The sequence below is a fragment of the Sorex araneus genome, chromosome 3 (genome assembly GCF_027595985.1).
Source record: "Sorex araneus isolate mSorAra2 chromosome 3, mSorAra2.pri, whole genome shotgun sequence".
Classification (NCBI taxonomy): domain Eukaryota; kingdom Metazoa; phylum Chordata; class Mammalia; order Eulipotyphla; family Soricidae; genus Sorex; species Sorex araneus.
This window is the reverse complement of record NC_073304.1, coordinates 130,287,368-130,431,546: the sequence shown is the minus strand read 5'-3', so window position 1 is coordinate 130,431,546 and position 144,179 is coordinate 130,287,368. Positions and strand designations below refer to the sequence as shown.

Genomic DNA, 144,179 nt, shown 5'->3' with positions numbered 1-144,179 from the left:
ATAATAAGAGAAATTCTGCTTTATCTCAAGAGATTATTATGGTCCCCTCAGGGCAATATATCAATTGGGGTGCCCAGGAGGATCCCACTCAGGGAAGACACCAGGTTATTTCAAAATACGAAGTGCTTATAATTGCAATGGAAAGAAGAAAAAGGGCTAATGAAATAATTTATCCTTCTATCTTATACTGTCCTGAAATTTCTAGTACATTGTGATAAAGTTAAATTGGCCAGACAGTACAGAATGCCCTGCTTTTGGTTTCTTTGATGGTCATTTTCCTGCTTATTTGTTTACTTTTTATTGTTGACTATCTTCTTAACTAGAATTAAGTTCCTCTTAGACAAGATTTTTTGTTTCTCATTTTCACTGTTGTTTCTAGTAGGCCATCATAGTCTGTGCTCTGTTTACACATGTGAGGTTAAAACTTGAGGGCTCATTAATATGGTATGCTATTAATATTATTATAATATAATAATAACATAATATTATATATTAATATTACATTAATATGTAATAGTTGATTATGTAATGAGTCCTTTAATGTCACACACATTTATAAAGTCTATGTTGAGTACACATATATGCCGTGTATGTGTATGAGTAGGAAGTACACTTATTAAGAGTTTTATTTTAACTTGATATACACAAATAATCTACTCTTCAGTCTCTTTCATTATATAGACAAATTGCACAACTTTTGTAACAGCAGATATAAATCCACCTCTTCCATAAGGTTGTATACTATTTCTTTGAATTCATGTATTATATTTTATTTAGCTAGATTCGGCTAGTACTCAGATTATTTTTATTTAAATAATGATGAAGCAGAAGTTGAGAGAAGTAAACAGGTTGCCTGAGCCCAGTGATAGGGTGACCCTGGATGTGGGCATGGATGGAGACTAATACTTGCCAGAGAGGAGTTCAATTTTCTGCTGCTGCACTTTGTGCCTTCCTGTTGATGATCTCTGTAGTTCATCTGTCTCATAGCTAGCTGCATGAGATGGCATATGTCTGTGATTTTCAAATGTTAGTGCCCAGGACTAATTCCTGACATTCCATTTGCTCTCAACAGAATGAACATCTCCAAATGCAGCAGTTATGTGTACCTAGGTCTAGAACTCAACATGACTAATGACATGGCACCTGAGCTGCACAGGAGGAAGAGAGCCGTGTGGAACATCAAAGAAGTTTTTAAGAGGACCAACTCCAGCTCCAGGCACATCTTTTCTTCCACCGTTCTTCCTGCACTAACATACGCCTCAGAGACCTTGGCCCTATGAAAACAGGATGAGATTGCTATTCGGGTCTCCCAAAGAGGAATTGAAAGATGAATTGAAAGGAATTGAAAGAGCTTGGAGTATCACGTTTCACTCAAGTGAAAGGACGAATCTGGAGTTCTGATCTCAGTCGATGATGGAGAATCAGGAACACTGTCTCATTTGCCAACACGTTGAAAATCAGATGGGCTGGACACGTAATCAGATTTGGAGACAACCGCTGGACTAGAGCCATTGCCAACAGGACTCTACAGGATGTCAAAAGAATGCCTGGCTGCCCACCTACGAGATGGTCAGACTTCTTTGTCAAGACCCTGAAGTTGAGGCTCTTAGTGTTCCTGGAGCGAGCAGATACCATTGGGCTACACGAGCACGTGACAGAGATGCATGGAGAAGTTACTGGCGCCCACTCGAGAAAATCGATGAGCAACGGGATGACAAGTGATACAAGTGAAGTGCCCATAAATATCACTTAGAGGTCTTATTAAAATACAGATGGCTGGGCCCCACTCCAGAAATTCTCATGCGGCAGATTTGGGCTGCAGGCTGAGATTATGCATTTCTAACAATATCTCAGATAATGCTAAGGTTCCCAGTGCATGGATGAATGTGAAAAATACTCTGTAAACTCGAAAGTCCTCCCACACTCATGAGAATGGGAGTCTTTTAAGTTCCTCCTAAATGTGAGCTATGGTGGCAGGCACTGTGGGCAAAAAGAATAGCACAACGTTGGTGGTGTAAGAATATGGTTGGTGAAAATAAAACATGCATCACAAGAATGAGGTAAGTGCTAAAGAAATACTATTTAATTAGAAACCATTTCCGGGGTTGGAAGGGAACACTGTAGGTAGACCATCAGATTTTTGACATCTACTTGTTGAATACCAATTGGTTGATGCAGAATTAGCATCTCGTAGCATGCGTGAATGCTTGGATTGGTTTGGACCTCTGCTTGCTGACCTTTTCCTTACTATGATCTAATTAAGAGGGGCTGGAGCGATAGCACAGCGGGTAGGGCATTTGCCTTGCATGCAGCCAACCCAGGTTTGATTCCCAGCATCCCATATGGTCCCCCGAGCATCACCAGGAGTAATTTCTGAGTGCAGAGCCAGGATTACCCCCTGTGCATCGCCGGGTGTAATCCAAAACGAAAAAAATACGATCTAATTAAGAGCTAAATCATCTTAGGTTAGGTCTCTAGCTCAAAGTCCAGAGGAAGACTCTTAGATGGATCATATACAGGTAACACAAACTTGAAAGCCCTATGGACCACTAAATCACAAGCTTCATTTATGCCTGTGTTTTGGCTATGCCAGGGATGGAACCCAGCATCTTGGTTATGGAAGGCAAATGCCCTCCCTCTGAGCTATTGTCCCATGCCCTTAAATGAAGATTCTTGTGATTTTCATTAGAGGGAAAGCTCAGGAGGAAACTTGAAGAAGCAGAAGTGGGCAGGACAGGAGCAGAACAAAGGCGTGATCTCAATTGTAGTTTTCCTTGACTCCTCATAGAGCCCTGGAGCATAAAGTTCCCCTTAAGTGGTCCTACTCCAAGCCAGAGGCTGGCCTTTAGCACCCCAGAATGAGTCAGTCATTGATAGTGTATTATCCAGGCTATGATATCTGTCAAGACCACAACTTCCTGGGTGAGGAAACTCCCATCAGAACTGGCTTAGGGTCCTACATGTTGAAGAATCCCTTCGCTGTGATTCTCTTTTATCTTTTTAGAGCTGGAAACATACCTGGCAGTGCTCAGGGAATCATATATGGTGCTGGCAATCCCACTGGGGCTGACTGCATGCCAAATAGATGTCTTAACTCCTGTACTGTCTCTTCGGCCCCCATTGTAGTTTTCTAGACTCCCATCTTTCCTCCATTTCCACTACAATTTCCACAGTCATTATAAAAACTGACTTTTCTTGACCTATTTAGCAAGCATACATTGCCCACATTGACTAAGCCTTAGGTATTTGTGAGATCTCTCACAAATTCAGAGAAAATGCATTTATCTGTTTCAAGTCCCCAGTGATAGCATAGGGTGATGCATCTGACCTGATAGAGGGAAGACCCTCACCTTCAATCCCACATCCAAGGTAACACTCCTGTAACTTACCCAGCTTACAATTTTTTGTTTGTTTTTGGACCATACCCGGCTGTGTTCAGGGATATTCCTGGATGTACACTCAGGAATCACTTTTGACCGGCTCAGAAGACCTTATGGGGTGCTGGGGATTAAACCCAGGTTATGCATGTACAAAGCAAGTGCCTTACCCATTGTATTAATTGCTCTGGCCTCTCAGTTTACTATTTATTTATGTATTTTTATTTGGGGGGCCACATCCAACAGTGCTCAAGGCTTACTCCTGGTTCTGCACTCAGGGATCACTCTTGGTGCGGCTGGGGGGACTATATGTGGTGCTGGGGCTTAAACCCCAGTAGGCCGTATACAAGGCAAGTGCCCTCCCTGCTATTCTGTCACTCAGGCCCATTAGCTTACAATTTAATGACCCATTAAATTGTCAGCCCATCTGCCACCCTATTTTACTATACTGTAGCCTGGGAACCTCCAGGAAAGAAAAACCTGCCTGTTTCACTATCCTATGAAATCTTCTTTTTGGGGGAGTGGGTGGTGGGTGGTGATGGTAGAACATTCAAAAGTTCCTGGTGGCTACTTCTGGCTCAGTGCTCATGTGATGCCAGGAATTAAACCCAGCTTGAAGTTTTCTTCACAGCCCTCCTATAACCTCTTTAAAGGTGTCCTATCACTCTCTTTATGACCTTTCATGCTCTCATTTCTGTCCATTTTATATCTCATTTCTCCTTGTACCTAAGGAATGCTGCCCTGTTCTGTCCCATCTCTTCATCTTCAGGTCTTAGGTTATTGTATGCTAAATAATGGTCACACAAAGAAGTTAGCTTCAAGTCCCTGGGAACTGCTCATCTTACTTTCTGTTGTTTTTATTTTGTGGACTATACGTGGCAGTGCTCAGGGGTTATTCCTGTCTCTGCACTCAGAAGCTACTTTTGGCAGGGCTTGGGGAACTCAGGGTTCAGCCCGGCAAGTGCCTTAAAGCTGCTGTGCTATCACTCCAACCTCTCATTTGACATTTTAAGGAAGAGAGCCTAGCCATAGTGATTTCTAGAGATCTTGAGGTGAAACAATTATCCAGAGGCTTAAAGGTTAACCCAGTATCTTTCTGAGACAGAGGAAAAAGTTCATTTGATGCAAAAGAAGAATGAAAACAGATTTTTTAAAAACTCACGATGATTTTTGGTTACTGGCTAATCAATATCTGTAGTCAACTAAAACCAAAAAGGGTAAGAACAGATTCTCCCTTAGAGTCTTTGTAGGCATAATGACAGCCTTTTGATTTTTATACTTTTAACCTCATGCAGTGTAAGAGGACAAAATTCTGTTTTAAGCCACCCTGATGTGATAATTTGGTAACGCAACAGCCATGGGAAACTAATATAGTGGTGATATTATGTCTTCCTCGCTTGCCTGCGCCCCTGTTTTTCCTATAATACTTCATCAGATGGTTCCTCCTGTGTAGCAACCCACATATCACCTTCTGAGGCAGCCTCCTAAATCTTTCCCCTACCACCCCCATGTTCACAGCTATATGATTTTTATTTTTTCAAAACAGGGCCATCCTTGGCAGTGTGAGGTGGAGCAGGGTGGATGTAATGGCACTGGGGACTAAACTCAGGGCATCAAGTAGGTACGGCATGTGCTGACCATTTGAGTCATATCCCAGGTTCCTCATTCTTTAACAAATTTATCGATTATTTCAATCTTATTTGATTTCTATTGGCCACGCGCTGAGGTGCTCAGGGTTTACTCCAGGCTCTGCCTGGGGATCACTTTGGCTAGGGACCAGGGAACCATATGAGGTCTACCCCCTATGAGGGATGGAACTGGGGTGAACCGTGTGCAGGGCAACTGACTTGCCCCAAATCCTCTGCCTGGCCCCAGCCCCTCAGTCCAGTCTGAGACCCTTTCCACCTCTATAGTTATGTAAGCAATTCTCTACCATTACATTTGCCCATTTTTTGGTATGGTCATTTCTACGCCAATTTTCCTTTTAAAATTCTAACCCTTCCCACCCCCAAGGGTTTTAGTTATCTCTCCTTTCCCTTCCTGTTCCCCTTTTCTTGTCCCTTCCCCTTCCTCTGTATTTGCTTACTTTGGGATATCTATTACCAGCTATAAAGAGAAGTTTGATGCTGCGTTCAGTGGCTGAAAGGGAAACTCGGGAGCCCAGCGGCCTCCTATTACTGGCCACAAACCTCTCTATCTGAATGATTGGCAGCTCCTCTGTCCAGTCACACGCAGGCTTTCCTCTTGGAACCTGTGCATCCAGCTCTCCCCCTTTGCCTGCTAAGGGCTAAGCTTTCAGAGACTTCAGGCCCGAGGGGCTTCCTTTGGCTTTGAATCCACTGAGCTGTGTTTATTTTCTCATTGGGTCTTTTTATATCTTTCCCCTGCCTCCCAAACAGCAGTGACTCACAACTTCAAATGCTGCTCCTTTTTTCCCCATTATTTTTAGGAGGCACATGACTTCCCGCGGGCTGGGGCAGGAGTTGGCCTGCAGTCTTTTATTTCTCAGGGGGCAAGCTGGGGAGTGCAAAGCAAGTGACACCTCACTGATCTGAAGGTGGGGGTATGTGTGGGGGCTCACATTCATGTTTTAGTAATTTTGTTGCTCAGAGGAGGTGGGGGTTAATCATAGAATCTGAAAATTAGGGATTGGGCTTCAGTCAAAGAGATGATGCAAGTCAGAAAGTCCTACAAATTTATTCTGCGATTCAGACTTCCTGGACATCTGCAATCAATTCTAACAGCTCCTCCTAAAGTCTAATAATTTTCTGTTAACGTCCAAGGAAGGAATTTAATTATTTTGTCTGTTGTCTTTTATTTTTTTCATTAAACAAACAAACAAACAAACAAACACTGGGTAGAAAATATCCAAGGCAGGGGGTGGCAGGGTGCCTTTATTTTTATTTCCTATATGCTGTATGGAAGACACTATGATTATAAATTATAATTATGGGCCTGGAATTTGGGGGAGGGTTTGATAATTTATTCACATAGTGGTTGAAATAGTTACCTATAATAGCAAAACAAACTATCTTAAAATTTGCAGATGAAAACTGAAACATCTATTAATTCTACATGTTTCTAAGGATCAGGATACAGAAACAGCAGTCTATCTGTCATTAAGTTGCAGTCAAATTGTTGCTTGGGGCAGCTACAATCTTGAGTTTACAGGAGGGATTGGAGATTCTGCTTCTGGGAAAGTTCATCTATATGCCTATTGTCTAGAGGCCACAAGCAGAGCAATCTATACAGTTGTTTGAGTGTCTTTAAGACCTGGCAGAGAGGTTCTCCTAGAGCAAGTGATTCAGAGAAAAAAAGAGAGAGTCCAGAAGGCTTTAGATAACCTAGTGTAGAAGGTACCCACTTTCACTTCAGTCGGATTCTATATTTTAGAGACGAGTCACAAGACTCTCATAGGGGGAAGAGATTATGCTTTACCTTTTAAAGGAAATGTCAAAGAATTGGGCAGAGAATTTGGGCCACACCTGGCAGTGCTGGGAGTTCTATTACGACCAGCTCTGTGCTCAGAGGTTGCTTTCAGCACTGTATGAGGGACCAGGTGGTCCCAGGGATCTATCGGGGACCAGCCCCAAGCACAGCAAGTGACTTAACCCCTGAACTATCTCTCTGACTCTGGTGTCAAATAATTTCTTCTTATTTATTTTATTTTTAAAAATTTATTATTTTTTAAATAGTGAATCACCGTGAGGTACAGTTCCATACTTATAAACTTTCATGTTTGCATTTCAGTCATACAATGTTTGAGTACTCATCCCTCCACCACCAATAATTCCAGGAGTCCTCCCACCACCCCCATCCCGCCTCTGTGATAGGACATTCCCTTTTGTACTCTCCTTTTGCATGTTGTGGTTTTCAGTAGAGGCATTGAGTGGTCGTCGTGTTCGATCTATAGTCTACATTTGGCACACATCTCCCAACCCGAGTGGGTCCTCCAAACACCCTTTACCTGGTGTTTCCTTCTCTGTCTGAGCTGATTTTTCCCCCAGCATGTGAGGACAGATTCCAAGTCATGAGGCAGAAATTCTGGTCCTTATTTGTACAGTTCTTGGGTGTTAGTCTCCTATTCTGTTACTTTATATCCCACAGATGAGTGCAATATTTCTATGTCTATCCCTCTCTTTCTGACTCATTTCGCTTAACATGATACTTTCCATGATCCACTTATGTGCAAATTTCATGACTTCATCTTTTCTAACAGCTGCATAGTATTCCATTGTGTAGCTGTACCAAAGTTTCTTTAACAAGTCATCTGTTCTTGGACACTTGGGTTTTTTCCAGATTTTGGGTATTGTAAATAGTGCATCAATGAACATACAAGTGCAGATGTCATTTCTACTATACTTTTTTTTGCCTTTCTGGGATATATTCCCAGAAGTGGTATTGCTGGGTTGATGCCAAAGAATTTTTCAGGCATTTTAGACCACGCTTTAGCTTTCCCTCAAACTTCTGCAGAACAAACACAAAAATCAGTACTACCCTATGGGTAAAAATATCACCTAGTATTTGAATGTTTTGGAGAGGTTTTAATGAACATGGAAGTGTTACATCTTGATCATGGGAATAGGGAAATTATAGTAATGGCGAACAAATAATGTAGATGAGGATAGGTGAGATGCCTTACCACTTTTCTTAAGTATGAGTAGGGAGAAAAGCTTGGGAAAAGTAGGGTACACCATTGCTTTTAACTTAGAATTTTCTGTTTAGTGTACACAGTATTTTCCCACTTTTAATGAATTTTAACAGCATTCCACCCCAAAAGTTATCATTTTCACACATGGGGAGTTTATTTGTTCCCATTAAAGTTAAATTAGGATACTATTGAGAGCTTGGCGAGAAGCCATAGAATAGCTGAATCTGGTAGACCCCATCTCTAGGCCCAAATCACTGGAGCCTTCTCAGGATGGGCTGAGAACCTGCCCTCGGAGGGCCCCGCTGCTTCACTCACTTAAACATTCCAGCCCCAGGACCCATCTCAGGGAGAAGCCACAGCAAAGCTGAACCTGGTATGCCTGACATGCCTGATACCGAATGATTCTACAGACAGCTGCTGGAGCATGTGACCTCAGGTGTCTCTCAAGTTCCTACTGGCAGTCCAGGAACACAGAAAATTAGATGGGAAAGTTGTGTAGAAATCTGCTAAACTCAAAGAGCAGGGTAAATCATTAGCACAGAGGCTCATCTAGCACCTAACAGCTCAGCAAATCGTCGGGGATTGACTTTAGTCACACAGTTATGAGACATATCCTGTAACCAGTAATATAAAGGAAATGATTTGGGATAGCTGATGGGCAACGTGGGCAGGGGATGTGGATAACATGAAAAATTGGTGGAGGGATGGTCGCACAGGTGGTAGGATTGGTGTTGGAATATTAAAAACCTGAAATGACTATTATAAATAACTTTGTAAATTATTGTGTTTAAATAAAGTTTCACATAGGAAAAGAAGAGGACTGTTAAGAATTAGTCATGTTGTTAAATGGAGACTCTAAAATAACTGAAAAATTTTCTGTAAATTTCTGATCAATGAATTGATTGCAAGTATTTTCATTTACTTATTATTTTAATAAGTTAACATTATTGTTTACTTCATGCATATATTAACTTAATATTTAGGAGCTGTTTAAATGGAAACCATTGATTATTTTGTTAGACAAATACATGTGCATACAGACTCACATAAATCACACCCTAGAGAAATGATCTAGACAGACAAGGCTCCACAGCAGTTACTGTAAAGCAATGAAACAACCTGCATAATAACACAACAATTAATTAAAAGCCTGACTACGCTCTTTGATTCAACAGTTCAAGAACAAACACAATGATGAATGAGACAAATTCCTGCCTTCAAGATGAGAGACAGAGGAGCAAACATTCTAGACAAGCTGACCCATATGGCTTGGGGTTGTGTCTCTAGGGAGTCCTCTCCATGTAATGTAAGCTTTGTTTCCTCTTGTTTCTTTGGGACCAAGAACAGGAACGACATCCAGACTGTTGTAATATTCAGGATACTAACTAGAACACGGCATGAGTGAGTCCAGCAGGAACCCAACAGAACTACTGCACTTAAACCGGCTAAACCTTAAAATACAGTCACATATAAAAATTTATTGTTATACACCACTGGACTTGAGAGACTATTTGTTATAAAATAATAGTAACTAACATAGTTTGCTGTGTGATGCAAAGATAAACATAAGGGTAAGATTTGCAAAGCAACATGACATGTGTCACAGTGGATAGGAGTTCTGATAAGTACTAATCTACCTCATGTTGTTAGGGAAGTTGAGGATTTCAGTTGATACCTGAATTAATTCCTAAGGGGGCAATAGTTGTGGAAAGATCCTAACTGTTGGCAATCACTGAACCACAATTAAATCATAGCTGTTTCTTTTATCTTAAAGTTAGTTCTTTAAAGCTTGAAGGGGCCCTACGTGATCAGATTGATGGTTTGATAAGCTCATCTTTAGAGTGGCATGACACCAGATTGGCACTGGGGCGGTGAGTTTGGAGTCTGCACTTTTCCAGATATACCCATGGGAGGAAAGAGGGACAGAGGAAAGAGACATTAGGAGGTGGTGCAGAAAAGTTTTGGCCACTGCTTTGTTGAGGAAGTGGTACCTAGTACTTGCCCTGTTTCTCAGGGCAGAGAAGTTTGGAAGGGCTGATGGTGAGCACTTTATTGTCCATTATCCGAGTTCTGTGGCTGACTGTGTGTGAGCTAGTAGTTGTTTAACAGGCTGGCCAAAAAGTGGGTTGGGGCTCAGAAGAGAAACCTGAATTAGTTATCAGCTGGCATCACCCTTCCATGATACATAGTTTATTGCTCAAGCCAGGGAGTCCTCACCATGTAATACAAGCAAGGCTTTCTAGGATTCTTCTTGTTTTTTCGGGATCAGAACGAAAAGGACACCCAAGCCATTGCTAGTTCCAGGAAATTTAAAATGTCTTAGGTTTCCCAAACTTTCCCAATCTTTTATAAATAACTCTTATTACATTTTCTGCATATCCTTGGAATTCATTGGTACAGAAAGGCAACATAATAGAGGATGAAAGAAACAAAGTTTTGATCATTTTGACATTGTCAGGACAAGAACTGTAAATAAGTTCTGTAGATAATTGCAGACTTCCAGGAGGCGTCATTAATATTGGGAAGAATGGTGTGAACTATGACAGTTTCAATTTTCCTCTAAAATATAAAGTTATGGGGTCGAAGAGATAGTACAGAGTGTAAGGTGCTGTATTAGTTTGGATGTCCTGTCCATTCCAAGTCCCAAAGAAACAAGAAGAAACCAGGAAAGCATAGCTTGTGTTACATGCTAAGGACTCCCTGGCTTGAACGGTAACGTGTTTTAACGTTAAGAAGGGTGCAGCCAACTGCTGCCTAATTCAGGTTCCTCTTCTGAACCCCAAACTACTTTTTGACCAGCCTGTTAAACAAATCTTGCCTTTTTCATGACTGACCCAACCGCCAGCACCACAGACAATTTGCCAGCACCAGCAGGAGTGATTCTTGAGCACTAAGCTAGAAGTAAGCCCTGAACACAGCTGGGTATAACACACACACATATGTATACATGCATGTATGTATATATGTATGTATATGCAATCACACTGAAATGGGGAAGGAAAAGGGTACGGCAAAAGGGGTTAGTGGTAGTGGTTGGGTCATGTATGGCAATACTGTAAGGTGCTCCTCACTAGGGATGCAAATGGTGGGGCAAAAGTTGTCTTTGCTATTTTATTTGGGAGGCTTTGGATCACACCTGATAGCAATCAGGGTTTATTCACTGCTGGTGCTCAGGAACAATCCTTGTGCACGAGGAACTGCTTGCAAAGCTGTGCTCCAGCCATTTGAGTTGTGTTTTCATTTTTAAAAACACAAAAGCTGTCATCTAAAAAGATGGACACTCATTTTCATTGTGGTGTTAAGTACAGTAGCCAGTATAATGTCCAATGACAGATGAATAGATAAAGGAGTTGTGGTACATATACAATAGAATACTATGCAGCAGTAGGAAAAGATGAAACCAAACAATTTGCTGCAATTTAGATGAAATAGAGTGTATAATGCAGAGCAAGACAAGACAGTGGGGAAGGACAAGCACCAAATGTGCTTGTTCTCAACTAAGTCACTCATTTGTGGCAGACAGGGAAAGAGTTGGTTGAGGTTCTATCAATTGCTAATCAACTCTGGGTATTGGAGCACAGACTGAGAACACCATAGTGCAGGCAGGCAGTAGGTGGATTGAGTGTGACAGAGGGGACTTGGAGCTGGAGGTGCTTGTCTTAGTTAAATTATTAACCTTTCAACCAAAGTTAGCATCTATCCTCACTTCTTTTTTTAATTAGAAATCATTTTCAAATTTTTATTTTATTAAAGCACCATGAACTACAAAGTTATTCAAAGTTTGTTTGTTTGTTTGTTTGTTTGATATACAATGTTCCATCACCAATCCCTCCACCAGTGTCAGCTTCCCTCCGCTGTGTTCCCAGGTTCCCTCTCCTACCCCCGGCCCCAATATCAGCCTGTCCTCTTGACAGGTATCTTTTAAATTTGGTGATTAAAGTTTGGGTCTCGTGATTTTAGTGTGATTGATCCTGTAGTTTGGAAATTTAACTCTATCATTCCTTAACTCCACTGCTGTTCCTGAATACCTTTGACTCCTGCCACCATTCATTCTCATCTATCTCTTCTCTCCTCCTTCACTCTCTTTCCTTCTCCTTCCTATATTGAGTCAATATCCATCCTAACTTCTAATTGCCTAACTCCTAACTTTATCAGTTATATTTATCTAATTTCCAACCTTATAAACATGGAATCAAATAATATTTTATGCATGTGTTTGACTTCTATCAATCATGAACCTTTAATTAGTAAGAGTTCTTCATATTGCTTCAGCATATAGTTGTACAATTGTTGTGCCATGTATGTAAATGACCATGCCAGCTTTCTTCCTCCTACTTTGCATTGCCATTTGGGTAAATTCCAGTTTGGAGCTACTATAAACCCTTCTGCTAGAAACAAAAGTAAATATTTCTGTGTGACAACTATCTAGGAATTGAACTGATAAATAATAGTATATGCACATATTTAATTTTCATTTGATATAAAGTAGGTGAACAAATTTACAAACCTGCCCCCTACTGGACATGAGTCCCAGTTGAATCCTTTTTCATGGTGCCAGTCCTGATATTTACATGATTTTACTTTACTCTGCATATTGGAGGATTCTAGAAATATGGGGGTTGAGGAGAGCAAATAAAGGTTAGCATTGGTTTATTTTGGGGTTTTCAGTTCAGGAAGAAATGGAAGAAAGTTTAAGATACTGATACAGAAATGGAGGACACTGTGCACTAGAGCTCAAGATGGCATTGGGAAGTTGGATTTATTGAGATATGATATAAGACAAAGTACTTAGAAGTTTAGGTGAGGTTGCAGGGCATTTGTCAAGATAAAACACCCCGAGAGAATAAATGAAGGATACATTTTTCTTTGAGACTCCAACTTAAGTTCTTTGAACATTGGAGCAATTTCAGATAAGCTGAGATAGGATGAGAACAGATGAAAGTTTCTTTGTGGTATTGAAGCTCATAATCAAAGTCACCTTGGTAATGGCCATGAGAACAAAAAGACAGAGGGAAACTATGAAGTACAACTGAGGTTATTAAAGGAAGATGAAAGTAAAATATCTTGGAAGTAGCAATGGGGAGCTGAGTTTTTAACTATTCCTGCCGCGCCAATTTTTCAGGTACTAATTTTTACAGAAATGTATCTTTGGGGGTTCGTGGGGAGAATATGCAATACTGGTTGATACTCAGGTAAGGTGTGTGTGTTGGGGGGGGGGCATCAGGGATACTCTCTGCAGTGCTGGGTGTTTGAACCTAGGTGTTCCCACATAAAAGCCAGTATTTTGCCTCTTGAGCCACATCCCATAAATCCATGAAAGTTCCTATTCATAGTTTCATGATCTATTATTAGTTACTTGTAGCATCTCCCCACACTTTCATTTTGTTTGGGGATCATACCCAGCAATGCTCAATGGGTGCTCCTGGCTCTGCAGACTTCAACCAGCTCCACGCAAGATTGGATGGTATCCATTTGAACCACATCTCTCACTTCTGCCCTGGGACTTTTTATAAGAATGTCTTAACACGGATGTACATAACCCAATTTTACCAAACAGCCTTGTATCTTGTGACTATTGAATTAAAGGGGGACTAAAGGAGATGGACAGACATTATCCTTTTCTTACTCCATGAAGGTGGTTCTGATGTGCTTTCATAAAGCTTCTTGCTTCCCCTTGGAAATTAAACATCCAGGTGTCTGGAGCATTGGCTAACTCTGTGACTATTCTATTGGCTCTCCTTCCTTCACCATTCTTTTCTCCCAGACCTAATTTCTGATTACTGGAATTACAGTTCCAAATAAATAACTTGGGTTGGGTTTTATTGGAATTCTGGAGGAGCCATCCTATAACAGTCAGGCACCTGAGTGGTAGGTGGAACGTTTCTAAGCTCTTTGAGAATTTCCTCTTTTTTTTTTTAAGTCATTACTCTGGAATAAAGTTAAGTTGAGAGTTGTTAGGGATACTGTAAGCAGGTTGTTTGCCTTGAAGGTGCATTCATAAAGCTCAGAAAGCAGAAATTCAAATGGACTATTTTCATGCTCAAATCAGTAGGTGTGAAAAACCAAATGCATTTATGATTGCAAGGCATTAAAAAATTGAGCCCCTTGGAGAATATATTTGTCCTACTTTGGATTTTTGCCTTCAATAACAAATGTGAATACAGATTTAGGTCTCTAGGGTTTCCGATAGAGCCTTTGAAAGCTTAAAAACACACACCATTAGCACTTGCCTCATCTTTCCTAAACTGGCGGTTGTCACAGTCCTTTAAAAGAGTAAGGCAGTGCCTCAGAAGACAGCAGTCACCTCCCACACCCCCACTCCCCCAGACACCCTGGATAGATCTTGTGTATACTTAAGCTGTCTCTGACACACATAATTTCTTTTTCATCCCTGAGTAATCAGTCTTTTTTATCCTCTTAGCAAAGAGAACAGTATATTTTTGTAGAGACAAGATTGGGAGGAAAGGAAAATAAAAGAAAGGCTTATCCCTCCAAATTTCAGGGTATATTACCACTAAATTGCAACCAAATAAAAGGTGGCAGGGAAAAAATGAGAGAACTTTCTAGAAAAGGGCATTTGTCAGGTGCTGGTTGAGATTCCAATTCTATTTTGAACATCTAAAACTTTCTTTCAAGTTCTGTTATTTGGGGCTTAAGGATGGTGCTGAAACCTATTGCTTTGAATATGAGGGATTAGTTTCAGGATTAAGGTCAGTCTTATCTATAGGTTATTGCATCCTCTCAGCAGTACCCAGTACCACAATCATTCTGCTCATCATTCTCAAATCTTCCCTTGTAGCTCCTGGCTTGGGTTGCTGGGGGCTACAAATTTTCTTCTGAGTATATTTGAAGGGAAGAGATAGTAAATGCCCACTGTAAGTCATAACTGAAGGTTCATACTTTGTTGCTCTAAGACTCTAAGGACCAGAGGAATGGAGAATTCCATAGCTGTGATAGATTGTTTACAGGATAGTCATATTCTGCACTCCTCTCTGAAGACTACCCTTTGCAAAATGACTTTGAAGATTTTGCACAGTGTATTTTCTTATCTCTTGAATCTGAACTCGGCTTGTCACTTGTTCTAACCAATGTGGCAGTAGTGATGGAGGTTATACGTGCTTTTATTGTCTCTCTCTTGGATCTTTTTCTCTGAGAACATGAGAATAAAAAAATTTTTCCTTGTCCTGGCTAGCTTGCTGGAGAATGAGGGGTCATGAAGAAGAGGTGAAGAATCTCAACAAATAGCAAGTCAATTCTTTCATAGACTAAGCTGCACAGCTGGGCTACATGGACCAGAACTGTCAGCACGCAGAACAGCAAAACTAAGAGCTAAGTCCTGGAAGAGAGCGATGCAGAATCTGCTGCCCCCTCTCGAGGCTGTCTTCACTGGGACCCCCTCAGAGGGGGGTGGGTTGATTTTTCCCTCCCCATCCCAAGCAGAGCCCTGGCAGCTGAAAACCTCTGGAACCCAGCTGAAGCCATGTTCAAGGCCACTCTCCACACGCTCGGACAAGTCTCACCCATGAAGGAACTGACAGAGGAACCCAGGTATGCGGGACCTGGGGCTGAGATCTCCAAGCCTGCTTGGAACAGGACTGGGCCTCCTCCATTTGGATTCCCAGTATATCTGGATTCCCAGATTCCCCATTTTCCAGGAGCTTGGCAGTCATACCCACAAACTGCCCCAAGGGCCAGGTAATCTCATCAATGGTGAAGATCCAGAGACTATAAAACAAAGCTCCCAGGAGAGAGTCGATGCTTTTCCTGGAGTACGCAGCTGCATTCACAGCCCTGTGACTTCTTATACTCCTGTCCATTGATGTACCTAAAGCAGCACACACGTGTTTGGTTTTACCATACTTGTATTCTCTTATATACAGGCTTGAAGGGCCCCAGAATGAAATCAACAATCTTTATACACTTCCCTCTTATGCTTGCTGATTGGGTGGGTGTTTGAATATTATCTGTGATGAACTATTGTGAATTACTTAATGAAAATTAAATGTATAAAAATTGTAAAAATAAAAAATAAAAATAAAAATTTCTAAAAAAAAAACGCAAAAAACTCAGAGCTAAGTAGATACTAACTGTTCTAACTTCTCATGCCTGGGGACACATTTTTACTTTAATTTTTGTTTTGGGGACATACCCAGAGATGCTCAGGCTTATTTCTGGCTCTGTGCTCAGGGACCACTCTTGTTGAGGCTCAGGGAACCTTACAGGGTCCTGGTCAGATACATGCAAGGCAAGTGCAGTACTTGCTATCCTATTCCTCCAGCTCTGGGTATGCTCCAGGTAGCAATCATAGACAATTACCGAGATTCACAGTCAGCATCACATTCCTTAGATCCTTTGTCCATTTTCCTCATTATCATTAATGGTATTGGCAATAGTGATCATACAAAGTAATGATTTAACAGAACTGTAGAGTGTACAACTTTTTGGGTCTCACATTAACATCTAAAGAATGATTCCCATTTTGAACACAAAGAATAAAAGAGAATAAAGCATTGTTAATGTTCTTAAGTTATGGGATCCTTTGGACAAAAGTTAACAGAGGTAGACTAAACTTTAATAGGGGAAAAACATACCACATCAACTGCTATAATTAAGAATATATAACTACTTGGATAGTTTGTTGGTACATTATATAAAGATGCGAAACATCTCTGATGTAATAGTTTACTTAGATGTGGGATATGCAGTGAACACATAATATTTGTACACATGCAATGGGTGAATTATCTTATTGAAAGTGGCAGGAGAGTCCTGTTTCTATAGTGATGTTGTTTATGTTTCTTTTCTCTTTAGTTACTGTCTTTGGGGGAGTATAAACTCTACCCGGCATTTTGATAAAGATTCTCCCAGTCAATGTACTCAACTGGATAAAATAGGTAAGATAAATCTTGTGGTATTTATTTTGCCTAGACAAATATAGACTAAGTCTCAGGGAAGACTTATTACTCTTCATTAAGTTTTTTTTCACGGTGTCTCCTTTCTCCAACTTAGTTTATTACTTAGTAAAAGACAGTATATTGTTGTTCATTATAAACTTCCATTACTGTAACACTTTTTCGGGGGAAAGTATGGTGATGCATGATGGCCAGAAACTGGATTTCACAAGTGAAGGATAATAGGATCAGGCAATTGCTGGTATTATTTTTGTATTACAGGGTCCTGGTCAGATACATGCAAGTCTCTTGCCCGCACGCCTGGCTGTCTTCCCTGGGGCCCCTCAGAGGGGATGGGCTTCAGCTCCCCGCCCCCACCCCAAGCAGAGCTCCCAGTGGCCGAAGACCACTGGAACCTAGCTACAGCCATGCTCAAGGCCCCTCTCCACACGTTAAGACAGGCCTCATGCATGAAGGTACCGGCAGAGGAACCCAGGTGTGTGTAATCCCATCAACGGCCAACATCCAGAGAGGTTACTGAGCCTGCTCAAGAAATCGAAGATTAATGGGATTTCATGATCGTGACTGTGATCGTTTTTGTATTACTCACCATTCGAAATGTCAGTATTTAATTGATAGAATAATAAAGGGGAATGTTATTGAAGAAAGATGAATGCAAAAAATGCTAGCAAGATGGTAGAAAGCAACACACTTGTCCATAGCAGTGTTTTGTGGGAGATGATCAGAAGTAGACATGCATGTCATGAACTGATTTTTTTTTAGGATTTTTTTTTTTTTACTGAATCGCTGTGAGATAGAACCTTACAAAGCTGTTCGTGATTAGATTTTAGTCATACAGTGTTCCAATACCCATCTCTCCTCCAGTGTATGTTTCCCAGCACCAGTGTCCCCATGTCCCCATTTTCACTCCCCTCAACCCACTTTCCCCATCCAGCCTGCCTCTATGGCTGGCACTTATCTACTTACCTTCTCTCTATTTCTCTCTGTTTCTTTCTTTCTTTCTTTCTTTCTTTCTTTCTTTCTTTCTTTCTTTCTTTCTTTCTTTCTTTCTTTCTTTCTTTCTTTCTTTCTTTCTTTCTTTCTCTCTCTCTCTCTCTCTCTCTCTCTCTCTCTCTCTCTCTCTCTCTCATCTCTCTCACACACACCACCCTGCCCCCTTTGGGCATTGTGGTTTGCAGTGGAGATACTGAAAGGTTATCCAGTAAAATAGAGAAGGGACCAATATGACAATAATTGCTGGAAATGATCATAGTGGAAAAGAACTGAATGTTAAAAATAGCAGGTAAATTGATGTTTCTTAGGGCTTCCCCAGAAGCAGATCCTGAACTAAGGATTGGGGGCAAGTGGTTCATTTGCAATTTCAGAAACCACAAGTAATGATGTGAGAAAGCAAATGAGCTATGTGGGAAGATAGCCAACAAAGACAGTGATAATTACCTGGCAAATTAAGTGGGGAATTGAAGACAGCAGAACATGCCACTCAGGCCTATCTCAACTTGGTTTTATAATTTTTGAGACACACCTGATGATGTTCAGGAATTAATCCTGGATGCGCTTGAAGGACCATATAGAATGCTGGGGATCCAACCAGGATTTGCCGCGTGCAAGTTAAATGCACTACCTGCTGTACTCTCTGTTTCTGAAACTAACCCAACTTATAATCAATAAAGTGCAACTGCTTACCCATCCCTACTCATTCATGGCTGAAAACTGCATTCAAAAACATGAACACTTCAGGACTTTTGGTGTTTCCAGCACCAAAGTTTTTTAAATTGCTAACAGCCCTTTGATAAAGGAGGTAAGTGTTCAGAAGATGTGGTCAAGATGCCTTATGGGAAGGATTATGGGTCAAAATTTTTTAAGGCAAGGCACCCTTCCTCCACATTTCTCCCCAACTCCAGCTAGAGAAAGGATAGAAGAGCTAAGTGTTGTATAATGGTGGTAGAACCCTGCTTGGAACTGGGAATCTAGAACAGTTAGGTACCTGTGTTTTAGAAATAACTGTGGGTATTAAGGTTAAATCATTTGTTAAGAATTTACTTTTATTCTCAGTTTCCTTGGTCCTTAAAGCACCCTAAATTCTAGGACATAGATTTGAGTTTCCAAAATATATTTGGAGAACCTGAGGCATATAACTAACCTGATTGAGGTAAATGAATACATTTATGATTGTTCAAAGAATATGTTGAGCAAGAATTTATACATCTCAGACCATGAAGCACTTTCTGCTCTTGTAAGAAAAATTGACTTCATTTTCATACCTTGTGCACACATTTCATTCTCTGATCTTGCCTCCTTTCCCTCTGGTGGCAGGTTTTTGCAGTTTTCTTCTGGACAGTGTGAAGAATACTGAAACCAGCGAAGACTGAATTGCTAAGGAGATACTCCAGTATTACCAACTGAAAGGTTAGGTGTACTTTATAGGTCTACATCATAATTCCTGGTCACTCTGGACCTACTAGTTTTGTTATTCCAAACCATGAAAAATTCTCTGCTTAAACTTCACTCCATCTCTAAAGTCTGCTCCAATCACCTTATTTTAAATAATACTTTTATCTATTGTCTCAGGGTTTTTCTTGTTTGTTTCCTTCAGGGCTTTGCATTTTCTTGGGCATGATCAGATATACGTTGTATTTTACTTGTTTACCAATCACCTTGAGTGTGAGTTCAGAGAACTCAGGGAAGTTTCTGTTCCTCTAATGGTTCCATCTGATTCCCAACACTTGCCATAGGGCTTGACATAGCTGCTGACTAAATATCCCATGAATGAATGACTAAATAATACACAAAGGGTCAGTTCACCAAAATCTCTTTCTAAAAAATCCAGCTCATTTGTCTTTGTGCTGTTTGTGAAAACAAATGTTTCCTGGAATTGTCTGGCTGGTTGATATGAGAGTGGTAAAGGTCGGGTTTTTATCTTCCAGTCCTCTAGCATATGTACTTGGCTTGAGTTATTGGCTTACATCACTTATTGGCTGGAACATCCTGTTTAAATAAACTGTTAATTTCTTCTTCTGGAAAAAAAAAGGAGCTATAACACTAATTGTGCAGAGTTTATTTCTGGGATGGGGTGGAGTGGCACATCTACTAATGCTCAGGGGTTATTCCAGTAAAGCCATTCTTGGCGATGCTCAGGAGACATGTTCTGCCAGGGGATTGAACCCAGGACTCCTGCATGTAAAAGTCTGCACTCTAGTCTTTGAACTATTTTCCTTGTCTAAATTCTGCAGACTTTTTTTTTAGAGGATTAAATGAGGCAATACAAACAAGGCACTAAACATAGCACCTAACATGTGCTAGATCAGTAGATTTCAATTGCCAGTGGGCAGACTAATGCTGTAACACACATAGAAAGTTTGAAAACCACATGCTAGAGATCAAAAAGTAAGATTTTTCTTTCCTGTTTTCTTACTCCTCTCTACAATGATCAATCTACTGACAGATCAGTGACATAAAGATTGGATAAGCTGTTAAGTATAAAGAGGGCAAATGCTTGTGGAGGAAGTGAAAAGAGGATAACCAAAACTGGAGACGAAGAAGTAAATAATAAGCAAGGGCTTTGTTGCTCCGGACTAGCCTATCATCTACCGTTTAGTCTTCTGTTGAAGAGTCATTTTTCCAAGTATAACGGAAGTGGGAGATTTAGACTTTCCATTGTTTTGTCTTGCCTCCATAAATCAATATTTTTCTAATGTATTTCCTAAGCTGGCACCTTACCCAGAGCTGACTCACTCCTGGCTAATATGTCCTCCTTTAGGACAAAGAAACTAAATGCATACAACTTGGAGCTGAACAAATGAACAAACTCAATTACTAAAGTAAATATGCTTCAGAATAAATTATTTGACTGTTTTCAAAGCAAAATATCTTTATCTTCAACCTTGATGTACACACTGTTTATCCATGTTCTCTGTCTTTTAACATTATCTCAAACACCTTAATTTAAAGGAGTAACTATCATGTAATGGTTGTTCCTAACAATAACTTATTGAGTATATAAGTATTCCCAGGTTCTTTTCTGAGGCTTGAGAAAAAACCTAACTAGCTTCAAATATTTACTGCAACAAAGACATTTTCAGAGTTGTTTCCACTTGCTCAGTTCTCATAACAAGATTCCACAGCTACTGCTAGAATAGTCTAGCAGCCAACCAAGTCAACCAGGATAAATTCACCTGCATGGCTATTATGGGATAAGAGAAAAAAGTCATGTGAGGTGATAGAGGTAGGAGGAGGTGATGGGTGAAGGAGGTGGACATTGTGGCAACGGTAGTTGTGGCAGTGATAGAGGTGATAGTGGCGACTGGGAAGATAATAGTGATAATGGTGAAGGTTGTAAAGCTGCTAATGAAGATGGCGAATAAGTGGAAGAAGCTTGGAAAGGCAAAGGTCTCATAAGTTGAAGCTGTGGTGGTACCAGTGTCTTTGATGACTGGTGTGGGTGCTGGTAGATGTACTGGTGATGGCTGGTTTAGTGGTAGAACAGTGACCCTAAAAGTGGAGATGCTAAGACAATTAATGGAGCCAGAGTGATAGGACAGTGGTTAAGGCATTTGCCTTGCAATGCGGTTGATCCAGGTTCGGTCCCTGGCACTCCATGTGGCCCCAGAGCCCAGACGGGGGTGATGTCTGATACTGGTGTGATGGGGTTGAGATCTGAGGTAGGGTAAACCATACACATGGAATTTGATCATGGCTCATTGTAAAGTTGGGCGCTATGTAACTTTGTAAATTACAGTACCTCAATAAAAAATATTAAAAAAAAACGTATTTCAGCACAAAAGTCTGTACATGAATGTTCACAATAGCATAATTGAGAAGAGCTAAGGAATGAAAGAATTCAAATGTTCACCAATAGATGAATGATAAACAAATTATTCTTTCACATAAGGGATATTATTTGGCCATAAAAAGAGCTAGAACTCTGCTACATGATACCACATGGATGCATCTTGAAAGCATTATGCTAAATAAAATAATTTAGTCACAGGGACCACATATCATATAATTACTTTTATACAAATGTAATGGAATAGGCAGTTTTATAGAGAACATAAATTAGTGGTTGCCTGTAGCAAGGGGACGTGGGATGGGAGTGAATACTAATAGGTATGGGGTTTCTTTGGGGGGATGATTAAACTATTCTAAAATTGGATTGTATAATTAAATATACCAAATGAATATACTAAAAATATCAAATTACATCATTTAAGTGGGTAAATTGTATAGTATGTCAATGAGGTGGTTAAAGAGAAGTGGTTGTCTTCATGAAGGGCTCAATTTTGGTAGTGGGATGTCCAGGAGATGATGGAAGATAAGAGTTGACTGATATGTTAGGAATATGGCTTTGTAGTGAAACACTGCTGTGTATGCTTAGAGTTCTGGATTCTATCCCTGGCAGTGAAAAACTTAGAAAGTAAAAATCATAGTTGATTGATGATTGATGACACCTGAGTTTATGTATCTTCATAGGATTAAATTAAAATACGAAAGATATTTTCCCATGAATTTTCTCTTTATCTTCATATAGATTTAAGAGATTCTTCTCTTCATCTCTATTTCTGCCCACAACTAACACTGAACCTATACATGGGTATTTCTGAAACAGATTCTAGAAATCAAGTTTCAGTTGCCATTGGAATCATGCAATAAGGACACATTTGCTTTTTCCACACCATATCTTCTGCACACAGAACTGGCTCTCTGGGGAGCAATGTGAGTGAGTTATCAGGCTTTCCCTTCCCCTCTGAGTTTAAATCCAATAGGGTCCATGAAGAACTAGAAGCAGACACCTGGGGGTCTATAATTTTTAATAATTTTAAACTAGCTACAAAAAGTCAATCACTTCACAAACAGACAGAGGAGACAGGAGGAATTTAATATTACATGCTATAATCATATTTATCTCACAGTTTATCTATATTTCATTCATTTATAATATTTTTTAAAGGTTTCTGTATCAGCTACTAAACATCTCAGCAATTTGGTGTGCATAGCTCTAGATTAAGCAACAGAGAATTGTACTGATAACAAACCACAGGAAAATGGTGATTTATAAGAGCCAGCTTACAAAATTTACATCTCCACACTTTTTCAAGCAGATTGCTCTCCCCGAAACGTAGTCTTCAGAAGCAGCAAACAAACCCTATATTACATATCCATTGACATAGTTTCTGCCAAACATGTATTTTGTTGGAAATGATTAAATGGTGAGTGTGTCAAATTCATCTTTTTTTAAAATTCATTTTTTAAAAAAGGATGATTATGATCAATAAGCCTAAATATTGACAGAAAGAAAGTGACACTACTGCAGTTTTGCTGGTAGAACTTAATCTTGACAGTGTCTCAATACTGAGCATGCTTTGTTGTTATTGTTTTGCTGTTATTGTATGTGTATGTATTTTCTCATCAGTATGCTACTGTCATGGAAAGATTTTTGTTTAAGTAGGAATCTAAAAATCTATTTAGTTCTCATGCATAAATGCATAAATCACATCACTTTTAGTGCAATGCCTGTTATGTAATTCCACATTGTCTAATCATGAAATCATAAAGACAGATGATAGCCATGAGGAACAAAAGACAGCAAATTTGGGGTTTCAGAGCTTGACACCAAAGAAAGGACCATGGTAGTTAGCTCTGTGGAATGTCACAGTTTTACAAGAACAATACTGTGTATTGAAAGAATCAACAGCACATTGAGCATTCCTAAATTGTTGTCATTCAGCAAATACCACCAAAGAGAGTAAAAGAAAAATGAAGCCCAAGACATCTTATGTAGGGAGTTAGAGCCACCAAATGACCACTATATACAACCATTGGGAAAATGAGACGCAGAAAGAAACAAAAGACACAAAATATTGCTAAGAAGCTAATGATTGACACAAGACAACAGTCACAAAGGGAGAAATTGATGTGTGTGTGTGTGTGTGTGTGTGCAGACCTACTAGGTAATACCATGAGAAAAGCATGAAGGTGCCATCTTGCCAGACAGCAACTGGAAGAGAATACAAGCGGGCACATTTAACCACTCCCCAGCATCTTTGTTGCACGTTGGTTGGCTTCATCAATTCTGGTTTTGTTGGAATCAGCCTAGAAAAGAGAGTAAGAAAAAGGAATAGTTTATCCATAAACCCGTCATTCATTCATCTGGGTACATTTCAAATGCTTCTTATTGAAAGCTCTTGAAACTTTCCCAGTCAGAACTGACTGTCCCTTCATTTGTGTTCTGCCTCTTGTTGTTGCTTTTGTTTCTTCGATGGTGATGTCAGACAGTGCTGGGGGTGAAACGTGTAGACTCACACATGCCAGGCATGTGCTCTCCCCACTGAGGTAGTTTTTGGGTTCAGGACACACATTATCATTGATTTCATTTTTTTAAAAATGAGAAATACTGTCAGAGGATTCAGGCAATTTGATTAAAGTCATTGTACTAATACATGGGGGAACTAAAGTCAGAAGGTAAACAGCCTGATGTCAAAGTCCCAACTGGTGATCAATGTTAATAATTATATTTCTGTTCTGAGATTAAAGTAAGCTTACATACAAAGTGCTCAGGATAATGTATTGCAAAAGTTATATGCTCAAGATTTATTACTTTACAATTACTCTATTTGGGTGAAAAATTGCCTTGCCTTTGGTTCATTTGATAATATTAAGCTCCATTTAGATGACTCACTTATGGTTTGTGACTGACTTCTTTTTCCTGTTTTAAGGCCAAACCCAGTGGTGCTCAGGGGTTACTCTCTATGCATTGCTTGTGACTCACTCCTGGCAGTGCCAGAGATTGGCCTGATATCTCACATGTAAAGCATGAATACTAGTACTTCTAACTACATTTTATTTTTAAAAATTTAATTTAATTTAATTTAACTTTGCTTTTTTGGGGTCACACACCCAGCGATGCTCAGGGGTTACTCCTGGCTCTGCACTCAGGAATTACTCCTGGCAGTGCTCGGGAGAGCATATGGGATGACGGGGATCGAACCCAGGTCAGCTGTGTGCAAGGAAAATGCCCTCCCTGCTGTACAATAGCTCTGACTCATTAATTTAATATTTTAATAAAATTGTTTATGATGCTTTGTTACATTCAACATGCCAACACCAATCCCACCACGTTGCACCTTCCCACCATCATTATTTCCAATTTTAAAAACCACCCCACAAAGCCGGCACCTATAGTAGGTCCTGAATAATTTATTTTATATTGCCTGCTATATATAAATAATTCGCTGAAAAATGAACAGAAAATATTTCCTTAAAAGAAAGTGCATGTTTGTTGAAATATTGTATGCAATCAAAGTGAAAGTAAAGTGAAATTTATTAGTTACACAGGCGGGGGGGGCTTAGGGTGGGGGGGCTAGGGGCGTGGGGGGGTTTGGGGTGTGAGGGGGCGGGGTGGAGCTATACTGGGATTCTTGGTGGTGGAATATGAGCACTGGTGAAGGGATGGGTATTCAAGCATTGTATAACTGAGATTTAAACCTGAAAACTTTGTAACTTTCCACATGGTGACTCAATAAAAAATTAAAAAAAAAAAAAAGAAAGTGCATGAATATTTTGTATCTCTCCATGGAGTCCTTCATTAACTGGCTTATATATTTATTTATTTATTTATTTATTTATTTTGTTTCTTGGGTCACACCCAGCGATGCTCAGGGGTTAATCCTGGCTTTGCACTCAGAAATTACTCCTGGCAGTGCTTGGTGGGCCATATGGGATGCCGGGGATCGAACCTGGGTCAGTTGCGTGCAAGGCAAACACCCTATCTGCTGTGCTATCGCTCCGGCCCCAAACTGGTTTATTTTAATAGATCATATTTACCATAATTTTATGTCTTAGTTTCTTTTCATTACGTGTGTTACTTATGTGTGGCATAAACACAAAGCTACTGTCAGGAAAAATGTTTAATTTCCAGAAAACAGACAATTCTCAACATCACTGATGGGCAAGCAAGTAATGGCAAAAAGAAAAGACCTTATTCAGAGTATATTCTGCTTGTTGTGATTGGTATGTCCGACATCTCCAACCGGGGAAGAGAAGGAGGAAGCAGAGGCAGTGTCAGAAAACAACTGTTTTTCTATTAATCAGTATTTCTTCAGTGGCTACTGGTTTTATCTTGCTACTGTGCTCAGCACTTTCTCATATCAACTGAGTTTGGTCTTCTTTATTAAGTTTAGTTGTGAATTCCCATACACTAGGGATGTCCATAGTCAAATAGAAATTTGCCAAGTTAAAATGGAAGTGTTGCTAGACTATTTACAACTCTGCATTATCCGGCAATTTCACTACCATCAGTTTGACTAGTCAAAGGTTGGTATTAAAAACAAGTAAGATAAAAGCACTAATTTTTCTTGATTGATCACTTGTTTGGGTGCAATATTAGGATTGTTTTATGGGGGTGGGGGTAGGGCTTCTGGCCCTGCACTCAGGCATCCCTCCTGGCAGGCTCAGGGGATTATGTGTGGTGCTGGGAACTGAGCCTGATTGGCAGTGTGCAAGGCAAGTGCTCTACTTGCCGTATCATTGCCTGGATCCTAGACTCACATTTTTGTCCTTTAGTTCCTAACCTAAAAAAACATGTATCTTCTCTGGCATTACTTAACTCCTTTCTTCTGTTATAAATCTTATAGGAAATAATGACACTTTCATGCCAAGGCAAACTAGAAAGTCAGAGCAATATGAAGTGCTCCTGCAGATTGAACTATGCTAATTAATTTTCTAGACTAAATTCTGAGAAAAACACAAGTGATAAAAATGACCCATTTCAAAATGGATGGCATTTCAACAGACAAATGTTCTGGGATTCCTTTCATTTAGAGAGTTTTCACCTGCTTGTGCAAGGGGATTTTTTTAAAATAGAACACGAGGTCACTCTTTATATAACCTCAAAGGATTTGGGAGGAGCTGGACCAGAACTATGTTCAAGGGGTATATGTGATTTTCACATAAATCTTTTATGAAGCACATTAAAAGTCCAGACCTGACACAAAAGGGCATCATGTCTTTATCACATTATAAATAGAGCCTTTGTTAAACTTTTTTCTTTTGTTTTGGTGCCACACCTGCAGTGCTCAGGGGCTACTCCAGGCTCACTGTTGGGTTATTTGCTAAGGGTGGTGCTCAAGGGGACCATGAAGTGCAATGGATTGAAGCAGGGACTCCTGCATCCGAGCACACTCATTGAGCCATCTCGCTGGCTCTGGAAAAACATCTTGAAAGAATTTCCTTGTAAATCTTTTCCTTGTTTTTGGAGCATGTTTCTGTCATCATTCTATTTGTGTGCTTTCATAATTTAATTATGGAATATGCCTCATCTCATTTGCATACTTTTATTTGGAAAATGCTTAAATTGTTGACTTAATAAAGATAAAATATGCTACTATAATTTTTCCTGAAGGGAAAGGCAGGATGACCACAGGAGGGACAGTACAAGAGGAGAAGGAGCTATTCAAGTCATCCTTTTGAGAACCAGAAATCTCCTCAACTTTAGAACATGGCTGGCAATATTGGTAGCCTCATCACCTACATGGCAGCTCAGTCTTGTCCCAGGTTTGTACTACTCTATCAGAATCTTTCAGCTAGGAAACAAGGTTTTAAGCTGGTGAATATAAAAAACCCTGTCAGAACCCAAGATCTTAGATTCCAAATATTGTGCTTCCTTACTAACTGAAAAATCTGAGAAATTCTTGTGTTTCTGCTTCCCTGTTTGCATGACATCTACCACTGACAATTTCTAAGTAAGGACATCTGTTTCTTACAAAACAGATCAGCTGATACAAGTGTGCCTAATTTTAGCCTTAACCTTAGAATATTAGATGTGTATTTATTGCAATTATAACCATATGTATGTATGTGCATAACACATACATGCCATACACTAAAGCAGAGAGCAAGGTTTTTTCAATGGACAAAGTAATTTTTACAAGGAAAATTGCATTGTCTTAGTTTCCCAAACATTATTATTTTCCTCTTATAATAAAAAAATATATTTGCTCTCATAGAGGTCACATGTTTTACAAGTACAGTTTCACACCTTTTCAGTTGTATATTACCTGACCACAAATATAATTCTACTACCCAAGTACCATTATTGTTCCACCACAGTCCATCAGACCTCTTCCCTTTCAATTCTCTCCTCTTTCCCCCTGAAACTTCACTATTAATCTGAGTAATAAACAGGATCATAATTGATGGGATTGGTAAGTTTGTTGTCAAGTTATGAGAGAACGGAAGAAATATCTGAAGATTTTAATTATATCTGCACAGTGTGATATAATATAACCTTAGATATTCAGAAGACTTTTAGATACTCCCATGTCCTATGTCCAAATTGTGATTGGTATGTCTGGGGGAGGGGGAGAGGGGGGTTGTGATGCTAGTTATTCAAAAGCAATAACATCCCCTTTTTTTTCTTAAATTTTTGGATCACACCCAACAGTTATCAGCTTATTCAAAGTTCTGTGTTCAGTGATCACTCCTGACAGAGCTTGGGAGACCATATGGAAGGCAGGAGATCAAACACACATGCAAGGCAAGACCCTTACCCGAGATACTGTCACTTCAGGAACGCCCCCTCCATGCTTTGAAAACAGCTGAGCATTCAAGGAATTATGAAGCCATAGTGACTATTTCCCACTTGACTTCTCTGACTTCTTTGGAGGGGGTGGGGGGCTGGGGGTTGGGGATGGGAATAGGGAGGACAACAACCGGCAGTTCTCAGAGATTACTCCTGGTCTGCACTCAGGAATTACTCCTGGTGGTGTATGGGGAATTGAACTCGGCTGGATGCTGGAATTGAACCCGGTTCTGCCGCCTGCATGGCAAACACCCTACCTGCTGTACTCTCTCACTCCAGGCCCTACTTATCCAACTTCCAATGAAATCTTAGAGGCTTAAGAAATTTTTCTTTGTGGGGCTGGAGTGATAGCACAGCGGGTGGGGCGTTTGCCTTGCACGCGGCCGACCCGGGTTCGATTCCCAGTGTCCCATATGGTCCCCTGAGCGCCGCCAGGGATGACTCCTGAGTGCAGATCCAGGAGTGACCCCTGTGCAGAGCCAGGTGTGACCCAAAAAGCAAAAAAAAAAAAAAAAGAAATTTTTCTTTGTAACAAACTGGGTCAGAATGAAATATTTTCCCTAGAAAGAGAACTAGAAATCCTAAGTGGCAGAGTTAAAATGTCACTTGACTTTTTAAGAATGCTTTCCTGGCTTAAAGTACACTATTGATAAAGGTTTGACCTCCCTCTGTTAGTAAAACTTACTCCTGGAAGTCTAATTGGCTTTGATATATTATCCACCTACATCTGTGAGTGAATGGGGTTCACTGATAGAAAATAGACACTGTTCTTTTCTTCCCCAGATAATTTTCATGATGGAAGGTAGTGTAGCAGATCTACTTGTTCATTTTTCAGGGTCATAATGACTTAGGCCAGTTTACGTTGACTGCAGTGCTTTTCAAAACTTTGAATTTTGCTCTAAAATCTATTGATTGCCCAGCTTTAAAAGCTTTTTCATATCAAAGTCTTCTTAACAATGATGAGCATGTCATGACTTGCAGAAGTAAGTTATGCACAAGCATTTTTCCAACTAATACTGACATTTATTTAGCTAAGTATTGATCGGGCAAAATATACAACCAGATATTTTTAATATAGAGAGCACAAGGCACAATAGGATAAAGTGTTCCCTTTATATCTTCTCACTTATTTTTATCAAGTTAGAGGAGACTGCTTAGGTAATCAAGAAATAATATTTTAGCCTTATGATTCAAGATATCTCAAAACTACGTTTCTCTGCCAAAGTGATAGATTATTAAAAATAAAATTGTGATTTCTGGTTTAGAACTTCAATATTTCCTATTATGCATGGGAAAACTCATACTTCATATAATATTCGATGAATATATTAAGGATGCACTTTTATTACTAAACCTATTATGTGTCTACTTCTTTTGGCATTTGTATGTATTTCAGAGGGTCTAAGCAATATTCAGGTAACTGATTAGGAAGGAGGTAGAAAACAAGAACAAAGATTTGTACAATAGCGTATCAGGTTTAGACGTTTGAAGCCTTTTTAAAAAGCTATCCAGTGTGTCTTTTTCTCTATTTAATCTCAAGCACTCCACACCCACCCCTTCTCTTCTATTCTCAATAGTCTTTCTTATGCCTCATGTTGACACTGGGGGTTCAGTTTTAGAGCCACAGCTGCTGTCCTTGCGTGAACTTCATCAGACTATGCACCCTACTTTGAAACACGGACATTAGCGCCGTTGGCCTGGAAATGGAATCTGGGCCTTTTTGAACTGTCATTAAATCTTTGACATTTATAAAATCAAAGCTTGTATTCAACTTCTAGCTAAGCTAAAATAACTATTCTTTTCTCATTTCCTGACTTTATTTTTATAATTCTACTTTTGTGCACACTTCAAGACCCAATCCAAATTCCCTTTTTTTCCTTTTGAAGATTTTTCCATCCCTGAACCTTAAAATCTTTCTTTGTTTAACTTTACTTAGTATTTTACATATGACTTTGGGCAACTTATATTTATGCACTAGTAAATTCATACAAAGGCCCCCAGCCTCAGTTCCTGTGCAATGGAATAGTGTTTTTCTCATCTTTATATGTTCTTCAGTGTCTACCATAATGTTTGAAGTAGAGGTGATTTTGCTATATTCAATTTTGCTCTCTTATTTACTTATCTGTTGCTGAAGTTGTGTCTTTGAAAATTAAGGGGAAATTTCCAACTACCACTGCTTTGCACACACTATCAAAATTTGAAGATTTTGTTGTGCTCTTCGTGCTTCCCATTGGCTATTTCATAAGAAGTAATTAGTAACGAGTAACAGAACTTGACTATTCGCGTGCTCACCTTCTCCATGATCCTGTCGATCTGGCGATTCTGTGTATCGATCTCATTGCCCATATCCAGAGCCATATGACGGAGGTTTCCAATGATGCCGCTCACCTGCTCCAGGTTTTCATCCATTTCATTTTCTCGGGCATCATTTGTTACCCTGGGAGCCAAAGAGGGATTTTCAGAAGACTGTGAGAAAAAACTCAGAAGTCAAAGAAACAAAGCTTAGGTGGAAAAAATAAATCCATAGATCTTTAAGGTATCACTTTGGTCCTTCCTTAATCACCATTCATGGTGAGAACATAACTGTTTTTCGCATGTTAGGAAAGAATTGTGCATAAGTGTGCCTTACAGAACTACTGAATTTCTATTTTTCAGGAAGGCATATTAAATGGATTAACATATCTGTCTCACTCTTTTGTTTTGGATCACATGGGGGTGATCAAAGAGCTTACTCCCAGTGGAGCTTGGTGGATGGTATCTGGTACTGGGCACTGAACTCATCAGGTTGCCCCGTGCAGGGCAAGTGTCCTTATCTGACATTCTATCTCTCCAGCCCTACTCATGCTTCAATAGAAAGCATTGCCTTCCTTCATATGTTTTTCCTAAATTTCATTTTTAAAAAAAGAATGAAATAATTTTAGTTGGAAGAATTTCAGGTCAGAGAAAGAAGGTGAAACTATTGGCTGTATTTATCTTCCTAAATGTTAACCAAAAATTTCAATACTCAAATAAGGAAGGAAACAAAATGTTTACTGTGCTGAATCAGAGAATTTCTCTGCATATCTCCTTTCCCAGTTGGGACTCAAGTTCATGAGAAGGTAATAATTATAGTCAGCCCTTCAATCCTGCTTGTTTTCCAGAACTTCTAAGGAGCTACTTGTTCAAGCTGATTTTTATTGTTCAGATTTCAATCAATGACATTTTTCTAGTGATGCTGTGAACAGGTGATTATAAGTATGGAGAAAACTGATTAAAGATGACTGTTCTAGATTTTCATGGGGAAGGACTTGTTTCTTAAAATGTCTTATTACTTTGTCCTTTTTTTATAGTCCAACTTGAAAGTTTAAAAGGGCACTTATTTTTCTTTTTCATTTTGTGGTGACATGTAAGGCATGCACTCTTCCACTGCACTTCATCCCTTTTTCAAATGGTACGAATTCTTTAGTGCAGTCAGTAGATATTTATTCTGGAATGTTCTGGATAATAAACATTTTTTTCATTTTATATAAAGGTTTATTTTTTATTTAGTTTAATTGTCACATTTCTTTATGTATTACATGTAAGTGAAACAACATTTAATTTTTCAAAATATATGGACTTTTTTGGTTTTTGTCCTTAGAAAAATGTATTAAGTCAAATGACAGTATTTTATGATATTTTCTGTTATATGCATAAAGGAACTGAGGCACATGGAAAAAGCTGAGTTGGATAATAAACATTTTACACTTGCCTTGCACATGGCCAATATAAAAATGTTTGGAGAGTGAGCATAGTATCTTTTAAAGCAGACTGTCCCAATAAGGCTTTTAAAATAGAAAAAGGCCAGGGAAATTTAAAAGAGAAGCTTCCTAGGTTTCTTATAAAGAGAAACTAGTTAATTGAAATGATCACAAATAGCTAAGGGGCACACTCCAGTTTCCAAGGTTCTTTGCTTTTATTTCAACTAGAATTATCTGAGTTCCTGATGCTAGGGGTTTTTTTCCCTTCTGTTTTGGGGGGACAGGGGTAGAGTGACTGGGGGGACTGGGATAACTGACTTGTTTTGTTTTTGATCCACACCCAGTGATGCTCAGGGGTCATTCTTGGCTCTGTACTCAGGAATTACTCAGGGTACTTGGGGTCCTTGGGTTGGAACTCAGATTTCATTCATGCAAGGTATGTGCTTAGCCACTAAGTCACATCTCTGACTAACTTTGTAGCAAATAACCTGAGCTTAGTCAATTGATGTGGATTAAAACCAGACACAGGTTTTAAAAATAAATAAATGCACAACCTGGACTGCGAATCTCTGCTCTAGTTTCCCCAGGAATAGACAGAAACAAGAATAGAATCTGCCGGGCTCTAGGTAGATATCCGGACTTTATATAAGTGGGAACTTTATGCCTCTCACTGGAATTTATAGTCTGACAACATCAGCTACAATAACCTCAATATAGATACACGAACAGTGACCTTTGTTTAACAGTGATACACAAACACTGAGCCCTCATCATTTACCATGTAAAAAGGCATAGTTTTCTTTTTTTTCGTAATAACAAGTTTCTATTATAGTTATTCTGTTTTATGGTCTCCTGGGTGGTGATTTTCTTCCTACCTTCTTTCCCTTCCTTCCTTCCTTCCTTCCTTCCTTCCTTCCTTCCTTCCTTCCTTCCTTCCTTCCTTCCTTCCTTCCTTCCTTCCTTCCTTCCTTCCTTCCTTCCTTCCTTCCTTCCTTCCTTCCTTCCTTCCTTCCTTCCCCTTCTTTTACTCCTTTGTTTATTTAGGACAACATCTAGTGATCCTCAGGACTTACTCCAAGCTCTGCACTCAGGGATCACTCCTGGTGTTGCTCGGGTAGACCATATCAGGTGTTGGAAATGAACCTGGGTCGGCCATGTGCAAGGCAAGTGTCGCACCCACTATACTAACTCTCCATTCCCCGGAATGCTTATTTCTGAATTCACACCTCTATGTAACTAACTTGTTCTGTTTTTGATCCACACCCAGTGATGCTCAGGGGTCATTCTTGATTCTGTGTTCAGGAATTATTCAGGGGACTGTCACAGGTGCCGGGGATCGAACCCAAGCCAGCTGTTTGCAAGGCAAATGCCTTACTGCACTATATCTCACCCTAGTAACTGACATTTTTAAATAGATATTTAAGGGATTTTTGGTTTTTTTTGCATCCAGATGTCAAGGACATGATTACTAAGAAGCCAGCGATGCCAGGATACTCTTATTTGTTCCCTCACAGCCATTCTCTGACCCTCCATGTTTCCTGTCCTGAGAGACTAACCTCTCTACAGCTGACTTATCCCTGCCCTCTTCCTCAGAGGTTTGCAGCAGGCTTTGGCCATTGACCAAAGTGAGACTGGAAGGCAAGGGGAGTGAGAAGCTGGGATATTTACTTTCCTTTTTATTTTTTGGCAGTGAATATTAAATTTAATTAATTTCTCTCCCTATAACCTTACTACATTTATAACTATCATCAGATTTTAGTAATTGATTTTGTTTTCATAGCTCTTCAGGATCCTACTGGTAGGTTACTACTAGTCCCTATCCACATTGGCATTTCTTGTTATTAAATTGCCAATATATCCACAAACATCACTAACATTCCAGAAGGAAATGCCCTTGACTGTCAAACTGATACTGGATGTTACCATGTGAATTGCTTAATCTAGTGAAATTTGGGTAAACAAGGCAAAATCCAAAGCTTGCTAAGTGCATGCACATGGGTGCCTGCCCCTTGGAATGTTGCCACCATCATGAAAGAAGTCTGGGCTATGTTGCTTGAGGGCTACACGGAGGAGATCCGATGTGCCTTGCTGATGGCCCCATCATTCTCTTGACAGGTGAGTGACGCCATCTTGAATCATCCTGTACCCAGTTGCATGTGATGAGTGAGCCCAGGACAGGCTCTCAGAAGAACTGCTCAGACAACAATACAGATTCATAAATCATAAGATGATGGTTATTTTGAGAAGCATTTTATTTGGGAGGTTTGTTATTCAAAAGTTGGCACTATTGTTTTATGTACAGGAAGCTCACCTGCGGATGAAGCCGCCGCTGATAGCCATCTGCTCCCGTTCGTCCACTACACGAGCAGGCTGGCTAGCCACCACTCCATCCTGATTATTGCCCCAGGCTTTTTTGTAAGCATCACTTGACTTAAGCCTATGCAAAAAAGAGGGTGAGTGCCCAAGCAAGAGGGTGGGTCATCAGGCTCATAACAATGGTTACCTCTTCAAGCGAAGAACTGAACCAAGCGAATGAGTTTTAATTTGAGGCATTAGAGAATACCGATATATCATAATCTGGACCCCAACAGTTGGCCACCACCATGTCTCAGCTACTCAGCATTTAATTTCCAATGAAGTCAATTGCAATTGTCAGGAATGCAACCTTTGCCCACAGGCTGTCCATGTTTTTTGTTTTTGTGGTTTAGTTGGATTGAAGACATAAATTAAAGTAGCTGGAGGACATTCAGTTCTATTTCAGTGACATGGGTATATTTTGAGACACAAAACACACAGAAAAAAACATACTGGCAGACATACACAAAACAAGACTGCCAAGTAGAGTGTGTACATCACACCACAGCAACACAGTTACCAAGAAAACATACTCGACCAAGATTTTACACACCATCATGCAAAGATTCCTTTGTAAAAATTTCCCCCCAACGCATGTGTGGAACTAACCATTCCAACTCTGCATGAAGGACATAAAGGATTGGTGGTTGGCCAAGGGTGACGGTCTTTGAGTTGCCTCGAGAGTGATTTGAATTAGATAATATATCGGTACTTCCAAACAGTCACCATACATCCAGAGTTGATGTACAAACCTTTGTCCACAGAGACAAAAAGTAAAAGAGGCGTAGTGAAATGAATGCAGGGAAATAGAAGAGAGAACAAGCCATCTAGCATCAAAAGGGAAATTCCTCTATATCTTCTTCATGCACCAGCTACAGGCATGAGTAGAAAGTGAAGCATTCTCATTTAAGCCAAACTACTCCAGAAGTTAACCATTCTCAGAAAAGGCACTAGCAGGACAGTAATAGCCTTCATGAGGATTTGAAACGCAGGTTCAAGAGCTTCTTTGCCGGACTGAGGGGCAGGATGGGAGTGGTTACACATTCCTACTTTGAACTATCTGGGGGTGTGGAGGGAGAATGTGATCTGGAACTGGTGTGGTCTCCATGGGCCATATTTCACTGAGCTGCCTTGGAGAGAGACTTAAAATCCAGGCATACCTGTTGTGCCCAATAGAAAATGTGCAGCATATTTTGGTGGGTGTTTTATAATTAAAGGCAATCAAAGATGTTTTTAGGTTCTTTGCATAGTAGAAACCACACGTCTTTTAGTCCAAGACAAAAGAGCTTCATCTGGTACCATTTTAACATTTTTAAAAAAGAATTTCAGAATTTAGCTCCCTTTCCATTTTCTTTCAAGAGAAGACCACAGTCATTTATTAAGACTGGCTTTGATATTGATATTTTCAGATTGGGTACCCAGTTACACTGAAGACATATCAGGAAATGTACAATGCGATTTCAGTAACCCACACAATCTAGTGTGTAAATGCACAGCCCTTAGAATTTACTGTGCTAAAGATCCATGAGCCCCCTCCGTGGGGCAGACTCAAAAACCAATTAAGTAGAACTTACAGTCTGGCATCCCCCGAATCCACCCCATAACACTCCCCTCTCCTGCCCTTTCCCTCCTTCTAGTTAATCAAGTTATATGGACCTTGTGATGTTTTCTGCTATGTCAAATGTCTAGTAGACCATCTTTGGCAAAGTCAAGAGGGTGATAGAGTTTGCGTTTCTGAAAGAAGGCGAATCACTGCACCCACAATGCTGCACATAGACTCACAGAACTGCCGTACAGCTATCAAAGTCCTCCGAAACATGCCGAGACCGGGCGAAGCCCTCAGAAAGTCCAGGGCACCACCAGCCACTGCGTTGTGACACATGGTTTTTAAAGCATTATTTACACACAGAAGGGAACACTTCAGTCAAGCTTTGAAGCTCAGTTAGGGTCTCTTGTGCAATTAAGAATTTGTGCCAACCACAATGTTGTATTCGTGGGGGCCATCACTTCACACGATTAAAATCTGTCTGGGAGCAAGTGGGTTGCCTCCACCCTTTCTCCACACACAGTTGATGGAAGGGGAAAATGTAAATCTTGGAATTCTTCAGACAATTGGTGGAAGGTTCACTTGAGGGGCAGCATGCCACTGGAAAAGATAGGCAGTGAAGTCTTGACTAACTGGAATGCTTGGTAGTGAGTCATTTTGGTGGATTACATGGCTTTCTTAATGAACAGGCCCTTTGGTGAAAAATGTGGTTTTTAAATGTGGTTATTGAATATCTGTTAGACTGTCGAGGCACTTAGTTCTGCCTTAGAGTAATCCGGTAGTGAACAAAGTTGTACTTTTCCTTAGTTTGGTTTCTTTTAACTCTGATGACCTATTCCCTGAATACCAACCCTTACTGTTTGGTCTGGTAAATAAGGAAGTTATTGGAAGGAGACTGAATGTGAAAAGGCAAAGTTCATAAATTTTCTTCCAAGGGAAACTACTTTAAATGGCTAATGTGATTTCCCCCACTTTGTTCATTGATCTTTTTAAATTTTTTTCTGAAGGTAGAAGGGAATAAAAGTAAAAATGTTGTCAAGGGTTCTGGTTAGGTAGATTCCAGTTAGTCAGGCTTTACTATTGATGATTCTTTATTAAAAAAATTAAAAAGATTAAAATTTGTTTGTGAATTGAGCCCCTCCCCCTCCAAAACAGGAAGCGGGATATTTTAAATCAGCCTCAAAGTTTAAAGGATGAGTGGTCACTTAACAAGCTAAAAGGACATCAATTTCTATTAATAAAACTAGAATCAGGAGAGCTTTTAGGAAAAAAAGTAAAAAGGCTTCTGTTCAAAGGAAAGTAGGGGAGGGTTAGGGAGATTGGGTTTAATTTTCCAAATGCATGTCAGACAATCTGATCATGCATTTTTTTTTAATTTGTTTTTCACTGCTAGTCAAATGAGACTATCTTCCAAAACCCTCATTTTTTCAGATTCCTTATGTTGCAAACTTTTATAACCACATGTCACATTTCTGCTACATTCCAAAAAAGCGTTGCAGAACCTTTAGAACAGTTGAATGTTTTGTGATGTTGTGCATGCAAAATCTACACATTTCAACATTTCAAACAGTGTACAGATAGATCTTCCAAGAGGAAGAATTTAGGAAAGGTGAGTCCAATTTGGATAAGGCTTGAGGCCTTTCTTGCCAAAAGACTCAGCACCTCTGCATTTGAAAGAGCTGGGCATAACCAGATTTGGCAACTGTGGGGGCAGGTGAAAGGGAAAAGTTTGTCTTACCCTCTAGCATCAGGAATGCTTGCTGGGGCCAAATTGCCTGTCTCTTTTGCTTCTGAAAAATCGAAACTAAAATATACATGTCACTTTTCAGTCTCACCCCCAGGTCTTTGCTAAGTCTTCAAATTTGGCTTTTGAGTTTGAGAGAAGAAACAATTCCCTGGGGGTGGGGTGGGGGTGGGGGGAGTGCCTCCTTCTCGAGGTTGACTTAGTCTTGAGGTACACTTTATGAAAAATGTTGAAACGTTCATCAATAAAAGTTGCTGACAGTGAAACTTTCACTGTAGTATGCCTGATTTTTAATGCATCAACAGTAACTCCTAATAATATCATCTATGCTATGAGATGAATGCATCGGAGACGGTATTGATCTGTTCTGCATGCCACATGCTCATCCTGCCTCTGTGCCTGGGAGGAATGAGCTTGTCAAGGCTTGGAGATGGGCCTTGGGAAACCAAAGCTTCAGGCAGGCAGGCAGCACCTACTTGTTACAGGGACACACACAAAGCCCGCAGAATTTTCCTAGGTCCGTCAAATTCTTTTCTGCTTCTTTCATGTCCTTATTGATTTGGTCCATCCCTTCCTCAATGCGTTCCAGTTGTTCTGATTAAACACAAGTATTTTATCCCCACAGAATGAAGCAGATGGAAAAGGACAAAGAAAAAAAAGACAAAACTTCAGACATTCACTTTGACATTAAAAAAGAAAAGAAAGAAAGAAAGAAGGAAAACTGGACGCCACAGATTAGAGCTGGTACCCAGTACCTACTTGTTACAAGGACATATGAAAAGGCCACAGCATTTCCCTAAATCTTTTAAATTTTTCTCGGCCTCCTTCATGTCTTGGTTGATATGGTTCATGCCTTCTTCGACACGATCGAGTTGTTCTGGTTAGGACAAAGGGATGACAGTGTGGAATGAATTTTTTTTGGGTTTCCAACAGAATATGAGAAATGACTTTGTGAAACGGAATTTGAAAGAGAAAGAGCGATTACAATGCATTGTCCAAGAGGATGCATTGCTGTAGCCTGCTGCTGGCATCCTACACAGACATAGGTGGAAGGAAATGAACAAAAATGATGCTCAAATAGTTTGTAATTCAAATGTGATGAGATGGGATAGGTAGGCCTATTTGATTCTGAGCGTCCAGGAAAACAGCAAAGCATAATCACTTACTTAGACTCAGTGAAACCCAATAAGAAAGGAAAACAGGTATTAGTTTAAGTTTTCAGCATTCATATGTAATGTTACTATAGACAGTATCTGCTTCAGCTTTAGAATATCTTTAGCTTTTGATTTTTATGCATCTTCAAGCTGGTAAGGATAGAAAATAAAATCCATCTTCTTCCCTGGGGAAAACAGCAAAAGCTACAGCGATCGTTAGTCACAGATACTAGAACTCTTTTCTACCAGTGCTGTCCAGTCAAAGGAGACCATATAAAGTTTTTGGTTTTGAGCATTTCAAATTTAAAATTAGTAACAAAAGCAAACAGAAACAAATAACATTCAATACAGCTACTTTACCAGTGCTGGAACATTTTCCTCTTTTTTTCATCCCATGACTTAATTTCTGTGGAAGCTTTGGAAGTCATTCCCCGCCTCTGCCCCTAATTTCTCATTCTTTGTAATGGGGGGGGGAATGCCATAAAGCAATACCAAGTAGGAAAAGTAAATGCATGGATTTCCAGAGGAGTAGAGGTCATGGATTGGAACACAGAAGAGTCCTGACTTCTGACAGCAGCAAAAATCATCTTAGTGTATTGGGGTACAAATCATCAATAAAAAAGTATTCTAGGTTTCCAAGGTTACGTACACTAATTTGACCAATGTTCAAAAGTATGTCATCAAATGAGTACCTTTAAGTATAATGAAAAGATTTCTAAAATAACTTTAAGAATCATTAAAGGAAAGCAGCCATGGGATGTCTTGGATGTCTAAATATAAAGCCTAATTACATTTTCATTTCTATTTTTATCTATATTTTCCTGCATGCATGCCTATGCCTCTGAGAATAAAGGAATAATTAGAACACAAATTATATACATATATATTTCCAGATTAAGGGCATACAAAATCACTAAGAAGCAATTTCACATTAATTCATGCTGAGGAAATAAGCAACCTAAAAATAATATGATAATTCCACTTAAAGCACAGACTAGGAAGATTGTACATTTGGAAAAGAAGTACATACACAAAAGTATGTTTCCATTTGTGACACTGAAGAAGGAAAATAATCTATGCGTTATCTCTGCTATGATCTTCAAATGAAGTGAACACAAATTTTCAGCATTTATGTAGCATAAGACAGGTGGGAGAAATAACAATGTAGTGCTGGCAATATGTTTTTCAAAAAGATAACTGTATAATAATGCCTTTAAGCAAACCCTTATGCAGCAGAGAAATAGCTCAAAAGACTGAGTGCATGCTTTGTCTGAAAAAAAAAAACACCTTGGATTAAATTTATGGCACCCTGAAAAATGCTGGGAGTATCCCTCAAGCACAAGAACCATGTTAATATGTCAATACAAACAGAACTAGGAATGCCAAATCCTAATCAAATAATTGCTAACGATTGCAGTTTCCAACTGAAGATGTTCAGAAGGAAAGCATGCTGGACTCAACTAATGACAGCTGAAATATCCACGGATTAGAACATTGAGATATATAACATAGATATTTTCTTTTCCTAAGGAGTTTCTCCTCAGTAACTATTTTTGAACCAAATGCTAATGGTTGTTTCAGAAGATACATTGAATGGTAACTGGTGCACCAACTATTGGATGCCTAAAATTAGGGAATTTAAACTAATATACAAATAAGTCCAAATCCATATCCTTACCATCTTGGGTTCTACCAACTTGTTTAGAAAAGGACATAGTTAAGAAAGAGGGAATATGAAGCTCTTTAGAAAATTATTTTGTAGCTACCAATATTGGTTGATGGTGGTTTTTCTATACAATTATAAATTAAACACTTAATTTGAATATATTATGGAACCACTTTTTGCACAGACAATCTAAAAAAGGTATTATTTTTCAGAGTGTATTGAGTTAGATATGCCATATAGAGATTTTGCACTACTTCAGTGATTTCTGTGAAGACATTTCTCAGGATATGCCTGAAATTAAACTAAATCATCATTCCATTCTAAGACAAAATCTAAGGCTGGTGCAATGGGCTATCCAGAGTTGACTGTTCTCAAATCCCTAAACTTGTATTTTGGCTGTTTTCTTTTATGTACAAAACTTGGAATGAAAACCTTTTTGGCTTGGGCAAGATATCATAGTAGATAATGCACTAACTATTGCAGCAAGAATTTTGCCATGTCTGCATAGCTGGTTGTTTGTGATAAATCCATCAAAAGCAGGACGCTGAGGGAGGGATCTAAATTTGACATTTTCCTATAACTATTCCTAAGTAAGGTAACATGGAGCCCTTTTAACCTGTATCCAGGTGAAAATAAACAGAACAGTTAGATATCAATGTTGTAGAACTTGTGTATAAGCTTTTATGAGTATATTCTGTTATAAGACATTGCCTAAATTATTTTATCTTCCTTAGTTCTAATGAACATATGGAAACTTAAATTTACAGTCACATGTGGTTATGATGACTGTATCAAAAAATACAAAGTTAGCCATTTATAAAGGATAAAGGAATATGGGCATTAGAGCTGTTCAGCTAATGCTACCTTTAAGTGCCATGAAAGTCAGCAAGTTATCTGGACGAGTCTTAACTCTGCCTTTACTCTGCCAGACAGGGATGAAACATTTCACTGTTTAGTTTGAAGTTGATCCCTAGGGGATTATTCAAGAGCAGCATGCATCTTTAGCATTGAAACATATAGACCCACAAAGACCAACAAAAGAAATAAGAAATACAAAAGTGAAAGATTAAATCATCCCACATTGTGCTAAAGTTGTTTCTTGGGAACTTTTCTTGCTCTCCTTGGTTTCTCCTGAAACCTAGTTATAAAACAAGAATCCCACAAGGAATTTCTGAGTATAACCATTTTGCTGGATAACAGGAAGGGACTCTTTGGATGGATGATTGTTTCTTTAGATTCCTGTGCATCTGCGGGGTAGAAGCAGCCAACAATTTTGGTGGTCAGGCATAGAAAATCGAGTAGCATGTAACTGAAGAGAAATTTTAAAGCAATTTTAAATTTTAAAATCTTAACTCCAGAGAACTAAGTATGAAATATTCAGAATCAAAATGCATGTACAGTGGCAGTAAAGAAAATTGTTGATTTATGCTCAAATTGTTGATTTATGCTCATCTGTCACTTTACAAGATTTTACTATCCTATGATAATGTAAATGGAATAGGAACCAATTAAGACCTGGCAGAAGTCACTCACTTTGGGAGGCTTCTAAGAATGTGTTTTAACACCAGGTTACTCACCATGGCAACACTAGGAATTAAGTTAAACCTAGGAATTCAGATGTAGTGTGTCTATAACTAAAGCATCTTAGTTGAGAATATTTAACAATCTGTTATTCTTTTTGTTTCTTAGGGTATAATATGATACATAGGTGTTTCAGGGACTCATTTATCCTTTTTTCTTTTTCCTTTTTGGGCCACACCTAGAGATGCACAGGGGTTACTCCTGGCTCTGCACTCAGGAATTACTCCTGGCAGTGCTCAGGGAATCATATTGGATGCTGGGAGTCAAACCCGGGTCAGCCACATGCAAGGCAAATGCCCTACCCACTGCGCTATCACTCCAGCCCCCAAATTATTTATTCTTAAGTATAATATATTTTTGGTTTTGGTAGGATATTTTGGAAAATTTTCTCTCCTGCTTTTCTTCATCAAAATACAATAAAATTTGCTACTCAAGGAAGCATATTACTCAGTTGCTCTCTCTTTGATTCAACATTTTTACACTGTATTTTCCATGTTTTCGTGTCAATGCTTTATTGTTAACTGTTCCTAAAGCCTTCTTCTGACTAAAATACTTCTTTTTCTAACTTCCTCACAAGTAAAATTTCAACTGACAGAGTTAATAAGATACACAAATATTAGCTGAAAGTTCCAATAAATTGGAACTGTTGATTATTTTAGTGCATATTTATGAATTTAGCTCTGAAAATGAGGTCGCATTTCTGTGTGGGAACCTGCTGTTCAATTTTTTAAAAAAGCAATGTTTTACTGCATTCTGAGTTTTGAAATATGGAACATTGTTATGTAGTTCAAGCCAGCAAATTTTCTAATTATAGGAAATTCATCTGGAGAAGTTTTGAAGACTGCTGCAGTTACTGTAATGTCTTCAAAATGTAACTCCACTAGACTTCATTATTTGCATGCAAATTTTGACAAGATAAATTTTAAAATGTGAGGGATTAAAGCATTGGTGTTTATTATTTTGCTTTCCTGGGGGTTGAACCCAGGATTTCACATATGCAAGGCAAGCGTTCTGCTGCCCAGCTATATCCCCTGACCAAAGTTCAATTCTTTAAAAAACAAAAACCAAAAAACCTTCTCTTGCTGTTTTTGGGTTGACTGGTTTGCATTTATTTATAAAGTTTAATAAAAAAGAATAACATAAAAACGAAGCCATAAGGTGAGTCCCTCTGGTCTCCTCCTGCTGCGAGTATAATTAGCCAAGTCTCCAGTCGCTGTGCATATGGAATACTCCACAACTTTGGCATGGACACCATGCTCTCCCTGGATGCTTCTGGCCAATGACTGAACAAGGAGGGTCCTAGAACCAAGACATTCCTAAACAACCTGAAGTTGCTCTTTGAACAGTCTTTGTTCCTTGTTGCCCCTCAGCCAGGCTCTTCTGTAGAAGCAGACCCTAACCAAAATTTTCTTCCCCATCTTTTCTGTGTCAGAGAAGCATCACTGGAACCAGGCTCTTTCTGCTTAGTTCTGCCTTCTTATTCTTTGATCTGACATGGACATTTTCCTAATATCATATGCCAGAGGTCCAGGGAGAGACAGCACAGCAGGTAGAGCGTTTGCCTTGCACATGGCTGACCCAGATTCGATTCCTCCATCCCTCTTGGAGAGCCTGGCAATCTACCGAGAGTGTCTCACTTGCATGGCAGAGCCTGGCAAACTACCCGTGGTGTGTTCGATATGCCAAAAACAGTAACAACAAATCTCACTTGAAGACGTTACTGATGCCCGCTCAAGCAAATCCATGAGCAGCGGGATGACAGTGACAGTGATATATATGCCGCTAATAGATTCTTAGTATATATACCCTGTTGCACCCTAACATACTTTCACTCCAATATAATATAATATAGTTTCTTCAAGTACCTCCCCACCCTAACTCTAACACTTTAGAATTTAATAAAGATTTCTATCATCATTTCTGTGGTTAAAGAATGCTTTTTTGCCCATTCTTTAATTCATTTGGCTGTTTTCACAACTAGAATATTTAGGTTATTTCCTGTTTTACCTACATATATTTTTATTTAGTTAGAATATATATTATTACATATACATAAATGTATATATTTTTTCATTTAGTTATAAATGTACACCTGCAACATAAAATTTTAGAAGTGCAATTCTAGGAACCAAAGATGGGTACACGTCAAAAATTGAAGACATATTCAAATTTGTTTTTAAATATTTATCAGTCTACAGTACCATCTGTAAAATGAGAGACTGTTTTCCCAACATAGTCAGAGCATTGGTAAATATGAAATAATTTTATGCCAATCTGTTAAAGATTGCTATCTCATTATTGATATTAGTTAAGACATACTTTGTGCCTTTGTTAAGATAGTTATGTGTCTATTTGTAAGCTGATGATTTTTATCCCACATTCAGTTTTCTCAGGATATTGCTATCATTTATGAAGCTATGGAAGTGCTCTGTATTTTAGAAAAAAGCCTTATGTATGTTATATGGAGAAGCTCCTTATTGTCAGGTTTATGCCAAGGGTTTCCTTCAGGTGTTTCATATAGTGAATAATGTTACAATTTTATCTTTGACATTAAAAACATCTTATAATTTCTAATAATTTTAATGCCCTAATATAAATAAATTAAATATATATATCATATATCTCAAATGGTTTGATTTAGTTTGCTTTGTTTTGGGGCCACACCTGGAAGTGCCCAGGGCTTACTCCTGCCTCTGTCCTCAGGCATCACTCCTGGGGAGTTACAGGAATCATGTGGAATACTGGGGATAAAACCTGGGGTGACCATGAGCAAGACAAGTGTCCTACCTGCTATACTATCGCTCTACCTTCTAATATTTTATTTTCCAATAATTCCCTTCTGCTTATATTCTGTTTGAAGATTATCCATAATGACTAGAAGACCAAATCTCCCAGGTTCTGAAGTAGGACTGTCAAAAGAAATGGATCACATGAGGGACTATTCCTTTTCTCTTTCTAGGAATTATTAGAACATAATATTTATCAGAAAGATTGGGGAAAAGAGAGACAAAGGAATTCTTACACACTACAAAATGTTATCATTTAAAACAATTTCAAACACAGGGCCATTGCCTTCAAAGTTTGGTATCTCAATGGGGAAAATAATATTTAGTGAAGGAGTTCTCAATATTTACAAACATTTGTTAATCTTTTCAACAGAGAAAAGAACAGAAAATCAATATGATGAAATTTCTATAATTCTCACACTCACATGTAGATGTAGCATATCAAAATGGCCACCTATGCACATACAGGTAATAAAGAAATATACTTTATTCAGATGTGGAATTGTTCTTACTTAAGAAGTATCAACTTACCTCCTTGTTCATCCAACATAACCAAAGTCCTGATACCAGCATCTTTACTCTATATTCCAATAATGGTAGCAAAGTTGAAAAAAGAGTTAGAGAGAAAAGAGAGAAAGAAAAATCAGTAAGGGAACAATTAGTCCTAGAAGTGGAAAATAAAGAAAGATCAAAGGAAAGAAGAGGGAGAAAATATGGTGAGGGTATTAAAGGGTCTCAGAGGGCCTCAGAGGAATGGATTGCCTATGTATTTTCAATTGTCCCCTTCATAAAAGAGGAGAGTGCAGCCCTGTCTTCAGGAAGTTTGCTAAAGATGGGACTTGGAATGGCAATGGAATATACGTACTTACTATTAAACTGTGATTCTATATCTGGAAAATAAAAATGTCTACAGTTTTTATAAGGCCAATCACAGAAAAGAAAAGCTTTCAAGGTATTCTTGATAATATATTCTCTGGCATGATACATCTATCAATAAATTTTGGAAGGATTCCCACTGAAAAGATACAGAAGAATCTTAGGTGGCAAGATTTTTCATTTTATCAAACGAAATGCTTGCTTCACAAAAGTGAAGAAAAACAGCTCAAAAGGCAATACATTCTCCTGTTTTCCCAATGAAGAGAAGTTCTGCAAGGTTTAAAAAACCGATTTACAGATCAGAGAAGTCGGGATTCTCTATTTTGAAAGCTAAAGTTCTGCACAATAATTCAGCATGAGAAAATACTTCGTCCACAAAGTTTACTACAGTTCCTTTATGTAGGAGAGTTCTTTAAAAGGCTGTTCTTATCTGACTCCTTATTATCAAAATAAACCAAATGCCAACTGAACTACTAAAGGGAGGGGAGTGGGAGCTGGGGACCATAAAAAGGAACAGTCTAGATAGCCCCCTGACTCCTGCTTATGAATCATCTTTTCTAGGAAAATGAACTGATTAAGAAAGGATCTTTACTTTTATAGGGAAATTGTTAAGTATAAAATAGCATTCTGTATAGTGTTAAGATGAACTGAATTTTCAAGGAAACCTCATAGTGACCCCAAAGTACACATCTCTCATTACCTTATTTATTTTCTACAAACTTCTATTGAACTAAAAAAGAAAAGATATTAGTCTAGGTCAACAAAGGCTTTCTTTCTCTTACTAAAAAACAGTAATTTAACAAATCATTTGAAACAGTTTTTCTAACAAAATGCTGAATATGATTTCTGTGAGCTTTTTTAGACTCACCATTTCACAGAAAGTGTACCATTCTCTTTCATAGACATAATGACCTACCATGCTTTGGGGAATATTTTTTTCTAGGCTTTCTTTAGTTTCAAAATCAGAACATGGTGTGGACTGTGATGGCTCAGGATGACTTCAGGAGTCATCCATGGAACAGATTTGGAAAGCTGATACTAGAACCATGGTAATTTTATTTCCTAGTTACAGGACCTCAGGCAAATGTCTTAATTGCTCTATATCTCACATAGCAATAATATAGCTTATGCCTCATTGAGTTATGCAAATTAAATGAGTTAATATACAGTCCATGCTGGCAGAGCGCCCAGCCTATACTTAGCATCATCTAAGTATTTATAAAATTGATACCTTCAGAAAATGTTTCTATAGCAGGCTATCAAGGCAAACTAAAAATATCATCCTCAACTACTGTAAGAATTTTCTAAACTACTTCTCAAACTTTTCTGCACATGTGGATTCCATACACAGAAAACATCCTATTAAAATTGCAGATCTTGATTCAGGAAGACCAGGGTAGAGGTTGAGATTTTGTGGGGAGGGCATTTTTTCCCAAGCAGCATTATGAGGGCCAGGAGTCATTCCTAGTTACTCTTGGTTAACAAGGTTGGATGGTTCAATGGGAGGGCTTGAGAAGGAGGTTCAGTGGAACATAGGGATAGCCTTGTGGAGTTCAGGGACCATGTTTTTTGTGTTTTACAAAAAATCTTTGATATTGCTGGGATGAGAAACCTTCAGAGCAGCAAGATTCTAAACCCCAAAGGACACCTTTTCTTTCTTTCTTTCTTTCTTTCTTTCTTTCTTTCTTTCTTTCTTTCTTTCTTTCTTTCTTTCTTTCTTTCTTTCTTTCTTTCTTTCTTTCTTTCTTTCTTTCTTTCTTCCTTTCTTTCTTTCTCTCTCTCTCCCTCCCTCCCTCCCTCCCTCCCTCCCTCCCTCCCTCCCTCCCTCCCTCCTTCCTTCCTTCCTTCCTTCCTTCCTTCCTTCCTTCCTTCCTTCCTTCCTTCCTTCCTTCCTTCCTTCCTTCCTTTCTTTCTCTCTTTCTTTCTTTCTCCGCTTTTCCTTTTTGTTTTGAACCATATTCAGTGATACTCAGGTGGTACTCCTGGATCTGCACTCAGAAATCACTCTTGGCTGTGCTCAGAGGACTTCATGGGGTGCCAGCGATCAAACCCAGACCAGCTGCATGCAAGACAAGTGCCTTGTCACTGCACTATCTCTCGAGCCCAAGACACTTCCTTTTAAATATGTTTCATTGGAGTAATGGTTTATAACATTATGGAGGGTTCAGATGCACAGGATTATAAATTAACATTGATAGACACATTTTGTTTTCCATCAAAAGTCTAGTTCCTCTCAAAAGACTAGTATATATATATATATATATATATATATATATATATATAGACAATACATAGGGAAGCTGAATTGATTTAGGATGGGCTACTATGTTTATTCGTTTCTGTTTTAGACATTTTTTGCTTCTTATTGTATCTTCAAATTAAAATGTAAATACTGTAGGAATCATTGATGAAAGTGACTTTTAAGTATCTGGCATAAGAGTTTGCATTCTGAACTCAGAGGAGCAGGATTTCACGTCCTCTCCCATTTGTAGAGGTGTGCAGTTAGTTAATCATGGTATGCTTCAAACACCTCCTTGAGAAAACTTAAAGTGAAAGGTGGCTACAAAGATTAAATGAGATGATACATGCTTGATGATGACAACAATTGTACACAAGTTAAGAATACTCAATGAAGGTTAGAACTTATATTCGTCTGTCCTGTTCTGACAACATATTTATTAAAAATAACTGGACTGTTTTTTCAGGTACTGAAAGTGCAAAGGACAGGGGAAGGGATATCCATATTATCTGGACAAGGCAGAAAGTTCATTTTTTCTTATTTCTCAAAGAACACTATTTCTGGGCCAGAGAGGGAGCTCAATGGGTTGAGTCGCTGCATTGAATGCAGGAGATCTAGGACTCATCCCAAGTCCCTGAATGCCCCCAGGAGCAAATACCAGCACTCGGAGTCTGGGAATAGGCCCTTAAAGCAGGTTCTCTTCCCAGAGGATTATGTTTTCATAGCCAGGCATGAAGAAGTTTTTTTTGTTTTTTAGTTTTTGGCTTTTTGGGTCACACCTGGCCATGCACAGGAGTTACTCCTGGCTCTGCACTCAGGAATTACTCCTGGTGGTGCTCGGGGGACCACATGGGATGCTGGGAATCTTGGGTCAGCCACCTGCAAGGCAAACGCCCTACCCACTGTGCTATTGCTCCAGCCCCAAGGAATGAGGAACTTTTAAGGTTTTTGGATCATGTCCACACATAGTGGTACTCAGAATTTACCCCTGGCTCTGTGCTCAGGGATTACTCCTGGAAGGGTGTGGGGGACCATAAGGGACTGGAGATCGAATCCAGGCGAGTCAAATGCAGGACAAGTACCCTACCCACTGTTTTATCACTCCAGCCCTGGTAATTCTATTTTTTTTCCTAACTAAATTTGTGGTTTCTGTTTGAGATTGTTGAGAAAACTGTCTGTCTCCAAACAGTACAGTTGGATGGAGACGGGAGTGATTTTTTAAAGAATTTCCTTTCTACTCATTTTCTTTCTGCATCTAAAATTTTCCTTTCTTGATGATGAACTAAGGACAAGTTTGTGGAATATTTAAAGTTATTTCTTTTTGTCCTTCTGAAGTGCTCTTCCAAATCCAAGATATCTGAACATTTTAAAATTAAGAAACTTGGGCTCTCTCTTAATTCTAGAATACCACAAGCCCCAAGTCTGTTTATCGGAAAACAACGACTCTGCCTGAATTTTCCATTTGTAGAGCATTTGATGTAACACACACACACAGACACAGACACAGGCACACACACAGACACACACACACACACACACACACACACACACTTTGAAATCCTTATTCTCTTCTCTTGCCAAAGTGGCTCAAACATAAGTTGGCATAGGAAAAAAAAGATCCTAAATAATCCACTAAATATTAGGAAGTCCTAAGTCATCACTCCATGAGAGCTCAGCACAGTGCTTCTGAATTGGCCTGCCTGAAGCTCTTGGCTTTTTCTGGGCATAGTGATCACAGCCTAGTGCATCCCCATGTAGACCTCATTTCCTCTTGTTAAGTGTTGGCAGAGTTGACCTTTTTTGGGGGTGGAGGTTTAAACTCAAAATTTCCTCCTAGGATACATTTCATGACTCAACTACCAGAATTAATTGTTCCTTCTTTTATATTCCAATGGTGGGTGTGACCTGACAGGAAAGCAATTTTTCTATGCATTTTCCTGCATCATGTCAATATCTATTTTCCCTCCCACCTCTGGAGTTGGGCATTCCAGAAATATTTGTTAAAATGAATCCACCAAAAAGTCTGTGGACCTGGGATGTGACTAAAGAGGTAGAGCACATGTTTTATATGTGTGAAGTTCTGAGTTTGAGCATCTTCATTTATGCTTCCCACAACAGTCCCCCTAAAAAAGGAAAAAGAAAAAGTTTCCAACCCCAGAGAACCACAACTAAACGATTTCCAACCTTTTTCACCTATGTGTGGTCTTGAGCTTTTCTGAACTTTCCCCCACTTGCTTCTGGGTAACTTTACACTTTACTTGTAATATTGATGATGGTATTTATTTAAAAAAAATCTAACACCCAAGGACAGTAGAGACAAGGGCCAGGAAGAATGCTCCACAGTTGGAAGCCTGCCTCATGAGTTGGGTGAGAAGGCAGTTGGCATAGAGAAGAACTAAATCAATGATGGTTGGAGGGATCACTCGGGATGGGAGATGTGTGTGGAAAGTAGATCAAGGACCAAACATGATGGCCTCTCTGTATCTCTTTGCAAACCATAATGCCCAAAAATAGAGAGAAAGAGGGAAATTATCTGCCATAGAGGCACGGGGTGGTGTCGGGTAGGGGTGGTGGGAAGGATACTAGAGACATTGGTGGTGGAAAATGTGCACTGGTGGAGGGATGGGTGTTAGATCATTGTATGACTAAAACTCAATCAAGAAAGGTTTGTAACTCTCTCATGATGATCAGATAAATAAATAAATAAATAAATAAATAAATAAATAAATAAGCCTCTAAGTCTCTTTGCCTATAACTCTGTTACATTCAACTCTTTGGAGCTGGATATCTTACATAAAATGGAATTTTTTGCCTGAGGGAAGCTACAAGTTTAGTAACCTTTCCCGACTTTGAGACTCGATTTCAATAATAATTCACATTTAATTCAAATTACATGCCTCTGATGCACTTGGGATCATGGGCAGGATCCTGATATTTCAATGCTCAAGATTTTCCAAATGATTTCTGACTTTGATGAATATGTAATGCTGATTCTCTTGAAAGACAATTTCCCTTTTGATTGAAAAACAGAGTACAATCTGAATAGTCAATGTTCTAGACATAGGGGATGTTCGACCATAAATATAAAATAGCCCAGGAGGAAATAAAAGCCAATCAGTCTAGTCTAATAATGCATTCCTCATAATTTCCTAAAGATGAAAGTCTAACAGCTCCTCTCATTTATATGAGGTAGGAAATAACTTCCATTCCATTTTTCGTTCTAAGAAGCAACTTTATGCTTGATAGAGAAGCACTTAAGGACAAACAAAAACGTAAAGTGCAGAAATCCTAGTTTAGTCAGTGGAGATTATTTTTCTTCCCTTACAAAATATAAGATCAGATTCTCCTTTCTCAAGACTGGCTGAAACTGCCTGAAACTTAAAAAGCCTGAAAATAGAGGTGTAAAAGACCAAACTATTTAGTGGGTAACGGGCCAGTTCAAAGTAATTTGTTTTAAAGTAATTGCTCCACCAATTTTCCCAGGCCAGGAAATATTTCAACATTGCAGGGGTGGGCAAATTGGTGAGAATTTGGCAATTTTAGGAATTTAGTTTACGTGTATATCCTTCTTAACAAAAACAAAAACAAAAAATGACATTGGAGGATCTGACTGCAGGTCATAAAGACACATCAAGGTATCTCTGTTGATCGACTTCTCGACTCCCTTAGGGTCAATGTCAGGCTCACAATGAAATTCCTAAAACTTGTTTCTTTTGTTCTCAAGACAGGTTGAGGGTCACTAGGTTCACACTGAAAGCTTTGCCAGTACTACTAGACTTAGAATATCTGCTTCCTTTTGGGCACTCAGGTCTTTCTGCAAAAGCTGTTTTTCCCAGCTGAGAGCCAGGAAAACATTTATCTTCATTTCTAAGACTACTTTCCTGGGAGAGTGTGGGGCCCCTTGCTGGCCTGCCTTTCTTTGGGGGCCAATTTGTGCTCCATTACAGGTTCAAATTGTCGTTTTTCATGATCACAGATTTTGTTCAGAGCTCTGCCCTCTCTTTCCCAGCTTCCTGGGGAGCTGAGGGCTGCCATCTCTCTCACCCCTCCTGTGGCAATTCACATTTAGCCATATTTCATTCCTAGGTGAGAAGCTAAAGCTACAGAAATAAGAAGATGTCAGCTCCTGTAGTGTAGGAAGTAGCCAGCTTTCCTTTTAGCCTTGTCTAATCTATCTTTCCCCCCCTTTCATGTCATGCATAATCAACTTACACTTGCATTAAGCAAGTAGGCTCATTTAATCATTCTAGAGAATGCCCAAGATCACTACAAATGTTAACCACACATGCATTTATACATTGGTAAGTAGTTTCAAGGCATGGCTAAAACATCATCTCACTGAATAAAAACTATTAGGCTTGTCTTATTCTGTTAAGATAAATATAAGCCATTCGACTCTTTTTCTACTTCATCTTTCCCAATGGACAAGTTCAATTAATCCATTTATTCCTCCTGGTTGACTGTTGCACTTCCAAATTAGAGTGAGTGAAGTTTATTGCAAATGCTCTTTTCATTCCATTATTGCTATATGCCCTATTCTATCTGTTTAGAAGTAGTTTGGGATTCATTAACCGTGTCTTACAAATGAATGTTCTGTCCTGTCAGAAATATAAAAGAGTCGATATTGGATTTTATATTTCTCTTCATTAAGGGATTTTCTTAATATCCCATGAATTGTAGTGCTTGTCTATAATTATATACGTTTTGAAATATCTATGTGGACATATATTTTAAGGGTCATATATGTGGTTAATGTCAGAAAAAATATCAATTAAATGTGACTTAGAGGCATCAAAGTCATTGCAAAGGAATATGCAGATAAATCCTTTGTATATTAAAACTTGCTCTAACTGGTCTGAAATTATTTGATCTTTTGTGATTTCTTGGCAGGTTTTGCTTGGAAATGCTCTCCTCTGTATTTCAGACAACAAAGGGAATCTGAACTGAAAGAAAAGTGAAAACTCTGATGACTGTGTAGCAACTTAAATAGAGCAGCCCCTTTGCTATATGACTTTCTTGTGGCCACATTCTCACAGAAATCAATGGAATGTTGGTATAAGGAAAAGAGTCCTTGGTCCTATTGTCAAGGTAAGAGGATTTCAGAAAAAGGGATGTGTGTACCTTCATATAGGGTCACTTCTTACCTCTTCCACCAGCTGCAGCATACGACGGGTGCTTTCCAGCGACTAAGAGAAAAAAACATAAATATTATAAATACAGCATAAGAGATTTTGGAAAACAAGAAATACATTCCTCATCTGAGAAACACAAAAGGTTACCATTACATACTGTTTTAAGTGAAACACAAAAGACTTTCCATTTTCATCCTCTTTCTTATCGAACTTTCTACTTAATAAGATTCCCTAAAGCAATTACATTAAAGGTAATCTTCATAAAATCAAAAGCATATGAAGCTGATCTTGATATTAAAGACAAAGTTATCTGGAAAAGATCATTTTTCATGTGCATGATGCATGAAAAACTATCTCAAATACTCAGAGGACTAATTTGGCTTCCCTGGACCAGGCATATTGAATTTTAAACACAAACATTGTTCTCATGAATTGAGATGAATCTAACATCAAATTTCTAATAAAGCCCTTAGAAATACAACTGGAAGTTCTTATCAATACAAATTAAGCTGTCGCCTAAGGGTGAAAGAAATCAAGCGTATTTGAAAGAACTAGCTGATACGAGACAGCTATAACAATTATCTTCATCCTTAGATAAGAAAAAATGAGGTGGAAAGTCTGAATTCCTCAGGCACAGCATTGTCACTTATTTTTCTCTCAGATCCTTTGAAATGACGAGAAACCACCAAACAAACTCATCTCTCAATATTGCATTTAAAGTTTTTTTAAATTGATAAAAATAATTATAGTTTAGGTAACATGATTTAAGTGACAACTTATTTTGGACAACATTCTGCAGGAATATGAAGAATCCCAACTCCTTGAGGAGATGTCAGTAGGTTGCTTTTTGAAATAGAATGCCTATATGCAGTGGTATGAGAATAAATGTTTAACAACTAACTCTCCAGAAAAGAATATATGAACACACACACACAGAGAGACACACACAGACACACACAAATATGTATATTACTTCACTGATATCAAAGAAGAAAGGCACATTAATAAAAAGTAAGATACATAATACTCCTTATCTTAAATTCTGTATAAACCAGTTTAATCTCACAGAAAGTTTTTTTTTCTTTTTTTGGGTCAGACCCGGCATTGCATAGGGGTTACTCCTGGCTCATGCACTCAGAAATTACTCCCAACGGTGCTCAGGAAACCATATGGGGTGCTGGGAATCAAACCCGGGTTTGGCCGCGTGCAAGGCAAACGCCCTATCCGCTGTGCTATCGCTCCAGCCCCCTCACAGAAAGCTTTTATTCGTGTCTGCCCTGCTCCTGTATTAGCTAAGCATGCATGGAACAAGTGCAGCTTTGGTATAAGTGCTCATTGATATTTCAATTTACATAATGAGTAAAAGGAAAGTAAATCAATGAAGACATACATTGAATTTGTCAAACAATGCAAAGAACTTTGCTGGAGAGAAATCCCATTTTCTTTTTTTTTTTTTTAAATAATGTAGGAGTACTGCTGTTTATTCAGCCATTGATTAAGATGATTGAATTGAATCCCATTTTCAAAACCGTAAGACTTCCTCAGATTTTTTTGTGTGAAGTAATCGCAATGCCTGTAGATATACACGCTTGTTAGTTTAACCTGCATTAATAATTTCTTCTTTTAAGTCCAGACAATTAACAGAACAGTAAGTCAAGCCTCACTTTGTAGTGTTTGGCACAAATACTCTTACCCTGATTTATAACTATACCATGATGTCACTGAACATGCAGTTGGGAAAATCTGCAGAAAAAAGCCATAATATAATATCCTTCACATGTCAGGAAATTTGAGAACAGAGATAGTAGAATATAGTTAAATGACAGGGACGCATTCAGATTTAAATATTTGTACCTTTGAATTTTATATCACTAGCAATTATAGTAATTATCAATTTTAATTTGTCACTTTACATAATTCAAGTTTAATACCAGTCTGGAGTGTCTGGAAAATGTAACAAATTATATCTTAGAATTAAGCTAACTCTAGCAACTATGGACTATAAGAAATTCAATATTTTTTTAGGTGAATCTTAATTCACTAGATTTTATGGTTTTTTTTTTTTTTTTTTTTTTTTTTTTTGCTTTTTGGGTCACACCTGGCGATGCACAGGGGTTACTCCTGGCTCTGCACTCAGGAATTACCCCTGGCCATGCTCAGGGGACCATATGGGATGCTGGGATTTGAACCCGGGTCGGCCGCATGCAAGGCAAACGCCCTACCCGCTGTGCTATCTCTCCAGCCCCAATTCACTAGATTTTAAAGTGGGAATTTAGGAAAATATATACACATATATACATAACTTATACATATATTATAAAACATATATAGGTATGTATATGTGTGTGTAAATATATCATCATCATCTTCATCATCAACATCATCATCCCATTGATGGTCGAATTTCTTGAGCGGTCTCAGTAACGTCTCCATTCGTCCTAGTCCTGAGATTTTAGAAGTCTCTCTCTACTCTTCTTCCCAACGATGCCGCATTGGAGGCTCTTTCAGGGTCAGGGGAATGAGACCCAGCTTGTTACTGGTTTTGGCATATTAATACACCATGGGGACCTTGCAAGGCTCGCCCATATGATATGTATATATATATATATATATACATACATATATATATAAAATAATCAGCCCCTTCCTGACTGTAGGAGCAAAGAAAATCAGTCATGCATTCTTCAAAGAAATGGATCAAGCAATCCTAAAATTCATATGGAATAACAAACGTCCAAGGATAGCTAAAACAATTCTTGGGAAAAAGATGATGGGAGGCATCACCCTCCCCAACCTCAAACTTTACTACAAAGCAGTAACAATTAAAACAGCATGGTACTGGAACAAAGGCAGAGCCGTAGACCAATGGAACAGGGTGGAATATCCCTACACACAACCCCAAATGTATGACCATCTAATCTTTGATAAGGGAGCAAGAGATGTGAAGTGGAGCAAGGAAAGCCTCTTTAACAAATGGTGCTGGCAAAACTGGACAACCACATGCAAAAAAATGGGTTTAGACCTTGACCTGACACCATGCACAAAAGTCAGATCAAAATGGATTAAAGACCTCAACATTAGACCACAAACCATAAGGTACATTGAAGACAAGGTCGGCGAAACCCTCCACGATATTGAAGATAAAGGTATCTTCAAAGGTGACACGGAACTAAGCAATCTAGTAAAAACAGAGATCAACAAATGGGACTACATTAAACTAAAAAGCTTCTGCACCGCAAGAGATACAGTGACCAGAATCCAAAGACTATCCACAGAATGGGAAAGGATATTTACACAATACCCATCAGATAAGGGGTTGATATCAATGGTATATAAAGCACTGGTTGAACTCTACAAGAAGAAAACATCCAACCCCATCAAAAAATGGGGCGAAGAAATGAACAGAAACTTTACCAAGGAAGAAATACGAATGGCCAAAAGGCACATGAAAAAGTGCTCTGCATCACTAATCATCAGAGAGATGCAGATCAAAACAACTTTGAGATACCACCTCACACCACAGAGACTAGCACACATCCAAAAGAACAAAAGCAACCGCTGTTGGAGAGGATGTGGGGAGAAAGGGACCCTTCTTCACTGCTGGTGGGAATGCCGACTGGTTCAGCCCTTCTGGAAAACAATTTGGACGACTCTCAAAAAATTAGATATTGAATTCCCATTTGACCCAGCAATACCACTGCTGGGAATATATCCCAGAGAGGCAAAAAAGTACAATCGAAACAACATCTGCACATGTATGTTCATCGCAGCACTGTTTACAATAGCCAGAATCTGGAAAAAACCCGAATGCCCCAGAACGGATGACTGGTTGAGGAAACTTTGGTACATCTATACAATGGAATACTATGCAGCTGTTAGAAAAAAGGAGGTCAAGAATTTTGTAGTTAAGTGGATGGGCATGAAAAGTTTCATGCTGAGTGAAATGAGTCAGAAAGAGAGAGACAGACATAGAAAGATTGCACTCATCTATGGTATATAGAATAACAGAGTGGGAGACTAACACCCAAGAACTGTAGAAATAAGTACCAGGAGGTTGACTCCATGGCTTCGAGGCTGGCCTCACGTTCCGGGGAAAGGTCAACTCAGAGAAGCGATCACCAACTACATTGTAGTCGAAGGCCATGTGGGGGAAGAGAGTTGCGGGCTGAATGAGGGCTAGAGACTGAGCACAGCGGCCACTCAACACCTTTATTGCAAACCACAACAGCTAATTAGAGAGAGAAAACAGAAGGGAATGCCTTGCCACAGTGGCAGGGTGGGGTGGGGGGGAGATGGGATTGGGGAGGGTGGGAGGGACACTGGGTTTACGGGTGGTGGAGAATGGGCACTGGTGAAGGGATGGGTTCCCGAACTTTGTATGAGGGAAATATAAGCACAAAAGTGTATAAATCTGTAACTGTACCCTCACGGTGATTCTCTAATTAAAAATAAATAAATTTAAAAAATAAATAAATAAATAAATTTAAAAAAAAAAAAGAAAGAAAATCAGTCATGGCGCAATTTTTGGAAACATTTTAAGCCCCCCCCTTTTTTTTTTATAGGAATCTGTGCAAACTACATAACTCTCTATGTTTCTCTTTGCTCAGGTTTCCATTCCTTACCTCATCGGCCAACTGGTCAGCCCTTCGCTGCATCTCCTCCAGCTCATTGCGCATATCCGCGTCTTCAGCCATGGTAATGTTCGGGGGTGTTTGGTTGCTTGGACTGGGGTGTCAGTGATGGTGTGCCCACAGAACCTGGGAAGAAGATATGAACATATGAGGGCTTATCTGTATGTGTGTAGAAGAGCACAATGAGGGGACCTAAATGGCCCACAGTCTCATCTTTATGGCTCATAGTTAAAGGCTAGCCTCAGTTCAACAAAATCCTCCTGTTTCATCCACCAAATTATGCCTTATCATGTAACTAGATACCATTGTACCCATGCATCAATAAATCAGGCGCATACACATGGAAAAGGAAGAGAATGGTAAGTCTCAGAGGCAGAGAAACGGATGGGGGGTTTCGTTTCCATGATCCCTGTCTCTGAAATCATCATTACACTAATCTCTCAAGAGCTATAAATGAATTCCTCTGGTATTTTAACATAGTACATATTATTAGAATCTTTCACAATGATCATTCTTGTGAAGTAACTCAGGCTATTCAGGGTAAAGTAGGTAGGAGGAATTGTAAAGTGATACTTCTTCAGAGATAAGAGATTTCACAGTAATTTTCTACCTGGTGATTGTGAGGCAAGACATCAAATAAAAAATCAAAGTAAAAAGGAAGAAATAAATGCTCCAAAGTTGAGTTGTATTAGTGGGACTTAAGGGCAGTGGTGGAAGGTGATGGGCACACTGGTGATGGGGATGTGCAGTAACTTGGTACATGAACAGCAATAAGCGAACAATACGGTAACCATATTACCTAAAGTATAAGATTTTTAAAGGCAATAAGCATACATTATGCTAATTTTATTGTCAGTATCATAAAAATAGGAATTCATGCCATCAGTTTGATAATTTTTAATATGCTGAATATTTTGAATATTCTGCTCACCAGATTTTGTACTTATAATGGTGAAAGTTTCAGTACTCTACGTTTTTACTTCAGTAAAGGTTCCATTTTAGAAATTAGGCATCTATGAAACAAAACCTTAAAGGAACATGTATCAAACTACTCCTAATCTTGACATAACCAGAAACGAAATCCCAATGCTCTAGTGTAAGACTGAAAGCAGTAGCCCAACAGAATCACAGAGAAAGTCGTGGGTCCTCCCTTTGTGGAGTGAATAAGGACTTGGTTGTCAGGAGGACAGAGATGGACTCTGGGACTCCAGTGACTGGGAGAGGTGATCTGTCTCTAAAGCCTGTTTTTCCAACAGTGCAGCTACCAATCTCACTGCCTTGCAGAAAGGATAGATAATGTAGAATATGCTGTCCAACCTGGTGAAGCTCTAGGGGCTTTATATTGAAAAAACGTTTTTCATTTGGAGTTAGCCTGTATCTTCTGTTAAGAGTGGAGAAAGCCCAGTGTTTGTTAATTAGCCTTGGCTGATTACTGGCTGGTCAGCTGACTTGTTGCTGAGCACCCACGGAAGCCTGAAGCCAGGGAAACAGGCTGAGCTCCCAAGCAGGGACTCCCACAGGACTACCACCTAGAGACAAACAGAGCGCCTTCTTGTCCTGTTCTCCGTCTTCCTATGTTGCTCTTGGTTCCTTGGGATGTAGCATCTTCCTTTAGTCTAAGAAGGGACTGGCCCTCCCTTTTAATAGGCCAGATTCTTAGGATATAGCAGACCTGCAGAATTGCTATTTCCCTCTTGCAGGATTCTCTCTCTCTCTCTCTCTCTCTCTCTCTCTCTCTCTCTCTCTCTCTCTCTCTCTCTCTCTCTCTCTCTCTGTGTGTGTGTGTGTGTGTGTGTGTCTTATCCTATCTCTTCTATGCCTCCCTTCTTTCCTATCATGTATATTCTTGGCAGTTGCTATTCTCAGAAGTTAGCTGTAGAACTCTTTGTCTCCAAGCAGAGAATCTGGCACCATGGTAGAGAAGCCCTGTGGCAGCTGCCACCGTTTGCCTCCCTTTGAAAGCCCCCCGGGAGCTCCCAAAGTTTGCCCTGCTCTAAAAAGTGTGCGTGCAAATATGATTTGGGAGGACTTATGACTTTTACAGGTCTCATGGATACAGTATTTTTAAAAAATAAAACTGAAAAAGAAGCTCCATGCTTCTAATAAGGACGGGGAGAGTAGACTAGACGGTGTCTTAGATCCTCTGTGGAGCTGTGTTGCTACTTTAAGAAATTATCTCCACAAACTCTACACCCAAGTATATTAGCAGTCTGAGAGCACTTGAAGAGGTATAACGATGTTAAGAGTCACTTCAGTAATAACTCAGAGGCTGTTAATAATGAATTGTCATTTATTATCTAGGTGGAATATGACACTTCACTCATCTTCACACATTGAACTTCTATCCTATCTGCTACCCAAGCTGGAGCATGTCCCGTCAGTAAGGCCTGCTTCATGGTATGAAATTAGAAGCAGAATTTCAAAAACAGAACTCAAAACACTCAGAACTCAAAAACATTCCCTGAGACGGATGTAAAATAATAACCCAGTCCCTTGAGGGCCCAATAGAATCCTATGATCTTAAATTACTTATTTTTTATTTATTGTTTAGAGGCCACACCCAGCTGTGTTCAGAGATCACTCCTGGCAGGGCACAGGGCACAATGTGAACTGCTGGGGACTGAACCCAGGTCAGCACATGTAAGGCAAGCCCCCTACTGAGTGCGCTATCTCTTTCCTCCCAAACCACCAATGTTCAGCATAGAGTCTGAGCCTTAGTCACTGTTCAAGTAATGCTAATAGACTTGTTGACTGAAACAACAAATGAAGGAGTCATCTGCTCCGCCAGCCCCAGGTGCTCCTAAGTCAACAGTTTTCCAGGTGTGGTCCGAGGCAGTGCTTCTTAAACTTTAGAAGACATTAGAATCAGTGGGAATCTTATGAAAACAGATGGCTCAACTCCACTCAGAAATTCTGATTCTGTTGATCTAGGATAGTGTCCCAGAGTCCGAGTTTCTAACAAGCCGCCAATGATGGTCTACCGCAGTAGCTCGGCTCTATAGAAGTGTACTCCTAGGGCATTCTATGTGTCACAGGGGGGAAGTGGTAGGATTCTGCAGATACATACAGAAAAGAGGAGGATCTGGGGTTGAATTGAGCTCACAGTTTTAAAAGGATCGTCGCTAAATCCTCAATGAGACAAAGTTCAACAGAAATCCATAAAGCATTCTTCATTTGCTTTATATATCCACTGAGCACTGTATATTTTCTCTAGATAAATATAGTGGGGAGGAGTGTATATATATATATATATATTTTTTTTGTCTCATGTTCATTTAGAGATTTCCCATTTCACTGAGCTTCCTGTGATAGGGTTTGTGTTTCCTGGATCATATGTTTCCATAAAGAAATGGGGTAGGTAGCACTGCACTATAGCACTGTCGTCCCACTGCTCATCGAGTTGCTTGAGCGGGCACCAGTAATGTCTCCATTGTGAGAAGCAATGAGGTATGGAGTAAAATACAAAATATAAAAAATGTTTTTAATTTTTCCATTTCCATAGGATTCTAGAATTGAAGATTAGATTGAATTCATGTGACTATTTGTGAGGTCTGCAAAGCTTGTACAGTGCTCAGAGATTTCTCATTTCTGTTCTCAGCTCCATACTCAGGATTGTGATCCCAGAAGTAGCACAGAGTCACATTTTTCCAGAGATAGAAATATTGGAGAGCTTATGCATATACATATGTGGAAAAAACAGGCTCCAGCTATTCCTTAATGTCAAGTTTAATTTGCAAAGCTCTTCATTCTCTAACGCTCGTATTTGGGCCTATTTAAGACCTATGTTAGATGTGGCCAACAGACTCGAGACCAGCTTCATCTCTTTCAGGATGCAGGTTACTTATTTGCATTAGGCTCTTTCCAGATAAAGGGTTAGGATTCAAAGATGAGGTGAGTTTTTAACTGATCTTCACCCAGTATAAAGTGCAAAGTATCAATACAAGGGGGGTGTAGTTTGAAATGCCAGATTGGCAGAAACATGGATGACTATTATGTTGGGGACGGCAGACATTGGTCCAAGAGTGAAAGGACAGGAATGTTTGGGGGAAGTGTAAGAGAGTGTAAGAGACTGTGCCAGCATCTACTTCTCTCCATGTTTTCCTTTTAAAATAATAAAACAACCAACGATTGGAGGCTTCTATCATTGGGAAAGATGAGTAAAGAGAGGCTGATAAAATCTCAGGGCTGGGAGGAATAGAGACGTTACTGGTGCCCGCTTGAGTAAATCGAAGAACAATGGAATGACAGTGATACAGTGAAAACAAGCAAGTCATTCAACAAGTGCACCCAGCAGTTGAATTAGTACAGAAAACTGAAGTTCACACCTTGATGTCTCCCAATGCTGCTAAGCATTTAAGCAAGTTTCTGCTAGGGGAGGCCTCTCTCCTCTTACAGACTCTGATGCTTTCGGGTGGAAAGAGACTTGAAAATTCCATTAATGTTTATTTTATTTTTTTCCATTAATATTTATTGAAGACTCACTCTATTGGGCAATAAGCAACATAGGGGCTTTATGTACCATGTGAAATAACTCTTCTTATTAATACAAATCACACTAATACCTACTGAGGACATTCTTATTACTGAGTATTACTTTATATATTTCTCCTATAATTGCTTTTATAAACCTTCAGTGACACAAGGCATGCCTACTAGTACTATTCCCACTTTACAGACTAGAAAACATTCTTAGAGGTAGCTGAATCCACAGATAAATCTCATACCAGGTCATTTCTGTGGGTGAAAAAAACACATTTCCAAAGTATATTTATTTTTCAAGATGCATAGAGATTTTGTTGTTTAGTTATAAGGTGGAAACTATGGTTAATTTCATTTATATACCGAAAAATGATGCAGAGTGGTATGGCAAATCCCATAAGGATGATGTCATCCTTACTTATGTCTTTAATATTCAGCTCATTTTCACTCCCTACTGTTTTGTCCTTTCTTCCTAAGAGGTGACATTGTGCCATCGTTTTCATATCTTCCTGAACTGACAAAAGGCGCATGTATCCAGTGTTTTCTGATTTTTAGCACAGCATATTATAGCTATAAATTACCCTGACTATGTTACTGATGTCTGATCCTACAAGTTTGGGCACAGAATACAGCCATTGTTATTATTTATTTGTAAGCACTTTTTAATTTTAACTTTCCCTGTGACTCAAAAATTTTTGAATGATTAAAAGAATTGCTGGGCTCTCTGAGAGGGATGGAGGAATCAAACCTGGGTTGACCGCATGCAAGGCAAATGCCCTACCCACTGTGCTATCACTCGAACATTAATAGTCATTTGTTGAGAATTTGCTATATGATAGAACCAAGAACTGTGTGTGAAACTGGGAGTCAGGGGGTATATAGAAGCTTTTGATACCTTTGCTATTACAAAAGATGTCTTATGACTGACATCAGTCTTACTGTTTAGATTTCTGATTAAAAAATAATGTTTTAGGCTTACTCTTCAAGCCCATGTTCTCCCTTAAAGATGTATCTCAGTTGTCTCTCTGTTTCTTTGCTTGCTATTTCTGCTCTAAAGAAGTCTGTGTACTCTCTTGAACACATATTTCTTTTTTTCCTTCTCTCACATATTTCTAAACAAGTTTTGCTTAATAAAAATTATCTTGCTTCATCAAAAATTATTTTTACAATAACAGTAAAATCTTCGACTCTACCCTAGACTTTCTGAATATCATTACCTACTGAACAAGATCATCAGAAGCCTGAGAAGTGTTGCCCCAAACCACATTATCTTCATATTAAGCATAAAACAAAAAAAATGAATTACAAGTTATTGCATGAGTCAAACAATATCACAAAGCTGATAAGTGGGAGAGGATGAGTGTTCCGCTACCACAAGTCCCTCATGTCCTGCACAGCACCTATTTCACTCTCTCTACATTCCGGCAGACTGCAGCTTCCCAAAATATCTGAAAGCCCCAGGTTCCAAACATCTCCCAAGAATGTCATGGGCTCAGAGGTCAGACACACTGGCTGGTTTCCAGGAGTTAAAGTTTGGAAAACAAAGGGAAATACCTCATAGACAATTCTGGAAATCTATTTTCCCCAAATAACAGAGAGTCTATAAAGGCTAAAATTTGCTTTAGATTAAAGCTTAAAAGGGGGACTGAAGCCATAGTTCAGTGGGTAGGGTGCTTGCCTTGCACACGGTCAACGGTCAACGAGGGTTTGATCCCGCATTCCATATGGTGCCCTAGGGACCATCAGAGACAATTCCTGAGCACAGAGCCAGGAGCAAACACTGAGAATTGCCAGGTGTGAACAAAAAACAAAAAATTTTAAGCTCAAAAGGGGAAAAACCTGAGGATTTTAAATATTGGAGTCTCTATGGATATATCTGATGAATACTTCTTCCCTTAAACATGATAATTAAAGGGCATGTCCTAATCATAAGCTATAGACTAGAGCAAAGAATCATTTTGCAATAATAGATAGCAAGGTTAGATTTATACGTCTATCATTTAGGAAAACTTTATTTGGCTATGTTAATGGTTCTGTAAATTCTTCAAACTCCATATTATTATATTTGGAACATTCTCTTTTTCTCGGTGGGGGACACACACCCAGCATGCTTGGGGGTCACTCTGAACTCAGGTGCCTTTCCTGGCAATGCTCCAAGGACCATATGTGGTTCTGGGGATCAAACCATTTCGTCCTCTTTACTATCTTTCTGGCCCTACGGATACTCTTATGCATAAAGTACTCTTTCCAAAGTAGGCACTGATGTTTTCTGTTTTGTCTTCATTTTTAGAAATTTCTTAGTGAATCACAGATTTACTTTTAAATATAATGAACAAACAGTGTATGCATGAACTGATTTACCATGTTGTGTCATTTCTTGCTCATTTTCTGTTTTACATATGTTGCAAGTGCCCACAATGGGACTGCTCAGTAGAAGTGTCTGTGATTGCCTTACATCAAAATCTTTTATTGCTAGTTAAAAGGCACATTTCCAGTCAGACCACCTTTGGGAAAGATTTATGAAGGTGGACTGGAATCTTCATCTACAACAAAAAAACATTAGACCCTCTTATGCCTACAGATGGGAGGATTTGCCTGTAGCATTGCAAAGGCACAAGGGTTTTGCAGTTATCCATAGAAAATTCTGGTAGCCATTTGATAAAAATCATCTAGAAATACAAATATATGACATCTCAGCATTTTGGTCATCTTGATTTGCGGTTGCGGTTTCCTTCCTTAATCCTCTGACCCCCTCCACCCATCATGGTCTTCTTTAATAGTATAGTAAGGACTACAATTGCATTAGTATGCTTTCAGACATTCTTCATAAAAGAAGTTGTCTTAAGGACATCTCAAGTGACAGAAATTTTAACCATCTCATAGAAGTATTTTTTCTCCTCCTGTGCATCTGAGGGGAGACACTGTCCTTCATTAGAACCCATTTACTTTTCAGTTTGGCATATTTATATTTTCAAGCACTCCATCATGTTCCTAGATGGGATTCTTTGCCTATACATTTGAATGAATAAACATAGTTTTGACTTGATTTTTTCTGAAAAGGAAAATATGACTTTCTTGGTGGGTCTCTTGGTCTGTATTCTAGGATTAATGGTGACATCACTCAAAGGCCATGTTGGTTTTGTAAAAAAAATATTTTTTCTTTTATTTTTATTATTTTATTTATTTTGGGGCTGGAGTGATAGCACAGCGGGCAGGGCATTTGCCTTGCATGTGGCCAACCTGGGTTCGATTCCTCCACCCCTCTCGGAGAGTCCGGCAAGCTACCAAGAGCATCTCGCTCGCCCGCACGGCAGAGCCTGGCAAGCTACCCATGGGATATTCGATATGCCAAAAACAGTAACAAGTATCACAATGGAGACGTTACTGGTGCCCGCTTGAGCAAATTGATGAGCAACGGGATGAGTGACAGTGATGACAGTGACAGTGCTTTATTTTGGAACCACACACGGCATTGCTCGGGGCTTACTATGGACTCTGAGCTCAAGGATTACTCCTGATGGTGCACAGGGGACCATATGGAGTTGCAAGAATTGAACCAGAGTCAGCCACATGCAAAGAAAGCAACCTGCTTGCAGTACTATCTCTCTGGCCTTGTTTTTTAGGGTCCTGGTCTAGGGTAGCTTGGTATTTCATCTCTTAATTGTAACAGGGCAGCCAGCCACAACCAACACTGATTATGCCTAAATCTCCCCTTTTCAAAAATGCCAATGTTCCCTTCGTTTGTTTTGCAAATACGGCCAAATGGGTATTTAGCACTGAGGTTTGTATTATGCAACAGTTTCTGATTGTTTACTTGGGAGCCAATGCACAGAGGATTCACTGACCAGGAGAGAGGGAGGGCAAACCCAAACCCCATCTCATTTACCCTAATGATAGTCAGTGCAAACCACAGTAATTGGTTCATCCACTTAACAGCCACATCCCGCTTGCAGCTGGAAAGCCATGGCTGCCTCCAAGCGATGGGTCTAGAATGTGTAGCAAGAAGCCTTTTGCTTCCAGGTCACTTCACTTCATCTTGTCGAACAGGGAACAGATGAAATTGTTTTAATTCCAAACTACCAACTTGGTTCCTCAGGGAAGAGCAAATCTGTTCAGAGGAACACTTGACCACATGAAAACTCTTTGTTGTGCCCTAAATAAGATGATTCCACTTAGGCATGAATGAACAGAATCTGAGACTGAGCAGAAAGATGCTCAATTTCATCAAAACAAACTCTTTGTCGTGCCCACATGATCGACTCAAGTTAGAAAGAAGCTGTGTTATGCCAGCTCTGTGGACAACCTTGTCTCCTGTAACAGTGCAAAAAAGATGTTGCTTGTATTTCTCTCAGCCACCTGGAGTGTCTCTCTGATTGGCTCTGTGTGGTCATGCCCAGCTTGTGTATACTCCTCACACATATCTATAACCCTTTCTGTAAATTCAATCTAGAGTGCTCAAGATATTTGTGGAGGAAAATGGGCACTCTGGTAGTAGTGTGATATTATAATGCATGAAATTATCATTTGCAGTATTATAAAGAAAGGTACTTCAGCAAAACTGAGGAAACATTTTAATACAGGCCAGAGAGATAGCAGCAGAGCTGAGTTCTTGCTTTGCAAGCAGCTGGCCACAGTTGAATTTCCCCCCACATATATGTTCCTCTAAACAGTGCCAGGAGTCACTCATGAGTGCAAAGCCTAGTCCCTGAGCACCACTGTGTGTGCCTCTCCCCACCAAGAAAAAAACCCAACTTTTAATAGGGTCACGTCTACTTTTATATATATGAAGGAAAAGAAACACACAAATTTTGTTTTATTTTATGTTAAAAAGGTGTTAAAAGGCAAATTTGGAAAGGTGAGTTCATTGAAATCAATGAATTTTGTAATCTGGCATGTATTTACACTTAAATTATGAAGAATGCACAGGAATTCTGGGCTTTTTAGAGAAACTTCACAAAGATGATAAATTCAGGTTATGGGAGGCGTGACTTTGGATATCTTCACCATCAATGCCTTTCCTGGGAAAACAGCGTATGACAATCACCATCAGTCATTCAGCAAGTGAAGATCCAAGCCAGAAGAAAAGTTTCAAGATCTAGATTGTTGATATTCATGTAATCTCTAGCTAATCTCCACATCACTAAGCTTCCCTTCCTCCTGTGAGAAGGATGTCCCGTTGCTCTGAAGTAATAGCCTCTCTGTGACTTAATATTGTGTGTGGAAAGATTTCAGTTTAAGGCCAACCAGAACTTACCACACTCCTTGGTACATTGGTAATACAGGAAATTGTTCTCCCCAGCCATTTTCCTCATGCAATGATTTGTGAATTATTTCAGAACTTTGTTATATGTAGGCTTTCCACATTTGATAAACTATGGCTTACAGGGCCGTGGAGGATGTCTTAGGCTGGGTTCCACAGAAGAATAAGGATGTGTGTACAGATGACTTATCAATGAATTGCTTCCATGAAAAGAAAAGAAAACAAAAGAGGCTTCACGGGAAAGTGTTTGTTAATGAGGTCCCAGCTGTGACAAGATCATAGTGGAATCTTCAGAGTTTACACTAGAGTGTATCTCATCTTAAGGCCAAAAGCCGGGTTTCTGTACTCCTGTCAGTGGGTCAGTCATAGGTGCACCCTGAAGGAATCTAAACTCCCAAGCCCTTACAGCTTGAGTGGATCGGAGAAACAGCTTATACTGAGTTTACAAAAAGGGTTACAGATATGAGCCAGGAATATGCACAAACTGGGCTTGCACACAGAACCAATGAGAGAGACACTCCAGAGGGCTGAGAGAAATATCAGCAACATCTTTTTGCAATGTTACAGGAGACTTTTCTCATTGATGGCCACTCCTCAAACCCCAGTTAAGCAACAACTACCATCCTTCTAAGCGCATTTGGAAAGTCACCATGCGTGTTGTGTCATACATGAGAATTCACTGCTTAGTTTTGTGCAGTAGGCTTGGTGTCCATATTCTTGTCTAAATTTCCTCGTGTCCAACCCACACACAGAGGACACATACAGAAAAAGATAGATCTAAAGGCATCTTAAGGGTGAGAAAAATAATGGTGTAGGTCTCTGGATATAGAAAGAGAATGTTTGGTATGTGTATATACATGTTTGTGTTTCGTTGTTACTCAAAAATAGCTAACTTGAACAAGCTAGTCAAGGGCTTTGAGATCACATTATAGTTAGGATGATAGGAGGTATTTAGCTGGGAGAAATAAAGGCAGAGCAAAATTCAATAGCTGCCACAAGGAAAATGCATTAGATTTGCTCTATGTGAACACTTGAATTAATTGTGATGTAACTTAAAATTTTTTGGAATATATATACATATATATATGTTCACAGTAATATGTACACTAGAAATTGTGTGTGCATGCGTGCACACACACACACGTACATTGTATGGTGATTCTGGAACTATACTATTGGCCTAAGGCTAACTCTGGTCCTTTATTCCATTATGGTTACACTCTTCTTTCCCATCTGTTCTTGCCTGAAAGGTCTGTTAAAATTCAGCTTGTGGACATAGAAAGTGATTCAAAAATAGAACCTGGTATGTTTATTTTTAAGAAATTCTTAGGTGGTAAAGCTACTGCTGGTTCACAGAAAACATCTGAGAACCAACATTCTCATCTATTTAACTACAAAGCAGTCTGAATCCTACCACTAGAATAATGACGTATTATCTTTGTGTAGACGGGAGTGATAGCACAGCGGGTAGGGCGTTTGCCTTGCATGGGGCCGACCCAGCCCGGCTGATTCCTCTGTCCCTCTCGGAGAGCCCAGCAAGCTACCCAGAGTATCCCACCCACATGGCAGAACCTGGCAAGCTACCCATGGCGTATTCGATATGCCATAAACAGTAACAAACAGCAAGTCTCACAATGGAGATGTTACTGGTGCCCACTTGAGCAACGGGACGACAGTGCTCAGTGCTACAGCACTATCCCTGTGTAAGGTGCTTACTAGTGTGCCCATAAGAACAAAAGGCTGGATTTTTTTTCTATAGTATTTGCATGGAGGAAATAATTCATTCTGAGGTTGGTTTTCCTGATAACTTGTTTTAAAGTCATGGGAGAAGACACCTGTAAATCTCAACTACTTTGACTCCTAGAAGTGGTACTTCTGCTAAGAAATACTAAATTGGAGTGGGTAATTGGCACCAGACTCCCAGGGAAAAATAATCAGCACGAAGAGGAAGTCAAAGGTAAATGAAATTAGTCTCAGTAAAGAAACTTAAAAGAGAATTTTTAAAAATCTGGGATGGAAGCTTAGATAAAACAAGTTCCTCTCTTTGGCACTATTTGAAGGAAAGCTGGTGGTCCACAATGGATGAGATTCTGCTCAGGGATAGAAACACAGAATCAGATACTGTGTAGCTTCCTTTCCTAACTTGAAGAGTTTGGTTCTATGAAGAAAGTCAAGGTGTAGTATGGAGGCCCTAAGGTCCAGACCCCACTCCAAGAGCAGATTCTTTGTAGCTATGGCAACTGGGATTGATGGCTACGGGGGGGCAAGTCCTCAGTATTCATGCCTTCTATAAGCAGAGATGTGAACATTGAAGATGTAATTTATCCTCATCTCTCCCGAAAATTTGCCAAGCTGAGCTCAATGCTGCTGCTTCTCAGTGTTAGATACCCACTGTGTCTGGGAACAAGGACCAGTGTCCTAAGTGGACAGGCTCCCAGAAGGAACTGATTCAACTGGAAAATCTGCTTTAAGAAGACAAGAGCATCAAAAAATGACAGCTTAATGGTTGTTACTCAGGTAATTCTCACAGATATTTCATATAAAATAACATAGGCATTTGTAATTTGCACAGTTATTGGCACTAATTATTGTTATTACTATTTGCCTTGCCAGGCTCTCTGAGAGGGACAGAGGAATCTAACCTGGGTCAGCTGTGTGCAAGGCAAATACCCTACCCACCGTGCTATGGCTCCAGTTAGAGAGCCTGACAAGCTACCCGAGAGTATCCTGCCTGCACGGGAGAGCCTGGGAAGCTACCCGTGGCATATTTAATATGCCAAAAACAGTAACAAGTCTCACAATGGAGACGTTACTAGTGCCTGCTCGAGCAAATCAACGAACAACTGGACGACAATGATACTATTTACCTTAGTTTTGTTCTTTCTCTCCTTAAAGCAACTAGGAACTAAAGCAAATCTTACAGCAAAGAAATCCACATCATATCAACCTGCTAAGCAGTTAAACTAAGAGACTCTCTGGAAAATATTTGCTTCAGAAATGAATGTACTGCAGTGCATTTCTTCAGAGCACAAAGCCTCCAACTTACATTTGAGCATTTTGAAGATCATTAAGTACTTGACAGAATGGGAACGGAAGAATAAAATAGTCTGGCCACTGTCAGGAGCCTCAGCTGATGGCAGGAGGACCACAAATGATGATAAAGTGTCTCTGAAGAGATTGTGTAAGGGAACAGAGACTGATTTGTAAAATTGAATTTGCCCAAATCTTCCCCTGCTTAAATTAAGTAGGCAGTGTGGCAGTTGCTCTTCCAATGCATAATTTGTCTTCTTCACTTACCCAATTTGGTTTTCACTATTTTTATTATGGAGTGACTTAAGAGCATCTTGCACTAAGACTTTGTAGGCAGAGGTCTTGGGCAGACCTCACCCCCTGCAGGTGAGGTGAACAGAAAGCAGGTGAACACCAGAGGGTTCAAGTTTTCTGGTACAGAAATAGTCAGATGTTCATGCAGGATAACTCTCTAATTAATGGGAGTTTCATATAGTCACTTCTTATGTTCAATCTACATTTGAAAATGAATTATTTGAGAGTACAATTTCAGAATGCTAAAAACACGATACTATTATAATGTAGTATAAATGTGGGTCAAATATTTATTTTGTTTTTGTTTTGGGACTACAGTCGGCAGTACTCAGAGGTCATCCTGGTTGATTGCTGATGGGGTGCTTGCTCCCTGCAGTGTCCTGTGGCCCTCTGGTACCCAGGGGTTCTGGAGGGAAGTCTGACCTGGCCCTCAGGCCTCCCAAATACGAAGCATGGACTCCAGCCCTCTACACTATGCCATTGCTTCCAACACTGTAGCACTGTAGCCCTGTCATCCCATTTGCTTGAGCGGGCACCAGTAACGACTCCATTGTGAGACGTGTTGTTACTGTTTTTGGCATATCAAATATGCCACGGGTACTTTGCCAGGCTCTGCCATATGGGCAGGATACTCTCAGTAGCTTGCCAAGCTCTCCGAGAGGGATGGAGGAATCGAACCCAGGTTGGCCACTTGTAAGGCAAACACCCTACCTGCTGTGCTATTGCTCCAGTCCACTCCCAAAACATTTATTTAATTTATAGATGAAGAACCAATGATGATAATGTTGGTTCAAAGATAATTAGTAGTGGGATAAAATTGCTAAATTAGGGCTGGAGTGATAGCACAGCGGGTAGGGCGTTTGCCTTGCACGCGGCTGACCCGGGTTCGATTCCCAGCATCCCATATGGTCCCCTGAGCACCGCCAGGGGTAATTCCTGAGTGCAGAGCCAGGAGTGACCCTTGTGCATCGCCAGGTGTGACCCAAAAAGCAAAAAAAAAAAAAAAATTGCTAAATTAGATATAAAACTGGTTAATATCTCCCAGGGCAAGAAAACTAACTTGTTATAATTATTGTTGTTACTAGACTAGAAAAAATTTAAATTTTGAGCATATTCCAGGAAGATTTAGAAATTCATTTTTAAGTCTTTTTGTTCATTTGTTTTTTCTTAATATTTTTATATTTTTAGCCCCCAATATTTTTATTCTTTATTTTTTTCATTTTTTAGTATTTTGGTGGTCATTTTAAGTTTAGCTTTTTAAAATCTAGCTAAAATTTATTGTAGTGTATAGAGTTAGTGGAGTTAAACTTGCATTAAATGGTTTCCCAAAATGCTCTTTATCCCATATCACTTGTAAAAAACTAATTCTTTCTCTGTTATTTTATGAATTAAAGTGACTAAAATAAAATATAGATTAGTTAACTCTACTTTGTAATAGTGGATAGACTTGCGACAGGTGAAAAAAAACTTTGAGCATATAACTGTCCCAATTTTAACCCTATGTCTAGTTCAGGTTTTAACATACATATAGGCAATCCTTAGGTGCTAAAAAATAACTCAAAGCTCATCCTCTCTGAGGAAGCTCTAATCTGCCTGCAAGCAGCTTGTAGCTTCACCAACAACAGGCCTGCCTAAATCCACCTGTACTATTTTAAATACTCTCCCTCTGTTATATCAGTTATGCTCTTGCATTATCTATAAAGAAAGCCTTTTCTACAGAGTATCCCAGACTGACTTATTACCAAATCAATTTAGTGAATTTAGTGGACCTCACTTATAAGTGCTTTTATTTATCTTAACATTATTTCTATAATTATTACAGGTTTTTTTGTGTGTGTTGGCCCTTCAAATACTCATTAAATGGGACCAAGGATGTGACTGAGTGGTAAAGGTTGTGTCTTGCATGCAAGAGACCTGACCTGGGTCCACTCCCTAGTGTAGCAAAAAAGGAAAAAAATTATTTTAAATAAGCCTGAAGTTATTAAAGGCACATAATAAAACAAGGTCATACGATTTAATTATGCTCAAGACACATTTTCAAAGAATACAGGACACAAATCTCCCTTCTATGCCACAAGTTGCCTTGTTAAATCACAGGGGAGGTAGACTTACCTATAAAGTTTTGATTGTTTGCTGTTTTGTTTGGGGGCCACACCCTGTGGTGCTTAGGGGACCATGAGTTTCCAGGGATTTTACCTGAGATGCTGTGGAATTAATGTGAGTATCTTGTATGAAAACCAACCTTTTAAACCATTTCCTGGCTCTTCAGTTATAAAGGTTTTTTTTTGCAATGAGCTGTACTTCATGAGCATTATTGATCTTGTAGCTTTGTGGAATATAAGAAAAATTTATTATTTATCTCCTGCTATGAAACTTTATCCTTACCACTAGTGATTGTGAATTACAGAGGAGCAGTTGACTTCAGAGTATTTCCATAGCCTGAGAAAATAGATGTAGAGTTGTTTATGTGTGTGTGTGTGTTTTGCTTTATTATTCAAGAAAAATGGGATCTTCTTCCATATAGCCTCTGTCTTGATCAGAGAATCATTTGCTCAATTGAAGGATACTTTCAAGATGATGGACAAGAATTCAGGGGTTTGTCTACACTCAAGGAAACAGATATTGCTTAATGGTTCTTTAAGTAATCAAACACTGACTTTCTTTCCAGCACCAGAGTCCATAAGAAACTACCCTAACTTTAAAAAAACTGTAGGTAGATAACCATGTTCATTATTCTCATCTAAGGACCTGCTTGGACTTTGGGAACTGACAAACTTTCAGGTCTTGTTCTCATTGAGGGTCAGACATAATACCTTCCAACACACGAATCCGTCAGTGTTATTTCAAGTACCCTTAGCTAGAACATGATTGAACTGAGTTCTATCATGTCTAACAATCTTTTTTTTAATGTTTACTTCAAACAAAGGAACAGTAGCCTCAATCCCAAGAATGGCTGAGCTCAAGGAGGCAGTTGCGGAAATTTCCCTGAGGTTAAAGAGGCACAAGGCAAGTGGTCAGTTTTGTGAGACGTTTCTGAGTTTTAGGGGTTGCTTAGTATGTGGGAGAAGAATTGTTTCTAAACTTAGGACAGGCCTGACTAGACGATGCAACCCAAGGCTTACTCGATATTCTTTTCACCTCCCTGGATGGGACAAATCACTCAAAGAAAGCCCAGATAGAGTAAGACCTTCCAGGTAGGACCCTCTTCCATGGGAGTTCCACAAGTTCTCAGCACGAGGACACATCTCTATTGGATCTGATAATGAGGGGTACAAGTGGAGGATCCAACCCTGCACCGTGAATTTGTGCACAAGTAATTAATTTGGGGAAGCATTCCCAAGGGACATCAGAAGGGACTCTACAGGTATATTTCAAGAAAGGGAATAAGTTGAGTCAGAGGAGTAAGGCACCCCCAGCTCCAGCGTCACTCTTCAGAGAGGGCTGCAGTGTTAAAAGTGACTTATAGGAGGCTGGAGCAATAGCGCAGTGGATAGGGCGTTTGCCTTGTATGCAGCTGACCCGGGTTTGATTCCCAGCATCCCATATGGCCAGCAGTAATTCCTGAGTTCAAAGCCAGGAGTAACCCCTGTGCATCACCAGGTGTGACACAAAAAGCAAAAAAAAAAAAACTGACTTATAGAGTATGGCCCACTTCAAGGCCAGGGAGCTGGACTCCCCCCAACACCCCCACACACTTTATTTAAACACCATGGTATACAAAGTTGTTCATGATGATTTGTTACAGGCATTTAATATTCCAACCCCAATCCCGCCACCAGAGTCAACTTCTCTCCACCAATGCATTGTCTCCATTTTCTGAACCACCACTCAAGCCCGCCCTTGTAGCTGGCCCACAATGACTTATATTTCTTGTTACCACTAAATAGCTAACAGAATGATCAAAAAATATTTTCATTGAAGAAAATGTGTCAAAATTGTATCTCACTATGGGTCATTAAGTCTTTGTCTGAAGATTTACTAAGCTATTGCTGCAAGTTACATCTTCTGCTTTAAGAGTTTTGTTAGCTGAGATTGGTTGACTTCTATGTTACATCCTATCCAATCTGGTGTGCTACCCCTGGGATGTCAGTGTGGCAGAGTTTGGAGATGGCATTCCAGAAAATCCAGAATACTTACCTGGGCAGTCCAGCCAGAGGCTTGGTGGTGGCACTGGGGAGTGGGTGCATGTGGCTGCTGGAGCTTTGCAAGGGCAGGGGCTGGCTTGCTCCCCTCACAGACTGTCCCGGAGGTCTCGGGAGCTGGATGTTTAGACTCACACGTCTATCATTATGTTGAGGACACAGACAAAGAAATTGCCCCAGACTTTTCTGGAAGTCTGTAAGGATGAGGCACATTTTCTATGGAGTTACACAGGGCAACAATTTGGGGTGAGTCACAGGAAGTATGCATTTTATTAACAGCAAAACATGAAGAAGGTATGCAATGGGCTGATGGAAGGAATCCAAGGGTATCTATCGGCTAGGCTGGCAAGAATGCTTTCTATAGAAGCCTCTGGGGTCAATCTTACAGCTCTGCCTGAGCATGACCCAAGAACTAGAGAGGTTCCATCTTGCCAGAAACAGATTGTGTGCCATCTGTAGGCTCTGTGGGCATGAGGACACATCCTGCTCAGGGAACCCTGCCAGCCAGCAGGTTGTAAGGCTTAGCCAGATCACCCCGAAAAACCTGCCTGGCAGCACCTTTGTGTATGTCAATACCTTTGTCTCCACTTCAGGTTGTGCATCATATGGAGATCACAGGTTTTTGTCATTCAACTGTGCATGGAGCTGTCAGACAACTGGTGTTAGTATCCCAAATCTCTGAAAATTTTTGTGACACCCTCTCATTTCTATAATCTAGAGTCAAGGGAAATCTAGGTATCACCCCTTTGATAACTTGAATTCCTTTGTCCTACTTTTCTATATGCCACAGATAAGTGAGATTACTCTGTTTGTCCTTCTTCTCACTTATTTCATTTTAACATATCTTACAGTTCCAACCAAATTGTGGTGAATCACATGATTTCACCATTTTTTGCAGTTGCATTTTTTTGTATTCTACTGTGTATACAAAACCACAGCATCATTATCCTCTTGTCTGCCATTGGACACCTGACAACATTCATAATTTTGAGAAATCAATAATACTTCTTAGTCTTGCTACTTTGCTGATGGTCTAGCTACTAGTTACAATTTCAAAGACTTTAATAATAATGCAAAATAAGAATTTGGTATCTGTTATGTTATCTGTTTATATCCTTGTATATATAATAACTAAGTATGATATTCCTAATAACTCTGTGAGGTGGTACCTTTATTATCTCTGTTTCACATAGAGGTGCAGAAGAGTAGATGAATGGTCCAGGATTTCACAGTTTCTAAATGGCAAGATTGGGGTTTAAACCCTGAGAGCTGGAATCCAATATTTTTATCACCAACTGCTTAGTTAAATTTTGGTAGGCACTCAACCTTATGGGCTTGTAGAACAGAATGTAACTAAATTATAATTCCATCAGGAATCAGTTGAAGGTTTGGTGAGCAACTTTTACTTTAAACGTTTGATCCCCTGTAAGACCTGATCCATTTTTCTCAGGGTTTATAAGTGAGAAGGAGAGATAAGATAAAGAGAAGTAACTTAATAAAAATCACACAGTTCTTAGGATTCTTAGAGTCTCATTCTAAATTTATGGTTTTCAACACAATATTATCTTTTTTTAATCTTCTCAGCTATCTCCATCCTTAGAAACGATATTTTAGAAGAGTTAACACTTAAGAGGTCCTTAATAGAATTAGAATTGCACCAGATGTTGTGCTAAGAACTCCACATGCATTACTTATTCAATAATCCCAACTGAGTCTTTTCTTGGTTTACTTTTCCCTCACTCATTTTTTTTCTGGGTTTCTCAAGCGGTACTAAAGAGGCTTCAGAGCCACTCCCTGTGATAAGCAACCAACATGGATGTACCTCAATTCTGGAACCCAGAGATGGAGTGCAGCTTGCACGATATGGTCACGGGGACAGTGAGAGCCACTCTCGGCAATGTTTCTTTATTAATATTATTTCTTAAATTTTTATTGAGTCACCATGAGATACACAGTTACAAAGCTGTTCATGATTGGGTTTCAGTCATACAATGTTCCAACACCCATCCCTCCACCTGTGTCCATTTCCCACTACCAATGACCCCAGTTTCCCTCCCTCCATCCCCCACGTCCAGCCTACCTCTATGGCAGGTACTTTTCTTCTCTCTGTCTCTCTCCATCTCTCTCTGTCTCTCTCTTCCTCTCCTTTTGGGCATTATGGTTTGTCATACAGTTACTGAAAGATTATCATGTTTGTTCCTTTACCTACTTTCAGCATGTAGTTCTTATAGAGAGTGATCATTTCCAACTATCTTTGATGTAGTTGTCCCTTCTTTACCCAACTGCTTTTTTGCCACACACTTAAAGCAGGATTCCAATCGTGGACCAATCCTCCTGGCCCTTGTTACTACTGTCCTTGTATATTAGTCTCACATTATGTTTATTTACATCCAACCAATGAGTCTAGCAGTGTTCCTAAGGTTGAACCTGGTGGTTCTTAGAAGGCCACGTGATGCTGGGGACCAAATTCATGCTGCCATATTCCTAGCACGCTAAGCATGTACCCTAACCACTGTACTATATTCCTGGTCTCTCTCTCTCTCTTACAAGCTTTACTGAAGATTATTTCGAATACAATAAATAAACATAAGCAATCTAATGTAGTCTTTCATGTGTATATCACCATGAAATCATACCCATGATCAAGATAATAAGCATGTCTACATCACCCCCAATATTTTTATCATTTCCTTTCAATTATTTACAGATTCAGTTTTATTAGATGTCTCAATATTAGATGTTATTTTATAGAAATTTGAACAGTGAATTTTGTCCAGTAGAAACGCAAATGATTTCTCTTTGGTATAAAAGATAACACTAAGTATCATAACATTCTTGCCTTATAGAACAATTATTTTTGTATCACTATCACTGTTGCCTGTTGTTCATTGATTTGCTCGAGCAGGCATCAGTAATGTCTCCATTGTGAGACAGACTTGTTGTTACTGTTTTGGGCATATTGAATGTGCCACTCTGCTGTGCAGGCAGGATACTCTTGATAGCTTGCCGGGCTCTCTGAGAGGGACAGAGGAATCGAACCCGGGTCAGCCGTGTGCAAGTCAAACACCCTACTCACTGTGCTATTGCTCCAGTCCTACTTTTGTATATGACACATTAATTTTAACATTTATCTTTTTGCATCCAACTACTTTATTTTTAAAATTTTTATTTTCTTTTAAACACCATGGTCTACAGTACAATTAATAGCAGGGTTTTATGCATAAAACATTCTGGCATCACACCCTCCTCAAACTTTTTGTTTCATTCCACCATTGTCCTAGTATCTCCTCCCATTTGGGGGCTCAAGGTGATAGTACCGAGGGTAGGGCACTGGCCTTGCATTGTGACCTACCCAGGTTTGATCCCCCAGCTTGCCAGGAATGATTTCTGATCAATCCTGTCCTCAAACCAAAACCAACTAACCAACCAAACAAAAACCCTCCCATTTGAAACTCCCTCCCTCCACACACACCTTACCTTCCTACACAAGTCCACTTTTCAGTTTCTGTTGCCTTTGAGCATTTGTTATTCCCCCGGTATGTCTCTTTTTTATCTCACATAAGAGACCATTCATTCTGTGCTTATTCCTCTCCTTCTGACTGACTTCTCTAAGCATTTCACTTTCTACATCCATCCATGTAGGAGAAAAACTGCATGATTTCTGCAACAGTTGCAGTCAGACAGCATTAATCCAAATTTATAAATTTTATTGAGGAAAACATAGGTAGAACTTCTCACAGTATTGAATCTAGAAGTGTCTTGGATGATTCAACACCATTGGTTAAGCAAATGGCAGCAAGGTAAATAAGTGGGACTACATCAAACTAAAAGGCTTCTGCACTGCAAAAGAGGTGATGATCAGAATAAAAAGACACTCTACAGATTGGGATTTAATACTTGCCTGCCTGTTATCTGATAAGAAATCAATACTAAGACTTACAAAGCAAGGTAGAACTTACCAAAAAAAAAACCCAACCTGATTTAAAGAAATGGAGTGGATGAGATAAAAAAAAAACCACTTTCTCAAAGAATACACACAGATGGCCTAAAGTTATATGAAAAATGCTTTGCATCACTTATCATCAGGGAAGCACAAATCAAAAAAACAATGAGATATCACCTCACACCAGTGAGACTGGCACAAATCACCTAGAGAAGAAACAACCAGTGTTGGCCTGGATGTGGGGGAATGAGGAACCATAATTCACTGCTGGTGGAAACGTTGACTGCTCTAGATTTTTTGGCAAACAATATGAACGCTCCTCAAAAAACTAGGAATTAAGTTTCCAAATGACCCAGCAATTCCATTTCTTGGCATCTACACCAATGGCCCAAAATCTACTCATGAAAGACATTTGTTCTCCTATATTCATTATGCATTATTCAGAATAACCAAAATTTAAGGAAAAATCTGAGTGCTCAAGAATAAAAAACTGGATAAAGAAATTATGGTACATATGCATAATGGAATACTACTTGGCTACAAGATGAAATCATGCAATATTTTAGCATTTCTTTCCTGTGTAAATCTTTGTCCCTCAGAGGTTTTGCAAATAAGCTTTATAATCCTATTAATTATCTAACTAATGGAGCAAATTAATCTTTGATTAATACTCACTCTTTGTTGGTATGAGTCAGTTATGCTTTAGCTTTGTAGAAATTATACTTTGTCATTTAAAAATTTTGTGCATTTCAAAATGCATATTTCTGCATCCCTAAACAATTCCAGAAAACAGCCCATGACATACTGTCTTAGCCACCTAAGAATACAGAACTATAGATAATTCTAGAAGGTCATGTCAGTGACATAAAAAAAAAGTGTGTCTCTCAACTTCTTATTTGCATCTTCTGGTAAAACTACCTGAGAAACATAAGTGTATCAAGAATTTACCCCTCGAGTCTTTCCTGGTTCTTATTTTTTCTATTCATCCATATTTGAGATTTTCTTTTCATTAGTTGCATAAATAGAAAAAAACATTTCTGTCAATTCACTAGGTAGGCTAACATATTATAAGTAAATAGCTATTTCTGGGCCTGAAGTTCACTTAGCTAGAACTTTAAGAGGATATGATGATAATAAAAAGATTTCATGAATAACAAAGTAGAAAGACAAAGCCACCCAGTAAAGGTTAGCTTGCTTTAATCACAAGTGCAAACATGGCCTCCTTCAAATAGATTTATGTGTTCTTTTATAGAGGGAGCTCTAGCTTTGTTTAACATTTTCCATGGAACCACATCTCATGTCTGCTCCCTTGGAAACAAGCTTAATGAAAATGTATATCTACCAACTTTTGCCATAATCCTCCAAATTCCTGTTATTTCATTTGCCAGAATATCAATCCGTACCCCTGTTCTGCTTTCCTCATAGAGAAACCTCATAGAAAACGGATGCGTTTTCGAATTTCAGCACAAATGGCCCTTGGAGGAGACAAGTGGTCCAGACCCAAACTGCTCTGAGTTCTAGGAGCTCTCAGACATCCTGTCCTAGTATTTCTCACTCACCTCTGCTGACTCTATTATCTGTGTTCCCATCCCTCAGAGACAGTCCTCAAAGGCACCCTGAACTTTTACAACTTGTAAGCAGAAAACACTAAACAAATATTTTTGAGGACATGGACCACACCTCTTAACATTTTCCCTTGACATGAGGTTAAAATTTCTCAAACTTGAGTTTTCAGTTACCTGTTTCTTAATTGCTTCTATACTTTTTGTCCTCAATCTTGAACTGTTGACCACTTGAGGCCATGTATCCTCAACTACCTTGAACATGTTAATATTTATCGGAGCATCTGATAAGAAATTTAAGTGATCACATGTGTGTTTCCAAACACATCTCAGCATCATGAAAGGTAAAGTCTTTTCTTTTACAGGATGAGGTGGGGTGTATATAGATTGGACCACACTCAGCTGTGCTCTGGAATTACTCCTGGTGTTACTTGGGAGACCATATGTGGCAACAGAGATCAAAGTAGGATTCGTCATGTACAAAGCAAGCTCTAACCCCTGTTCTATCTTTCAAGACCCAACAAATGGACTTGTGGATGGAGGCTCATAAGAAAGAAACCCACCAAGATTTCCTTTTCAAAGGAAACCTTGTAGACCCCACATGGACTTTGGATGTAGTGTCTGACTAATGCACACCCAATATATAGCTTCGCACTTTATTAAGTACCAGGAATCTCTGGTTCTAAGCCGAGAGATGGTGACTAAAGTCTCCGAAATGTGAAATTGTCAAGCTATACTTTACCTCCTTCCATTTATCTAAGTCTAACAGTTCTTTTAGAAATGCCATGGGCACTAGAAGCAGATTTTTTTTTTCAAACTACTTTGTGAACCTTGGAATGTTTTAATAGTAGTTATTTTATAAGCAAATTAAATGTTTAAGAAAATATTTATGGGGTGGGAGGGAAAGTGCATATATCGATAGCAGGTAGTGGATACTGGTGAAGGGATTGACAGTGGAATAATATACACCTGAAACTCAATCATGAATGTTTTTGTAACTTTGCAATTCACAGTGATTCAATAAAAAAGTAACTGTACATTAAGATATTTGTAAAATAGAAGTTTATTTATTTAAGAAAGACATTGGTTCAAGGAGTTTTGGTAGGAGTTTGGTCTAGGATTGGCAGTATTAACATTACCAGAGGACTTGTTAAAAGTACAAGTTAATGGGCCACACCCAAGACCTGCTGAATTGGAGTCTTTTGATGGTATTTATGGCCCAGGAATTTGTTTTAATTAACTCAACATCTGATCACTAGCTTGAAATGTGCAGACTCAAAATTTCCTGAGGGCTTGCTATTGTTCTTAGGAGGCAAAATAATAGTCCCAGGAAGTTCTTTGCTGTCAAAGTCTTTAGCTGCATAAAATCACTAAGAAAGTATGTTAAAATAAAGATTCCTGGACTCTGGAGCTAGAGCGATAGCACAGTAGGTAGGGCATTTGTGTTGCATGTGGCCAACCTGAGTTTGATTACCAGCATCCCATATGGTCCCTCGAGCACCTCCAGGAGTAACTCCTGAGTGCATGAGCCAGGAGTAACCCTTGTGCATCACCATGTGTGACCCAAAAAGAAAAACAAAAATTCCTGGACTCTCAAACTTAAGATTCTAGCTTAGTAGGTTTGGTGAATAATCCATAAATTTGCATTTCTCTCAAGCTGCAAAGTGAGTCTGTTAGTCTTGGACCACACTTGAATATCAAGAAGATATCCAGAAAACCATGTGCTAATCTTACTTGGTTACAAAGATACATTTCCTCTAGTCAGAACATCATAAAGGCTTGGCAAACAGAGAAGTGTATTTTTTTACCTTGTAAGAAAACCAGTGAAATATTATTAACTCCTTAGATTCTAAAAACAGCATAGAGGAAAATAAATTTTCAAAGTCATCTCTGCATTTTTTATTTGTACATTTTAAAAAATGAGGAATGCTATTTAAATAAATATTAGTCTGGTCAGTATTTATTTGCTACTAGTATAAACTAGGGCTGGAGTGATAGCACAGCGGGTAGGGCATTTGCTTTGCATACTGCCAACCCAGCTTTGATTCCTCTGCCCCTCTCGGAGAGCCGGGCAAGCTACCGAGAGTATCCCACCCGCACGGCAGACCTTGACAAGCTACCCATGGCGTATTCTATATGCCAAAAACAGTAACAACAAGTCTCACAATGGAGACGTTACTGGTGCCTGCTCGAGCAAATCGATGAACAACAGGATGACAGTGCTACAGTGCAGTATAAACTAGTATTTATAGTAGCCTCTAGGGGCTAACAGGGTAGTGCTATTAGCAGTGTTTATCCTAAGCCTCCCAGCTGCAGGTCCTCTCTAAGGAAATAAATGAGTGAGTAACGAATGAATGACTGCAATCCCTGTTACCTCACAATGATGCCTGGATATCAGAGAAGTTGTAGCTACGTCCTAAACTGTTTCCTTTAACTCTAGGAGAAAAGCATGGGCTAAAATGTGAAGCAAAAATGGTCTGTGGTTATTGTTTTCTATGAATATAAGCTGAAAAGGGATTTAATACACAGCTGACCTGCCGCGTGGCTGTGGCCTATTTACTGGCACTCTCTAACAGCTACTCTTTTATCTCTGAAGCAGACCTAATAGGATAGACTCAAATGCTGCTGGGTAGAGTTGTTGACTGTTATAGACCGGGAGCATCTGCACTACCTGGAAAGCTGTTAGAAATGTTGGTTGGAAGCTTGCCAGAAGTGGTGGTGTGGAGGGGAGGGCAGTTAGGGCAAAGAAGGGACCACTATAACAATGGTAAGTGGAAATGATCACTCTGGACAAAAACAGTGATGAAAGGAGGTAAAGGGATGACCTTTCAGTACTTGTACTACAAATCACAATGCTCAAAAGGTAAGAGAGAGTGACTGAGAGAGAGAGGGGACATAGAGAGGGAGAGAGAGGGAGGGAGAAAGGGAGAGAGAGGGGGAAGGGAGAGAGGGAGGAGAGAGAAGGGGGATAGATGGAGAGAGAGATGGGGAGAGAGGGAGAGAAAGAGGGAGAGAGAAAGGGAGAGAGAGATAAGGGGAGAGAGAGGGGGAGGGGGAAAGAGAGGGAGAGGAAGAGATAGGGGAGAGAGAGGGTGAGGGAAAGAGAGTGAGACAGGGAGAGAGGAAGAGAGAGGAAGATAGAGTGGAGAGAGAGGGAGAAAGAGGGGGAAAGAGAGAGGAGAGAGAGGGGGGAGAGAGAGAGGGAAAGAGGGGGAGAAGGAGAAAGAGAGAGGAGAGAGAGCGGGGAGAGAGAGAGGGAGAGAGGGGGGAGAAGGAGAAAGAGAGGGAGAGAGAGGGGGAGAGAAAGGGGGAGAGAGAGAGGGAGAGGAAGGGGGAGAGGTTCCTGCTCTAGAGGCAGGTTGAGGGATGGGTAGCAGGAGGAAAACTGGGGATGCTGGTGTGGTGGGAAATGTACACTGGTGAAGGGACAGATGTTGGAACATTGTATGACTGAAATCTAATCATGAGCAACTTTGTAACTGTGTATAACTGTGTATCTCACAGTGATTTAATATAAAAAATTAAATTACATTAAATTTAGAAAAAAGAAATGCCAGTTCTTAGACTCCATTACAGACCAAATGAATTATAGTACTTAGAAGTGTGCTCAATAGTCTGTGTTTTGATAATCTCTCAGGGAAGTTATGCATACTAATGTTCAAGGAACCCTGGGTATTGGGACCAACAGCACATTCTAATGTTCAAGAATGGTTTATGGGATGAGAGCGAATTGCTTCAAATGCTGGCTCCACAACTTACTTGCTATATGATCTCAAGCAAGGTGTGCAGCTTCTCCTCATTTTAGAAATGACTCTTTTGTTGTAAGTATCACATGATTTAAGACATATAAAGCAGCAGCTTACATAAGCTTAACTCGGAAGCCACAAGTGATATTATTGTTATTTAAAGATAAATAGAAAAAGACTAAAGTTATACTACGTATGCATGGTGGTTTTGTATAAAATATATAATGAAATAATAATTTATAATGATTGACTCTGGCCCATTAGATAATTTTTAATGTTTTTCTTTATTCAATTTTTTGCAATGAACATTGTTTGTCTTCAGAACCAGAAAAATGTGATGTTATAAAATTTTCTGTGCTAAAGAAGGAAAATGCTAATAATTGAGTTAAATGAAGTACTAGGATTGTCTGTGGAATACTATAGGTGCTCACAGATCTCCCTGTCCCCTGGGCCATGCCCTTATGCTAAGATCCTGGATACCTTTTTAATGAATTCTAAACAAGTATCTGTGAGTTTTCTCACGCCTATGATCAGTAAGTAGGGGCATTTTAGGTCTCATTATCTATAGAATGAGGTGGTATTTTGTGTTTCACTTTGATTAACCTAGGTGAATAAACTGAGGTTCGCTTCTAGAGTACATGGGACACAGATACGTCGTCTTAGTCAAGTTAACCCTAGACCAACTATCTCCTATTTGCCCAGCAACTGTACCCAGATGAGCCCAACCAAATCTGAAAAACAACCCAGCTACGTGCACCCCAAGTTACTGACTTCTAGACTAATTTATTAAAAATGAGTGTTGTGTGCAGCTGCTGTGTATGGCGAGTTATGTTACTTAGCATAAGCTAACGTGTGTGTAACTGATATATAGAATATATCTTAGGCCTTTGTTGTAATGCTATCTTGCTGTTCTGACCTCAATGCCTAACAGACAAATTTCTTTCCATTCTTTTATGTTAACACTTTTGCAGATTGTTGGGCTATCAGGATGAGTAATCAGCAGGCAGCAAGTAGAGCATAAACAGCGCATGTTTGGAAGACACGGCAGTAATGGAAAGTGCTGTTTCCACATCCTTTCATAAAAGAAAGTAGGCCAAGAGGAAAAAGCAAATCCTGATTTAATATAAAATTTTCACATGGCATCTCAGGAACAACCAGTATTTCTATTCTTAGCCATATCCTCTATTGAAGTAGGAATTTATTTCTAGTTTCATGCCGATCTTGGTTTTAGAAGGAATATTGAAATTATAGGTTGGAACAGGAAGAAGGTAGTCAGCAAAACAAACTGCTGTCATCTCGTTTCATATTGGGGACCTGAAAAAAAAAATCTGTACAGCACTGGATCCAAATATTACATCTAATTTATCTAACTAATTATTGCCAGTAATGAGAGATCAAGTGAAGCATTCTGGGAAGAAGTAGGATGTTCTCTGCAGTTTCAGTCCTCCTAGGCAGAGTAAGAAACAGCCTTGCCTTGGGCATCAAGAAATTGCCTATTCTTTTCTAATTTGGGGGGACAACAAGGTTTTTGTTGTTGTTCTTTGGCCACACTTGGCTCAGTACTTGGTGGTTACCTCTGGCTTGGTACTCAGGAGTTACTCTTAGTGGTTCTTGATAAACTCTGAGGGAAGACAGAGCTCCTGAGTGCAAAGCATGCTCTCTAGACTCCTGAGCTATCTCCCTAATGGATGAGATGAACTAGACAATTTTATGTGCCCAGAAGACCAAAGTTGACTTATTGCATGGTATAATCTCTTTATATATGTTAATACTCATAATAACTTAATTAGGACTTTCCATTTTAGTGGAAACTGGCGAATGTAAAGCTTGAACAAACTTTCCCTTGGGTCTGAGGCCAGAACACCTACCATTAACCTTACACTGGATTACAACCAAATGCCAGCACAGAGCCTGGGACACAGTGGATATTTGATAAACATGAAGTCCTAGCCAAATGAGTCCTAACAAGGATGATGTTCTTCAGGGCTGGTAACATCTGGGGAATGGTGGATATGGATTTCTCCTATCCTTCTCTCCCCATTTTTCCACTTCAATGGCTATTCTTAGTACATTTACTGTTTCTGAATTTCAAGGGGAGGATGAAATTCTTTATGGCTTATTAGATGGTGATTTGGTAAGAAGCTTGGAAGCCTTGTCTGGAAAATGAGTTTCTCAGCAAGCATGCAGATTCACTTGTGTGCGTGTGTGTGTGTGTGTGTGTGTGTGTGTGTGTGTTTGCTGTGGATGAGGCCTAGGGCATTAATGAAGATTCCTGGGGTATTGAATATCAAACACAATGTCCACACACACCAGCTTCCATCATTGTTGCCTCTTTTCTTTCTTTCTTTTTTGTTCTTTTTTGGGTCACACCCAGCGATGCACAGGGGTTACTCCTGGCTCATGCACTCAGGAATTACTCCTGGCAATGCTCAGGGGACCATATGGGATGCTGGGAATCGAACCCAGGTTGACCATGTGCAAGGCAAACGCCCTATCCCTGTGCTATTGCTCCAGCCCCTAACAAAACATTTTAGTCAACTAAAATTATGTCCTGGATTCAACTGATCATTCTGTTTTCATTGACAAGGAGAATCATGCAAGATCCATTTGCTCTCCCTCTCAAAACCAAAAAAACAAAAAATAGATCAACCCCCAAACCTTTCATTTTTCCTTCTTTTTCCCAGATTCCAAAATGCATATAGATGTGCAAAATCACATACCAATCATTCTTTCTTCTCTAAACCAGGAAAGTTTAGTATGCGGCTTGCTTTTGAATCATAATGGCTTAAAATCAGCACAAAACCGATATATCCCCAGCAAAACGACTAGAATTCTGAATTTTCTCAGCAGGCTGCAGACTGAAATGAAGTAACATATTCAAGCATAAAATGAATTTCAATGAGCACCACTAAATAACACCAGCACTCAGGGACACTCATTCCCTGGGCAGAAGGGCATGCAGCTTTAAGTCTCAGAAGTAAGTAACGGTGTATTTAAAATTTCAGTCATGATGTAAATTAACATACTTCTGTTCCCTGCCAATTTGGCAAGTAGAAAGATGATTTTAATGGGGACAAGGTGGGAGAAAGGAAAGGACAATGCTGTCATTTACATGAGCTCTTGAGACTTATGGACATAATGGCAAATAGCCAGTGGTGACACTAATTATGAATCTGTAGAATGGTAGTACTGTCGTCCTGTTGTTCATCGATTTGCTTGAGTGGCCACCAGTAACATCTCCATTGTGAGACTTGTTGTTACTGTTTTTGGCATATCGAATACGCCAAGGGTAGCTTGCTAGGCTCTGTCGCGCAGGTGGGATACTCTCAATAGCTTGCCGGGCTCTCTGAGAGAGACAGAGGAATCGAACTCAGGTCAGCCATGTGAAAGGCAAATGCCCTACCCACTGTGCTATCGCTGATAAATTTATTTATAATATATGTTTGAACACCTAGTGTGATAATTCACATCAATAATTTTATAGTTGAGTTTAAGTGTCAGAATATGGACTGTAAGACATGCCCAGAATTTGAGGACCTGAAACCATACTAAACCCATACATCTCTTAGCCCCCAAAATTCTAAATACATTCATTCTCCCAAAATCTAATTTGATAACTAATCTAATTTTTAACAATAATAATCTTCTTTGGCATTACTAAACATTTAACATAAACACTAAGAGGTACAGATTGATTTTCTTTAGTGTGGAAGATAAAATCTGAGGTTGTTTTCAGAATGTTCCAGACTTTTATGTCAGCACTAGTTCCAGCTATTAAAAGGAGTATTCTTCTCCCTGGATTTTTTCAAGGACACATACAAGAATGGAGAAAGTCAAGGAGAGAGACTTCCTATAAAAAGAGTACTTAATTTCAATGGACTTTGGAGAGGAAATGGGATCCAAATCTCTCCAAGAATTTCTACTACTATTTTTCTACTACTCTACCACTCACTTGCTTACCTAAGATGTCAGAGTCATTTTCCTTGACTAGATTCAGTGCCCCCACCCCCAACTTAAATAGTCTCAGAATACTCTAGAGTTTTTTGTACCACTGACAGAAAATAGTGGCTATATGAACTTTGAAGTTAGACTGCTGTAGTTCATATCCTGGTTTTTCCACTCACTGGCTATAAGTTTTTGGATAAATTGTTTAACTTTCATGTCTCAGTTTCCTTATCAGTAAAATGGGAATAGTAATGACTCTTAATTCTTAGTCTTTTTTATGAATATGTATTTATGAAAATGATCATAAAGTGCCCAGCATGTAGTAAGTACTAGGTAAGAGTTGAATATACAAGCTCTATAGAATGAGTTAATAAATCCCACTCAAATGTAAGGTCCAATTTATTGTTTTATGTAATTGAGATATATTATTGGGGCACTAGATAGCTGATTCACAATTCAGGAGTCAGGAAGGTTTCATTGCTACCATTCTTGGTATTTAGCCTTTACTAAATGTTTGCTCTGAGGCCATTACAGTAATATAAATCTTGTAGGCTTTATATAATTTAGTATTTTTAGTAACTCTTGCAAAAGGAAACCATTTCTCAAATGAGAAAACAGACTTAGAAGGGACGAAATCATTCACCAGAGTACCATTACCTGGGTGATTTGAGGAGAATGCTAAGTCCTGGAATACCTGGAATATTTGAGAAAGTTTGCATAATAGTAGTTGGAAGGTAGGACTGAGATGACAATATGGTAACCATGAAATGTGCTTTTCAAATTTATGGTTGTAGGTATATTGGATTACTAACACTATACACATACACACACACACACACACACACACACACACACACACACACACCCTTGCCAGTGGGTTACACTTAGTGACAGGTTTTTTTTTTTTGACTCATAACCACATTTATTAAAATTCTGAACTAAGGTAATTTTTATATTATCATAAAAGAGATGCCTAAAAATCTTGTCTATGTTCTTTTTTTTTAATTTTTTATTGTGGAAAGTTACAAAGTTACAAAGTTTTCAGGTTTAAATCTCAGTTATACAATGCTCGAATACCCATCCCTTCACCAGTGCTCATATTCCACCACCAAGTATCCCAGTATAGCTCCACCCCGCCCCCTCACACCCCAACCCCCCCCTCGCCCCTAGCCTCCCCACCCTAGGCCCCCCCCCCGCCTGTGTAATTAATAAATTTCACTTTACTTTCACTTTGATTGCATACAATATTTCAACAAAACTCACTATTATTGTTTGGAGAGTCTCTCCCCTAAAGTCAGACCTGCTGAAAAGGAAGCATTAGATAATTTGTTTTCCATTGCTGAGGATGAAGAAGTATGAGGTCGAGTGACCACACTTAGCGGCCTCTCAGTTTTGGGTTTCTGTAATTTAGTATTTTAGTAACTAAGTCCAGAGAGATATCTGCCAGAAGTTGCATCGTTGCCAACTTGTACTTCTCAGTTACATTATATTCCACATATGAGTGCAATCTTTCTATGTAGTGACAGGTTTTTTTAAAAAAATAGCATAGGAAAGGGAAATCAGAACCTTACATCTTGGGTGAGTAATAGCAGACACATTCAATGACTTCTACAGAGTCATTGGACAGGGCACCTCAAGACTATGAGGAAACCATCTCACACATAAGGAGACTGAGTAGACAAGACAACCAAGTGCTGAATTGGATTCTGGAAGAGCACATTAATGGAAAAACTGCTGGAATCGAAATAGTCTGAAGCTTAAGTAATAGTAATGTACTATATGTATTTCCTAGCTGTGACAGGCAGGTAGGTCTGTTTCATGGTTATATATGGTAATAACACTGGGAAATACTGGCTGAAGGGTCTACTTAGTTATACTATCTTTACAACCTTTACATAGGCAATTTTTTTTTCTTTTTGTGTGTGCAGTTTTCTGCTTTTTGCTTTGTTTTATTTTTGGTGAAGCAAGATAGTTTTTATTGAAACTTGTTTAAAAGAATGTGAGAGAAGAGGAAAAGATACGTGTTCAAGAAAGAATGCAGGGGCTGGAGAGATAGCACAGGGGGTAGAGCGTCTGCCTTGCACGCGGCCGACCTAGGTTCGATTCCCAGCATCTCATATGGTCCCCTGAGCACCGCTAGGGTTAAGTCCTGAGTACAGAGCCAGGAGTAACCCCTGTGCATTGCCAGGTGTGACCCAAAAAGCAAAAAAAAAAAAAAAAAAGAGAGAGATAATGCAGGCTTCTCCAGGGTGGGAATAGGCAAGCAAAGAAATATAGAGACAAACAAGTGAGATGTGTGTTCCAGGGAGAACATAGACTTGAAAGCAAGCCAGAGCTAATTTTTTTTTCTAAAATAAAGTTTATTTTAAAAATACTCTCATAAATTGATGTGATTGGTTCAGGAGCTTTCTTAGCCTTTAGAATTTGGGGGCCAGGATCATCCCATGCTTAGGGGCTACTCCTGGATCTGTGCTCACTCCTGTTTGTGCTCCAGAGGCCACATGTGTTACTAGGGATCAAAGCAGAATAGGTTGCACACCAAGGGGAGAACCTTAACCCTTTACTGGGCTACCTTTTGGAGAGTGGGGTGGCACAATTGGTCCACTGTTGCTGTCTACTTTTGAGAGCTTCCTAGATGAAGTAAGTCACTTTGCCATAAGGGACAGCTGTGTTAAAGTGCTTCTACTCCAGAGTTCCGGGTTCCTTCTCCACTTCCATCCTATGCGTCTTTCCAGAATAGTACTCCTAGCCAAGAGACACATTTCCTCTCAGATTTACCCTGAGTAGTAGTCAGATCTCTTTGGTAGGAGATTAATATGCGGGTGAGGTGCACCTAATCTTTATGTGCCTTTACGCTAACCAAATGGATATTCAGATGTAATCTTCCTGACAGACTGGGTGAGTAAATTGATTCCTATTCCAAGTGCCTACTGGGAGTTGTTTAAAGTTTGGATTTTTTTCTTTAACTTAAAGGTATTTGGAAGAGAACATGTGGTCAAAGAACCACACCTCCTCTATCAGAGGTCCCATGTTAACTCATTTATTCATTTTTAAAAATCGGAGTCTCTGCCTTGTATCAAGGCATTTCAAAGTCTAGTCCTTTTCTTTCCTCACTCAGGAAAGCCAGAGATACTGTAATGGTGGGGGTAGATCCATAGCTGGGTCCCTGCTACATTTTTGTCATTGTTGTTGTTGTTTGTTTGTTTGTAGGCCACCTCCAGAATTGCTCAGGACTTACTTCTGGCTTGTGCTCAAGGGATCAGGTGGGGTTTTGGGAATTGAACCTATGTTGGGAGCGTGCAAGGCAAATGCTTTACCCACTGTACTGTCTTTCTGGCCCCCTCTCTGCTACTCGTTACTGGCAGATGTTCCTGCTCACAGGTGCTGAACCCGGACTCTGGCTGACAGAGGCCATTTCCCCTGATTGTTGAGAAGCCTTGGAGTGGACATACACTCTCTTGGACCCTGATAGACTGGATAGTAATGATTGGTCCACTGTTGCCCAAGAACCTTTCTCTTTGCTCCAAGGAAGCCCCAATTCTGATACAACTCAGCTCAAACTAAAACTTATCTCCAGTGGCATCCACGTCCTTTCTGGACTTCCTTTCCTTCCCTATTTTGCTTTCCTCATGTTATTCTAGAGTGCACTGGTGACTCCTCCCTCAACAATCACCTGCATGTGAAATCAGCATCACAGCAACCAGGGAATCAAATTTATATTCCCATCCACTTGCACCAAGGGAGAGGAGGGTGAAAGGGTTTTGCTCTGAGTCCACCTGAGGCTGTTCATGGGCTGGGCACCCCTCAGAAAGTTACATCTCCTCTCTGGCTTTTTTATTTTTTGCTTTTTTTGGGTCACACCCAGCAATGCACAGGAGTCACTCCTGGCTCTGCACTCAGGAATTACCTCTGGCGGTGCCCAGGGGACCATATGGGATGCTGCGAACTGAACCCAGGTCGGTCACGTGCCAGGCAAATGCCCTACCTGCTGTGCTATCGCTCCAGCCCCTCCTCTCTGGCTTTAAACCTCCTCATCTGTATACTACAGAGTTGTGACTTCCTTGTGGGCTCCTTGATTACACTTTTGCTTCACCATGGGGCACATGGGCTACCTTTTGGAGAGTGGGGTGGCACAATTGATCATGCTCACTGCTTAGTCCTGGCTCTGCACTCAGTCATCACTCCTGGCAGGCTGTGGGGAACATATAGGTCTACCCGGAACATATAGGATGCCTGGGATCCAACCCAGCTCAGCCCCATGCAAGGCAATCACCCTACCTGCTGTACTATTTCTCCAGCCCCAGAAAAGATTCATCAGGGCTGGGAAGACCACTCAATGGTCAGGGCCACCTGCTTCGCTTGTGCAGAAACTGGAATTCACACCTTATGGGAGTTCCTGCCCTGACCCTGCTACCCTGGTGGCTTCAGAAGTTCCCAGCACCACTGAGCTGGAGCAGCGCCTCGCTGCTGGGACCTGGCCTGGCTCTCTATGTATTGCCAGGTGTGGTTCTTGGGTCCTCTGAGCACTGCTTGGGAGGCACAAAATAGAGAAGAGCGGGGGGAAATGAACAGACCGATCACCTCAGTCCTCTTCAAACACTGTTGCCTGAGTTTTCAAACCCAGCGCGCTCAAACCAGAAGCAGGGCACACTCCAAGTCCTGGCTGATGGGTGTCACCAAATTGCACCACTTCCCAGCTCTCTTTCTCCCACTCACTCTCCATGACAGCGCTGACCCGCTGTGCCTCAGAAACCACCGCCTTGCCTTTGGGGGAATTTGGCATCAAAGCATGAAATCCTGTCCCCATCACGTCCTTACTGCTCGCTCCTTCTCATGGACACTTGACTGTCATCTTCTTACAATGCCCTTATCTCCTCTCCGAGTCTTCACTTTCACTTGTTTCCAAGGGGCCTCCCAAACAATACTCAGGAATTTTGGGGGTCCAGCCTTGACTTCTGACCACGTGGGCAAGAGCTAGGCCAGAGCCTGAGGCTGCTGGACTGGTCGGGCCCTAAAATGCAGGAGATAAACAGGGTCACCCTCACGATGCTGGTGATCATCCTCTGCATTTCAGGTGCTGCTGGGGGAACATATCTGGTGCTGGAAATTGAACCCGGCCTTAGCATGAGCCCAACTGCCCTCCTACCTCACAGCCCCTTTACTTTCACTTAAAAACAATTATAGTTTAGATAAAACGGGTGCAACACTGTTAAAGCTTTGGGCACTTTTGGTCCCAACTTAGGGACCAAAGTGCCCAAGCCTCTCTACCATGTCTAATATCTACCTTCACTTCCCTTCCTCCACTACTTGATAAATTGATATTTGTAATCCAAGTCAAAGGGGACTGTCCCCCGTTGATACTGCCCAATTCCCTTGTCTATATTTTACAGATGAATAGGATAGTCTGGTATTTGTCCTTGTCTCTCTGACTAGCTTCACTTAACGCAACACCTTCCAGTTCCATCCATGCCGCAGTGAACTACCTGGTATCTCTCTTTTTTATAGCTGCATAGTATTCCATTGTGTACATATGTCACAATTTCTTTATCCATTCATCTTTTGTTGACCATTTGGATTGTTTCCATATCCTGGCTATTGTAATGAGCCCTGCAATGAAAATAGGTGTGCATATAACTTTGTAAATAAATGTTTTTGTATTCCGGGGGTAGATGCATACCTCCATTTCCTACCTCCTAATCTTATCGTAATCTACTTCATTCCCATCCCCCATCTACTCTGTTCTGGTCTATTTGCTCATTGTCTGGATTTTCCCATGAAAATGCTCTTTGTGGGCTAGCAAAGTGGCTCAAAGGGTTGGAGCACATACTTTCCATATTGGAACCCATTAAGCACTGCTTGGAAGAGCACCCTAGGTCCCCCCTCACCAAGTAAGCAGAAGCCCCTGAGTACACTGGGTATCATCCCAAGACCAAAATACATACATAAAAATGCAATGGAATGCTTTCACCCCCAAAGTAGACCTGGCCTGATATGTCCGATGCCCTTTTTCTAGTATCTAGTGCAGCACTTAGCATGGATAGTCACAGTAAAATAGAAAGAAAAGAGAGAAAGAAAGGAAGAAAGAAAGAAAGAAAGAAAGAAAGAAAGAAAGAAAGAAAGAAAGAAAGAAAGAAAGAAAGAAGGAAGGAAGGAAGGAAGGAAGGAAGGAAGGAAGGAAGGAAGGAAGGAAGGAAGGAAGGAAGGAGGAAAGAAATAAAGGAAAGAAAGAAAGGAAGGAAGAAAGAAGGAAAGAAATAAAGGAAAGAAAGAAAGGAAGGAAGAAAGAAGGAAACAAGTGTTGAATAACAGAGGGAAGAGAGGAACTGCCAGGTGTGTGGGGTGAGGAGGGATCCTCAAGCCTGTATGGTGAATATTCACAGTGCACGACCCACCATATTCCTTCTGAGACCCTGGAGGCATTGGCCAGAGTCTTATAAATTACAGAAGAGGATCAGTTCCCTCCCTATCAAACGCACCCTGGGTTATACATCTTCTGTCGGTCTGTACTTCAGGTGTGATCCAACCCTGTTTTTCCGGCCAAGGCTTCTGGAGCTCTTCAGAGCTGAAAGCTTCGGCAGGGCTTGATCTGCTGAAAGCCATCCCCTTTGGCCTCCCTGGAGCGGGGTGGTAGCCCTGGCCTCCAAGACTCTGGGACGTTCCCAGCAGCCCACCCGCTCACGAGACAGTTCTGAATCTCATGTCTGGGACCCCTGACGCGAAGTGAGTTCTGGCTCCACGAGGCGATGGAAGCTGCTCTCCTCGCACCCCATGTCACTGGAAGGGAAGTGTTCTCGAGCCCCCGCCTGCTCCGCCAGGCCTCACCTCCTCTGCACGGTGACTGCAGATGAGGGCAATCACCGTCGGGAAAATGCACGAGGGCTGGAAACTCTGGCTGGCAGGCAGGTCTGCAAACATCAAAATTACGCAGTTCCAAGGAGGCCTGGCTGCTGAGAGACGGTCATTTACAAGGCTTCTGGCTGTGTTCTGTGGGTCCAGGAACGCTCAAGGGGACGAGCAGGTGGATGGCTGAAGGCGGCACTACTGGGTTTCTCCAGAGGAGGAGGTAGAGTTTGAAGGTGGCTCTTGAGATTCCCACCCCTTGGCACATAGATGTAAGTAATCTCCCCCCACCACACTTTTTTGTTTTCCTTGGGGCCACACTTGGTGGTGCACAGGGCTTACTCCTGGCTTTGTGTTCAGGGATCACTCCTGGTAGTGCTCAGGGGATCATCAGAGCTGCAGGGAATTGAAACCAGGTCAGCCACAGGCAATATAATCTCTTCCCTTTGAGCTCAAGCGGTGTTACTCTGTGATTAGGTTTTGTTATATGAAAAAAGGAAAGGGATTTGGTATTGCAATTAAGGTTCTCAATCAAAAGGGAAATGAACTGGAGAGTCGGCCTGACCTACTCAGATGGCAGTCGTTTAAAGAGAGACCTGGCCTTTTCTGAAGAAAGATAGTCTCCTGCTGATGTTGAAGATATGAACCATGATGTCGTCAGAGGACCTCTGAGTGGTTGCGTGGGCAGTAACTGAGAGAGCATTTCTGTTGGGTCTCTTTAAGGCAAGAAACTGAATTCCAGTAAACTCTCAGAGAGCCCGGCAAGCTACCGGAAGTATCCCGCCTGCACAGCAAAGCCTGGCAAGCTACCTGTGGTGTATTTGATATGCCAAAAACATTAACAGCAAGTCTCACAACGGAGACTTACTGGTGTCTGCTCGAGCAAATCGATGAGCAACGGGATGGTAGTGATAGTGTAGCTTTGATATTGGAGAATGAAACTTTATTATTTCTCTTACCAGGTTTTTCCTTTCTTTTCCCAACCACTGCTGGACATATTTCTATTTGTTTTTTCTTATACTAAAATAAAACTTCACTGAGGTCAGGATTTCTATTTTGTTCTCCACTCTGTCTCCAGCCAGAGCCTAGAACCTGACCCTTAGCTGGCAATCATTCAACGCTTGCTAACGGAGCTTAAGATCAGTCAAGCCAGCAGGATAATGAGCAAAATAACAAGAAAGTTGGCCATTCTATGAGAATACGAGGAAGAAAACCTGAGGAAATACCTTAAGACCTGAGCTCTAATCTGATTTTCGCAAAAATAATCCCTTGGCAACTATTTACAGTGTGGAACGTTGGTGTCTGTCAAAAGTTTTCTGAGCTAAAGCACTTCATGCCTCAGCATCCATGACGGACAGCCAAGCCCTGCACAGGTGTCAGAGCTGACACGAATCCCCTTTGTGAGTGCCTGCCGTAGACCCCAGCTCAGAGACCTGAGCAAATATGAGCTCCTGATAGCACTTTCCCAGCAGCCTTGGTCCTTCCTGTCACGCAGGGCCCTCCCCTAATGTGTCCCAGGATTAGGGATCCTATGTAACTTGCCCAAACCCTGCTGTGTATAAATTAACTAACTTGGACTCAGCTTGGGACCCCCAAAGCACTCAACCCTGGACCCTAAAGAAGAAACGCAGGTCAGATCCCACCAATTACTCTGCTCACACCCTGCCCTGACCACCCATGTGAAGCCTTTAGATATCCGTGGTTAGGGCCCACTTTCCTCAGGTAGAATGCCCCTATTTTATATGATTTGGTGGGTTATTTTGTGTTCCTGGTAATCCTCAAAATAGTTTTCCTTATAAATAAATATTACTCCCGAAATTAACTTCCTAAGCATTCAAACAGTAATGTCCTACTTTCGGATGGCGATGGAAACCGGTAATTTCTGGCTCAATTCCCTTGTGAGGTTTTGTTCGGCTGCAGCTCAAACCCAGGCCTATGTTCATTTTAACAATCCCACAATTGTGTCCTTACTTAAGAGTGAGCTTGTTGAGTAGAAGACTTCCCAACATTCTCCTAGCTCAATATTTCATGATTTTGCAATGTAACTGCACACACAATATGGCCTACAACTACAATGCAACCTCACATACAGAGACAGAATGGCAGGCTGAGTAGTTCTAGAGCACCTAGAAGGAAAGGAAACTGAGATGGAGTTACAGTGAGGTCTGAAAGATCAAAAGTCTCTGACATTTCCTTTTCCATGAAAACACTGGATTTTGTCATTGATGTGGCCGTTTTACACCCATGGTAAAATTTACACGTGTGCATCCTTATAAGGCCATTTTCCATCAAAGACCTCTGTTATTTTCTTTTAGTTCTTCCAATTCCAACTTCATATCTGTTTTTATGCTGTGAAGGGTGTAAATCAGCAGCTCCCTGCTATCAACTTTAAAGCACCAGAGGCAAAGTAGACATTGGTGCTTTATTGGTACTGTTTTCCAAAATGTTAGTATGAGTCTCAAGAAATTTTTCTTTTTGGAGGGCTGGAGTGATAGCACAGTGGGTAGGGCATTTGCCTCGCATGTGGCCGACCCGGGTTTGATTCCCAGCATCCCATAAGGTCCCTGAGTACCACCAGGAGTGATTCCTGAGTGCAAAGCCAGGAGTAACCCCTGAGCATCGCCGGGTGTGACCCAAAAAGCGAAAGGAAGAAAGAAAGAAAGAAAGAAAGAAAGAAAGAAAGAAAGAAAGAAAGAAAGAAAGAAAGAAAGAAAGAAAGAAAGAAAGAAAGAAATTTATTTTTTATTTGTTTATATCTATATTTTCTCTAAAAGGGTACCAGGCTCCATCACTTTGCACCCCCTTCACTTGCCAATGTATTTTTGCCACCTGGAAGCTGAGGTTCTGTTTACTGCTGTGGGATTTTCTCTGAAACTGTGAGAGCTGCCGCCTCCCTCCCACTCCCCTGCTGGCAGGCTGGAATTAATTATTCCTGCTCTTGGTCCTCACCCCATGCCATTTTATTTTTAAAATATTAACAACAGCAAATTGGGACTTACATTTGAGTCTGATGCTTAAAAAATAAACCATTTGGTGCTATTTGCTGGCGGTTGGGGAGGGCATGGGTGAATCAGCCCTATAGTCACAAGAGGCTCCAAAGATATGGTTCTCTGATTCCCTCAGTTAGAACCAGAAGCAGCAGAACCTGCCAAGGTGCCTGACAGATGCTCGTTAAGAGGCACAGACCATGGGTAGGCGTGAGTTGGAGGGTGTTTAAGGACCCAGAAATTCAAAAAATGTAATGAGCTGGGAGAAAGTGGCCATGGAGCCCAGGGTAAAAGGCCTGGAGGATGTGAGGGACAGCCTATGACCCTAAAAGAAGGTTTAAAAGTCCAAAGGGATGGAATTTAATTTCTGGGTACCAACTTGAGAAAAGAGATAATGGAATAGAAGTAATAAATAAAGGAGAGAAGGATTCTGGATAAATGATGGCATAAGGACTGGACAGAGTTGGACCTTCTCTCAAACAGCAGATGAAAGACTCCTACAAGAAGTGTGTGTGTGTGGGGGGTGGAGCCATAGTATAGCAGGTAGGTCATCTGTCTTGCACACAGCTGACCCAGGTTCAATCCCTGGCATCCCATATGTTCCCCAAGCACTTGCAGGAGCAATTTCTGAGTGCAGAGTCAGAAGTAACTCCTGAGCACCACCAGGTGTGACCCAAAAAGCCAAAAATAAATAAATAAATAAAAGAAAAAGGGTGGGCATAACAATAGTGGAACATTGGCTTGAAGGTGAACCTGGATGCAAATCTCAGATCTGAGTGTTTGTGTGCGCTTTATTTAGCCCCACTAAGCTCAGCATTCTGAGAAATAAAATGCGGGTATGTTAATAATACTTTGCAAGTTTTCATGAGAATCAAGTGATCAAGTGAGCGGATCATGAAACATTTCAGCATATTCTTTGGATGCAAGCATGGAATAAATGTTACTCAATAGGAACAACAACAAAATGTGTTAAGTTAATAAAATATTGGTATGCCAAAGCTGGAGATGGCTATGTGATATTTGCTGGGTTTGTGCAAGATGGTCACTGCCATTTTTGATGCCCTATCTTTCTCTCCTTGGCTCTCACCTCTCTATATGTTATAAGGGTTTCTGACAAGTACCAACAATTCACTACATTAGTGATTTTTTTTCTTGCTTGAGAGTAAGAGTGAACTCCCACAGGGCTGGCTATAGATTAGTAACCCAGTAGCCAAATTCACTGCCACTCAGTTGGGTGGGGCACTTCGAACCTGTTGTATGCACTCTTTGAGCTGACCCCAGTAGGCCAAGCCCCTGCTCATATATGGTCATCTGCTTCCTCAGGCCCCTCTTCTGAGTTTCTTCTTCATTATTTTATTTCCTTGATTCTCACTTCTCAGTGCTTTGTAGGATGTTTCTGGCCAAACAAAACATGGGGACTCACATCCTTGTCTCAGAGCCAGCACCCGCAGGGTGCAAAAACCAAAGCACTTTAAAGAGTTAGAAGTTCTAACTTCATACATATGCTGCCTGAGCCCATGTGCTGCTTGTACCCACATGGCCGAGCACATGTGTGACTGAGCACATGTGTCACCCGCATCTCCCCTCTTGGGATGTGGACTTTCATACTTTCCTGTCTAATGCTGGGATGTGTGTAGGGGCCCTCTCTGCCCTTGGAGAAGCCCAGGTTCTCTCTTGAGCACATGACTCACTTTCTCTTCCTCCTTCCTTTCAAACCCTTCAAATAAAAATGGTATAATTTAAAAAAAAAAAAGTTCTAACTTTCCCCCATCCCCACCACACACACACAGACACACACGCATACACACACACACACACACACACACACACACACACACACACACACTCTTTATTTTGCTTCCGAGGCTTAGTAAACTGAATCTGGTGCCGGATCTGAAAGCCTGGACAGTTCTTCAGCGCAGGCTTGATCTTCAGAAGTCTGCCATCTGATCTGCGGAGTGAGTTGAGAAAATGTGCCAAAGGGACTCAGAATGCTCTCTGCAAAGTGCCTGCCTAGACGGCCGGATGAGTCAGGCATCCCTGCTAATCTATGGAACAACTGAGACCCAGGCTGTGCCGAGGCCCGCTGTGAGGCCTGTGCAGGTGCCCGGCTTGTTTTCCATGACGCAGCAGCACAGTAGAGAAAAGCCTTCAGGGTTTTTTCCACTGCCACCTCCCTCGGGTTCCCATTTCCAAAGTGCTTATTGGACACGGGCTGCCTAAGAATCGTTTCTGCCATTAGAGGAGCGCTAGCAATTAGAGGAGAGAGCAGGATTGCTAAGGTTAAGAAAGTAAATCCAAAAAATGAAAAACACTCCCTCTAATACAGTTGCTTTCACCCAAACAAGCCAGTAGAATTTCAGGTAAAGAATCCTCATAAGAAAACTGTAAGATGCTGATGTGTGTGTGTGTGTGTGTGTGTGTGTGTGTGTGTGTGCCTGCACCTTCTACATGCCCCCACCCCTGAGTTTGAATCCAGAATGGCTTATTTACCGTCAGTGTTCAAAGGAGAACATTTTCTTTTGAATTGCCCCTGAATTTATGAGACATCTGCGTCTGTGATTACCGAGTTATGTAGAAGAGATGCAGCAAGATGTTCCAAGTACCCTCTTGACCCAGAGATGCACAAATCTGAAACACGAAGCCTTCAAACTTGGCTGGGGAAGGAAGTAGGAGGCTGATGGTGTGGCAGGGCTAGAATACACTTTGCTTAAGTTCCCTGACTTCGGAAGTCACACAGCCCAGCATGAATAAGACAAGTGTCATGCCCAGCCTATACTGTTCTGTCAGACTTGCGCTCCTGAGATTGGTGGAGGCTACGGCGGCTCCTCCCACCGTCACTTTCAGCTTGGCTATGTGACTTACTTTGGCCAGCTGACCAATATGCAAATGTGATATAAATAGATGTGAAAAAAGCACTTACATATAAAACCTGCTTCTTTTTTTTTATTGAATCACTGTGAGATACAGTTACAAAGCTTTCATATTTCATTTTCAGTCATACAATGATCAAACACCCATCCCTCCACCAGTGCACATTTTCTACCACCAATGTCCCCAGTATCTCCCTGCTCCAATCCTCCCCCTGCCTGGATGGCAGAAAATTTTCCCCATACTTTCTCTCTGCTTTGGGCATTATGGTTTGCAATATAGATACTGAGAGGCTATCACATTTGGTCTATTATCTACTTTCAGCACACATCTCCCATCCCAAACGATCCCTCCAACCACCATTGACTCAGTGATTCCTTCTCTATTCCAGCTGCCTTCTTCCGCACTCATGAAGCAAGTTTCCAACTATGGGGCAATATTCCTGGCCCTTGTGTCTACTGTCCTTAGGTAAGACTTTCCTCTTCCTGCTGTTTCTAGATGACGCAACGTCATGATCTAATAACAGTGTCATCCCACCTAAAAGAGCATCAACATCCTTGCATATAAATGATGACTCTAGATCAACAAGACCTCAGCCAATCTACCACTGACTGAAGAACCTCCTAACCCATAGGCTCACGAGTGATAAGAAATTGCTCCTATCTTCAGTTACTAAGTTTAGGGTAATTTTGTTTGTTTGTTTTGGGGCCATGCCCTGCAATGCTCATGGGTTACATCTGGCTTCGCACTCGGGGATCAATCAGAAAATAAATAAGTGAAAGCCAATTTGTGATTGCCATGTGATTTTGACTTATGTAAATAAGAAAATTAAAATAATTTAATAAAATATAATAAAATATGCTATTCTCATTTACATATATGTTTTCCACTCTGGAATTTAAAGTATATTATATCATATTTTATAATTGGATTTCATTATGGTAATAACCATGTCTCACCTGTCATTTATAAAATTTTTAAGGCAATCCTGTGTTAACATATTGTGGAGCTTACATGAAATATGTAAGGATGGCATATGTAAATTTCCTCCCCACACTTTCTATAAACACTATGGTTTACAAAGTTGTTCATGATGATTTGTTACAAACATTCAATATTGCAATACCAATTCCACCACCATTGCACCTTCCCGCCACCATTGTCTCCAATTTTCCCAACCACCCCTTAAGTCTGTCCCCATAGCAGGCCCTCAATAATTTATTTCATATTGTTTATCATCAATAATTTGCTAAGGGAATTATCAAAAAATGTTTTCTTAGAAGAAAATTAGTGTAAATTGTATCTCGCCATAGAGTTATTAAGTCCTTGAATGAGAGGTATCTAAGGTGTGGTTACAGGTTAAACCTTGTGTTTTGTAAATTAAGACCGGTTGCCTTCTACATTACATAACATCCAATCTGGTATGTTACTACTAGTTTATCAGTGTTGTAGAGTTTGATATGTCACATGGCTACAAAGGAGACTCTGTGCTCAAGGAAGTCCAGAATTTTTAACTAGGTGGTACTGCTGGAGTTTTTAACTGGGCAGTGGCTTTGGGGTGTGGACATGACTACTGGGGCTTTCAGAAGTACAGGAAGGTGGTGGAGGGGGAGGTAGCCTATCTAGATCTGAGAAAGTCTGAAGATTTCAGTCACAAAGGTCTGCAATTTTTAGGATGTGAGGTCATGCATTAAGAAATCTTGCCCAAGTGGAAAAATTATTAATGAATTCTGTTCAGATCTCAAAAGAAAAAAAAAAAGTTGTTTGATTTATTCAGGACAATTTACTTGCCTGATCTTTCTTCAAAATACTGGCATGAGCCAGAAAGATAGTATAGGAATTAAGGTGCTTGCTTTGCATGCAGTTAACTCTAGCTTGAACCCTGGCATTTCATATGGTCCCATGAACACTGCTAGGAGTGATCCCTGAGCACACAATAAACCTGCCAAGAGTAAATCCTAAGCACTGTAGGATGTGGCACAAACACTCCCTTCTTCCCCAGGATATACTGGCATAACTTTTAAAGACATTTTTCAAAAAACATTGTGACAAAATAACACAGGAGGATTGTGTTTATATCTGATTCTGAAGAATACAGAATCACGATATAAATTACCTCAAATTTCTTGAAAGATAATAAAAATTTATACGTGAGATATTTAAAATATGTCATTTTAGATTCTCGGCAAATTGGAGAGGAAATATCCTACCAAATCATTTAGATTTAATATATTTGAAAATAATGCCATTGGCCAAATAAAATAAGTTTTTGTATAATACTAAATCTAGAGACCATTCTTTTCATATCCATGAATTAGGAACAGGACTTACTATCTGGTTGAACCTCATCCTTGAGTTAACTCTGCCATCAACTAAGAAGGTATGTTTTTCTCAAATAAATTTCCTATGCCTCTGTTTTTATATATCAAAAATGGTTTGTTTGTTTGTTTGTTTGTTTTGCTTTTTGGGTCACACCTGGCAATGCACAGGTGTTACTCCTGGATCTGCTCAGGGGACCATATGGGATGCTGGGAATTGAACTCGAGTCGGCTGCGTGCAAGGCAAACGCCCTACCCACTGTGCTATCGCTCCAACCCCCCAAAATGTTTATTTTTAAAAATCATATCTCTTTTATGAGTTACCATAAAGTTTAAAGTTATATTATACTGGAGATAACAAATTGTGAAAAAAAGAAACGTGTCACTAAACCGATGCAGAGTGAATTAATATAATTATCTGCTAAGGTCAATAATATGATTTACCACAAGAGAGGCACCTTAGGGGCTGCAATGACAGTACAGCAAGTAAAGCACTTGCCTGATGTGCACTTGACTCAGGTTAAAGCCCTGGCACCACATCTGGTCTTCCAAGCCTGCCAGGAGTGAACCGTGGGGGCAGAGGCAGGAGTAAGCCCTGAGTACCACCAGGTGTAGCCCCAAACTGACAAAAAAAAAGATACCTCATAAATGACTGAGGATTCTTGCTTGCTTCACTAAAGGACAAGATCTGATTCCTTTGATCAGAAGTAGAGTCGGGAGAGAGAAACAATTAGAAGTACCACCCACGTGAATCTAAAGCCTTAGTATGGAAGATTAATTTCTAATTTAATAATAGAGGAAGGTTTCATTCAAAAAGTCAACTCTGAAAATAATTCCAAGAAAGTAAAACAAATGAAGGAACAGAAACAAGATACAGGAATGTAAAAGCAAGAGACAAGAGCAAATAAAAGAAGAAAATAACTCTGAACCTGAATTTGCTGGCCTAGAACAAAAGTTCTTGTAGACTAACAGTACTTGGGGGTTCAATCTTCTTCTAACATCTGTTTACTTTCCTGAAAGCTATTATTGCATTTGATATCAACTCTTTATGTTCACCTTCTCACTGGAGCAGAGATAACCTGGCCTTACACTGGATATTTTTGGTGACTGGAGGAAAGACAGATGCTAGTAAGTGCATGAGAGGCAGGAGATTAGCCTTAGTCCCTCCATATTTTTCTCCCCTCATTTTATTCAAGGAAATTCATATCATTTAATATCAGTCCTAGGGCTCATATTCACGCACCACATATGTCCTTATGAAACCCACAGGAGACAAAGTCAAAGTAGTTATAAATAAAGGGAACTAGAACTATGGATCATAATTTCTAAGGGAAATCAGTCTCTTACCTAATTTTCCTGTGTCATGATTCTTGGTTCTGATCTTTGAGTTCAAGTCTAGAGAGGACATAAATGCCCCCACTCATCAAATTCTCCATGCACGTAATAAAGCCATAATGAGTGAAGCAAAATGAATTAGAGGAAGCAATCCTTGATTTTGAAATCTGGGGGATGAATGAGCAGAAATTGGGAAAGCATGTTTATATTATTTAAACCAAGAACCACTTCTTTTTTTATTGCTGGCAAATGATGGAATCAAGTGTGGGGTTCTGATAAAGCTTCAGAGTCCGTTGGAAATAAAATACACTGAACCTTCAGATAATTTGGTCTCTACTGAAATGCCATACCCGAGGACTGCTTTCATGGTTCTTTATAAATCAGCATTCTGACAACCTTGATATCAGTACCATCTCCTGTTTTACAAGTTTATTCAGAGTATTGCCTGTCATTTTCCACTATGCTGCAGACTCTCTGAGAGAAGGAACTTTATCTGCTTTGTCCTCTGTTAGTTCCTGTTTCTGAGAACAGTCCCAACACTGTAACAGGGGAAATAAATATTTGATGAATGAATATTTGGATGGATTCTGATGAAGAGAGAAAATCTTGGAGGAGCAGGAAAGTCTAAGCCCATAAATATGTAAAAGCCCATATTTTTTTCACTTTTTTAAAAAAAGTTTCTGTACATTCTTCAGGGAAAGCTGCTTTAACATTTACACAATGGGCACATTTTTCTCTTTGGTATACTCCAGAGACTATTGTCTGGGACTCCAAAAAGAAGTAAGGAAGGGGCTGGAGCGATAGCACAGAGGGTAGGGCATTTGCCTTGCATGCGGCTGACCTAGGTTTGATTCCCAGCATCCCATATGGTCCCCTGAGTACTGCCAGGAGTAATTTCTGAGTGCAGAGACAGAGTCAGGTTCCCTGAGCATCACCAGGTGTGACCCAAAAAGAAAAAAAGAAAAAAAAGGAGTAAGGAGCTGTCCTGTCCTCTGGTGAGATTTTAAGTCTTGCTAAGTTTGGGAGTTTAATCATAAAGATTAAATCATGGGGTGGAGGAGAGCACAATATAGAAGCCTTTTGTCCCCCAGCCAAGACCCTCAGCCACGTTCCTTGGACACTCACCTTTCTCATCCTTCAATTTATTCTGATGAATAACAGCATTTTTAAGGTTGAACAGTGATGAGAGACATATCTAGTAACCCAAGTTATAATTATAACTATGATTAATACAAGTATAACAACTAGCACATCGAGTATGCTTAAAAGACGATGTGGATTTCAAAACCATTTCCCCGGAATATTCTTTTATCCTGTAGCCGTGGATTCGCAGGAATGATCTCCAAAGTAGAATTTAAGGTCATTGCTGCCTACAGGGTTGCTTTAGACATTTTTTCCAATTTTGTTGAAAATTCATTCTGTAAATGTGTTTCAGAAGCATACATTTTACTTTGAATGTAACTTGCCTAGGTGGTCTTTATAGTCATTAGTTGATGAATAAACTAAAAGTTTTTACAATAAGATAATATACTTAAGAACCGTGTACTCAAGGATAGCTGCAGGAGAAAGTTTGTGTTTGCACTTCTCTATCTGCATATTCTGTGCATACAGAAAAATACATGCACACATTCAATGTAAATAAAGAACCCCATCCTTCACAACAAGAAAAAAATCCTTAACACAAAACTGAATACAAAATGAAGTCAACAGATGCAGCCTGGTTTACTAAATAGCTTTCAGCAGGTTTCTTTTTCTTAAGCTAAAGAATTGCAGGAAAAAATAAAGGGCAATTTGCATTTCATTTCTTTTTTCACTCCAAAAGGGGCTTAATACTGAGGCATTAAGTAAGGAGGCACCAGTGCTTAGTTAAATCATAGAGCAGCGTCTTATGATCTTCAACCATTATTCTGAGAATCATGAGGGTTTCCAAAGCAGAGATATAATACGCAAAGACATATTGAGATCCTCCTCAAAATATAAAAACAAAGATGGCTGACACATATTCCAATTTCATAATTCATACTGCTGAAACTGAAAAATAACATACCAAATCCTGTTATTACTTTAAGCAAGCTTGACATGATAAAGAAGAAACAAAGTCTCTAGCCTTCACATAGCTGCAGAAAAGAACCATGAAAATCTCAGCTATCAAATGGCAGACTACAGATTGCGACAATTCCTGCTTCTCTCCCAGGTTGTAAGAATATATTAGTAGAAGCTATTAATATATTGGCTGCAACTTAGAGGAAAACTTATAGGATGGTGGTGAAGAACATAGACTTTGTAGTAAAATAAAAATACAAAACTTTTAAGATTGCCATGAAAGTTAAATGAGATAATATGTGCCCAGAATCTAATTTGGCATACCAAAGGCATTCACTAAGTGAGCTATGTTTTTTTTTTCTTGCAATCACCAAGTAGTATCTTCATTCTCAGCTGGAAAAAGTAAGATTCAGGTGAACTGACCTTGGTTTTAGATTTGTTTCGTGAGATTCATTAAGAGAAAAAAATTGCTAAATTCAATGCTTCATTAGTGATGGTTTTTTCTTAAAGAACAAGGGGACTGATTTAGCACATCATCTGGAGGTTTAGTTTTCTTTTCTAAACAAGATAACACTGAATAACAGAAAAGAAATGTTAGAGAGCTCCATGTTTGGAAGACATCAATCTATCTCTTTAATGACAATATGCCTAAAAATATATTTTGCAATGGATATGTGAACAGTGGTACTGGAAGTATTTTATCTTAGTGAAAAATCAAGAAGTTTAACTGTATCTTTCATAAATGTAAAATTTATAAGTCAGACAGCTTGACTTTATATGTAAAATTTATTTAAATTACTAGTAAGAAATAGATTTTTATTTCTGAGTATAAACAAGTTTTTATTCTTGACATTATTTTACTTTTTATTATCATTTTCATCACTAATTCACAGGTGATAAAAGAGCAGGTCAGAAAAATTATTTGCTGAAGTTTGACAATTAGTTAAGGGGAACCAAAGTGTTTCTCTGAGACATATTCCAATGTTCACATGAATCTACATTCTCGAGTTTCCTTGATCAAAAAATTTGACCAATAAAAGGAAGAATTACTTACATTGATAGAATCTTTTCTCTGCAATGAGGGAACTGGTTTCTCCTTTTACCATTCAATACACCTGTTATGTGGGACAGGCTCAGCTGTAGATACTAAGAATTCTAAGACGGTTAAGACATTGCCCTTGTTGAAAGACTTTCATAGTCAATTAATGAGGAGAAGTAAATAATCACAAAGCAATGTGATAGTTTTATAAGGTATAGAGAGCTGTTGTTCACTGACAAGAAGAAATGTCTGAAAATATTTGCTGAAGGAATAATATATACTTTTACTTGATCCTGAATGTTTTAACCTAACTTAATGGCTTAGTTTTTGGAGAAAGAAAGTACATTGTCTTAAAAGTCACTGTCATTAAAAATGTCCCTTTTGTCCCTTGTGTCCCTTGTTTATTCTTTTTTTTTCTTTTTGGGTCACACCCGGTGATGCACAGGGGTTACTCCTGGCTCTGCACTCAGGAATTACTCCTGGTGGTGCTCAGGGGACCATATGGGATGCTGGGATTCGAACCTGGGTTGGCCAAGTACAAGGCAAACACCCTACCACTGTGCTATCACTCCAGCCCCTGTCCCTTGGTTATTCTATTATTGCATTATTCTATGAATTCTAGGGTTGGAACCATGGTTTCTGGTTTATGGCACTGTTTTTCTCAAGTTTGACCTATTCTCTCCATGAGGGTGACAAAGGTTTATATGGGGAAAGACCTCCATAGACTGAGATGCTAGAATATGGGTATGAAGTTAAGTTACATCTTATCCTAGTTGATCATCATGTAAAAGTGAAAGTTTGTACAAGAGCACATTTTAGATATTTATACTAAGTTTCTTGAACCTTAAGGCTGGTTGGTAACATAACATATATTTACTTTGGGAAGCAAGCTATTTTGGGTAAAGAAGCCAAGATCTTTTCAAAGATGGGTTAGTGCCTTACAATTTTTAAGGGATCTTATATGAAAAAGGTCTTCTAAAGTAATAATACCTTAAGATGGGATGCCCAGCAAAATAAGGGCAGAAACATGCTTATGTTACGTATAAATATATTTTTAGTAACCTATATATTGCTTTTCTAGTACATGACAGATATTCAATTAATATTTGTTGAATAAATGAACTAACAAAGAAGTACTATATTATAATAGCTGGTTTATGTTTGAGCACTACGGGGAGAGTGATCTTGGAACTGAAAAGAAGTGGGTACATTAAGCAACTCAAGAACACTATCTTGATTTCTCATGCTATAGAAAAAATTGTTGCAATGTACTGTCCCATTAAAACTTTTTTTAAAAATCACCAAAAGGGCTACTGTTTATTAAACCCAGTTACCAGCTTACTGGCATTTATTTCCCTCTACTTCGTGTTTACAGAGCAACTCAAAGCATGAATTGCTATTGCTAGCTGTCAGATATACCCCAGATTAACGACAGTGAAATAAAAGAAATACTGCTTTACAAGTTGTTAGTGATATTATTAAAAACTATACAAAGTGACTATGAGTCAAAGATATGAACAATTTGGTTTGAAATTTCTTTATGAAAAAGAATTTCTATTTAATTTACAGGACTCTTAGAGCTCAACTGAGATTTCTCTTCTCTGGGAATGTGAGAGAAATACAGGGTGATTCTGTCCCTAGGGGATTACCTAAGAGGTTCTCATTTTCACTTTCTGTAATGAGCCAAGGCCAGAAATCATGAATTCAAACCTGCATGCACTAAAAAAAAATCATCTCTCAAGTTAAAAATATGTGACTAACATCCTTGGGTATAAGATGTGAAGGGAAAGCTGCAACCAGATGGTCATTTTGCAAAACCTACCATTTTAGCAGGAAAATAGCCTAACTCCTCAAGTCCAAAATAGACCACACTAGAAAATAAGATAAGTTGAGTCAGCACAAGGTGTAAATAGTCTCAATTTAAGGAATAAGAATTAGTCATTTTGGGGTAGTAACAACCAATCAGATCAACAATAACACAAAAAAAGCCAAAAGCAGGAAAAAAATAAGTGAGTTGTTTTAATTTTCCCTTCACATGCATCAGAATATGGTTTCCTTTACTAGCCAAGCAGTACAAATTTTTCTCAACCCAAAGAAAGCAATCCGTAACCTTTTGCAGCTGTCATTCAGCATCAATCCTTTTTGGATGCTGTAATTTACTGAGCTCCTCTAGAATGGCTGTCAAGTATTTAAATGAAAACATTAATCTTTACACAAGATCCCTGATCTCCCCAATATTTTGGAAAAGAATACAGATTTATTGCTACTGATTAACAATGAGAAAGGCTAAATTCCTGAGTCAGCAGCAAGAAAATCAGTTATAATCTCCCCTTGTACTATCAGATTTTACCTTGGTAGAGGATTCGGAAATCTGCAGTGGGGATGGCTTGTGATAACAAGAAAAACACAGCTTTTCTAGGATATGTAAATTTAACTAACAGGTGTCAGGTGTCAGATTTTAATTAATAACTATTGTACGTCCAGCCGCTGACCTCTGAACTTTATATCTTGTAGGTTTTAATCTTTACTGCTTCAGAGAGAGATAAGTATAGGGGTTAAGGCATTTATCTTGGAGGTAGCTGCTCCATTTCCATCTCTGACACTAAATGGTCCCTGAGCACCTTTTGGAGAAGCCCTCAAACAGAGTGGTGGAAATAACCCCAAGTTCCCCCAAAGTTCCCCTCAAAAGTTTCATCCTCTTTTTGTCTTTTGACCTTAAAGATGTCTTAATTTTTAAAAATTGTGTGTGTGGGGAGCTCAGTGCCACACCCAGCAATGCTCAGGACTTACTCCTAATTCTGTGCTTCTGATGTTACTCAGAGGTCCCTCTGTGGTGCTAGAGATTAAACCAAGGTCAGTGATATGCCAGGGAAGTGCCTTAATCCCTCCACTATCTCTCTGACCCAAAGCTGTTTTTAAAGGCTCTTTTACTGCAGATCCTTCAGATTTGCTTAGTTTTGAGCCGTCTACTGATACGCAATTCAAGTTGAGTCGAAATTTCACTTTAAATATTTCAGAGCTCAGATTACATAATGGCTTCTGTTTTTTTTTTTCTTAAAGGAAAGAAAAACGAAGCACAGGAAAAGAAATGACAGCTAATTTCACCTTAAGTCAGATACAGACAATCCAAAAGTATGGGTCAAGAATGGAATTTTTAAAAGCCAGTGAGGATGTTAAAAGAAATATAAAAATGTAGCTCAGATTACATAAAGGCTTCTGTTTTTTTTCTTAAGGGAAAGAAAAACAAAGCACAAAAGAAGAAATGACAGCTAATTTCACCTTAAGTCAGATATAGACAATCCAAAAAGTACGGGTCAAAAATGGAATTTTTAAAAACCAGCAAGGGTGTTAAGAGAATTATAAAAATGTTTAGATACACATTTTAAGACACAGTTGGTGCTGTATAGCAATAAACCAACTAAGAAGGATTGGGAGATCCCAAAGTAGTTACCACTCAGAACAGATCTTTGATGGAAAGGCGAGGATTTCTTAAGCCTTACCAGCAAAGCTGATGTTCAAACAATCATTAAGGGGAAAAAATGATTGTTATGGATGTAATAAACCCTGTGATGTGAAAAGGAAGGCAGGTCAATTACAAACGCAGCATTAAGACCACACGTGTTGAGGCACAGACCCATCACCAGAAGCTTTGGGCACTAATTTCATTGACTTCTGAATGGTGGAGCTATTGGAAAGTTGTGGTACAGATTTGTAAATTTGCATATGTACATGCATTAGTATGGCTATAAAGACTTAGAATTAATGGGTCACTTTTTTTAAAAATCTAAATCCTGATTTTACTTTGGAAATCAGTTTTGGGTATCTATCCTTCTGTCACCACTGGTTTACAGCATATTAAATGTTATGTAATGTAGTTGAACTGATAAGAAATCAGATTCATTTATAAGTCATAAACTGCTTGGACTTTAAAATTGGGTAAAGCGTTTGAAATCCTTGTCCACAAATGACGTAGAAACAGTAACTATTAATGTAAAAACAAGGTCTTAAAGTATATCTTGTCTCATTCCTCTTGCAAGAGTAATTAAAAAATTATTTCTCTACTCAGCATGTCCTATTTCTTCAATGTTCTAACACATCTCTTCCCTCCTTTTGATACTTGAAAGACTGCACTCAGATTAATAATGGCCAGTCTGACCTCCTCCTAACGCATCATATGTCACTACCACCAAATTTCCCCCAGGGGAGTCAGCTTGGAAATCAACACGTCATCCTAAGGATGTCTCTCCTGCCAGTGTTTTAGTGAAGAACAGATGAGGAGAGTCCCTTGACACTTTAGAATGGAATTGAAATAGCAACAAGAACTATGTCTGTGCCTGCCATTTATTCTTCCACATAAAGCCATTGACTATTTCAGTTCAGCAGTTCTGTCAGTATTGGGAATTTTGAAACTCTGATAGGAGAATAGGAAACATGAGATTGGATGGATATGATTCAGAAAATGGATGTGGTGCAGACTTTGAGCTTTCTCTGTATTGAGAGTAAATTAGCAAAACTCAGAGGGAAGAAATAAGATATAATGGCCTCCTTATCTCAGCTTTTCAAAATTTTACCATAATATCTTTTTCTCTTTCTGTTTGAACCAGTTGGGACTAGATATATTGTCATGCTGTCTGAAATAGGTACAACACACACACACATACACACACACACACACCCCTTTGGCATCATTTTTCAACCATCTAGTTGTTGTGTATGTTTATTATTCAAATATACCTCCTGTACCGCCCATAACCAATTTCTTACCTGTTTTCAATCTCTCTGGTGGTAGCTGCTAACTTGAATATTTTTTTATTTGTCAATAATGGAAAATTGAAACCTATAGTTAACTTGACAGGAATTAAAGAACCCATGCATATACTGATAAGGAAGTTTAAGAGATTCCTGAGGACTGATTACCCTATCCCAAATTTAAAAACCATCCTTTGTATCAAACCAATTTATTCACCTCTGTTTCTGGAAGAAAGAAATTGAACGCACTCTTGTCGATAACAATTTCCAAATATCAAAAAAGCCTGATTACTTTGTTATTCCAACTTCTGCCCATAAATTAACTTTTAGAGGGTGAAGTACCAAAGAAACCTTCATCTCAGTATTCAAATCTTTCCGCAGAACTCTTCAACTCACTGTTCCAGACTATCCCTGACACGTTTCCCATTGCACCCAAATGAATGGGTATTTTTAAAGTTTGCTGATCATAACTTAACAGTGTTCTGCTGTAATGTTTACATAGCAGACCTCTTATTCCTCTTCAACCTCCAAAGCCAATTCAAGTTTTGTCTCCTTTCTCAGATACCTCTACCCCACTTCTTTACTGTCCTTAGAACTTACATTCCTTATATTTATACTTATCTCATACTTATATATGTATATATATCTGCTGCAAAGTAATTATGCATTACAACATGAATTTTCTTCTACTTTCTTATTACATTTTCATTTTTGTATTATTTGCTGATTATTTTACTTGTTGTTTTAATAAATATTACTAGATAGTAGTAATATTAACCATGTAAACTTAAAAACCCTGTAATCAGACTTTTTATCCTTTATGGGGTTCATTTATATATCATTTCTATATCTGCTCACTGATCATTATCTTCCTATCAGGCTGGTCTCTGCTGATAAGGAATGACATTGCAGAAACATACCTAGCACTGAATCTAAGAATACCAATCCTTATTTTACAGAATTGTAAAGAAATTCTATTATGTATAAGTCATTTATTCATATTTAATTATATAAAGCAGATTTATCTATTTTTATTCTTCATATCTCCTCAATCTTTTTCTTAAATTCTTACTCATTTCTACTAATTGTCAAAACATACATGTTTTGATGAATACTGGTTTCTAAAGGAAGAGCTGGCACTGGAAATATCTACCGTCTGGTTGATAACCATCACTCTTGGGTAAACAAGTTTAGAAATTTTTTTAGGCAAACTAATTAAGGGGCAGTTTGTGCGTGTGTGGTTCTGCATGTGTAGTTCTGCGTGTTTAACAAAATTATGAATCCTTGGAATATTTTATCATGGAGAAGTTAAGAATATTATCAATTGTTTTGTACTCAGAATGCTGATATGCAAAAATGCCAGTGAGCAAACAAGCAGGTACATCAGAAGGTCTATGTGAATATATTGATTGGCACATCCTTATGTCCATCTGCTCTTCATAATGTGCTACCCTTAATTTTTTAATTTCTCTTAAAGAAGAAAAAAAGATTTAAGTAAGAAATCTCTTTATATTTTTGTTTATCAATTATGTATGTTTCAGTTATGTTTTTAATTTCTTAGTAAGCTATTCTCGAATTAGCTTATATTTGGACACATCCATCACCATTTCTTCCCTGATCTGTGCCCTTCTCCAGCTTCACTGCAGTCCTTTATCTCTGATCCCCAACACCCCCACCCTCACCAGTCTACCACTAGCAAACAAACCCAGCAGTAATTACTAATGCCCAAGTGCGTAATTCTGGCAGCCTTAGGCTTTTCTTTTGACGCAACTACAGCTACGCAGAGAGCTGTCTGGACATGCAGCATGAAGTCAAAGCATAGCTGAGACTCCTACCCATCTTTTCTCCCCTTGTTCCATCATTAAGACATGCTTGTTTATTTCATCTGCAGTTACAGTATTTTCTGTGCAGTTATTTACTCTTGAATATATTCCATCCGATTGTTTTACATCCAGAAACAAAACCAAATTAATAGATACTCATGTGGAAATGCATAGTCATCCATAAGAATGAAAGACGCATGGAAATAAATAATTGCAAATAAAAGTACCTTATCTATGTCGGAAGGGAATTTTTACACTATTAGTACATCAATACCTGGAGTTATGATGAAATGAATGTAATTCAAGATCTTATTTTGAGGTTTTCCTGGGAAATCATGCCAGAATTTCTTTATTGCGTCGTGTATATTCTTACATATGACGCTGTTACTTTCATTTAAGTACCATGAAACCACTCAATTTTGCTACTGGGTATTTTATACCAACTTAATATGTATTTAAAAAGCTTGAAATGCATTCTTGTGATAATTTTTGTTCACTCAGGGGCTCTCAGCTCAGAGTAGAAAATGGTTAAAAAGTACTTATCACTGCCTCGGCAAAATCCCGCAGTGCTGTAACAGAAATTGCAGTAGATCTCTAAGTCAGAGTTCAGTTTCAGTCTAATATCAGTCGTTTCATCTGCATTACCCTGAAGGACACAGTTGGATGCTCTGAGGAAAAGCTAATCTTAATGTTGTCAAAATCAAAGATGATCAGTCTGAGATAAACAATGTCCATAGGAGATACTTCCACTCACTCTGAAACCATGGTTGAAAAGGTTAAATCTATACACTTGAGGACCTGTCATATTTGGGGGATGTATTTTGATGATCCTATGCCTGTGTTCACACCTAAATTACAAAGGTGGGGAGAAGGAATAAATCAGAGGGATCCATTCTTAAAGTTCATTCTGATCACTTCATCTACCTCCTCCCCCAAATGTAATCAAATAAAAATATATTTGTGGAGTTGTATACTTCCTAAGACAGATCATTTTGGTTCGCGTTTTCATGTATAGATCATTTATTCTTACTCAAGATCTGTAGATAGAATCAACCAGGGTTGAAAAACAAAATAAAGCCCTTGATATCCAAATAGAGGGCATATGTACAGTGTGTGTGTGTGTGTGTGTGTGTGTGTGTTTCCTACCTAAAACAGGGAAAGGACAGAACCTAAATTAGGGAAAGAACAATTTTTCATTAGTGGATTTTTTTTTCTTGTAAGCTCTGCAGTAGGTGAGATGGAGGCAGGTACATGCCTGCCTGCAAAGGATTCTCTCTAGGCAGAATCGTTTATTTATTTAATTTATTTATGTTAGCCTGCTCCGTGGACTCGATTGGGGAGGGAGTTGTGTCCGTGAGACCTGGGTCTCAGAGAGACAATCTGGTCTCCAGCCCTGGAACGTAAAACCATCTCTGCAGCCCGGAGCTGCGGCTCCGGCTCGGAGCGCTGTCCGCGGTGCTGAAAGGTCGCGGGCTCCCAGCGCCGCACCTCAGTTTGCTGTCCAGGGTGCTGAGCGCGGACTCCGCAGTCCCGGAGGCGAGCCCACCCCCGCCAGCTCAGCTCCCCGCAGAGCTTTTCCACCCAGCACGACCCGCCCGCCTCCTGCCAACCTGCAGTTGACGTGGAGCAGGCGGCATAAATCAAGTCCATGGGGGTATGGAGGCTGTTTTCACTGCAGCCCAGCTTGCCCGAGGCGGGAAGTACCCTCTCCTCTCGCCCTGCTGGCGCCCACACACTGCTTTCCCCTTAATACTTCCCTGGTTCACAGCGCCCTGACAACAGCAGCCAGCAAAATAGGGTGAGCAATACAGGGTTTGTCTACAAACAGAAACAAACAAATAAACAAACAAAAAGCCAGTGGCCCAGACGTCGCTGAAAAACTGCATGACAAAATGGAAGAGTCCCACGACTGTTTCAGAAGAGTAAGTTATTATTCGGTTCTTCTTTTCCCCCTGTCTCACTCCCGCCCCACCTGCAGTGGCCCCATTCCTCCTCTCCCCCAAAGAGCTCACCTCTAAATTACTTTCTCGAGCCCCTGGCGGGGGAGTCGATGCAGACGCACGCACACACGGATTACCGCACCCTGGATGCACAAACACTTGCATTTGCCCAGGCTCACTGGGTCTGCCCCAACTGTGGTCCCCCCTGCGGCTTGGCAGCCTTGCAGAGGCTGAGCCACTACCTGAGGAGGGGGGCTCCTTACCTTGACTTCAGCCAGAGGATGTCGTTCGCCCGGCCCCTGCAGGTTGCAAGTGGGGAGCCGCCGCCGCCGAGCCGGGAGAGCAGGAGAGACAGCGCCTGACCTCCCCGCGGTTTCGTCTTCAATGCAACGTGAGCTCTGCCCTCATCAAAGATGGCCGTGCCTTTGACGTCAGCAGCTTTTAATAGCCTCGTCCAGGAGGGGCGGAGGAAGTGCGTTGGGGGGGAGGGCGGGGGGCGGGCGGAGGCCCCGGGGCGGCTGGGGAGGAGCCGCGAGGTGCGGCGCGCTCGGCTCTGCTCCCCGCCCGCGTTACTGCAAACCTTTGTATTTCAGTCTCTTTGCAAACCGCCCCCCCCCCCCCCCGACGCGGCCGTGCTTAGGTGTCCGTTTGCACGGCCCATCGGGGCACACACAGGGATGGGGGGAGGGGGCAGGCCTTGGCAGGCACGTGTCGTGGGTGTCTGCCTGTGCCCCTCCGTAGAGGGGGTGTCTGGGGGGCGCTGGGAGCGCGTCCCTGCGTCTGCGTGTGTGTAATTTTCCCTTCTGACTTGGCTCTGGGATTGAGTCATGGGCTCCAGGCAGAGGAGGAGTAGAAGGCGCGGATGGGGGGGGGGGGGGGCGCAGGGGGAGGGGTCGATTTCGGTTGTAATTTATCTGTCTTCCTCCAACCAGGGTCCGAGGGGGGCATCCCAGTCCACCCTCCCCGGCTCCATATATAGACAGGCGACGTGGGTGGTTATTTTTGATGAGTGATTTCCTTTTTCTCGGAGCCGCTCGGAGTTCGCCCGAATGTGGTCAGTTGGTGACTGAGCCTCGCAGACGTTGTTTGAAAGTACGTCAGAGCAATTATCGCCGAGGGCTGGAGAGGAAGGGCCCGGGAAGGGAGCGCGGCGAGGGCAGTTAGCCCCGCGGGCGTGGGTTGGCCTTGAAGCTGCAGTTCCAGGCTCCGGAGCGCACCGTCCTTGGCCGACGTTGGTGACGCTGTTTGCCGCTGCATTTGCGAGCAGCGCCCGAGGCTCAGGCTGGTTTCTTAGGAGTTGTCCACAGAAACTCAGGCAGGCCTTTTAGACCCGTCCAGACTTCCGGGGAGGGGGGAAGAGAAGGCCCGGGGGCGTTCGGGGCATCTCTGGGACCTGGGACGCAACCCAATTCTGATGGTTCTTTCTGTGCGCAGACACTGGGTGCTTAAGCTCAGGCTAGCAGAGTGGGAGCCGCTGATGCTGAAAACGCGGCGTGGGTCAGAAAAGAAAAAAAAAGTGTACTGGTAGTGAGAAATTAATCCGAAGAAATCAATAGTCTGAACTGTCCTTTGTTGTGCATTGGGCGTCGGGAAGGGGAAAGGGGTGGGGGCGGGGTTGCGTTTGTGCAAAGGGAACGGCGGTGGCAGCCTCGGGGATGATTCACAGGTGTTGGGGAGGCTGTCTCGGGGCTCCCGCGGGGAGGGCGGGCTGGGGAGCGCGTGGGAGGTGGGGGACCTCGCTGAGGAACTGTTTGTACTTTTCCGGGAAGGATGCGATTAGACGTCGTGCCTCTCATGTTGAAACTTGATGGCCTCTTTTGGGTAATGCAAAATTCTTTAGAAGAAACCGTTTAGAGCTGGATTGGTAAAACATAACAAAAACAAACAAAAAACGTATTAACTTCCCCAAACTCCCTCCAACCCCAGGCCCTCGCTGTCTTTCTGCCACCCCTCCCATCTTTTCCCCTTTCTACTACCCCCTTCTCTTTCCTTTATCTCTCCCTCCTTCTCCTTTCACTTTTTCCGTGGTTTTCTTCATTCTTCCTCTCCCATCCCTCTCCCTCTCCCTCTCCCTCCTCCCTCTCCCTCCTCCTCCTCCTCCTCCTCCTCCTCCTCCTCCTCCCTCTCCCTCCTCCTCCTCCTCCTCCTCCTCCTCCTCCTCCTCCTCCTCCTCCTCCTCCTCCTCCTCCTCCTCATTGTAGTTATTGGAGAGTGTGGAAGGGAGGGGAGGTGGGGAGAGAGAGAAGAAGAGGAACAAAGAGGTCCAACAGAGAATGGGATTGGGATACAGGTTGCCTTTAAAAAAAAAAGTTGAAGTCAATGTTCCCTAAACTAAGGAATGTTTTAAAATATCAGTGGTTTTAATAATAATAAATAGTATTTAGATTTGTTTTAAATTACGGCTGGATCCTTAAAACAAGGCACCTTATTAAAATTGTTTATTCATTTAACATTTAAGATTCAGCTATATCGGGGCTGGAGGATAGCACAGAGGGTAGGGCATATGCCTTGCACGCAGCAGACCCGGGTTCGATTCCCAGCATCCCATATGGTCCCCTGAGCACCTGAGTGCAGGAGCCAGGAGTAACCCCTGTGCATCGCCACATGAAAATGAAAATCGTCATGGTCCAGGCATTAATTATCTGTGAAACTACTGATTGTGGTGTTTTCTTTCTATATAAAACAAGCTGAAACACAAAATTATTTGCAGTCAACTTCCTTCCCCTCCCCCTCCCCCCATTTCACCATCATCACAGCACACAGGCACCATCACCAAAGGAAGCATGTTTTTTAGCTAGTGGGAACTGGGAGGGGATGCAGAAGTGGGGAGAAAAATTTGTATGGTCTTCAGCCTGAGAATCATTCAGACAGAAAGTTGTGTGAAGGCGTGGAGGAGGTGGGGGATTTTCCAGATTTGAAAAAATAAAAAATCATGGTAGTTTAAAAAAAGCCGAAGAAGCAGTAAGTGATGCTGGCTTATTCTCAGGGGAAAAAGCTGAGTGGCAGTTACAGAGTAGGGCTGGCTCGGTATTTTGAATTCCTACTGCTGATGCACCACCCTGACATCTTTTAAAAATACACTAAGGGGAGAGAGACTGCTTTGAAGCATCACAGAAAAATAGTACAAATCCTGCAAAATTATCTCTTGGTGGCAATATTTTCCATTCTCTTATATTTCTGTTGAAAGGACACTATTTTAGAGGCTCTTTATCTTGTTCTATGGAAGGTATAAGAACCTAAGTAAAGAAACACAAACATTGACTCTATATGTCTAATATGGATAACCAGGCAGACTTACCAAATATATTTTTAATATGATAATAAAATTAGCTCCAGGAGAATTTGCTTAGTGTTCACTGGAAAAAAAAATCCATTGTTATCTTTATCAGTGGGGAACCAGATTTTTGTTGGCATGGGAGCAGGGTGTTGCTTCTACTGACCTAAACGACAGAGAAAGAAAATGATGGAAATTTTTCTCTGAAATGATTCAGCTGCGGCTTAGTAATTTCTACAAAGAATGAACATGTAGAGTAACTAATGCTTAGGAATTCATTTGATGAGTAATGACAAAATTACCTGCTCTGCTGGATGGATATTTGCACTATGCTAATTCAGTCTCTGAAAGCTTTTTCTGGTGCACCAGGCCCCAAAGTGTTCTGGTTTGCAATAGCACCAGATCTGGGGCATTTGTTTTGCTTGTGTTTCTGATTTAAGGCACAAGATTTATGATTTACTTAGTAATCAGAACCTCTTAAAAATTGTTATAAAACTTATGATTTCCTAAAATAGATTTCACAATTTAAAACTAGCCGTGCTGTGAACTTTCCTCTGCAATCTTCCATGATGAGATGTCCTTAGATCCTTACGACAATACTTCAGAACACTAGGATGATTTGTACAATTCAACAAATCACTTATTTTTAATTACTTGGTTTCCATTCCATATGACTGCCTTGCCACTTTCTCTCTGTATGGTCTTTCAGCCTTTCTGCCCGCTCCAACCCCATTTACAAATAGTGAGTTAAAATAACCTTTCAAAAGCTGAAATGCTCTACTTATAAACTTCCTAGGTGGTCTTGCTTCCCCAAAGCCTCTGAAGTAGGGACATAACTGGTAAGAAGAAGAAAGGGGACTAGAAATACTGGTTTCTATTTCTGGCTTGTCATGTTAAGAAAAAAGAAGAATTTGCACCCATGATTTTAAATAACACTTTTTCTTCATTAATAATAGCTTTGTATGGTTGAAGGAGATGAGTGCTGAGCAGGGGCTGGGTGCTCTTGTTCCAGTTCCATAATGCATCAGAATTATAGACTTTATTTTTATACATGAATGCATTTAAAGATTTTTATCACTGAGACATGTCTGTGGTCAAAGGAGAAGAAAAAACCTGGATAATCTGGAGCAGAAGAAAGGAGAAAATAGTAGTAGAAATTAGTAAGCTTTAAAAGGTTATTTGAAATAGACTTTTTCTTCAATAAATACTTTAAGAATCATGTAAGTTCTGTTACTTTTCTATGCCTCAATTATTTCATAGGTAATGATGATAAGTACATCCAACTCACATGGAAGTTATAAAACACTTAGAATCATGTTAAACTTTGTGAAGTACCTATTAAATGAAATAAATCTATATCAAGTTAAGTAATGGCACACTATAATTTAAATATATATTCATTTATTTATTCAGCATCTGATACCATATGTTTGGCACTGAAGTATTTTGAGATTTAGGTAAAACAGAGAAAGGAATTTGAATATTTAGAAAGTTAAATATGGGTCAAAGCAATGGTATAGTGGGTAAAGTGCTTGCGTTGCATGCAGCAGACCAGGGTTCAATTCCAGGCACCCCATAAGATCTCCCTGAGCACTGCAGGATGTGGCAAAAAAAAACCTAATTAGATGAAGAGCACAACGCATAAGTGGTACCATTTGAATTGAACCCAAGGCATAAGTGATACCATTTGAATTGAACCCAGGGCCTACACCTAAAATCACTATAATCACTCTTCAACACATTGTACTTGCCCTCTCTGTATTAGTCGGCGTTTTCCAGAAAAACAAAATCAGTAAAATGTGTGTGTATTTAGTACGTACACACATGTACTATAAAGGATTGGCTTATATGTTTATGAAAGCTGACAATACCCAAGTCCCAAGATCTCCAGGGTGTTTAGCAAGTTAGAGACCAAGAGGGCCAACAATGCAATTCCAGTAAGTACCAGCAGGCTGGAAACAAGAAAGAACTGTTGTTTCAGTCTGAATCAGAAAGTGCGGAAAGCTCAATACCCTAGTAATGGCACTCAGGAAAGAAGAATTTTTGAAAGCCAGAAGCAAAGGGGTAGGAGGAATCAGGTTGTTGGTTTTTTGGTGGTTTTTTCCCCTTATGTAGGGCTTTTGCCAATTAGATGATGCCTAGTAATTTGGAAGAACTTCGTCTACTGATTTAAATGTTAGTTTCATCCAAGAATACCCTCACTGAGACACCCAAAACAACTTTTGACCAAATATGTCCAGTTGCCATATAAAATTAACTATCAACTATGGACTGGAATGATAGCACAGCGGGTAGGGTTTTTGCCTTGCACTCAGCCCACCTGGATTCGACTCTTCTGTCCCTCTCAGAGAGGGGCAAGCTATTGAGAGTATCCCACCCGCATGGCAAGAGCTTCAAAAGTTACTTGTGGGTATTAGATATGCCAAAAACAGTAACAGCAAGTCTCACAGTGGAGACATTACTGGTGCCCGCTTGAGCAAATTGATGAACAATGGGACGATAATGCTACAGTGCTACCTTTTTTTCCATAGTTTGCCTCTCTAGCTCAACATACTGTGGTTAGTGTATGGCTTTTTATTAGTAGCTTCAAGTTTCTACTTACCAATACATTGAGTCTACAGATCACTAATCACATGGTTTTGTTTGGGGCAATTAAAAAAGGATCTAAGTGGGCAAGATAATTTCCTTAAGTAAACAGAAGTCACACATTCAAAGAAAAAGAATGCCGTGTACAATCAAGGAGGGAGTGCAGAGATTAATACTGAACAAGGAACATAAATTAGAATTGGGTCAGATATGCACTCATAAAATACTTGAGCATTAACCAGAGGGCACAACAGAATAGCAGTGTTAAACACTGGTTTTCAAGGTATAATATGATATCTTAAATGAGAATTTCAAGGGTCAGGAGCTCTGCAATAAGAACCAGCTTCAGATGAATGCAGGTGAAAAATTAAGAATATGGCTGGGGATGGAACAAGGATATCTGGAACAACACTATCAGGATTGGTTGCGAAAGGCAGGGCAATTTTGCCAGCTAATTAGTACCAGGCTGCACAACACATAAACTAATAGCTCAGTAGATTGCACAAATGAACTCCAGGTCAGATGTGATGCTTGCTTATTTTTCGTACAGCAACCCCTAATCTTCACCTAATAGTCTGTACCACTCATTCCATTCTTAAAGCACTCATTCAGGAGCCATCACTTCTGCTTCTCTCTCTTTTTTGTTCAATTCTTATTTTCCATAACAGATGGGTTGAAACGGAAAAGTTGCGGTGCACAGCAGGTTAAACTGGACATTTCCCTGAATACCACATAAGCCCTCTGGGAGCTCCATATGTCCATGGAAAATGTCCTGACTCTCCACTACAGGAACTTCTGTACTCTAATCTGGAAGAGAAACAGAATAGATAATTTATATGCTCCTATATAAATTGTAAAGCAACATCAAACATGATCTCATTTTATACTAATAATCATAAGGTAAATATAAAAGTAGTTATTATTTAAATTCTCAATTAATATCAGAATTATTACTGATTGTTCATACTTGTGTACTGATAAAAGTACATGAAGACAGCCAATGTCTTGTTCCTTCCTTCATATGTTGTCTTTAAAAGTTATGATCCATGTCCCTTATTTTAACCATCATTTTATGGTTCTTGTTTTGCATAACTGTTTATTCTCCTTGGAAAATATTTTAAGAGCTTTTGTAGGGAAGATACAAATGGTTGCTTACAAAGAAACATGAGTCACATCAACATGAGATGTCCTATTAGTAAATATAGATGGTAGGAGTCAATAGAATATGTTTTCAAAAGTTGAAAAAAAAGTAAATTTTTGACTTCAGCTATACCAATCCAAAATGTTTATAAAGAAGTTTGGAGAGATAGTACAGTGGATAGAGCATTTGTCTTGCACGAAGTTGACCCAAGTTGAGTTCCCAGCATTCCAGATGGGAATAATTCCTGAGTGTAAAGCCTGGAATGACCCCTAAGCATCTATAGGTGTAGCCCTCCAAAAATAAATCATTGTCACTGTCATTCCATTGCTCATTGATTTGCTCGAGTGGGCACCAGTAGTGTCTTCATTGTGAGACTTGTTGTTACTGTTTTTGGCATATCAAATGCGCCACAGATAGCTTGCCAGGCTCTGCCATTCAGGCAAGATACTCTCGGTAGTTTGCCGGGCTCTCTGAGAGGAGCAGAGGAATCCAACCCGGGTCGGCCTTGATCAACGCAAACACTCTGCTGCTGTGCTATCGCTCCATAATAAAGAGAAAAAGAGGTCAAGTAAGTAAATGTCTAAACATAGACTTGGGAGTTTATTTCATATGCACTCTGTCTGCAAACAAAAACATTTTCTGAAGATGTACCACAGCAAAACATTTCAGAATAAAATCCAATTAAACGCAGACTAGAAACTTAGTAAATATTAGAACTAATAAAAGATTTCTTTCCCAGGAGCAAGTTTAGGAAACCGGTATAAAATTAACCACTACAAATTACATCATTTAACAAATACTACAATTTAAAAGTGGAGGATCCTAGTATTAAGCTACAATGTCAAGGATATTTTCTATCAGCCATAAAAATAAAAGATAACTCTTTATAGCAAGATAAAAGCTATACAATATATTTCTGGCTCAAACAAGAAGTAAATTATAACATGATATAATTTTGAACTATCAGTTTTTGATAAACCTCAGGAGAGATCTTCCATTTGTTAATTTTGTTCATGACAAGACTTTGTTTGCCCTGAAAATACATTTAAGACATGCCACCTTACCCGGTTCTATAGTGAATAATATTTATAAAATTATGGGGTTATAAATTCCATTTAATGAATTTTTCAAACTTTAGCTATCATCAAGCACAAAAGACTTACACATACGCTTACCAAAGTATTTAAATGCTATGAGGCCTAACATATAAAATTTATAGTAGAGATATCATAATGTATTTTTAAGGAGGAAACTAGGGAAGAGACAAAGTTAAAAGGCTGTTGTTTAATATAGCCCCAATTAACTTTATACATTTTACATTTTATGCAATATGATAATATAAAAATATAAAGTTCATAAAAAAGCATGATATTTAACTGTATTATATGTATCACTGTATCACTGTCATCCTGTTGTTCGTCCATTTACTCGAGCGAGCACCAGTAACGTCTCTATTACACTCAGCCCTGAGATTTTAGCAGCCTCTCCTTACTTCTCTTTCCCAATGATTGGAGGCTCTTTCAAGGTCAGGGGAATGAGACCTATTGTTACCGTTTTTGGCATATCGAATATACCACGGGTAGCTTGCCAGGCTCTGCCGTGCGGGCGGGATACTCTCCATAGCTTGTCAGGCTCTCCGAGAAGTATGTATATATCTGTTACTGTATATGGGATATAAATACACCACGGGGAGCTTCCCAGGCTGGCCCGAGTGGGCAATAGACTCTCGGTAGCTTGTCAGGATCTCTGAGAGGGAGAACTAGGCAATTAGATGTCACAAGGCCGAGAAGTGGCTGTGCGCTCCGGGTGCTTGGTTTTGTAGTCTCTGGATGTTGGCCATTGATTGGATTACACGGGCGGGGGTGGGGCAGTTTCTTGGTGTGACTGCCTAGTTACTGGAAAATGGGGGATGTGGGTGGAAAAGGCCCAGTCCCAATCTGAGCAGCCTTAGAGATCACGGCCCCGGGTCCTGCACAACTGGGTTTCTCTGCTTGCTCCCCCATGCCTGAGCCTTGTCCGAACATGTGGAGAGTGGCCCTGAGCATGGCCGTGGCTGGGTTCTGGAGGTCCTCAACTGTCGAGGCTCTGCTTGGGATGGGGAGGGAAACGCAACCTGTACCCTCCAAGGGGCCCCGGTGGAGACAGCCACGTGCAGGGGCAAGAGACTGCGTTGCTCTCTTCCGGGAGCTTGGTTTTATAGTCTCTGGATGTTGGCCGTTGATGCTATTACACGGCTCCTGGGGCAGTTTCTGGGTGTGACTACTTAGCTACTGAAAAATGGGGGATCTGGGTGGAAGATTGTTTTATAATACATATAACTATATTATATGATTATATATAAAATTACATAATTAACGAAAGAAAACAAAATTTAATAGAAGTAATGAAGTCCAGGTGTTGGAACAAGGCAGAAAGTGCCAATTAGCTCATTGTTCAATCTTTAATAAAAGAAGTTTAATACAATTTATTTAATCTGCTGTACCAAAAAGGAGAAGTGTAAAATCTAAAATTAAGGTTGCAAACACCAAGAAGTAATTACTGAAATATTTAAATATACAAAAGTTGAGAAGTAATAAGCTGCTAGTAATAAGCTGCGATAGCACAGCGGGTAGGGCATTGGCCTTGCACCGCGGCCGATCCGGGTTCAATTCCTCTGCCCCTCTCAGAGAGCCTAGCAGGCTACCGAGAGTATCTCGCCCGCACGGCAGAACCTGGCAAGCTACCCGTGGCATGTTCAATATGCCAAAAACAGTAACAACAAGTCTCACAATGGAGACGTTATTGGTTCCCACTCCAGCAAATTGATGACAGTGACAGTGACGTTGACAGAGAAGTAATAAAGAGGAAGGTACATGATTTTATTTTTAAACATTTGCGTTTGAATATATTGCTCTTCTTAAAAACAATGCATATAGGGGCTGGAGTGATAGCACAGCGGGTAGGGTGTTTGCCTTGCGTGCAGTCGACCCGGGTTCGATTCCCAGCATCCCATATGGTCCCCCGAGCACACTAGAAGTAACTCCTGAGTGCATGTGCCAGGAGTGACCCCTGTGCATAGCCGGGTGTGACCCAAAAAGCAAAAAATGCATGTATGTATATGTATGTGTTATTTTCAGATCCTTAAATTTATTTTTAAAATTTTATTTAAGCACAATAATTTACAAAGTTATTCATAGTGAGCTTATACATACAATGTTTCAGCACTGATCCCACCACCAGTGTCAGCTTCCCTTCACCAGTGTTCCCAAGTTCCCTCCCATCCCTGGTCTGACTCTTTAGTAGGCACGTTTTTAAGTTTGAATCTCATGTTTCCAGTGTTGTTTGCTTTCTGATTTGGATATATAGCTATACCACTTCTCTACATCACTGTTGTTCCCAAGGAACTTAGTCCCTGCCCCCATTACTTCCTGTCCTCTCTTTCTTACTTCATTCCTTGATTTCTTTTTTTTCTTAAGTTTTAAAGAAGCTCTCCTAGTTTTGATACATGCCCTGCTGTTTCTGCAATATCTATCTCAAAATATCTTGATTATTCTAAAAACTTGCTGTTCAACCTATCAAATAGCATCACTTAATAAGGGAAATAGTCACTTAATAAGGGGAAAATATTCCTGGAAATATATTTTAAGCTCAAGTATTTCTAAAGAGAGTCTGGATCAAAGCTGGATTGTGAGATAGACATGAGATCTAACATCTAGGTAGGAGATCTACTATGCCAACATTTAAAAATACAGAATTATGATTGTTTTGGAGAATCACTTTGGAATGTTAAATAAGGTCCTCCCTCATTATCACCTTCATAAAAAAATGAGACACTAGTAAAATCGTCAAAGTCAGTATTTTTAAGACTCTGTATATCAACCAAGGATTTGAAAAATGGTCAAATATGTGTGAAAATATCAAACTTAGTGAAATTTAACTGACCCTATTCCCATCTTTTTCCCCTAGTTCACTGCCATGAAAGTCAACAACCTAAAGATGAGAGGGGAATAATTGGCTCACAACTTTCCAGAAGACCATCTAGAGTTAATTTTCACTACTTGACCTGTCTGAAAGTTCCCTGAAAACTACCAATCTCAGAGTTGTCTTTGGTGACATGATTGCCTTTGAACAATGATTTCCCCTAGTGGTTTGTCTGAAATAGTCATCAGTGAATGTTTTAACAGCAGATGCCTGAGCCAGTGGGAACAGGACCTACAAGAAGTTGACTAACAAGTAATTACTAAAAAATAAGATGTATATAGGAACTTTGAGAAATGCTAGCATATTCTTGACAATCTAGAAGACTATGGACATGCATAGGACTCTGTGCATCCTAAGAATGATTTGAGAAGACCATCTTCTTTCATTTCTGTGTGCCCTAAGACTCTGCACAAGCAATTGCTCCGGTTGAGTTATAAACTGCCGGCTAGAGTGTTGAAAATCACACACACACACACACACACACACACACACACACACACACACACACACACACACATACACACAGACAGAGCTTCTTTGGAAAGACTAAAACTGGTGCATGGAACTTAAGGAAATATGTCCATTCGTGAACTAGTAATTAAATTAGCTAAGCAGAAACCTCAGACTACATACAACAAGGAATACAGATTTTATTGAAATAGTTTAAGATAGCCACTAAACAGACGGTATTAGCAGAATTCAATTTCCAGACTTTTAACTTTATTTAAAATACTTAATTTGTGGGGCCGGAGTGATAGCACAGCCGGTGGGGCGTTTGCCTTGCATGCGGCCGATCAGGGTTCGATCCCCCGCATCCCATATGGTCCCCCAAGCACCGCCAGGAGTAATTCCTGAGTGCAAAGCCAGGAGTAACCCCTGAGCATCGCTGGTTGTGACCCAAAAAGCAAAAAAAAAAAAAAAACAAATAAAATACTTAATTTGTATATGTAAATATTGAAATATGTAAAGGAACATGAACCATAAGCTGGGGGTGGGGAGGAGGGGAGGGCATCGATACTATTTGCCCTGTGGATGCTTAGATGTCACACTTAATGAACAAGAATTTAAAATAAGCTATTATAAATCTGCACAAGAACTGAACGAAAAAAAATCCCTCATGTCTAAAGAACTAAAGGAATATATTATAAAGATGTCTCACCAAAAGAAAGAATATCAATTCATTTTCAAAAGTGACCAGGAAGGAAGCAAACAGCTGGTTGATGGACAGTGTGATACTGGAATTGTTCTTGTAGGAAATCTGACAATATCAGTTTATAAACCATGATGCCCCTAAATAAAAAAAAAATAATTTAAAAGTCATACAGTATAGGCAGAGCAGAACAGAAATGAGGAGCTGCAATAAACAGAACTAAGACGGTATAAAGGAAAAGATGGCAGTGGTTGGCCATGTGGACTCAGAAGCATGACTGCTTGCTCCCGGCACTTAATACTGGATATTCTTGAACAGGACATTTGACTACTTGTTAATTAATTTTCTCTTCAATGGACATTATTATAGCAAAATAAACTCCACAAGTGTAGAACGTTAACTGTAAAGAGTTGAGAACTTTCCGCCCAGAGATGACCAGGAGCCGCGGCACGAGCAGACCCTCCGCACCTAAAGACTGTGATCCTGAGGTCTCCTAACCCATTTTGGCACCAGAGCGGATTCTTGCAGCCATCCATTTTGACTGTGAACTGAGCTACAACCTCGTGCAGCCCGGGGAGGGACTGTGAACTGAGCTAAAATATTAGAAACCCAAAGTCTAAAACTCAAAGTCTTCACTCTCAACAATGAAGGGAAATTATTAGATGATGCCTATTCAGCAGGCCTGATTGTTGGGGAAAATTTCCAATCAATAATAGTGAGTTCTGTGTGGAAATATGGAATGTACTCAAAGTTTATAGAGAAGAAAGGGAATATCATTAGCTACTTAGACGGGGGTAGGGTGGGAGGGGGGTGTATTGGGGTTCTTGGTGGTGGAACATGTGCACTGGTGAAGGGATGGGGGTTTAATCAGTATTTGACTGTGATTTAAACCTGAAAGCTTTGTAATTTTTTTTTCATTCTTTTTTTCACGGTGATTCAATAAAATATTTCTTTAAAAAAAATTAAAATAAAAAAAAAGAGTTGAGAACTATGCCAGTGGCATATAAGACGTTATATATAATAGACTATATATAATAGTGACATATAAGACTTTATATATAATAGATTCTTACTTACTCTCATTGATCGATTCTTGGAAATTGCAACTTTAAGTGAAATTTCACAGATATGTCTATTGAAGTGAAAAAGACTAGTCAGCGAAGTACTGGCTGAAGTTGAATATCACGATACAAAAAAGTCCAATGAGCTTTCTGCCAGAGGAAATCTTTTCTTTTTCTGCTTCTCTCCTTTTCCATTAATCTGTGTGCAAATTGTCATGGTCTTTTTGAGTCAGGATCCTTGACTGAAATCAAGAGCATTTTATAAAGTTCAGGCTGGAATAAACCTCTGAAATAAATTACCTAGGTGAATTAAATCTCTGATTTGTTAGTTTCATAGGTGAGAAAACTAATGCAGAAGAAGAATTACAGTCTTCTAATTCCATGACAGTACCTTATTTTCCACTCCAGGATAAACTGATTAGAGTAATAATCTACAACTTGTTTCCAGGAACTTCCTGGAGATTCCTTAAGATAAAAATTCTGATGTAACAAGTTCTGGTTTAGATAGAAACATTCTGCATATTTTTTAGAAAATAGAAAAGTTTATTAGAAAATACAAGGAAAGGGAAAGAAACTCCTGGTTTTGAAGGAGCTTAGTATAAGGCGAAGTTCAACATTCTGTATCTTAAACCACCAAGATTCTACATAGAAGCCAGCATTTCAGGCCCATGTTACACTTAGGAAGAGTTACATCTCTTTCTAATCTCTACAAACACACCCCGTATTATATTTTCATCCCATCAGGAAAGTGTATATGGTGGCAAAACACTTATAAACATTTTGGAATTTGAAAAATGACCATGTCATGGGTGCTGGGGAAACAAAAGAGATACTGGTCTTAATGTTGAGAACTTTTGTGGGGTCAGCAATCAGTAAATTGGCACAGTTTTGAAAAACACTACTGTTTTGCTTTCAAATTATAGAAATCTACTTCCCAATAATTTAGACAAAAAAGGGAAAAGATATTATCTCACATAATCACTGTTATGGGGTTAAGTCTAACTTAAAGCAAAGCTATATTCTGGTGCTCAAACGATATTACCTAAAATTTATTTCCTGGCCATTTGTGTGTTAAGCTCATTCCCAGACTCTTTCAGCTATGGCTAATTGCAGAAAAACACATGCTGCTTTCTGAACAAATCCGGTAAAAATTCCTGATTATTCTTTTCATTGGCTTGCATGAATTATGTGTACTTCCTTTAACCAATCACAGTGGCCAGTGGCTGGGAGAGCCCCAGTGCTCTACTTGGCCAGACTGGGACACATGTCGATTTCCTTTCTTTCTTTCTTTCTTTCTTTCTTTCTTTCTTTCTTTCTTTCTTTCTTTCTTTCTTTCTTTCTTTCTTTCTTTCTTTCTTTCTTTCTTTCTTTCTTCCTTCCTTCCTTCCTTCCTTCCTTCCTTCCTTCCTTCCTTCCTTCCTTCCTTCCTTCCTTCCTTTCTTTCTTTCTTTCTTTCTTTCTTTCTTTCTTTCTTTCTTTCTTTCTTTCTTTCTTTTTGAATGCAAGCAATTTGTGGAGACGTAACTTGTCAATTAATTTGCTCATTCTAAATTATTTTAAAGCATTATTACAAACCATTAAAACAAAGGAGAAATGTATCCTAAAAGATGACACATATACTGCTGTATCATTATGAGTTATGTATCATCATGTATCAGTGCGAGAGTTCAAGATGCTGCTCTGTCTAACCTTTATCGATTTAAGGAAGGCCTTTGATTCTGTTGAGACTGAAGCGGTCATCGAAGCCCTAACCAAACAGGGCATTCAAACTCTGTACATCAGGATCCTCCGTGAGCTCTATTATGCATTCACCACCAGGCAGTGGTGAATGCATAATACATTCTACAAAGAAGTGATCATCAATGTAAAGACAGGGGTAGGGCAGAGTGATACCATTTCACCAAAACTCTTCAGTGCCACCCTCAAGAATGTCATGCGACTACTGGAATGGGAAGGAATGGGAGTGAAGTTAGACCATCGGCAACTACACCACTTCCGCTTCGATGATGACATCGTTCTAATAATACCAAACATTAGCCAAGTGGCACTAATGCTGGCCGACTTCGACCATGAGCGTGGAAAGGTCCACCGTTCTTCCTCCACTAACATATACCTCATACGCCTGCTTCATGATGAGGGGGGAGAAGGCAGATGGAATAGAGAAGGGATCACTAAGAAAATGATGGCTGGAGGAATCAGTCGGAATGGGAGATGTGTGCCGAAAGTAGATAACAGACCAAACATGATGACCTCTCAGTGTATGTATTGCAAGCCATAATGCCTAAAAGTAGAGAGAGAGAGTATGGGGAATATTGTCTGCCATGGAGGTAGGAGGAGGGTGGGAAAGGGGGTATACTGGGGATATTGGTGGTAGGGAATATGCACTGGTGGAGGGATGGATGTTTGATCATTGTGTGATGGTAACCCAAACATGAAAGTTTGTAACCATCTCAGTGTTTCAATAAAATTTAAAAAATAAATCACTTGTATCACTTGTCATCCCGTTGATCTTCGATTTGCTCTAGCGGGTGCCAGTAACGTCTCCCATTGTTGTTACTGTTTTTGGCATATCGAATACACCATAGGTAGCTTTCCAGGCTCTGCTGAAAAAAATTAATTAATTAAAAAAATAACATATGCCTAAGAGGCCTATCTCCTACAAAAACAGGATGGAACACTATTAGGGTCTCTCAAAGAGGAATCAAAAGAGCTATGCTTGGAATATCACATTTCACTCAAGTGAGAGAAGGAATCTGGAGTTCTGACCTCCATCGACTATCAAGGATCAGGGACGCTGTCTCGTTTGCCAAGACATCGAAACTCAGATGGGCTGGACACGTAATGTGATTTGTAGACGAACGCTGGACTAGAGCTGTTACTGACTGGATTCTATGGGACATCAACTCAAATCCACAGAATTGCCCACAGCTACAGCTCGGGGAACCATTATGAATGACTGTAGTTCTGAGCCATTGACTTTGGAGGAGGTTTGCAGCTGTACTATTGTGATAGTAGATTACTAACGACTATCTGCATGAACTTGGGCGATTTTTAAATTGTTTCCTCTGTAAAATGATAATAAAAACACATGGAATTATTATGAATATTAAATTACAAAGGAGAGGGAAGTGCAACACAGTATCCTTATAAATGGCAGAATTAACACTACAATTTGCCCTCCTACAGCTGGTCTTTGGTGAGCTCTATGGAGGGAGGAAGCATAGTGGAATGAAAGAGAGATGGTGATCTGGAAATATACCCTGAGGGCCCAAAACCATACAGCAGAAATGTCATCTGGATGTCTTTGTTCATTGCAGCACTAGTCACAATAACCAGAATCTGGAAACAAATTGCATGCCCAAGAACAGACGACTGGATAAAGAAACTATGGTACATCTATACAACAGTATACTATGCAGCTATTAGGAAAAATGAAGTCATGAAATTTGCTTACAAATGCATGAACATGGAGAGTATCATGCTGAGCGAAATGTGTCAGAAGGAGAGGGTTGGACAGAATGATTGCACTCATTTGTGGGATAGAAAAAACACAGATGAAGCCACTCCTCATGGACAATAGAAATGAGGGCAGGAGGACTGGTGTAGGATGACATTACTTTGTCCTTTCCCTCCTTGCCACAAGTAGCTTGTCCCGGTTTTACCCAGAGTTTAGGCTTACCCCAGTCACACCCATCAAGGTGTTCCCGAATCTCTCCCATCCCTTTGTTTAGCTATAATCACTTCTCCATGCTCTCTTCCCCAAAAGAGTTAATCCTCGGCTTTCCCTTAATCTGACTCTGCTAATTTGCAAGGTCAGACCTTCCTAGGATACTGAATTTATATTATATAAGTTAATATTGCCTTTCTCCTCTTCTTGTGCCTTTTGAATTATTTACTTTAAAGCTATGACTGTTTTGTATAGACACAAAAAGACAATATTATGTTTTTATAACTTGGGAATTAATTGGCCTCGAATATTATTCCCTCCCGGGCCTCTGCTTTCTCCACTTCAGCCTCAGTTGCCCTCAGTTCCTAGCACCCCAAAGTAGGGTCCCCGACGTGGGACAGGAAGGATCCAGGGCAAGCGGTGAGTTATGTGCTACCCTGGCATCGAGATGGGCCTGGCCAAAGTGCCTAATTCTTAACTATAAGTTAAGTGCTTGATCATAGACAAATGCTGTCATGATCCAATAGTAATTATGAGACTGGGACCCTGCCAGGGATAGGAAAGACTGATCTGGCCTGAGCACTGTAGTCTGAGATTGAGATGGCCCCAGGAGAGCAATTCTATAAGCTTTAATGCATCTCTTATTGTGTCCATACAAAATAATTAATATTATGAATTCTTATATGTTTGCTGGCTGAGGAGAAGAGAAACACATTCATGGGACTCCACCCTTGGGTGGATCCTCCTGCTGAAAGAGAATTAAGTCCTAGGAGAAGCATCCCCTAAGGGAAAGGAACCTTACCCTATTGATGGTGACCACACCTACGTGTATGCCCCAACCCCCTGATGCTGTGGAGATTTAACTAGGCTGTGAGAGTGGGTTGGGGGCCAGATCCACGGGCCCAGATCCACGGGCCAGATCCACGGGGCCAGATCCACGGGAGAGATCGAGGAGAGTGGGAGAGAAGCGGAGGGAGAGAATGAAATAAACAGATCGAGCAACCAGTTTGGCCTTCTTCCTTCCGTCCCCTGCCCTCGACTGACAGCACACACAGCGGTTCCGGGGCACCGGACGCAGGCGGTGAGACAGAGCCACCCGGAGAGCCCGAGAGTGCTCGCGCCCCACGGCGTTCTTTAGTTTTTTACAGACTGGCCCATGGTTGAAGCTTATCACAAGCAGGGGGAAAGGGGAGACAGCAGTTAGGATAGAAAGGTGACTACTGTGACAACAACAGTTGGAAATGGTCACTCTGGACAAGAATTGATGGCTAAACAGAGGTAAAGGGATGTACATGTTAAAGTAGAACAAACCATAATGTCCGAAAGAAGAGAGAAAAGAGAGAGAGAGAAAAAAAGAGAGAGAGAGTAGAGAGAGAGTGTGTCTGCCATAGAGACAAACTGAGGGGTGAGGGGATGAAAAGAGAGAATTTGGAGACACTGGTGGCAGGAAATATACTGGTGAAGGGACAGGTGATGGAATGATGGAATATTGCATGACTGAAACTCAAACATGGACAAGTTTGTAACTGTTTATCTCACTGTGATTTAATAAAACAATTAAACAATAGAGATAGTGCAAGCATGACGAGAGAAAAACAAAAACCATTTGAAATCTTTTTCCTTGTTTCACGTACTTTGCTGTGCTCTTTAAAGTTTTGCAGCGTTTTCTTTTCTCTACTAGACTTTTGGTGGATGGAAACCACGGCCTCACAAATGCAAGACAGGCACCCTACTGCAAAGCCATGCTCCCCGCAATTACTGTTCTTTTGTTGTAATAAGAAAACCATGATGCATAAAACTGAACTGACTCTCGGAAATCAGAAATCAGACAGCTAGTGGAGATCCTGACGTATTTTTTTAAATAGTAAATATTTTCATTTTAGACATTTTCCTCTAAGGTCCTTGCTTTCAGTATCTCGCCCCACAATTAAATCCCACTCAAATCTAATAACCTTTCAATTCTTACTGAAATGCTAAATTCAAGTCTCCCACAACAGAATAAGAAAACTGATGTCCTAGCTCAACCTTATAAAGATTATTCTTGCTTTTTCACTTGACTTCATAAAATTATCATTTCTTTGTAGAATCATTCATTCTCCCTTCTCTTTCTTTCACTCTCTTCTAACGTCTGTGTGTGTGTGTGTGTGTGTGTGTGTGTGTGTGTGTGTGTGTGTGTAGTCTTCCTTCCTGTGTGCCCTTCAGATCCCTGTAGTTAAAATTAAAACTGAATATAAGTGACTCAGCAAGCTGGAAGTGAATCTCTATGGTTTATTTGTACTTACAGGAAAAACTCTCTTAGAAGCATATCTAGAAAGAGAGGAATGCAAATTATAAAAATCTTCGAGGAAAAACATTTTAGCTGTAGACACAGCTTTTGTGGTACTCCTCCCATGGCTACCATGTTGGAAAATGGGTTTATACTCAGAGACAGTATAAATAATTACCCATTACCAAGGCTGGAGTGATAGCACAGTGGGTAGGGCGTTTGCCTTGCACGCGGCCAACCCGGGTTCGATTCTCAGCATCCATATGGTCCCTGAGCACGGTCAGGGGTAATTCCTGAGTAGAGAACCAGAAGTCACCCCTGAGCATCGCTGGATGTGACCCAAAATGCAAAAAATAAATAAATAAATAAATAAAAATAAATAATTACCCATTACCATTTATGCTGTTAAAAAAACCTACTTTTTCCTTACTGTGTTCAATGTCTATAGGAAATCGGGCCTAAGATTGACCTTGTCAAATTTGATTCCTTGCTTCTATCTAATTTTCCCTCTGCACACATATAGCTTTTCTATTTTTATTCAAAGAAACAAAAGACTCAGACCACAGCGTTTCCATTTTGAGCTCTATGACCTGGATTTGGATGATATATTGTGCAGAAGAGGCTAGTTTATACTGCAGTAACAAACACCCTCAAGCTCATAATGGCTTAACATAACAATTTTTATCCTGCTACTTCTACAGTATAGATTACTACGATCTTTCTTTATGATAGGCACTAGTAGATAGCAACTGATGAGATTCCAAAATGGGCTTCTATGATTTCTAATTGGAAGAAAGGGAAAATCAGTGAAGCATAGACACTTTCATACTTTCTCTAGAAGAAAAGGATATCACTTTTGCCCTTTATAACTGTGCTAATCACATCACATGGCCTCTCTTACTTTACAGAGCAGGGAAGTATAATCCTTATCTCTACCATATTCCTGGAGAAGTAGAATCAGGGGTTTTATGAATAGCTCTGTGAAGTAGTGCAGGTAGCCTCTCTCCTTGTTAGGGGGAGTCCTTGCCTCTTTTTGAGCAATGATAAAATAAGTTGTGGTTAACTCACTTTGCTTTTGTTTGGGTCAGCTTTTTCTTTTGGCATTAAGTGATGCCATATCATATTCTACTGTCTAGAGGTTAGCATGTATATACAAAACATATGGTTTAGTGGTTTTTTTTAACGAGGACTCTAATACCTTATTGTATATATAATTGTTACCTAGAATAATGTCTTTAAAACTAGACAAGGTTTTGGAGGATCATGCAGTGCTGAGGATCAAATCTGGGATTCTCATATACACTTAGAGCTATTTCCCCAGCCCCTGGAAAACAGGCAATTTTTTTTTCTTGTTTCACTGTTATCTAGAAAGTCGCTCACAGTGTTTCTACTTTCTCCCCTTCACTCTGTTTAAAAGATGTAAGGAAAAATGAGCATTGTTATTTTAACTTCTAATATGTAATGATCTGAATTTCAAATAAGTTAAACCTTTTTTTCACTTTAGAGATGAAGAATTTAGCTTGCCAAGGCAAACTGTCTCTTCAAATATTAACACTTTTAAAAGAAACTGTATGCAAATGCTTTGAATTTTAGCAGAATATAATGCTTTTTATTTTCTAAAAATAATTGGGGGCTGGAATGATAGTACAGCGGGTAGGGCATTTACCTTGTACGTGGCAGACCTGGGTTCAATTCCCAGCATCCCATATGGTCCCCCAAGCACCACCAGGAGTAATTCCTGAGTGCAAAGCCAGAAGTAACCCCTGTGCATTGCCGGGTGTGACCCAAAAAGCCAGAAAAAAGAAAAAAAATGACCTTATTTTTCTACCAAATAGGGTGAAGATCTTTTTTTTTTTCTTTTTTGCAAGCTACCCATGGCGTATTCGATATGCCAAAAACAGTAGCAAGTCTCACGATGGAGACATTACTAGTGCCCGCTCGAGCAAATCAATGAGCAACGGGATGACAGTGACAGTGACAGTCTCAGCCAGGATTTGTGTTTTGGGTGATGCACAGGGATTATTCCTGGCTTTGCACTCAGGAGTTACTCCTGCTGGTGCTTGGGGGACCATATATGATGCTGGGAATCAAACCCAGGTCGGCTGCATGCAAGGCAAATGTACTATCTGTACCACTGTACCACTGTACTATCACTCCAGCCCCAGGTGAATATCTTTTGATTTGAAAACTTGGACATGGTAGCATCATGGAAGTCTTTCTAGAGTAGGGTTATCCAATCAAACTTACCCTGGTGCCGAAAAACATCCTGTGGCTGCATTGACCAACAAGAGAAGCACTAATCACAACTGGTTATTTAGCTTTTCAAGAGGTCCTAAAGGAGTATGAGAGCCACTCCTAGAAACTCTGGATGGATAATTTGATACAAAGGTCCAAGGATGCAATGCTGCCTGGTGCTGATGAAATACCATCAGGGCCATATCTGGCATTGCTCATAGGACCTCCTGGGCTTTATGTGACAAAGATTGGGTGTTGCAGATCAAACTCCCCAGGACTCGGGAGTAATAGAGCATGCTCCTTAATCCCAGTACTATCTCCCCAGCCCCCTCTAAATTTCACTTTTTAACTGGCTTACATTTAAATCTTTGTAGTCACCTTGTGGCTAGTGGCTACCGTATTAAATATCACAGTTCTAGAAGCCAGTCTTTTGGTGTGTTTCTTATTGTTTGATTAAACATAAAACTAAAATGCAGCTCAAACCTAAAATAAAGGGTATTTTTACGTGTATCTTTGGTGGGTCTGCTAAAGCCTGGGACTGTCACAGGGATGTTGCTTATTCTGGGCTGTGGGTTCCTTCAGAATTTGAGCAATCTGCCAAATCATATTTTTTTTGGAGTGGGCTTTGGGTTAGGCATTGCTAGTTTGCAGTGTTAGACTGTAAAGAAAACATCAACAATTTCTTAGATCAAAATGATTGTGGTCAGTAATGCTTTTCTGGTAAAGGCCCAGTGAGGCGGCCTGAAGTGGTCAAAGTGAAGGTTACGCCAATTTGTGATGAAAAAGATCTTTCCATGACCTACTGCCATCATCCCCCACCTGTGGGGATCAAAGTTGACGGTCTTACTTCTCCTACTCCTACACTCCCATTTTCAGAAAACCTTTTGTGAAATAGCAATCATTGCTTCCTCAAATTTATCCTTCCTTCCTTCCTTCCTTCCTTCCTTCCTTCCTTCCTTCCTTCCTTCCTTCCTTCCTTCCTTCCTTCCTTCCTTCCTTCCTTCCTTCCTTCCTTCCTTCCTTCCTTCCTTTTCTTTGTTTCTTTCTTTTTGGTTTTTAGTCACAACTGGTACCACTTAGGGCTTATTTTGGCTCTTTTTCAAGGATCAATCTGGCAGGACTTGGGGGACAATAAGTATAAGGCAAACGCCCTATCCACTGTATAATCTCTCTGGCCACTCCTCAAACTTTTCTAAAGTATTAATCAAACATAATTTTACCCTCCTGACAAATATACCAAATATTTACCCTGTAGGCCTCTACCAAGATTTCTGGAAGTGTGTACCAAATGCCACCATTGCCAGGACAAAGCAGTGGAAAATGCTTCTTATTTTCTGATTAATTCAGACTCTCTAATCCTTAATATTTGCCATCCACTATGCTAAACCTTAAGGTTGAAGACATTAATTATGAACCACACAAGCCTCTTTTTAAAAGAAACTCTCAAAGATAGGACACTGATACATAGACACATGAAAGATAATTCATGTAAAGAAAAGTGGTGGGGCTGGAGTGATAGCACAGCGGGTAGGGTGTTTGCCTTGCACGCGGCCGACCCGGGTTCTAATCCCAACGTCCCATATGGTCCCCTGAGCACCGCCAGGGGTAATTTCTGAGTGAAGAGCCAGGAGTAACCCCTGTGCATCGCCGGGTGTGACCCAAAAACCAAAAAAAAAAAAAAAAAAAGAAAAGTGGTAGGATAAGATGTGAGAACACATATGAAGAGTAATATATGGGGATATACAAGGTGAGGTTACTCTTCCTTTATTTTACTTTAAATGCAGGGAAACAAATGTTTCAAAAAATATTTATGGCAGACACTGGCTCAGAATTTATTTCTTCATTCAGATCTTACTGGATGCATTACCCAATCTCACTTTTACTTAGTCTGAGGCCATGTAATAATGCCCTGACCAAAATGAGCTGTCAGAGTCCTGTCTTCTTCTTCATATTCTTTAATCTTTCACAAGGATCAAGGACATTAAAAACTGAGTATGGTAATATCATTAGATAAGCAGAGCTTGTTCCCGAAACATTGGTAGAGGAGATATCCAAATACAATGGGATCCTTAAGTGAGACATAACATTTATTGAGTTAAGCCTCTAGAATCTAGGGGAAGGCTCTCTGTTATTACTGCTAGCATCAATCACCTTTTCCAAAGCACTGTTACCTTAAACATGGATATTTGTAATAAATACAGGTCTTAATATTTTTTATTGTGGCAACATTTGTTAGCAAGATTGCATTCATTTTAGGGCTAAATTTATTTACAAATTCTTCAAAATATGTTACCACACAACAGACAGGGCTGAAATACCAATATTCCCCCACCACTATCCACCTTTTTCACTTTCTCTGTCCACGCCCACCTTCATCCTTTAGTAAGCTCATTTGTATGATCAAGTTCAAGGATTTGTTTTCATTTGACTTCGTTTCCTTAATTTCTTTCTTTGGATACCAGATATAAGTCACATGATATGGTTAAATGCAGAATTTTAGAACTTAGAGCTCTTAGTCTAGTTAATTTCTTTATTTCACAGAAGAAATGAAGTGATTTGTGTAAGCTCACACAGATAGTTTTTTTCCTACCTTGGAATTTAATTTCGCCTGTGAGCTAGCTAAATCCCACTCTCAGTTTAGCATATGCAGAACCCATGTTCTATTCTTGGGACCACGTGGTCCCTGCAGCATTGCCAAATGAGTCCCTGGAGGTCTCAGACCATGGCTGGGTGTCCCCAGTATAACAGTCTGGGCAATATTACATCCTTAGACACTTGCATGAACCATTAGCTAGTTGACTGAAAATTACTGATGGGGCCCCCAGTCTCCTGCACACCACTTTGGAGTCCTTCCAATAAAATAAATACAAACCTTTTTATTAATATTTTTTGTTAAAATTACCTTTGTCTTATATCCTAGCTCAAAGGAGCCCCAATATATAACAGGATATAAGTTCTCTGATTCAGCTATGTGCTATACTTTTAACACAAAAGCAGAAGATAATTCAAAGAGGACAAATTGCTTTTTGTGATAAATTTTTGCTAACAAAAGGTAAGACACCTTCTTTGAATAAGACAACTGAAGGGAAAAAAATGGAATAGTTAAAGAGAAAAAGACGCGCTTGCAGTAATTTTCTTTTTAAAGGCCAATAGGCGTTTTCTTGGGAAATTGGAATGGTGACAAATTGGCTGTGTCAAAAAAAAGAGAAAGTAGCTTTTAGAAAATTGACTATAGAAATAATCATGACATCCAAAGGTGGCTAATTTAGGTATAATTTAGGGATTTTGTGGGGGAGGGTTAAGGCAAGGCAAGATATCTTTCTGAGAGTTCGGTCACATACTATAAAAAATTAAAAGCAGTTTTCTTTTGCCTACTGCAAATTTAAAAATAGTTAACTGTATAGCATGGTCAGTAATCAAATGCACATAGAGTGGCTAGATTGCAAGTCATCTAGAGATGATGTGATATGAGGACCCTTAATTTGAATGAAAAACTGAAGTTCAGAGAGATTAATTTGTTGAAGAATTAACAATAAAGAAAAATATGAGTACTTTGAATTAATCACCTCATAGTCTAAACAAAATATTGCTGTGTTTCTGTAGCTAAGCCATGCAAAACAGAGGTTTTGTGAAATATATAGTGGAGTTTTTTCCATATTGGGTAAGATCCCTGACCAGAAGAAGTGGGAACACCAAAGGTAATGATTTACAGTGGATTTTAATTCCTATGCATGAAGATGACAAGCAAGAACTTGAGGAGGGACCCCATCCCATGTCATCCTCTATCAATTTGGATAGATTTGTGATTGATACCAGAAAAGGAGTGTGGGGGTTAGACACTGGTTCACCACACAGAATGATGGTGAATCCTTGGAAGATGGAGAAGAAATTTTTCTGGAGATAGAGAGAAGCCTTATATATCTATCTTGGAGGTATAATTAGGTCATCATCATTATCATCATCATCCCATTGATCTCGAATTTCTCGAGCGGTCTCAGTAATGTCTCCATTCGTCCTAGCCCTGAGATTTTAGAAGCCTCTCTCTACTCGTCCTTCCCAACAATTAGATGATCAAATGAATTAAATGGTGGAATGGATATGGAATGGTACAGTTTGAACCATTAAATTGTGCTAATTTCTGTAATCTGGTCTCTAGGTATAGAAGCTATAAATTTTATTTTAGCTAAATACTTTGGGTAGAAAAATGAGGTATTCTACTTTATTAGGTTGTGTGTGGTTATATGTCAAGTGACTAATTGGGTCTACACTCTGAAGATTAGCAGAGAGATCTGATCACTTACACAATTTCCTTCTATTACTCACATTGAATCTCAAAAACTTGAATTACCCTTTTCCTACAACTATATGAATATTTTCCCAAAACTGTATCTCAGTATCTGTAGCACTGTTGTACTGTCATCCCGTTGCTCACTGATTTGCTCGAGCGGGCACGAGTAATGTCTCCATTGTGAGACTTATTACTGTTTTGGGGATATCAAATACACCACGGGTAGCTTGCCAGGCTCTGCTGTGTGGCGGGATACTCTTTGTAGCTTGCTGGGCTCTCTGAGAGAGACGGAGGAATTGAACCAGGGTTAGCCTAGTGCAAGGCAAACGCCCTACCCGCTGTGCTATTGCTCCAGCCCGTATCTCAATATCATCATGGGTTTTTCAGTCACTTCACTTCCAGACTTCTTCATACAGCAATGGGGTTGTCTTCCTCCATCTCTGTTTTCATATTTATGAAGGTTTTCTTCAGTCTTTTGTGAAGTAAAACAAAGGCTAACCAAATTTCTGGGATCTTAGCCATAGAATCAGACATAAAACACTCAAGATCTATAGACCAGGTGGCTTCATATTTAGTATTTATGTTTATAGTCACCCCTGAAGTTCAAGATAAACTCTGGAAGTCCAAAGTCTACAAAAAAGAAAACTCAAAAACTCCTCCAAAGTTTTGCCTGAAAAATTCTATAATTCAACACGGCAGATTCCATCTTTTTTTTTTTTTCATTCTATAAAACTGCCAAGATATAGTGCCCTTCCAAATCTAACAACTGCACTTGGGACTGTAGTGCTGGTTGGTCTTTTGCTCCAAAATCCACAGTTGCTCTCTCAGAACGTGCTCTCTCAGTCATTTTTCTTTTTATCTTCAAGCTCTATAGACTGACCCCATTAAGTCAGTGCCCTGGAAGAACACACATGTTTAATTCCTCTCCCCAGAAAACATTTTATCATTTCTGAATTTTTGGTCCTTGTCACAGAAAATAAAAATGTGGTAAGTGTAGAAAAGGATGCTTCCCCTCATGATACACCACAAATCAACTGTTCTGGATTTCTGCTTGTAAATCCAGAGAAATGCCCATATAACCGAGAAATGCCCATCACATAGCACAATAGCATGATTCACGGGGTTCTATTTGCTAGGGTGGGCAAGTGGCACTTATTCACTGTCCACAATTTTGACCTTTTACAAGAATTATTGGGGGAACTAAAGACAAGGGAGGGAGAAAAGAATCTCATGTATGTTTAAGATTACAGATTCTAGGGACATCCCAATCTCGGTTTCTACCTCTAGAATGACTTTGACAGCTGCCTGATCTTGAACACATTTAACATTTCTGTCAGATATGGTTTATATTGCTCTAGTTCTAGCCTCAGCTCTCCCTCTTGAGATAGGCATTCTCTGCCCACCCCTTCACCCAGAGAAACTATCTCCATTTTGGGTAAATTATTCTTTTATTCATTTTTGTGTTTCTTTCATTATTTGTGCTCATGATAATGATTTATAGTCATTTTGTTTAAAATGTTTGCTTATATGCCTTCTGTTAGTCAGTTGCCACTTTCTCCCAATTCAGAATAGGTGCTCAATTAATAAATGAATATTAAGCAAGGCCAAATGCACTAATCTGGTGAGAAAATTTATTTCAGTCAATTATTTAGTCTTTTAAGCATGATCCAAATGAAATATAATGAAAGTCACTTAAGTAATTTCTAATTTTGTAATTGCCAATTTAATAATTGAAAAAAAGATGAAATCAGCATTCACGATGTTTTTTATTTTACCCAAGAAACTCAGCATTTTGTTTCATTTGCAATAAATATTATTAATGTTAGGAGTTGTTAATGAGATAGCATTTTATTTTTGTGATTAAGTCTTTAAAATCTGCTATTTGATATTCATGATACACCTGTATTTAAATTTCTTTTTTTTAGGGGGGGGCTCTACACAGAGATTGGTTGGGCTACTACCCCAAGCTAACAGAGTCACTCTTGGGATGTGCTCAGGGAACCACGAGGTGCCTGGGAGCTAATCCAGGGTTCTGGCATGCAAACCTTGTGCTCCAGGCAGAACCATCTCCCTGGTTAGACTTTTTAAAGAAGTGTTAGATTTTTATAGAAATTTTGTTTTTATTGAATCACTGTGAGATATACAGTTACAAAGTTGTACACAATTGGGTTTTAGCCATACGATGTTTCAATACCCATCCCTTCACCAGTGCACATTTCCTGCTACCAGTTCCCCCAGTTTCCTTCCCCTAACCCCCCTAG

The 144,179-nt window shown here is 39.8% G+C and overlaps 1 protein-coding gene across 2 annotated transcripts; it reads right to left on the bottom strand.

Moving 5' to 3' along the window:
• Window positions 1-22,730: 22,730 nt before the first annotated feature.
• On the bottom strand, window positions 22,731-116,711 carry SNAP25 (synaptosome associated protein 25). Of its 2 annotated transcripts, none has more exons than XM_004610924.2 (8): window positions 116,554-116,711; window positions 57,936-58,070; window positions 53,326-53,367; window positions 45,598-45,646; window positions 38,639-38,756; window positions 34,546-34,671; window positions 30,808-30,952; window positions 22,731-24,029 (listed from the first exon to the last, which is right to left on the bottom strand). In XM_004610924.2, exons 2-8 carry the CDS (start codon window positions 58,005-58,007, stop codon window positions 23,961-23,963), a joined length of 621 nt encoding a protein of 206 aa, XP_004610981.1. In that variant the 5' UTR covers window positions 58,008-58,070; window positions 116,554-116,711; the 3' UTR covers window positions 22,731-23,960. The 2 variants fall into 2 exon arrangements, with proteins under 2 accessions (XP_004610981.1, XP_004610980.1); XM_004610923.2 differs by lacking the exon at window positions 38,639-38,756 and adding an exon at window positions 38,356-38,473.
• Window positions 116,712-144,179: the final 27,468 nt, after the last annotated feature.

Coding starts and splice junctions, on each gene's coding strand:
- SNAP25 (XM_004610924.2), bottom strand. CDS start 58,007: ATGGCTGAAGACGCGGATATGCGCAATGAGCTGGAGGAGATGCAGCGA. Junction 53,368..57,935: donor CTGACCAGTTGGCCGATGAG/GTAAGGAATGGA, acceptor TTTTTCTCTTAG/TCGCTGGAAAGCACCCGTCG. Junction 38,757..45,597: donor TATGTTGGATGAACAAGGAG/GTAAGTTGATAC, acceptor TGTCCTAACCAG/AACAACTCGATCGTGTCGAA.